A 144,179-nucleotide genomic window follows, 5' to 3' on the forward strand; every position below is an offset into this window, starting at 1 on the left:
TTGGATATGATGACCAAAGAGGAAGAGAAGAGGTCAATGGCTTTGACAACACCAAGGAAATCTACTAATTTGCCAGATGGTCCACCCAGTATTTGGAAGGACTTTAAAGGCCACTAATCCAACTTCCTTAAACAGACTTAAGGTGTAACCTTCAATAAATTTGGCCAGGTAGCTGTTATCCTAAGGATAAAATCTATTCGATTTTATAGAACCTCCTCTAGGAATTTAATGAGTGTAAAATGAGTCAGTGATACTTTCTGTTTTTCGTTTAATGACTTTTTTGTGTTGTTTGAATTCTTTTACTTTTTTTTTCTTTCTTTATCTTTTTTTTTTTCTTCCTTTTCAGAAAATGGTTGACAGGATTTGGAAAGAAGGAATTTAAGATTCTCTCTCAGTCAAATCACTTGAGCGAAACTCCTAGAGGGAGGAGTAATCGGGGTTGTAACTAAAGTTCTCTTAGAGTTGACATTTAAATTGCTTTTCTTTGAAGACGCAGGAAACCAATCTCAATTTTCCTGGCCCAGCTACTGCTGCCAGCTCTGTTATCTTAAACTCCCAGGTTTGGCAGTTTATCAAACAGCTGAATCTTAGTTTTTTAACCCTCATATGAATGTACCCCTGGACTTAATATGGAACCAAATATAATTGCAAATATCAATATCTAGGCTTATGAGTTTTAAATCTGTTAGAAGATTACACTGTTATCAGCCTCTAGTGGGAGGAAATTCAAGGCTACTGACTTTCCCAGCCTCTTTTCCCTTCTTTCTCTCTAAAAACAAATCAAGATCAAGGAAAAGCATTTTACTTCCCATCATCCCCAAGGAAGAAGGGTGTTGCTTATTGCCAGCTCCAATGGACCCATAGAGCTACAACAATCTAAACCTGAGTGAAAGAGGTTAAAAGATAAGATGCAGAGGCTCCACGCACAAACCTGGAGCTTCTCCTCTTGCTCTGTTGGGACTAACTGCCCTTCACTCATGGGCAGGGAGAAATCATTGAATCTGGGTTGAATTACTAGTTGGATGACATGATTGCTTTTATTTACCACGCTTGGTTCCTTAAGCCATCCTGAAGTTCGGTAGGCCTATCCTTTCCTTTCACACTTTTGGGAAGCTTAGAAGCCAGGTGATCTGATTTTGGGACCCTGGGTTGGTGTTTGAAATAATGCTTTTGTGAAATGAGGATTTATAAATTAATTAATTAATTAAATAAATAACTGCTAATGCAAAACCAAAGCCAAAAACTGTAGGAAGAATAAATGTCAACTGGATAGTATACATGGCTAGATTTAAAATCTCTAAAATTTATATGGCATTCGATTATTATATTGCTGTTATATTACTCTTGTTACTATAGTAATTTCTCTTTTCCTGCCATAGACAACATTACATTGTAAAATCTGTACTCCCATTTAACGCATGACCACCAAGATAATTGCAATCTTTACTTTGTCACTGTTATTCTTGAGCACTCTGTCAGTCAGTATTCCTAGGCATTTAATATTCTTTACCATGTTAAGTTAAAAAAAAGTGTATAAATTGTTGCTTCTGCTGAATCCTTTCATTATCAGAACATACTCCTTCACATTTTAAAATGAAAAAAAAAACAAAACTCATTTCTTTTACTTCAAACCAGCTAAGTAGAAGAAGATGGACATATTAGAGGCATTTTGCAGATTTCCTAAGCCAAGCACAAGTAAATTTAAAAGGGTTATGCATTGGTCTTTCTCTACAATTTAGCTTGATAGAAGGGCCTTTACACTATGTCACATAATCTGCAATGCAAGAAGACTGACATCAACAGTTTCGAAAGCTGTGTTGAATGACCGGGTGTTCAGCACTCAGCTACAGATACCAGTAACCTGGGAGAAGTTATTGAATAGCTAAGGCAGTGCACCTTGTGTCTGACAAAGATAAAATGAAGATCCAAGGGGAAGACTCATGTCAGAAATATTTTTCCTCAGTATGGTGGTCATGTGTTCTTCACCACATACACTCATGTCAAACCAAACTACCTGCAGTTTCCAAACATGCTACACTTTTCTATAACTCAACGCCTTTGACCACAGGTCATACCTTCCAAAAATTACTTCCACCCACTTCTCTGCTTGGTGAACTTCTCTTATTTGTTATAATTCAATTAAAACAACCCCCAGGTGGAATATTCCCTCACCTTTCTCTATGCTTCAATGGCACATTGTCCATACCTACATTACAATATAGGTTTCACTGCTTATTGAAACTGCTTACTTGTTGGTTTTGCCTCCTTGAAATCAGGGACTATGGCTTCTTCATCCTGGTATACTCAGCATCACATACAGTGCCTGGCACTTTAGAAACACAGAAAACAATGTTTGACTGTGTTTTAATAAAGGCAGTATTTATAGCAGTGAGACGGAGAAGATAATAAGAATTCTGACAAAGGAATGTTATTTAGTGGTATTATAAGTGAAGAAACAACATTTGACTATATGTAAAGTAAAATAAATTTTACAGATGACATCCAACTTGGCATAAGAAATGTCAGTATGTTCAGAATTGATAACAAAAAGAGTAGGCATTTTTTTTTATGTAAAATTAAGAAATGTTAGACAAAGGGAGGTAAGAAGTGAATGTAAGCAAGGTAAGTCAAGTCCTTAGAATGAAAAGACCATTACAATTAGTCAGGTGGATGTTTCTGGTAACATTTTAGGGGAGAAATAAGATCCAATAGAAGTATCAAAGACTGTAGTATACATGACCTAGAATGTTCCATTAAAATGCTTAAATTAATAAATGAAGCAAATATCAAACAATTAAAACACTGATTTAAGGTTAACTACAAAAACACCATGAGGACACAGATAACAGAAGGATAATTACTAACATGAATAATTGGATAATTCAGAGTAGAATGGAGAGGATACACTGTTAAAAGAAAGGAAAGGAAAAATTGGTTTATTGAAGAGATATACAGCAAAGGTGAAGTGGAAGGTAATGATGACCTAGGTGAGAACAGAAGGATAGTAAGTGTTTGGGTTGATATTCAAAATCTGAGTTGAAATAAGCGAAGCCTTTCATTTTCATAGATCTTCAAGTCTTTTTCTACGGTGCTGATAACAATGCAAATGGATATTTAACTTATAATGAAATAGAGAGTCTTCTAGGAGAAGAAACACCAGAACGAGAGCAACTGGAGCTGTTCGATGCTGACAACAACAAGATGTTCTCCTACCTTGAACTTACAAGAGCATTTGGACTGACTGGTAAGGCCTTCAGACTGAAACATCGGTGAAGGTCAGGAAATAGGTAGCCTTGAATAATGTTCATTCTTACAGCCAAAAACTAACAAACAGCCCACAGCTTACAATTTTTACTTTACAGCTGGGATCCGAAAGCAAAGAATATAAGAAAAACTCAAAAGTAAAGAAAAAAAACAAGGCATCCCTGCCATCCACAACAATAGAGTAATAAATCATTCAGTTTAACTGAGTGAATAGAGTTTATGTCCTCTGGAGGTTAAAAAAAAGCATGATGATCTTTCTCTGTACTTGCTTAAAGGATTTTAGGATGGCACTCTTAAGACTAAAACTTTACTTTTTAAGTTTATTTATTTATTTTTGAGAGAGACAAAGGCAAGTGTGGGAGGGGCAAAGAGAGGGTGACAGAGAATCCCAAGACGGCTCTGAGGGGCTCAAACACACAAAACCATGAGATCACGACCAGAGAGGAAACCAAGAGTTGGATGCTTAACAAATGAGCCACCCAAGTGCCCCAAGACTGAAACTTTAAAGCCTATATAGTATAAAGTGATGATGTAGAAGGAAACTAGAAAGCTACTATTCATTTAATAGAATAAAAAGTTTAAGCAATATAGATGGCATTAAATCATAATCTAAAACCTCTTTTAAAATTGTACTAGTTCCCCCATCTGCTTATTTTCTTTTTAATTTTCAAATAATCTGTCATGTAAAGAATTTGTAAACATTTACCATAAATATCTAAGGGTAGTTTCTTAACCAGTGATGTGAGGAATAGGAGACGGAAATATAGATGGCTATGGAGAAGAGGTGTTTGGGAAACTGAGAAAATTCTGATATAGAAAATAAGGGGGCTTTTTTTAGCTCTTAATTCTTTTGAAGAAATACTAGAGCTGATATCTGAAACTGGTAGATCAATAGAACACACTTGGGGGGCGCCTGGGTGGCTCAGTCGGTTAAGCGGCCGACTTCGGCCCAGGTCATGATCTCACAGTCCAGGAGTTCGAGCCCCACGTCAGGCTCTGTGCTGACAGCTCAGAGCCTGGAGCCTGTTTCAGATTCTGTGTCTCCCTCTCTCTGACCCTCCCCTGTTCACGCTCTGTCTCTCCCTGTCTCAAAAATAAATAAACGTTAAAAAAAAAAAATTAAAAAAAAAATAGAACACACTTGGCCATAAAATTGAAATTCCATGTAATCAATGCTAAATTTAATCTATTTACATTAATTAATTTAATGTTTATTTATTCGAGAGAGAGGGAGAGAGAAGGGGAGAGAGCGAGAGAGAGAGAGAGAAACAGAAACTCAAGTAGGCTCTGCACTGTCAGTGCAGAGCCCAATGAGGGGCTTGAACTCATGAACCGTGAGATCATGACCCGAGCCGAAACTAAGAGTCAGACGCTTAACTGACTGAGCCACCCTGGTGCCCCTAATCTATTTACTTTTAAAACTGAAGACTAAAAATTATTAAATTGCTCTCATTTCCCTCTTATTTGAGAAAATAAACAATAGCCAGCAGAGATGTTTTGTACCTTTCCATCTTCATGTGTGTAAACTCATGAGGTGACCCTACCTACTCTCCCAGTGGTAAAGCTACATTCTCAGGGATCGTATCTTTTTCTGTTGAAAGCTGCATTGCTAGAACATCTATGACATAATAGGGCCCACATACCTATAGATACCTGGATATTGCCAAAGTCTTGCATTTTTCAAATCCCATAGACCTCTCTGGGTTCTATATTTGACCTTTGAAGGTCTTTGCTTGATTTTGCTCCTTCCTACCTTCTCTCTGGTGGGATGGATGGATACATAGTAGACAGATAGATAGATAAAACTTTTAAGAAGATGGATTACTATTCCAAAATACAAATTGCATGGTTGGAGAAACCATCCATCCAATTCAGATAAACCTCTCTGGAATATCAGTGAAATAGACCAACTGCATAAAAAACACATTGTGAAAAGCAGAAGAGGCAGTCTGAGGTAGTTTTCTGTCTGAAACCACGGCCTCCTTTCCAGGTCATCCTTGCTTTGCTACCCACACTTTTTTGTTTATTGCTACATGGAAGATGAACCTGCTGCAATCCCAGGTTGAGATAAATTTTTGAATGCCCACCATGTAGCAGTCCTGGGCCTTTCTCTGGTCCTACCAGACGGCTGGATGCAGTTCCAGCATCTTCTGTTAATATCAGAGATAGGAACATTACTAAATAAGTGAGCATCAAGAGAATCAGAGATGAAATACATCCTGGTGCAGATCCTTTTAGGAGCACCAATAGTGAATGTAAGAGTCAGGCTTCCACTGGAGAAGATAAGGTCTCTCTTTGTACACACCAGTTGTTTAAGAATTTTGACTAATCAAGTGATGGTTAAGCAAGGGTATGCATGACTTGACAGTTTAGAGATCACTATGTGAACAGACCAGTTCATGGGGTTCCAAAGCCAAAGGGCCCGGCAGTGCCCTGAGGGGGTGCAGTGCTCATCCAGCCACAGCCTTCCTCCCCACACCCCTAAGGAGGCACCATCTGTATATTCATTGTTTTTGATGGGCCTTACATCCTAAAAGGCATTCAATTAGAGTAGACAAAAGAGATTTTAACACAGCTGGACATTTTCTCAATTTAGCCTTCTGTAATTTGGGATCCTTGAACTTCCAATTGTGTTTCCATAGTCTGTTAAAAAACAAAAGCATCAGTAGATACGTTAGCACACTCTATGCACCATGCACCTGGAAATGGTAAGGCAGCTCAAAAAACACTGAACAGTGGAAAATCCAGGAGAGGAAACCGAAAGCTTGGAGGTGAGTAGGTGGGGGAGACCAGGTCAGGGAGGAAAGCAGCTTGTACCGTATGTAGTATGAAATCTGGAACTAGAGGCTGACATACTCAAAGTTAATTGTGTTTTCACAAACGGTAAAATCGACTTATCCATTCTCTTGGATCTATATTTATCAGAGGTACCTGAATAAATGTTTCTTGCTTTCATCTTTTTGAGACCCCCTCAATGGGAAACTGTCATGTGTCAGCTGAAATCATAAGAGAAAATGTAATTCATAACTAGAATCTAAATGTAACTTAAACTTCTAAATCTCAAAATATTTTTCTTCCAGAGTAAATAAGATGAAAGTTCCAGAAAGAAGAAGATATTCAGAGGAATGGCTTGATTTTATGACAATTTCACCTTACTTTCACAATATTTTAGCAAGAAATGTTTTAAACTAGTTGTTAAAACTTGCTAGTTCTTTTGAACTCTATTCAGTTTCAAAGAAATTTTTGTTTCTTGAAATAGACTTTAACTCTATAATACTGCCCTCCTTTTTTAAAAAAGTTTTTTTTTAATGTTTATTTATTTTTGAGAGACAGAGTGTGAGAGGGGAAGGGGCAGAGGGAGACACAGAATCCATAGCAGGCCCCAGGCTCTGAGCTAACAGCACAGAGCCCAACACGGGGCTCAAACTCACCAACTGTGAGACCATGACCTGAGCCAAAGCCAGATGCTTAACTGGCTGAGCCACCTAGGCGCCCCCATAATACTACCCTTCTTAAAAAAATAGAGAAGGAATATTTGGTTTGAGTTCATTGTTTAGTATAATTTAAATGCTAACTATATACATGCACACACATGCAAAAGAGACTATTAACATTATATATTTATATGTTTTTAAAACTTTGGTATATACATTTGCTTTTTTTTCTATTGGCCAAACTTAACTAATTTTTTTCACACTGGCATTTAAAAAAAATGTTTATTTATTTTGAGAGAGAGAGCTCGTGCACAAGTTGGGGAGGGGCAGAGACAGAGGGAGAGAGAGAATTTCAAGCAGGAGGTTCCATGATGTCAGCACAGAGCCCAGTGCAGGGCTTGATTTCATGAACCTTGAGATTATGACCTGAGGTGAAATCAAGAGTCAGATGCTTAACTGACTGACCCACTCAGGTGCCCCATACACTGGCATTTTTAAGCACTCTAGAACTGTCTACTTACTCAAAAGTTGAACTTCTTGTTATATCCAAAGGGCAGAATCAAGATCAGAAGCAGAACTGATGATTTTCATGACTATCATAGCCTTGGGCTTTTCTAGACACCTGGTCTCTAACTGCCAGTCCCTTTGATTTGTAAACAAAATGCACTCAACAAGCTATAGAACACCACACATCATCATTAACGAAATTTAACATTACCTGCAATTTACTTCATGTATTTATACTCAAAACTTCTGATTTTCTGCTAAAAGTTATACTCATGGACTTCAGCCAAAATTTCATAAGGGTAACTAAATTAAAATTAGCATAAATTTAAAAAATTCTTCCTTTCAAACATTAGATATTTGACATTTTAATGCAGCACCGTGGTAAGTAAAAGAATAACAGATCCTTCAATAGCAAAATTATCTATCTAAAATCTCAATAGCAAGTTATTCATGGTTACATCATCTTTTACTTATTTCTGACCTAAATGGAAAATTGATCTTAGTATTAGGACTAAGAACCCATGGCTTAGTAGAAATTACCTTTTAAAAGTGTGAATACTGTATTAAAGCCAAGCTAATTCTGCCTCTGTAATAAGGAATAATCACTTACTTCACAAAATAGGTTACTAAATGAGTAAAAACTAATTATAGATAGAAACCAACAGAGCAATAAAATATGTGTAGTTGTATAAAGTTCAGTGAGGACTTCAGGTTTTATTATTTAATAAATGAAAATGCTTTGGAATACCTGAGATAGTTAATGTTGGTGTTAGACTTCTTGGAGTAGATTTACACAATTATAATTGTTTTATTTGAATAATATAATTTTACATGTAGTTCTTATTTTTCAGTCAACTTGGATTACATATTGCTCTGTTGAAAAAACTCTGCTGGTTTTATTACATAAACTAAGCATATTATCAGTAATCCTGTGGACTATATGAATTCACTCTTAAATTATATCTTATTTACCCAAAAGTAAAAAATTTCCATAATATATTGTATGCCTTTTAGTTTCTATATTTTGAAAAATAAGAGCATCCACGCCATCCTTCCCCTGGCCCCACCTTAACAACTCAAACACCCAAGTGTTAGGGAGCTTGAAACATTTTGCAGAATTTGTAGAAAAATGACAATCTGAGTATTTTAATTGCATGGATTTCTGAGGCATTTATAACTGAAATTCATTAGAAAAATGGTTTTGCTGACATCTACAAATTTCACTGACATTTTTGCATGAAAGTATTTTTTAAACGCTGGCTAAAAATCTTATCCTTTCAGAAATAAGGAGGATAAAAGCTCCTTAATGCATATTTTGGGAATTTTCATTGATAGAATTCATATAATTCTTAAACTTTGTTATATAAATTTGAAATTTTTCTATTGCAAAGTTTTGGATTAAACCAGTTATAAATAAGCATTTTCTAATGTGATTTTATATTTACAAACCAGCTGAATTACTTAGAAGCAAAAGTGAAAATGAATGGATTATACTTTCAATAAAACAGATGAGTGAATTGTATTTGAAATACTTTTGTCACCTTGTTTTGTTTCTCTCATTTTTAAACTAAAAAAAAAAAAAAATTTTTTTTCACGGTGCGTCCCTTCAATCTTAGCAGGATTTTGGGATTTGGTGAGGAGTTGGGCTATGCAGGGAGAAGACAGGACAACTGTGACCATCTAGGGCACCACCGGATGAATGAAGACAGTAAATGGTTGGTGAATGAATGAATGAAACATGTTTTTTCAAACAACTCTCAAAAACTGAAAGCGCACTACTGTGACAGAGGTTAGTCTATTCAACGTGTCCAGGACAAACAACCACCGATTCGAGCGCTCATTTTACACCGGCCATTATGCTAAATGTTCTATTTTATTTTTAAGTTTATTTATTTATTTTTGAGAGAGAAAGCAAGCTGGGGAAGGAGCAGAGAGAGAGAGAAAGAGGAGAGAATCCCAAGCAGGCTCCGCACTGTTGGCGCAGAATCTGATGCGGGGCCTGAACCCAGAAACCCCAAGATTAAGACCTGAGCCAAAACCAAGAGTGGGACGTTTAACTGACTGAGCCACCTAGGAGCCCCTATGCTAAATGTTTTAAACACATACACATACCTACACACAATGTGTTTAAAAGATTTAGTATAGTGGCCATTACAGAGTGAGTGTGTGTGTGAGTGTGTATTCATGATAAGCCCATGAGGTAATTATCGTTACACAAATAAGAAATGCCAAAGTTAAAGATTAGTAAATGATGGAGTTAGCCTTCAAAGTTAGGACCCTCAGACAATCAGAACGTGAGTTCAATATACAACTATCTGCCAAAAAAAATTATGAGGGTGTTCTGGATTAAGCAATTAATGCCATGGGAGTTGATTACAAACAACCCCAAAACAAGTAGTGAGCGTGCAGTTCAATGTCACCTTGAACTCAGTGCTGCCACAGCACCCTGCATATACACTTGCTATAGCTCTCAGCACTTTACATTATAATTACTTATGTGTCCATCTCTCCCACTAGATCATGAGCATCTTGAGAGATTGACCTTCTCATCTGTAAATTCCCCTGGTATCTGGTATATTGTCTGGGGTGTGATGGGCATCCATTGAATGTTGAATGAATGCCATTCTGCCATGGCAGTTCCTAATTTCTAGTGAATAAATATATATTCTTTAATTCACTACAGTTGTGTATTTCAGAGGAGATACTTACCATTTATAAATATTAATAGCCCATAAAATGTTTTCACAATAAAGTGAACTTCTTTCCTTTTAATTTCAGTGCATGTTTTATGCTCCATAGTATCTAATTACAATGTCTAATATACCCAATTATAGTGCAAAGCTGGAAACAAGACTCTGAGGCAGGTTATCAGAATCTGTCAGACCATTCAAGCACAAACATTCTTGTAGTCTTGGCAGAAGCAGGAAATGTGTGGGGGGAAAAAAACCCAGAATGCTACATCTTGACTCTGTAGTGTCTCACCACTACTTAGCAGGGAAGGAGGAGGGCAGGGATAGATCTCAGATCACAGAGTAGGTTTGTTTTGAAGGACAGTCATCTGAGGACCCAGTGTGGTGGATTCCAGCTCAGTTGGAGAGGGGTGCTGTATATCAAAATCTAGGGGTTGGGGGTGAATGTGCGGTTGTATAACATTCAGAGGTGATTCTTTGAGGACAGTACCAACAAGCCTAAGCTGATAAACACCAGACAAAACCTTACCAGAAAATATCTATGCAGTACTTGGGAGTCTGAGACTAGGTCTTCATATTGTAACACAAGGTTTCTATATTCCCGGGAAAGAATCTCTAGCTTGCTTCACCTTCAATCATAAACCATTGCTTTCACCCAAACATTAGCTCCCTCCAATCCTGGGCGTCCAAATTCTGCCCCTATGTCTATGTGGAGGGATATTAAAAGTTATGGCTCTGGAGGAAAAATGGATCAATGTCTCATTTGCATTTGATATGATGATGACAAGCTATGAAAATATTTGCAGAGGCTCTTTTTAAATAACAAATGAATAAATACCTTCTTGAAAACTTTACTTTATTAGAGAATCTAGCCCAAATGTGGAAAATTTAAAATCACTCTATTTACCAAAAACTGGCTAACAATAAGCTTTCTAGAAAAAAAACAAAAAACAAAAAACCAACAACAGTGATCAGTAAATACCTACACTTAACATTTTTAATTCTGGGATCATTTTAAGATCCATGTTGATGTACTTATAAGGTAAATCCCTCTGTTTAATAATAATAAAAATATTCCCACAGGTAACATACTGTTTTTTACACGCATATACACATATAAAAGTTGGGAGACATGTCTTAGAAACATGTTTATAATGGATATACATAATATTGTGAAATAAAATCTGAATAAAAATTTTATTCCAACAACATTTCTCTATTTTTAAATCATGTTTATTAAGTTTTTATCACAGTGGAGATTAATTTATGCTTAATCATCCAGTGAGTGCCTACTGTCAACTTCATCCAATTCCAAAAAAGTAAAATCAACTCATTCATACACTCTAAGCCTGTTGCCATCCCACCATTCATCGCCTGTGCCTTTTTTCCCTTTTAACGGCAACATAATGATAAGATTGTGAAAAGGTATAACTAATAGGCTTATATGTATAATACCATTTCTTCAAGTATTCAGAGAGCAGTACGTTTGTCTGCATTGTACATTAGAAAACTACTTGTGACATTATTTCTAAGTACAGGAGAGTGGCTCCTGGTGGGAGTGCAATGAAGTTGTATGTCATAGTGTATGACAAGGATTTACAGCATTCTAGAATTTTCACAACTCTTCCCATGTTAGTGAATGTCATTAGGTAAATGTATATTTCTACTCTCAGCTGTCAGCCATGGGATTTCAAGCTACGAATAAATAAAGCATACACTCAACATGTGTAGTGCAAATGCTAGGTAAACAGAATGACATGGAATAAACTCATAGTTGCCAACTAGTGAATGGTCAGCCAGGAGGTCCTGATTTTATGTGTGTGACTTGCATCCCTATCCTCAAATGAATACTGTCACTGTTCCATGTCAGCCACAATGACTGGAAAACACTACTGAGGTGGGGTGAGGTGGGGTGGTGAAGAAGTGAAGAGGGAAACAGAAACTCATTTTCATAAGCAAGTGATACAATTTCTCCGTCACTTCTGCATAATATGTAAAGTTTGATTTGTTAACGAGATCTCAAACTTCTCAAAGTAGGTACCAGTATAGAGAACTGTAAATGCTCCACTTAATTAACTGTTGGCACCTATGTTAAATATAGATTGTGTGGCCCAGACAACAAAAGGGATGAAGAAGATCGTTTTTTAAAGTTAAAACTTTGGAAATCTTAACACCTGAACATTCAAAAGGTACATTATAAAAAAAGCCATCGGTTACAAAAACATTCAAACAGCCCTGTTTAAAGATGCCATAAAAGCAATAATCTTCAGTACTTTGAACAAAAGTCAGAGCTTTGTTGCTTTGTCTGAATTATGCATTTAACATAATGTTATTCACTAAAATGAAATAGAAAGGACTATAAAATTCTTCTAGAGACAAATTATTGGTAAGGGGAAAATAAAAGTAAAATGGGACAACCAACTTATACATGTACTTAATTGCATGTATTTTTCCCCCAGAAGTGCCCACGGTCTGTAAGAAAAGGAAAACAAAAATAAAAAGCAAAACAAAACAAAAAACTATCACAAACAAACGAACCAAGAAGTACAAAAAAGGTGCCATTTATCTTTTCATTTTCTCCTACTGCATTCAGTTTTGAGGGAAAAGTGTTCTTTCATGGTAGTGTTCTGAGTTCACATATATTAAATTCTAGAAAAGAAACATTTGGATCCTGTCTTTCTATTTCATTCTTGAATGTGTTGTACCTTCAACAAATATATCAAGCAGCCAGCTAAAAATTCCCTTAATTAGGAAACATACACCCATACACACATGCACACAAACAAATCTTTTTAAGAGAAAAGAAACCATTCCTCTTCTGGGACACACACATATCAAGATTCAAAACTAAGGTCTGACATGGTCACTTAATTGATTTAAATAATTAAGGCTTCTAAAAGGTTCAGTGCCCAAACTCTCTATATCAGTATTCAAATAAAATACATTTTTGCATTTTAGGTTTGTGCTTTTTACAGCCATCTTAATTCCACAGAATTCTGTTAGTAAGATCCAGTAAGGGAGTGTTAGAATTGTTTACTGACATTTTACTTTTAGTAGTTGTTAGACTAAATTATAGCAGTAAAAATCCAGTGACTGAACAGGTTGGTTACTATCATGTGGGCTGTTGGCTCATTTCACCTTCTTTTCATGTTTAATATGGCCATTTCTTTTGTACTTGCCATTGAGGATTCCATTATGGTAATGTCCATTAACTGTGCTATGCTTATTTCTAGACCACAAACTTTTGATTTTTCTGTAGATAAATTTTGTCACGCAGGACAAGAAGAAATAGAACAAGGCAGCACCAAGCAAAAGCACAAAGGCAATATCCAGTAAAAAATACTGACAGAAAGAGATTTGATGGACAGCGGCACGTAGGTGATGGGCTCCATTGTGACGAAGAATGTAATCTATCCAATAGACAGTCCGATTGACAGGGTGACCAGGTTGATCCTTGTGGATTTCTGAAAGCTTCTGGGCCCTCTGACGGTAGCTATGGAGTGGAGGGAGAACACAGAATGATTATGGAGATACAAGGTTCAATATATTTTAGACCTTCTCACTCTAAAATGAGGAAAATAATAAAAGCAACTTTTCTTTATTAAGTACCTACTATGTGCCAAGCACTGTGGTAAATGCTTTAAACACATTGTCTTATGCTAAGGCAATAAAATAAATTTGAAAGAGGGAAATGAAAATTAGACAGACTAGGCAACCTGATTATGATTATAAAGTTGAGATTCAGATTCCAGTTTTTCTGTCTCTGAACCCCAGCTCTTTTTTATACTATGCCACACCTCTTGCCCACATATACTTCTTCTCTCCATATGCTTTTAAATTCTATTAACCAATGAATCTCAACCAGGAAGAGGAGTACATTTATTAGATTCTAAAAGGGAGAGATGAAGAAAAATGCAGCACTTTGTCTCAGTACCTTTTTTTTTAGCAATAAAATTTAATTCTGCCTCTGATTTAAAATAAGTTTAAGGGATGGTGTGAGAATATTATACTTATTAAACAGAGGACAAGGAGTTGAAAAACAACACCATGAAGCCATATATAACATTACATGCAGTACATATATATGCACGTATGTATATATGTATAATGAAAATACCCTCTAAAATAGTCAATATTCTGAAATCAGAGTACTTATGGATACATGAAGATTGCATAACTGGGATTTCATTGCAATGTGACCTACGACTATAGTGTCGCCCTGTTTATATCTCAAAGAACACTGACAGAATGACGGTATGTGGATAATCCAGCCTTTTGCTTTTTTCTGTGGAACAAATCCAGTCTCAGTAGCTCTGTAACTATCCCCCCATAAACTCTGCTTTAGGGCTGCATTCTACAAACCTTTCTAAAAAGTCCTGAAAGACATATATCATTTTCCATAAAAACATCATGACTTGAAAAACACTCAACTTTAAAAGAAGAGCTATAAAACACAAAGGGATCCCCATACTCAAGCACCCCACGTCTTAGAGAACATACTGCTCCAAATGCCAGAGTTGCGACCAAGACACTGGATCCTTTAGGAGGTCAGAGCATGATGGCTGCCTCTGAGCCCATGTAAGGCAGCACAATGAACCTCGGTGCACTTGAACCCAGCCTTTTATATGAAAGCTGCATCATTTTAAATGAGAGAATTTTTCCTATTATTGGTTGTTTCTTAGAACATCTCAATGTTTCCCAATCCAAGTGTTAAGCCATATGCCCCAGGTAAAAATAGAAAAAGCTTATTGTCCTCCAAATATTACTGCCATTTGAAATGCAAGATCAATTAAATGTCATGAAAAAATAGGGAAAACTACTGTTTTGTTTTAAAACTACACAGGCCAGCTCTCTAGACTATTTGAAACTCAGTGGTTAACTGGGGACATTCAAGAAATAAAAATTAAAAAAGCTAAAGATTCAGACTAGTTCTGCAACTATGTAAATAAATCTCTGTGTTTCAGTGATACTCAGTCCTAGGGAAACCTAGCACCAGTCAATACAAAGAGCACTAGCTTTGGAATCAGACATTCCTGGTTCAAATATCTACTCTAATAGCTTAGTGCAACTATGGGCAAATTACTTAAGCCCTCTGAGTTTCAAGTGCCTCATCTTTACAATGTGAATAGTGAAAACAGTGATATGCAGATATTACGAGTATTAAAATGAGACAAAGAACAAATAAAATTTGACACATTTTAGGGACCTGATGATTGTTCCCACTGTAATTTCTCCCTCAATTTGGCAAATCCTGGTAGAATATTATTCAAGGTCATACATGGCTGGCTACATATATATATATATATATATATATATATATATACACTTGCCATTTTTATTTTTAAAATTATAGAAAACATGCACAAGGATTTAGACACAGGAATGTAAAGGATATTCTTATAATTGGCTTATTGACAACTTCTTGGCAATAATTGGTTATTGACAATATGCTATGATATATATATTTCATCTGCTTTCATGTTCATTGTAAACTCACCTGGGATTATTGATAACTTTCACCAGTGCTTCATATAGCTCTCCTTCAGTAACTGTCTTCCATTCTAGCAATATCCCCATGCCTTTTGCCTGGACCCGGGTCATAGTGTCATAGTGGTCTCCAAAGAGTGGGATTCCCACTACAGGTACACCATGATACATAGTTTCAAAAATACTATTCAAACCACCATGGCTCAGGAAGGCTTTAATATTGGAATGCCCTAAAGAAGGATTAAAAAAGAAAACAACTTAGGGTATTGTATGTTACTCTAAAAAAGAGATTTTCCAGAAATCTCTTAAAAGTCAACACTATACTAAATATATATTTTAGATACAGAATTTTTAAAGGCATAATTTCACTGATTCCTGCCCTATATCAATTAAAACACTTGTTATATAAATAGTGAATTGATTTGTATATATCAATTAAGAGTCATTTTTAAATTTATAAATTTAAAATCTATAGCTTTTTAGAGCATATTACAGCTTTCCCTCAAACATAAATATCAACTGGTTAGCAACATCTATTTAAAAGGCCAATACAAAATAGGAAGTCAACAAAAGCAAGAAATGCCAAAAATACCAGGGTGCAACCACATTCTGCTACAAACAGACATCCACTTCTGGGTCCCCAGGCATTTATCTTAAAGTAAAACACATTTTGTAAGAAAACAAAAAAAAATATGTTAAAATGTGGGGCTAGATTCCTAAAGTTCAGGAAGAGTTTATGTGCTTATCCAAGGAGGAACACTGTACGGTACAAAGTATTTACAACATTCAAGTCATGTCAGCTTCTGGCTTCACAATTTTAGGGTCCAATTTCACAGTTTAGGTATATAAACAAGTAGGGACTGACACATAAAAATTAGTTGTAAGAGATGGAACATCATGTAACATCGAGTTGTCAAGGGGATAAAAGAAGACAATTTATCAAAATTAATGAGGTATTTCAAAACACAGATCCCCTCGTGAGCAGCCAATATTTCATAAAAGGTACTGAAACTGAAAACCCTGTATAAGTGTAGGACAAGGAAACATTGCACTTAGGAAATGTATGCTATGGCCAGAAAGGAATTACAGCTTGCAGAAATATAAGTCTTTTAAATATACACACACCAGGTATAAAATGGTATGTAGAACCTTGGTCTCAGTAGGGTGCAGGGACTCTCCCACTCCATGTCTATTAGAATTACTCAGTGTCACCTTTGCCTACAAGTGGCTTTCAACTCAGCCCACCTAATGGATCTGCTCTCTCAGTGCATGTCAAACTTTTTTTTTTTTTTTTGCAGCAAAACCTTTTCTCTGAACAAAACCTTACCACCAAGCCCAGCAGTGAAAAATAAGACAGTGCTGGTGTGTGGAGGGCAAGGGATAGTATGGAAGGAAGAAAGGGGAAAGATAATGGTTGGGTTCCTACTTCTCATCCTGGAGGAATCTTCTGATCATTGTTAGAAGCCAGCAGTGGACTCATAAAGTCATGCCTAATGATAAAAAAGGACACTGATCTTGGCAAAGGCAGAGAACTGAGGTTCTGAGGAACACAGAAGAGCTCTGAACTTAAGGAGGGCCATTGGGTGTTCACCACTGAGTAGCTACACCTTGCCATAGAGGCTCTCAGAAGAAAACCATGCTAACAGTTTCAATGTTCCCAGAGAGCAGCATCACACTGTTGCACTGAAACAGCTGATAGTCCAGGTTATCTTATGTAAATTCTCTGCTTCTTCCTACCTTCTATGGAGTCTGAAGTCATAATAATAAAGACATAAAAAAAATACAAATATTAAGAAGGTAAATTGCCCTGTTTCTTATTCAATTTTGTCATTTATAGAATAACATATATGAAGAACTAGATGAAAAGGAATTATATAAAGAAAATTCCTCACTGTTTTTTAGTTGCAAAATTCAATTTGCTGGTTTTTAGGATGGCCATTTTAGCTTCTAAAAAACACTTTTCAAAGCCTATTTTTAATAATGTAATTTAAAATTTAAAGCAGCATATATAGCTGTTAGAATTTAGTATTGTTGAACAAATGATGTCAATATTGCCAAATCAATAATATTTTTATAATTTCCTTAATATCTTAAAGGTTAAGACAGCATCATGTTTTGCTAGAAATTAATGAAATTACTTTACGGTTTTACTATCAATGCTTAGTGAAGACAACAAAATGAGTTAAATTTCTTCGATCAAATATCTTAAAATAAATTCATATAACTGTTATTTTAATTTTTAGTTAAGGATCAGAATTCAAATAAATAAATAATTAAATAAATAAATGTGTGTTTCAAAAATGTCTGATGACTTAAGGGGAAATGAACAGATGAAACAAATAAAGATAAGATGAATTAAATGTTTTCTTGACCTTCTTTTTAGTTTCAAACATATGAGTAACTTTGAATTTCTCAGGTTAGTCAGATACATCTGTAATACAATTATAACACAAATCTACATTTTCACTGTTTTAATTTTACTACCTTTAGCTGATCAGTCTAATCAGGTACAACTTTATCCACTGCTGGTTTATATACCTTATTAAGCATATTTTCCAGAAAATTAAAATTGGTGACTGGTCTAAAAACCTTAATTTACAGACATAAAATGACTATATTTTACAAATCATTTTCCAACAAAGAAAGATCTGACTTGGTGGTTTGAAATCTAACATGAGATACTAGGCATTCTAGTGACTCTACCATAAACTACACACATATTGTATAAACTGCTCAAATACAAAAATCACATTTACTCAGTTAAAATCTAAATGCCAAGTAAGTACCCACGTGTCACTGACTTACCAAGCAAGTCATTTTGTGGCAACCATTCTATGAGCTTAGTGTTGTTTCCTAGATTCTTTGGTTTGGTTCCAGAAAACCTAAAATGTACATCAGACAATGAATCTTTCAAAAACCGAACTTTACTCTTGGTATGGACACTGTGCTTAAATTATTAGATTTAAAATAAATGTTAAATGATCTTTTATTGCTATCTTAAGAAGGAAACCAGGCTTTACTAACAACAAAATTTTAATTATGTTTCTTTTTCACATTTTCATTGATTGTGAGAGAAATAAAAAACACTCTCATCCTGAGATCTATTATGTTTCGGCTCTTCTCACCCCATCACAGAGATGGGGGCTGGAGGTGAGAAGCACATAAATAAACCTGGGCTAGAAAGTCACTCTCCAGCAGAACCCAGAAAGAGAAACATGAAAAAGCTGGGAGGGCCACCACTAAGCAGTCTATAGCTCCGATCTTTGACACGTGGAGCCTACGGGAAGGTGTGAGAATTGAAAGAAACCAGAAAGCACTCTTCTCCAGCTTGGCCCCAGTGACAGGCACTCCGTGGGGCCGAGTTTATAATTAAGTCATTTAGTGCCTTGATCTATGAAAGATAAACCATGAACATACTTCACAACTGAGAGAACGACACGAGTCTGAACTGAGCAGACACAAACTGTCCTAAATGAAGCAGAAGGGTGCTTTCTGGGTTAAGCCCTTAGAGGAAACGCAATAGATCTGGCATCCAAAGGAAGAAGTCCTAAACAGTTGGAATAAAATATGTATCCATTTCATAGCTCAGGCAGGAAAAGTGGGAGCTAATCCTTACACCATTGTTATAAAGGAAAAAGACATATTACTCAGACCCTACTTGTAACAGCTTGAGACCTGGGGGGGTGATGTTCACTGCGGTATCCCCAGAGCCCAGCGGCACTGGCAGGTACTAAATAAATACATGGTAAATAGTGTTCACGTGGGATTTTTACATGGTGGACTGACACAGACACTTGTTGGGAAGTGGGGTAATCTAAGGATCTGTTTTAACCAGCATTAACTGGCAAGTTATTGCGGTTTTAAGGCTTATATTTTTGGGGGGGGGGGTAAAAGAAATAAAAAGCATTTATAGAGGACAAAAGGTTCCATGAAATATTTTGCCTATTTATGCATTCATCGATCATTTTCTACCTCATTCCAACACTGATTTGCAGGTATGTAGAAAGTATATAGAAATGCATGTAATTAAAACAACTTTTTAAATGACACTAATAGAAGGGTAAATAAGGATATAAAGCTTAGGGTAACATAAAAAAATGCATCTGACACAAGGATAAATCATTCTGCCTCATATTTTCTTTTTTTCTTAAAGATTTTTTAATGTTTTAAAAATTTATTTTGAGAGAGAGAGAGAGAGAGAGAGAGAGAATGAGGGGCAGAGAGATGGGGAGGAGAGAGATTTCCAAGCAGGCTCCACGCTGTCAGCACAGAGCCCAGTGGGGGGCTCACTCTCACAAACTGTGAGATGGTGACCTGAGCCAAAATGGAGTCGGACACTTAACCCCCTGAGCCACCCAGGCGCCCTTGCATCATATTTTCTTTCTATGCTCCAAGGCTTGATGTCTCTTTCTTTATCCATCACAGAGTCTTATAAATTAGTCGCTAGATTTCAATACACTAAGAAACAAAAATGAAAAGTTAGGAGAAGCTCCCGCTAATCTTGCTGGGAAACCAATGTGCTAGCTTTACAGGGCCCTGCAAGTTAAGCAAGGGGATAACAAAAATACACAGTGGAGAAACAATTGATGCTATTACCTTACCTCCAAATCACTTTTTGGGGCAATCTCCCCAGAGCTCCAGCCAGTTTGTTAGCAATGTCTTCTGAAAGATACTTGACACCAGCTCCAAAAGACACCAGGACAAAGCCATGTTCATTAGCACCATTTACCCACATTTGCAGATCCTATAAATCAAAATGCAGCAGTTAATTTTATGAAAGGCCAATATATTTCGTAATCAGCATCATCAACAGCCCAGTTTTAAAAAAGCCTTCAGGTAATCTTAAACGATTAGTAAGTAGAGGATACAACGCTTTCCTTTAAATAACTGTTTTTGTTTAAGATATTTCATCTGACAACGCTAACAGAAATAAAGAGGGCAGACAGTTACTTTGATAAGACAGACAAATAACAACAACAAATCAGCAGCTAATGGCCTCAGATCTCAGTCAAAAAATTAAAACTAATGTTTAAAACATGGTCAGGGATAAATCTGCACAAGGATACAAGTGAAAGATGTGGTCTGGACATACAACAAAAACATTAATGACCACCCCCACCCAGGGAGATTTTATTTTAGGAATGGGCTGACTTCGGGGCACCTGGGTGGCTCGGTCAGTTGACTTCGGCTCAGGTCATCATCTCACGGTTTGTGATTTCGAGCCCCACATCGTGCTCTCTGCTGTCAGCACAGAGCCCACTGAGGATCCCCTGCCCCCTCTCTCTCTGCCCCTCCCCTGCTCATGCTTTCTCTCTCTCTCAAAAATAAATTAACATTAAAAATAAAAGGAGTGGGCTGTAAAATAACTGTAAAAGAATTATTAAAGCTTTCAGTTTATATTCTACTCCATTTGGTCTACACTTGGTAATTTTCATCTGTGGACTCATACTGTATTATGATAAGAAAGAGAAGGAATCTACTAATAGTTGCAAAGATCCATAGACCTAATGAATTTTATCATTTCTCTAAATATCTCTCTAACTCATACAGAACACAGATCATATATGTGCTATCCTGAGGCATCCAGGGGTTCTGGAGATGTCCAGTGGTTGCTATTCTCCCTCGTTGTGTGGGAAAATGCTAAATTCTCAAACCTGTCCTTCAACACCCAACACATGCTGGGCCATAGCAGATCCAATGTTAACAAGGGACAATTCTAACATTGTAGGACTCACTCATTTTGGAGGAGGACACATTAACAAAGTTTTGCCAGTATGGTTGATTTACACTGAAAATGAAAGCAGTCAGTTTTAAGGGATACTATCCTTGCTTTGTTTTGCTCTGTAGGCACAAACTTGTTTTTATGGTAAGTTATCCCTTTGAATAAGTCTTTGTCAAAGACATCGAGCATCACTTTCCCATATGGAAACTAATAGAGCCACAGCACTGAGAGGAACACATAATTCCACTACAAGGAAAACAAATGTGTTGTCCATACACAACACCTTTGCCATAATACAGGCATGACAAACAGGCCAGACCCACTCTGTATTCATAATGTGCAGAGTGAGCCATCACAGTTCCATCTCCAGACCCTGCGGGTCTCTCATTCAGGATGAATGAATTACGATAGTGTAGCCCATGCCTTTTGCATTTCACATCACTTTCTGGTATACCCTGATTTGCGGCTGGGAGTTAACTGCAAGGGAAGAAGTATCATCACAATGACATCACCGCATAGCTCAAAACAAAATATTTATATGGCACATCGGGCCCCAACATGTCTTCCTTTTCTTTGTTTTCTTTTCCCCCCCTTTTTGTAAAATCACTTAATGATATCTGTATTAACAGCTCTATAGTACTCATTCTTAACAGGGAAGAGGGGACCACATTTTATGCCCAAAATGAGTTAGTGAATAGTGTCACCAGATAACTGGGATGAAGACAGAAGAGGGCACACCCTTCTAGCTCCTGATTAAAACAAGCTGTAATTATTAAAGTTTTCAATTTGTATTCTACTCCATTTACCAAGAACAGCACATGTGCTGAAAATATAACAGTGTTATCTGTGGATACAAAGTAAGAAACAAGAGCAAACTGATTTAAAATTTTCATTTTAGATTCAGTCCTAAGCCGGATGTACTTAAAACAAATATAAATGCTGCACGGTAGAATGACTTGAATACTATGTTTTATCCCTATGGTTCGTCTTCAAGCATTTTATCACCTACTACCCAATTCTCTAAAGATTAAAATTTCAGGGTCAATGCCACTAAAAAAAAAAAAAAAAAAAGCTTACATTCAGATATACTAAGCCTTACAGTAATAATGTTATTTAAAATTTGTTTCCCAAGGACTTAAAAGGTCTTTGAGTTTCAATGGACTCTATGCAATAAATACTTAAGTTATTTGTTCTTTGTTCTATGTGATATAAAATAAAATCCATTAATGTATTTTCCAGATTTTTTCTAACCATATGCATTAACCATTTACAATACATTTACAATTCAAGTATATAGCTTTCATTGATATGAAAGGGAGCAGAGAAAATTTTACTTATTCGAGTTCCCTGCAGGAAAAGCACTCAGTATTTTTGGAAGATAATACTCCACTTGGCTTAGAATTGAGGCCTCAAGGTGACTTCCAAACTGCTATTCTTGGGGACTGAAGGAAGAGGGGAAGCGAAAGGTCAGAGGTCAAGAAACAGTGAGCCTGACACTGGTCTCCTGGACATAACCAGCTCCTCCCTTGATCTCCCATCCTCAGCCTAAATTCACAGAACGTTTGGTGTGACTGATATTTTATGGGAAGCTAAAATATAAAATGTTCCCACAAAACACCAATTGAGTTTTGGGTTTGGCTAATGAGGGTGATATTCAGGCTGCATGAAGAGCTGAAGGAGCCAGAGTCTGCAGAGATCCCGAATTTGCTGAGCTCATGGTGAAGACTTTGGAACTGGAACTTCATGAAAGGTATGTCTGGCTCTCCAAGGGATGAGAGTTCCCAGGTGGCATCTTGCCTCTATACACATGTACAGTATTTTCTGGAATTTAAGACCCCATCAATTATAAAGTGCAAATCGATTTTATAACAACTCTTTTAAAAAATAATAACCTTTACAATAAATGTGTTCAATGTAAAAAAAAAAAAAACCAATTTCAGAAATTTAACAGTTAAAATAAAGGTACTTTAGAATGTTCCCCTGAAGTTAAAAACTTAGAGTAAAAAAATAAAAATAAAAACCACTTCATTTACTGTATCAACAAAAATCATACATAAGAGTAGAGTAAACCTAACAAAATGCACAAGACATGCATGAAGAACAGTTTACTGAAGGACAAAAAAGAAAAACTGAATAGGTGGAGAGATGGGACATGCGCCAAGAAGGAAACATCAGTATTAGGGAAATGATATTTTTTAAGTTCACTGCATTCCCAGCCTACATTTCAAGAGGACTGCTATGAAACTAGAGCTGAGTCCAAAGTTATTCTGAAAAAGAAAATGTGTAAGAAAGGCCAAGAAGATTTTGAAAAAGAACAGGAAAAGAAAATTTTCCTTCTAGATATTAAAATGCACTCTAGAATTTAGAGTCATCTCGATGAAATGTCAGGTTTAAGAAGAAGAGCGAGGAATGAGGGTGGCAGGCAGTGCCAGACTGCTGTGCACTCAGAGACTGAGCAGTTTCCTCAGAAAGAGGAAACTGAGCAGTTTTCCTCAGAAAAGAGTCATCTACCGCTGACTTAGACAAAATGAGTTTAGATCTTTCCACTAATATAAATTAGAGAAGAATTAAAAGGCCAATTTGAATGAAAATATATGAAGCACTTGAAAAAACTCCCCCAAAGATAATTTTATTCTGGACAAGGAAGGCCTTCCTGGTCCAGTCACAAATCCCAGAAGTCATAAAGAAAATACTGACAGATCTGAATACAGAACAATAAAACTTCCAGAGAGTAAAGGACACTTTAAAAAAGCATAATAATAATAATAATGATAATATGCAGAAATAGTTTCAATATACATAATAAAAGATTGATATCCAAAACAAAATAATGAGAAAAAGAACTTCCAGGAACAACATCAGGAAACACCCATTTCACAGAAGGAAAACAAATGGCATTCACATGGAAAGAGGCTTAGCCTCACATGCTAGCCAGAGAAACACAAATTCAAATTGTTTTTACCTCTTATTCTCTCTCCTCTTTACACAGCACTCTGTTAGATGATGTCAACATATTAATTTATTTTGACTTAAAGAATTGAATACAGTATTTACCTTTAAGTGTTATTATTTTATAATTTTCTGTCAAGTTTTTTGTTTTGCTCTAAGGATAAAACATCTTTTCCTAAATGGCTTCTGGGCCTATTGACATATTTAGAAAAGTTTTCCCACATTAAGATTATCTTTTAAATACCCATAGTTTCTTTTAGTTTGATAGCTTCATTTCTTGAATTTTCAACCCTTCATCATCTAGACTCTCTTTTTGGAGGAAAGAATGAGGCTGGGATCCATCTTTATTTATAACCCAATGGATAGCTATTCTTGTCCTCATTTACATAAAATGCCACCTGCTCAGTGGATTTCTGAATTCTATCCTGTCCTATTGATCCTGTGCCAGTGCCAACGAGATTTATTTATTGTTATTTTATAATACCTGTTCGTATCTGCAGTGTTAGATTTCTCTTGTTAATTTTCATCCTGGGATGTTACTAGTTATTCTTGTATGTAGCAGCTTTTTTAAGGACTCTTTGAACACATTACCTGCCACTTACTAGCAGTACCACTTCTTATGTATGTTACCAGTATTTGTGCATACATGTTACAGAATAAACATACCATGTAAGTTAAAAAATCGCATTCAGTCCTCTGCCGGCACACAGGTAGCACACTGCTCCACTAGATGGCATAGCGAGAACGGAGCATGGATGTCTGGTCTCTGCAGAGTATTCCCCAGGCTTCCAACCATCATGACAGGTCAAACCCACAGTCTATCACTATGGTATTTCCTGCTCCTTGTCTAGGGGTAGAACTCTTATCATTTTCCAAATGCAAATGAAATCAAAATTATCACAATAATGGATCAAACATTAAGCAGGGAATCAGTAGTACACACAGGTGCTTCCCTCACTATATTACTATGAATATTTCTATCCCTATACAATTAAAATAATCATTTACATACTTATGATTTTGCTATAAAATAATTATATATATATATATAGATATATATATATATATATACACACACACACATATAGCTTTTGAGAAGAGAACGTCACAATAAATATAACCACTTTATCTTTTTTCAGGGTTAAATGGTCTTAAGTCCTTTATGGGAAAAGGTGGAATAAGGAAATATGGATAATATATTTATCAAAATCAAATACTGCATGTTAATGTATTTCCTTTCTTTATCTTTTATAATCCTGACCTGGACACACAAAGATTTGTTTTCTAGTACTGCCTGATTTCGTTTCCCCAGGTGCCTTGACTTGGTGGTAGGGAGAATAAGGCACCGTCCCCTGTTCCCTCCCTGGAGAGCTGTTCAGGACAAGCCAGGGTGAAGGAGCCTGGCTCTGTGACACTGGACATGGGCTGGAACTGGAACCAAGAGAAGTCCCAGAGTTTGGCTGGGGGAGAAAGTACTCCCACAGTGTGACATTTTCAATAATTGTACATAATACTTTGACATGATGAATACCAAGAAATGAAGGATGTGAAAAAAATTAAAAGAAGGAGTAAGAAGAAAAAAATTAAAAGAAGGAGTAAGAAAAAAAAGAAAGATCTTGAGACATTTGGAGAAAACAATCATTTTTTTATATACTTAGCCCCCTATCCAAAAACAAACAGCAAACTTCCTATTAGTTGTGGCCAATGTAAAACACATCCCAATTCCAGATATGTAAAAGCAGATTTTTTTCATGTTTTAATTTTATATCAGAGAGAGAGACAGAGCGTGAGCAGGGGAGGGTCAGAGAGAGAGGGAGACACAGAATCAGAAGCAGGCTCCAGGGCTCTGAGCTGTCAGCACAGAACCTGCGCGGCACTCGAACTCAGGAAACATGAGATCCTGATCTGAGCCGAAGTCAGATGCTTAGCCAATTGAGCCACCCAGGCACCCCTAAAAGCAGATTTGAAAAAGATAATCACTTCAGAATCAATGGAAGAATAACTAATTAAAAGCTGGCTAGTGCAGGCCCACCTCTGTCCTGTCTAGGCTTCATTCTGAGGCACCAGAATCTGGAGACCCCGAGGGAGACCTTCCACTGCTCTCAGAGACCTGGGGACAGACTGTGCTGCTGTGGTTAATTAACATTACATCTGTCCTGATGGCAGCCTGTGACCCAAACCTACTCTCTTCTCTCCCCACAAAATAAGAGCCTTGAGTGGGGCCCAGCGCTGTTGAGAAAGCAGTAACACTGTATCCTTTGTCAGCCTCGTCCATTCTGAGATGAAGAATGCCTGGGCTGTGAGAGAATCCTACACAGAGATGACGATGGGAGAAGAGAGACCTTTTTTCTTGTTTCCAACACCAACATCAATAGGCCTCTTTTCCCATTTTAAAGTATCTGACATAAAGAATGTTCCGCTTTGGTCAGGTGGGCTGCAGAGAATTGTAATACTCATTTTGCAAAACTCGGTAGTTAAGATAATAATGAACAGTTTGATATAAAATGCTTAAAAAACATTGTGGGGCATCATACTTGATTGCTGGCTTCTGCTAAAATAGTTAGCCAAAACTTATTAAATGACAACAAAAAATACCACTGAAAATACAGAAGTTACCTACCATTCACAATGCCACGTCCCAACCATTGTCTTCACTGATTTGACCAGCCAGGGATTTGGTTCAAACCTCAGTTGTTCAGTTATCTGTGTGCTCTCAATCAAGTTGCCTATTCTCTCTCAAGCCCAGATTTCTCATCTTTAAAAGTGCTGATAATGTTCACAAGGACATTGCAAAGATTAAATGAGATCAAATATATAAAAGTGCTTTGTTAAATAAAAATTACCGCTATTTTCCCCCAGACAGGGTGTCTGATAAGCAGTAGACTGAATAGGGACTGAAATAATGGCCGCGTTGAGAACAGGAAAGAAAAAAGTCATTCTGCACCAAGAAATTTCCTCTCCATTATACTCTATTCACCATGTTTTTGATTCTTCAGGATAAAGCTGGTACAAACAAATGAGAAGTAACATACGCAAAAAATGTTTTACATGCAGTATCAAATCCAGCTGTCAGTTTTTCAGAATATTCAAATGATTTCCAAGATTATCCAAGAGGCTTAAGCCACAGCTAACCTAAAGCAATACAGTGAGGAGAGAAGTGTCAAGGTGATGGTTCGACTTTTTAAAAACCTCGGCAGATGATTTTTTTATTAACACACAATATTCAGGAGAATGCACTACCTACAGAAAGGCATATTCATTTCCACGGAGATTCTACAGTATCTTTTTTTCTTTCTCATAAGGCTTTTAATTTTTGCCATGACAGTTATAATGAAAAGTAGGCAAAATTTGAAACCCTGATTTGACGTTGAAGAAAGTTAAGCTTTCAAGGTTCTTAAGACCTTGAAAAGTAACCACTGGGTATAAAACAATGAAAATCTCACTAGAAAAAAAAAATCCGTCCAAAAAAAAAAAAAATGACATCGATATCTTTCTTTGTTACAAAAGGAAGTTAAAAATCCAGAGATTTAGAGAGAATGAGAGAGATTTAAGTATGCTTATTTGCAACAGAGAATAAGATTGGAGGGGAGGAATGAAGATCCAGAAAGAGGAGGCATATGTTTTCTGAGTACACTATGCATATGAGCATAGAGATGTGATCCTGGAACATTCTTTCCTCAACAAGCTGTTGTCAGCTACCTGTTCTAAGTTTTGTTAGGGAAAAAAAAAGTCACGGCTATCGGACAGTATCCCAATAAGTTAGCTGGGTTTCAAAGTCCATTCATTAATTCAGCAAATGCTACTGAACACCTGCTATGCACCATACCTGATATTCTTTTGGTACTCGAGACATTTCAAAGAATATATGGACAGAAATTTCTGTCTTCAGAGAGTTTACATTCTTAACAATATGGCCATATTTCTATCCGTACCTCTCTTCAGGTGTTGTTGCCTTCTCTGCTCTTCATTTTTCCACATACAGCCTACCTTGTGGGGCTTGAGATTTCCTCCTTACATCACAGATATTTACCTGATAAAGGTGATCCTTTGTCAGGACTTTGGTAAATATCTACGATGGCATATATATAAACACCAAATACATATTTGGTAAATATCTTTGATCTCTGTTGATCTCGTCTGTGAGACATGCTCTCTCCCAGGACACTAATCCACCTCACTTGAGAATTTACATACAAGACTTCCTTTCTTTTTGGTGCTCACTACTTATTTTAAGAAATCAAGAAACCTAACAGTAATCTACATCTAAAAAAGATAAATACATTGCTTTATTTTTTTCTTTCAGGTAATTAAGTAAATAAGATTGTGTTTTCCCTAGAATTTGAGCCAACAAAGAGAACGGTGAGTATTTAAAGAAATGTCTCATTTTTGGGGCACCTGGGTGGCTCAGTCAGTTCAGGATCTGGTTTCAGCTCAGGTCATGATCTCAGTTTGTGAGTTTGAGCCCCATGTTAGCTCTGTACTGTTAGTGCAGATTCTCTTTCTCCCCCTGCCCCCTCCCTCTGCCTCTACCCAGTTTATGCTCTCTCTCAAAATAAATAAATAAACTTAAAAAAAAGTCTCATTTTTTAAATTCAAATATTTCTACTAACTTACGTAACTTGCTTGGAAAAAAATAAAGGTAGGTGTGCCAGCCAGTTTATCTGTCTGTCTTCTTCCCTTCCAGGAAAAACCCAAACTTTCGTTGTGACAATCACATTGTTATGCCACAGAGACACAATGAACAAGGCACAATCCATGTCTGGGATTGAGGCAGATGAGTGAGGCAGATTGAGGCTGTACTAAAGTGAAATTCATACAAGGAGAAATTATCATGGGATGTTTAGAAGAGATGAGGAGATAGAGGACAAGATGAGGGTCTGAACCAGGATGTGCTGGTCAGAAGAGTAAGGAATGAGTATGTTTTAAGTGTTTATTAGAACCAAAGACTTAGTGAGAACTTGAGAAGAGGGGGTGGTTAGCATGATAGTCAGACTTCTGGCTTGGAATAATTATAGAATTAACCAAGAAGTGGATCTGAGGGGGATAAGAAGAGTTTATAGCTAAGTATAACAAACTTGAGATTTCCACTTCTGTTCTAAGTGGAACTATCTAGAAAGCAGTGGGAAATATGAAACTTGGGAGGGAAAAGTGAGCGACAGATATAGCTTTGTGCCTCAACTACATCAAGAGGAAACACATGAGTGTTTTGGACAACAGGCAATTAGTGGTCTCTTTATTATCTTTCTTCCAAAGAGAATATGACAAAGAAATTACCTTAATTGTTAAAGAGGAGTGAGAAAAAGGAGACTCGGGGTCTAGAATAATTAGCAGGATAAATTAGTTATATTTCTGTTCCAGCACCATTGAAAACATGATCCACTAGTTCAGTTAGTTGGAATGTAAGAATTGATGGTACATGCATACAGCTCTGGTCCAGAAGATCTATTGCATCCCCTATTCAATCTGGTTCCTTTAGGGAGGATCCCAAACAAAATCAAAGTATCAAAATGACCATTGCCCTAATTCCAGAACTAGTCCAACTTAATCTGCATGGAAGTCCCATGCTAGGATTCTCCAGACCACCTTTGAGCTGAGCAGAAGTGGCTGAGCATAGCCCTGAAAATTCAGCACTGTTCAGACAAAAATGAACTTCCTGACAAGGAAAACCAGCATCTAGCCCAAAAGAAGAGAATAAAAAACAACAAAAAAGGAATTTTGGGGAAGGGAAGTCATATCAATTTTGGTATTTCTTAGAATTCAACAATTCCTGTGTAAAATATCTCCTGTAATTTCCTGTTCAATCACATATTATAGTTTAGAACTATAAAGTATGCCATTGCTATTTGCATTAACTAAGATGCCTTAGATTAAAATTAAATGCAATAGAAAAATTAAATAGCATAGAGCAAAAAGAAACTGGAAAAAATTACCTAGAAGCCGAGTATTCATTATTTACTTGTGTAAGAGAAGAATGTAGTCTTCTTACTCCTCTTACCATCTCATTTTATTATAAATCCTCAGTATTCACTCTCCAAAATATTAACAAATGTGTAACGCCTCACTGAGAAACACAAATAAAACTATGAATTTTCACTTTTAAATTTAAACTTCCTTCCATCAATTTCAGCATCTGTTTGACACATTTAACTATAGATTTTTTTTAATGTTTATTTTTGAGAGAGAGAGAGACAGTGTGAGTAGGGGAGGGGCTGAGAGAGAGGGAGACACAGAATCTGAAGCGGGCTCCAGGCCCTGAGCTGCCAGCACAGAGCCTGACACAGGGCTAGAACTCAGGAACGGTGAGATCATGAACTGAGCCAAAATCGGACACTTAACTGACTGAGCCACCCAGGAGCCCCAACTGTAGATGTTTTTTTAAGTAGATACAAGGAACTGGTAGATAGTCTCTTTGGTAAAAGTACTCAAGATAGCTGTAAATTATTAATCATATGTGAAAATTTTAGCAAAAGACATGGAAACTGTGTGCAATAAAGCAATGACTGCAGTCCCACATGTGTTTTCAGAACCTTGCTACTTCTCACCAATGAGGTTGTTTGTATCCACACCCCTTGAATCTGGGCAGGCTTGTGTCTTCTTTGATCAATATAGTAGAAGTAATGCTACGTGACATTAAAAGCTAGGTCATCAGAAAGGATAGAGATGCCACTTGTTTCTCTCTCTCTTGGAACATGCACCCTTCATGCCCAATCACCATGTTATGAGCTCTGAGCAAATCCATGCCACATGGAGAAGCCACAAATAATAGTTCTAGCTAACCTGAGGCACTTGGGAGGCTCAGTTGATTGTCTGATTCTTGATTTTGGCTCAGGTCATGATCTCATGGTCATGAGATGGAACCCTGTGTCGGGCTCTGTGCTGAGCAAGGAGCCTGCTTAAGATTCTCTCTCCCTCTCTCTCTCTCTCCTCCTCTGCCCCTCCCTCACTTGCACAAGTGCACATATGCTCGCTCTCTCTCTCAAACACACACACACACACACACACACACACACACACACAGAGTTCTAGCTAACAACAGCTAAGGTCTCAGCTGATAGTTTATATCAACAGTCAAACATCTGACTGAATGAGCCTGAAGATTATTCTTTTACTTCTCAAGTCTTCAGCTGAGGCCTCAGACCATGTGAGAAGCAGAGGCAAGTCATTCCTGCTGGATGCTACCTCAATCCCTCAGCTACAGCTACAGATTCTATAGACATAAGAAATTGTTTAAATGCCACTGAGATTGTTTTTACAGCTCCGGTAACTGAAACATCCCAATGGACCTTTATTTGGTACCTTTCTTAAGAGTCACAGACAGGTTTTAAAAACAAGGCTAAGAGACCCACATGAAGTCCTAGATTTTTTTGTTTTGTTTTGTTTTGTTTTCAGAAAAGACTGAGAGAATAGGAAGTAACTACAGGCACTGAATACTCACTTTGTGACTTTAAACTATTCTAAATTGCTTCTTCTAAGAAAATAAGGTAATGAATAAACTTGAGGCCTAAAGAATCTAATTCTTAGCAATGGACCTTTGGTCCTCCTCAATATTTCAATAGAGAAAATGTAATATTTACCTGGTATTTTTCCAAAATAATTCTTATAGCCCTGTTCCCTTCTGAAGTATAGTGATACTACCAAGGACTGAATACACTTTCCTTAATTAATCTGCAGACATATTCATTTCTTCAATAATTCAATAACAGTTAAACTTTTATTGGTCAATATCTATGTGCCAGGCACTAGGTGCCAAGAATACAAAAGAGTAAGATAATGGTTCATAGTCCAGTTCACGCTTCACTACTGGCAGCACATTAATACTACCTTTGTCCTACTTCTTCCCTCTGTGCTGGGGAAATGGAGACCTGGAAATAAATAATATAATTTCAAAAAACACATTTACATTAATGTAAATTATAGTTCAGTTTTCTCTTGATTTCAGAGTTGAATTCCCAGTGCCATAGTATGGCAACTAGCAATTAAAAGTTGTCTGCAAATGGTTCCAAAATCAGTTAGAAACACATTAATAGTTCAATTAAATACAATGTCAAAAATTCTTTGGCAGCTGAAGAATCCCTTCATAAAGTAAAGAAAATCTCTTTTCTGATATTGTAATACTGGTATTTGGTGTTTCTAGATTATAAACCTATAAAGAGAAGACTAATAAATGCAGAAATTGGTTAAGATCAGTCAATTACAGGGTAAATCCCTCAATTAGATTCTTCCAGGTCAATAATAGCATAAGAGTGCACCTAAGTCAGTTTCTCCCAAATGTCTAAAGAAATGTGTATGAAGTTAGACAAAGTCAAATATGCAATAAGATCAGATCCTATGACCTCACAGATATTTCCATTAACTCTAGTGTCTTTCCATGCTGAGCATGAATACTGTACATGGACGGAAGGCAGGAGACGTGTTTGGTTTACATCTGCTGCTTCTTGGGGTGAGTGACAATATAGACTAAAAAACTAGGAACTGGTCTACCCTTTCCCCTCAACCTCACTCTCCCTTTATATAATCTCTTTCCACAACCATTCAGGAAGTACAATGCCTCCTATGCAACAAAGCCAATGACCCAGAAGGGTCTGGGCAATGGTGCATTGATCCTGGCATGAGGAGCTGTGTCATCTCAGGGAAAGCGTTTCTACCTGGGGCAGAAACATGCGGAGCCATGGTAACAGTGCTGCCAGATGGTGTAATCTTTCATGTACTAACCTATATAAAGACAATTTACAAAACAAATCTCACCCACAGCTTGGACAGAGAACAGGAAGACAGAAAAAGGTAAAAATCCTAGCTGGTCCCAGTAAAGGCTACATAAATGAAGGATAAACATCATAAAGCTGTTTGGGGTTGTCCTGTCTCTCAGTCACCCTCCTGGTACTGTTCTTACAGGAGTACTCCATCAAACTATTCACTCTCAAGTCAACCCTGTGGAATTAAAATTTGGATTTATTTGCTCTTTCTAATTCGCCAATACCATGACTTTCTTCCATTAATACAATTAACCACTATGCTCCTAAAGAAGTCTGTAATAGAAGTCTATCTTTGAATAAGCCACCTAAAATTTACTTTCTCACTAATTTCTTTTTATTCTAATTCCTAGTGTCTCTCAAAAAAGTTTATTGCCCAATCCAAATCAGTATATTAAAAATGACTTATTCAAGTACTCTCCACTCAATGCTCAACTCCTTAAAAATTTTTTTAATGTTTATTTTTTATTTTTGCTCAGTGTATGAGCAGGGAGAGGCAGAGAGAGAGACACACACAGAATCCGAAGCAGGTTCCAGGCTCTGAGCTTTCAGCATAGAGCCTGATACGGAGCTCGAACTCACCAACCGTGAGATCATGACCTAAGCAGAAGTTGGATGCTTAACCGACTGAGCCACCCAGGCGCCCCAATGCTCAAGTTCTTAATTCCATTTATTTAACTTCATCCATAAAAAAACCTTATGATTTTAATTAATAATCCAAGGCCAATCTGTTTCTCACTTTCTACACTGAACCACACTATATCATTATACATTCTCATAGCCTGTCCCATCCCTTCCCACACTGGTGACTTTGTTCACTCTGGCTTCCTTTGCATCATGGTACTTCCATCTATCCAAATCAAACAGCACCTTCAAGGTCAGGTCAAATGCCACCTTCTACACCAATCTTTGATCTTGCCAATTTTAAGGAATTATTACTTATTTCTCTTTTGATAGTACTTTATATCTCTTTTATGGTAGTGTTCATATTTGAACTTACTATAAAATGATTTGCATACATATGTTATCTTCTTTAGCAGACTACAAATTCCTTGAATATTAAAGCACCCAAAACATTGTATTGCCCATAATTCACATACACTCATTCACTGAATATGTGTCTATCTAATAACTTACATTAAATTTTCATTATTGTTTTGCTAAAACACATGCAAACATCCATCAACTTATAAATGGATTTATTCCAAAGGTTCATTTGTAAATCTTTTTCTGAAATCTATGTGCATTTTCACAAAATGTTGTTATACACAGTATTTGGGATAATTGAAGTTGCACTTTGGGACTTCAGTATATTTGGATCAATTATTAATTAAGAGACATTTGGAAGAGGCCTTAAGAACCTAGCTGTGATGCATAATAACACTGTTCTGATGGGAACTTTGAGACAACAAATTCACATTCTCTATTCCCATTTCTGGGCAGTGACTGACAGACTTTCTGCACCTGTTCGAAAAAATCACCTCTCTGTATAGGTTTAACAGTAAATACCCTGAAGAGTTTATGAAACTGTGTTTCATAACACAGTTGGTAGCAGAGGGGGCATGAAGGAAACCCTTATCAGAGCATGTAAGAATGAGAACAAAAATGATGCATATATGGAAAACCAACCAGTATTTGTTTTAAATCTTAAAACTGTCTTAAATTTCACACAAAATTAAAATATGTGAGAATTTTATATTGTAAAAAGAAACATGGCTGAAGAAAAAGGTTTAAGTATTACTTCTAAGAAGAGGATTCTTCAGCTATTCCCAATTGAGGAGAAAAGGAAAGAATCAAGACTTGCCAAATCTTTTAAGTCAAACTGTTGACATATATTCCTTTTTTCTTTGACATGTTTTCTGGATATGTGTGATTTATTTTACTCTAGGACTCCAAAGGAAAGTTTGCATGACAATCATCCACTAGTATGAAAAACTAGAAAACTAGATACATAACACTCCCCACCGTCAACCCCCTTAACAATTGTAAGGAAAATGTTTGCAGCAAGTATCTCAAATATCTCATTTAGCTCAGAAGATCTGAGTCTAAGACAGGGCAGAGTGTGAACAAAAGTACAGAAGAAACACTGAGTAAAGCAGAGATCAGATATTTCAGGATCAATAAAGTAAGGAAGAGATGAGTTTCAGGTAGAAAAGTTTATATTAGAGGCAGGAAATGGAAGAGTAAAAAAGGACTTTTTGGGCAAAGAGAAGGGCATGTTCAATGGAAAAAAAGCAATAAGAAAGATGTTGCAGAATAGAATGAGAACTCACACATTTACACAAGAAAAAAATCTTCTCTACGGAAAAGTAAGAAGTGAACATGGTCAATTAAAGAGTAGATGGCAGAGAGCTCAAAGACTACAAAAAAGGAGTAAAAATCTCCTGAGTGTATGAGATCGTCCTGGATCCCTCTTACCTGGCAGTTGATTCTGACAAACTGAATAATACTTAAAATAGATTAAAAACCAACAAGCAACCATCAAAGACATCACCAAGAAATAAATTCTTTTAATGGAACCAGCAATCATAGTCACAATATTGGACTAAGTATTTCATAAAAATGTCATAGTAACAATATTGGACTAAGTATTTCATAAAAATGTAAGAACGTATGTAGATCATTTTAAAGTAAAAATAGACGAATTAATTTTAATATATTTGTATGGAGTAGTAGTGCACACCCTGCTTCAAAGCATATGAACCTTTAAAAAACAGTTCATACACAAGAGGTATGTGAATGTGGGAAAATTATCCAACAAGTACTATTTGTAATACTGTGATATACTCCAGGAAGAGAATACACAGGTAAGATTGTAAGAAAAAGGGTTCCAGGGCTGGCCAATTGCCAGTCATTTTGAAATAACACAACCCTAAAGGCAACCGTGTGACTACCAGGCTGGAATCTCTGCAAAGAATTTAACACCTGGGAAGAGGGGACTCAGTGATCCTGACATCAGATCCTCAGGGCAAATGCAGAATCTCCTCCAGAGCTCAATTAGGAAAAAATCTCTGCATACCAACCCAATGTAGTTAAAAAACAAAACAAAACAAACAGACAAATGAAACAAAGAAAACCCACTGGTCCAAAACACTGCTTTTAATTAACAGTTCACATACCATTTAGGTCAGTGTTTACTGGATTTAAACTCATCACGTGTAAATCTGTGTATCTCAGTGGGAAAACACGCAAGTGTGCCAGGAACGACACCATAAAGCCATAAAATATATCATCCTGGAATGCTAACTTTAACCCATTTCAATTCATGAATAACGTTTATATGATTTTTTTATAAAAAAACAAATGGGGGCGCCTGGGTGGCTCAGTCAGTTAAACGTCCGACTTCAGCTCAGGTCACGATCTCGCGGTCTGTGAGTTCGAGCCCCGCATCGGGCTCTGGGCTGATGGCTCAGAGCCTGGAGCCTGCTTCGGATTCTGTGTCTCCCTCTCTCTCTGCCCCTCCCCCATTCATGCTCTGTCTCTCTCTGTCTCAAAAATAAATAAACGTTAAAAAAAATTAAAAAAAAAAATAAAACAAACGAAGGTATATCATTGTAGGAGCAACTTGTTCGTTACCTAGCAATACCCGGTTCCTCCACTTCCTGAAGAACAATCCCCAACTTTTAGCCGGGCACACTGCAGCTCCAGTAAAGACAACATGTGCCAGCCTTAGGGGAAGCTGAGCACGAATATGTGACTAGCCAATGCTCTGGACAATGAGTGAGCAGAAGTGGACTTGCCAGTGGCTGAAATGCAGCAGTCGTCTTGACCGTGAGGATGAGAGCAGCATTCCAGGACAGTGGAACAGGGGGCTGGATCCCTGCTGACTTGTCCTGACTACCCATCTTAGTACTTCCTTTATGTGATGCAAAATACACTGCCTACACTGCCATTGTGTATAGCTTCTTATTTGTTTTATGTGATTCACATTAAAACGTAATCCTAAGTGATGAGAAATCATGAAGAATGCAAAACAGGAGGCTTCCAATAAATGTCCATTACTCACGGTTGACTGTGCACTGCTATCCCAGTATCACACAGGTGAGCACATTCATTATTTTGTGGCATGCAGGTACAACAATGCAAATTATTAATATAATACTAATTTCCGGGTCACTTGGGTTGCTCTGAAACTAGAATACTCTACCCGTACTATATGATCAATCCCAGTAACCAGGAGTTGCACCTGAAAATCAAACATTATCCCGGTGTCATCAAGTTTGAAGAGCTAAAGTTCATGTTGTCCTACTACTTTATTCTACAGCTGAAGGAACTAAACCCAGCCATTTATGGACAGGAGATAATGCAAAAACTACGTGAAGTGCCTCAGAAGGATAATGTTACGTAAATTGAGGGTATTAATCCAAGTAGTTCACAAAATGCTTTTTTTTTTTTTTACTTGCTCAGTGAAAAGATATGATGTTGTATTATATTCTCAAAGACTACATTTTACTTTCCTCTTTGCTGTGCTTTGGAGGGAAAAGAAAAACAATGACATGCATAAAGAAACATTAACCAATTTTGCAACTGTTAAATATTTTGTGTTTCCTATTTTCTCATTTAGTTATTTTATTTCCTTTAATTTTTTTTTCTTTCTTAAGTGCATAGGTATTAATCCACCTGAATCAGTGCTAATGGAGTTTTAAACAATGTGCCAACTGCTCCTCCCTCATAAATATATTCTCATTTAATTACGATTTGTGATAAAATTGAATGAAAAGTACCTATATCTCAAATCTCATTCTTGTATCATAAGGCCAGATTTAAAAAAATGGCTTTCCCCCAGCTCTCTACGGACAGCCTAAATAGCAGCCCTTAAATACCCTGGATTTGACTTAAAACAAACAAACAAACAAAACGAATAAAAAATAGGCTGTGTCTGAGGTTACATATAAATGATATTATGTGGCATGTTCATGACACAATCCTCCTTCCCTACCATAGGCAAGAAGTGCATACTCTTCATTCCTCATGTATTTTGAGTATTAATAAAGCACATAAATGGTATCACTTACTGACCAACTAAGACTACACTCAAAATGCTGGAACGGCATTCTGCCTTATACAACGAAGATGAGTCGAAACAAGAAATCTTTCCTTATATACATCCAGGTACTGACTAGGCAAAGTTGTTGTTGTTGTTGTTTTTAATGTTTATTTATTTTGAGAGAGAGAGACAGAGAGAACAGGGGAGGGGCAGAGAGAGAGAGTAGAGACAGAATCCCAAGCAGGCTCCATGCAGAGCCCACAGGGGCTCAAACTCACAAACTACAAGATCATGACCAGAGCTGAAATCAAGAGTCAACCAACTGAGCCACTCAGGCACCCGAGGCAAAGGTCTTTAGAAGAAAGGCCAAATTCATTAAATTTTAGTTTCTTCAGGGCAGAAACCAACCCCTTCAATTAGTAAATAAAAGACACTGAATTGACATACCTTAACTGTAAGCAAGAACACTACATTATGCATAAGCTGGAACATCTGCCTGTGTTCACAGCAGGTCTTCCACAGTTCTGTTAATTAACAAGCAGGAGTTTATATAAAATGAAATCCTGCCTGTAAAGCACTCAACGCCATGCCTCTCCATGATAAGTCCGCACCAAATGACACCCACTGATACAATTTTCAAGGACCCTTGAACCCTTATTCCTATTCAAGAAAATCTACAATGACATTCCTAACAATGTTTGACCAGTTTCTAGACTGGTTCATTTATTTGCTCAATAAATTTTCTCCTCTGTAAATACAGCTTTAATCCTTCTCACAAAGTTTCCTTATTTTCAGTCTTGAAGATGATGAGGATGCCTGTTGTCTCTGGTGTAGTATGTACTGGGTATTTTACACATGTTTAATTATAATAGAAACTGAACATGACTTTAATGAGCTAATAATCCAGGTCAGGAATATTAACACATAAAGACCTAAATGAGGGGCACCTGGGTGGCTCAGTCAGTAATATCAGACTCTTGATTTCAGTTCAGGTCATGATCTCAGGGTCATGGGATCCAGCCCCATGTCAGGCTCTCTCTTCTTTCTCTCTGCCCCTTCCCTCTCACTCTCTCTCTTTCTCTAAATAAATAAATAAATAAATAAATAAACAGACCTAAATGAATTACTAGCAATGTGATGAGTCCCAGCAAAGCAGTACATCAGAATGATAACATAAGAGGCAAACACACCACTGTTAGCTATAGAAGGACCACGCACAGAAGTATACTCACCACGACCTATTAATCACCCAGTACAATGTCCTGCAGATACTCAGCACTCAATAAGCTTTAACTGAACAAAACAAAGAGGTAGATCAAGGATTTTAATAAAGTAGGATAAGACATTTTAGGCAGGTAAAGACTTAAAAATGTATAGACCACAAATTATAAGTTGCATGCACTTATTAATTCGGTGCATATGTATAGAAGACCTACAATATTACACCTCCAGGGATACAACGGAGATGAAATAAGGAGCCTACCTCAAGAGGCTCATAGGGGAAGACAGGCGAATAATTACAATGCAACATAATGTGCCGAAATCGATTACGGAATTCAAAAAGAGGGTCTGGGAAGCCTCTCAGATGAAGTGATGTTAACAATAGAGAGCAGAGAGGTGCCTGAGTGGCTCATCTGGTTAAGCTTCTGACTTCAGCTCAGGTCACGGTCTCATGGTTTGCGCTGTGCTCCTAAGGTGAAAGCCCTACGTTGGGTTCTGCGTTGACAGCACAGAGCCTGCTTGCGATTCTCTGTCCCCTCTCTCTCTCTGCCCCACCCTCGCACCCTTCCTCCCTCTCTCTCTCTCTCCCTTAAAATAAATAAATAAACTTAAAAAATTATTTAAAAAAATGGGTAGCAGATGCAGTGTGAGTAAACTGTAAGAAATAATATTAGATATAAGCAAGTAGGTAGGCCTGACTACAAGTTTCAGGTTTTTGAACTTGATCATTTATGTAAGGGGATCAGAGAATTTGTCATAAGAGAAACAATTTCACGGTGCTATAATACTTGAAAATTAATCCATCATTGCTTTTAGGGTAGATTAGAGTCAGGAAAAGGCACTATGACTGAAGGGTGAAGCCTGGGAAACAAGTCAACAGGCTCCGTCAATGTTCACACATGACGTCATTATGAATTGCAAAAAGTGGGAGTGGAAATAAAATGGAACAGAAAGGGATAAATATCATTTCCAAAGAAGAACCATCAGTATTTGCTGAAGCCAGAAAGACAGATACATTCAAACAGTTTAAGAAATATGTATTTAATTTTTAATGTGCCATGGCTTCCAAGAGTTTTCAATACAACATTAAAAAAGAATGTCTAAGTTTGCCAAACAGATTCCCTTTCTATAGGTCTGCTATATATTATGCAGAGTTAGTTTCCATCTGAGAAACTAACATAAAAAAAGCTAACATAAAAACTAACATGCATCCAACAGAGATTCACAGACTACCTACTACATACATGCCAAATAATGAGCTCAGTACCACCGGAAGGAAATTAAGCTTGAGTGATTTATTTTGTTTGTGAAATAGTACCTTACTCTAAAATAATGCCCTGAAGAAGCTATTTAAAGGCCGAGTATTAGTAATTCACTCAGGAAAACATGGTAACATCTCTTCTAAACCCCACAAGCTCCTTTTTATCAGCGCCAAGTGGAATACCACAAACTACTACTCCCTGATATCATATGACTTAGCACGATTTTTTTTCCCAAGGATTTTTCTGACTAATTGCCCCAAATATAACTCAAGTGGCTTGCTTAGGTGCTTTATCATTCACCAATACTCTGTAACTATTAAAATTTAAACTTAGGTTGACCGTATTTCTTTCTGTCCTCCTGAACACAAGTGCTCAATCACCTAAGAACTGCATTTGATGTCACTGCCATTACCTTGCATCCAGACATTGTTTTTACAACTTAATATATATGAAACTATCAGAGAAAGTGTGACCATGCATCTTAGTTCCTGGGCCCTTCAACCAAAATTATACAAACTAAAATACTATTAAAATAATAAGAACCTAAAAGGTTTTTTTGTTTTTCTTTCAAAACTCCCAATGGTGATTTCCCATTTTAGAAAAAAAGAATCCTTTAAAGGAGCAGCTATTTCTAATTTTGTTTTGATTGAAGTATGATACTTATCAGAGATCACATATCTCAGAGACCTACAGATAATATTTCCCAAAAGAAAAGCACCATATTTGGCATTAAAAAAATTACCTAAAATGCAAGAGAAGAGTGTCTTTAATCAGGTAATTCCACACCCCTACTTATTTTTCTATGACTTATCTATGGGCCTTTAAAACTACATGTTTTTTGAAATAAATACATTTTTCTCATAAACTAACCAAATGTCAAACAGCAAACTTAAATCCCATTGCTTACAAACTAAAATAGCTATGAAAGAGAAAGGTGACATAAATGAAGTTTTATTTACTGAATTGTTGAGTGCTAGTTTATTCAGCTGTCTAGGCTGGGTGATTTATTATACAGCTGCTCATTCAAGTGAAAATATAGGAATAGAATTCAGGAAGCAAAACAGTCAGAGCCTAACGAGTTGGTAAAAAAGAACAGCTAAAGAATCTCCTACTTCAAAGAACATATCAATAAAATTCTAACTAAAAAAAATTGTAACATCATGTTCTCTTGATAAAGCTAATAACCACTGATTACTGGGCATCTAGAATATGGTCATGGCATTAAATAATGTGCTTTAATCACTCTACCATCCTATTTAGAAGGCAAAACATCACCATAAGACAGTTTTCCCATACATAGATGAGAAAACTGCAGGCTCAGAGTCCTAATATTTCAAAGACAGAAATGACAAACAAACAAACAAAATGCAATAACAAAAGAAAAACAAAAAAACTTCACCAAGGTTAATGTAAGTTGAAAAACCTCCATCATCTTCCTGCCAGTCATTGCTGCATCAGACATTACAATTGTATTAAATATATGAAGCCCATGTTAACAACTTCAAGAGGAGACTATTACCCAGAATATAGATAGCACTAACTCCCATATCTACTATCTTACAAACCATAATGAGCCCACTTCCTCCTCTTATTGATGTTTATTTATTTTTCCTTAATAGGAATTTCTATATACTTAAAAACTATAGGGGCGGGGCACCTGGGTGGCTCAGTCAGTTAAGTGTCCGACTTCGGCTCAGGTCATGATCTCGCTGATTGTTGAGTTGAGCCCCGCAAAGGGCTCTGTGCTGACATCTTGGAGCCTGGAAACTGCTTTGGATTGTGTCTCCCTCTCTCTCTGCCCCTCCCCCACTGGCTTTCTGTCTCTCTCAAAAATAAGTAAACATTACAAATTTTTTTTAAACTATGAAGTTTCCTTTTGTTATAACATTTCAAATTCACTTTTTAAATTATCAGTTATGTTGTAATATCTTTCAGTACACAGGTAAATGAAAAAAATATAATGATTATAAATTTTTGTTTTTCTGTCAAATTGTAAGTGAAGATGAGATGACTAATTCAGGCAATGGAGAAATTATGAATCTATAATTCCTTCAAGTTTAACTGCATCTGTTTTAGGTTCTAAATATCTAATAAAATCCCAGGCATGCAGTGCTGGTTTAGCATGCAAAAATACATTATTATAATCTATTACATTAATAAGCTAAAATAAAAAAATCACACGATCATATCACAGATGCAGAGAAAATACTTGACAAAATCTAACACACATTCATGATAAAAACTCTTAGTAAACTAGGACTTGAGAGGTATAACCTCAACTTGATAAACAATTTTTACAAAAAACCTACAACTAAAATCATACATAATGGTGAGAAACTAGAAGCTTTCCGACTTAAATCAGGTACAAGTCAAGGATGTCCCTCTCACTACTCTTTTTCAATACTGCACTGCAAGTCCTAGTTAATGCAACAAGGCAAGAAAAGGAAATTAAAATATATAGATTTGGAAGGAAGAAATTGTCTTTATTCATAGATGACATAATCTTCTCTGCTGAAAATCCAAAATAATCAACAAACTAACTCCTAGAACTAAGTGATATCAAGGTTTCAAGATACAAGGTTAATATACAAAGTCAATCACTTTCCTATACACTAGCAATGAACAAGTGGAATTTGAAATTAAAAAGAGAGTACTAGGAGCACCTGAGTGGCTCGGTCAGTTAAACATCCAACTCTAGATTTCAGGTCTGGTCATGATCTCACAGTTGTGAGACTGAGCCCAGCATCAGGCTGCATGCTTTGTGTGAAACCAGCTTAAGATTCTCTCTGTCCCTCTCCCTCTTCCCCCCACCACCCACCCACATGCAGACACTCTCTCAAAAAAAAAAAAAAGTGTAATTAAAGTACCACTTAAATTTGTATCTTCAAAAAAGAAATGCATAGGTATAAATCTAACAAAATATGTATAGGATCTATATGAGAACAACTACACAGCTCTGGATGAATGAAATCAAAGAAATCCTAAATAAATAAAGAGATATTCCATGTTCATGGGCAAAAAGAACCAAGATTGTCAAGATATCAGTTTTTCTCCAACTTTATCAAATTCCCAGAAAGTTATTTTGTGGATATCAACAAATGATTTTAAAATTTATATGGAGAGTCAAAAGACCCAGAATAGTCAGCATAATCTTGAAGGAGGGGAACAAAGCTGGGAAATCCTATCTGACTTCAAAACTTACTGTAAAGCTGTAGTAATCAAGTCAGTGTGGTACTGACAAAAGAACAAATAGGTCAATAGAACAGAAAAGAGAGCCCAGAAGTAGATCTCCATATAGTCAATTTGTTGAAGAACAAAGGAGCAAAGGCAGTACAATGGAGCAAAGATGGCCTTTTCAGCCCCGAATAGCCAAAGTAATTTTGAAGAAGACGACCAAAGCAGGAGGCATCACAATCCCAGACTTTAGCCTCTACTACAAAGCTGTAATCATCAAGACAGCATGGTATTGACACAAAAACAAACACACAGACCAATGGAATAGAATAGAAACCCCAGAACTAGACCCACAAACGTATGGCCAACTCATCTTTGACAAAGCAGGAAAGAACATCCAATGGAAAAAAGACAGTCTCTTTAACAAATGGTGCTGGGAGAACTGGACAGCAACATGCAGAAGGTTGAAACTAGACCACTTTCTCACACCATTCACAAAAATAAACTCAAAATGGATAAAGGACCTGAATGTGAGATAGGAAACCATCAAAACCCTAGAGGAGAAAGCAGGAAAAGACCTCTCTGACCTCAGCCGTAGCAATCTCTTACTCGACACATCCCCAAAGGCAAGGGAATTAAAAGCAAAAATGAATTACTGGGACCTTATGAAGATAAAAAGCTTCTGCACAGCAAAGGAAACAACCAACAAAACTAAAAGGCAACCAACGGAATGGGAAAAGATATTCGCAAATGACATATCGAACAAAGGGCTAGTATCCAAAATCTATAAAGAGCTCACCAAACTCCACACCCGAAAAACAAATAACCTAGTGAAGAAATGGGCAGAAAACATGAATAGACACTTCTCTAAAGAAGACATCCGGATGGCCAACAGGCACATGAAAAGATGCTCAACGTCGCTCCTTATCAGGGAAATACAAATCAAAACCACACTCAGGTATCACCTCACGCCAGTCAGAGTGGCCAAAATGAACAAATCAGGAGACTATAGATGCTGGAGAGGATGTGGAGAAACAGGAACCCTCTTGCACTGTTGGTGGGAATGCAAATTGGTGCAGCCACTCTGGAAAACAGTGTGGAGGTTCCTCAGAAAATTAAAAATAGACCTACCCTATGACCCAGCAATAGCACTGCTAGGAATTTACCCAAGGGATACAGGAGTACTGATGCATAGGGGCACTTGTACCCCAGTGTTTATAGCAGCACTCTCAACAATAGCCAAATTATGGAAAGAGCCTAAATGTCCATCAACTGATGAATGGATAAAGAAATTGTGGTTTATAGACACAATGGAGTACTACATGGCAATGAGAAAGAATGAAATATGGCCTTTTGTAGCAACCTGGATGGAACTGGAGAGTGTGATGCTAAGTGAAATAAGCCATACAGAGAAAGGCAGATACCATACGGTTTCACTCTTATGTGGATCCTGAGAAACATAACAGAAACCCATGGGGGAGGGGAAGGAAAAAAAAAAAAAAGAGGTTAGAGTGGGAGAGAGCCAAAGCAAAAGAGATTGTTAAAAACTGAGAACAAACTGAGGGTTGATGGGGGGTGGGAGGGAGGGGAGGGTGGGTAATGGGTATTGAGGGCACCTTTTGGGAGGAGCACTGGGTGTTGTATGGAACCCAACTTGACAATAAATTTCATATATTGAAAAAAAAAAAAAAGATGGCCTTTTCAACAAATGGTGCTGGACCAGTTGGACATCCACAGGCAAAAAAATGAATCTAGATAGAGAATTAGACCATTCACAAAAATGAACTCAAAATGGATCAGATCTAAATGTAAAACACAAACCCAGTAAGCTCCTAGAAGATAACAGAGGGAAAAACCTAGATGATCTTGGGGATGGTGATGCCTTTTTAGATACAATGACAACAGCACAGTCCATGAAAGAAAGAATGGATAAACTAGACTTCATTAAAATTGAAGATTCTGTGAAAGACAATTTCAAGAGAATGAAAAGACAAGCCACAGTATAGGAGAAAATATTTGCAAAAGACACATCTGAAAAGAACTGTTGTCCAAAATATACAAAGACCTCTTGAAAACTCAACAACAAGAAAACAAATATCTTGATTTAAAAATGGGCCAAAGACCTGACCCAACACCTCACCAAAGAAGATATACAGGTGACAAATAAGCATATGAAAAAATGTTCCACATCATATTTCATCAGGGAAAAAAACAAATTTAAATAACAAGAAGGTACTACTACAACCTATCATAATGGCCAAAATCTGGAACAATGACAACACCAAATGTTAGCAAGGATTTGGAGCAGCAGGAACACTTATTTAATGCTGGTGGGAGAGCAAAGTAGCACAGGCACTCTGGAAGACAAACAACCTCATGGTTTCTTACAAAACTAAACATATTTGTAAAATATGACCCAACAATCACACTGCTTAGCATTGATACAAGAGAATGAAAACTTATGACCACACAAAAACACACATATGGATGTTTACAGCAGCTTTATTCGTAATTGCTAAACTTGGAAGCAACTAGCATGTCCTTGAGTAGGTAAGTGAATAAATGAACTGTGGTACATACAGTCAATTAAATATTTTTCAACACTAAAATGAAATGAGCTCCTGAGCTATGAAAAGACACAGAACTTTAAAAGCATATTACTAAGGCAGAGACATTAATCTGAACAAGCTACACACAATATAATTCCAACTATTTGACATTGTGGAAAAGGCAAAACTATAGATAGATCAGTGAATGCCAGGGGTTGGGGGGCAGGGATGAACAGGCAGAGCACAGAGAGTTTTTAGGGCAGTGAAACTATTCTGCATGATACTATAATGATGGATGCGTATCATTATACATTTGTCCAAACCAAAGCAAGTGCAACACCAAGAATGAACCCTGCTGTAAATTATGGACTTTGTGTAATTATAATGTATCAATGTAAGTTCATTAATTGTAACAAACATACTACTCTGGTGGGGGATGCTGATAGTCGGGGAGGCTATGCGTGTGTAGGGGCAGGGCATCTATGGGCATTCTCTGTACCTTTGACTCAATTTTGCAGTGGAATATACAACAGCTCTAAAAAAATAAGTCTTTTAAAAAATTTTTTTACAATCGTTTTCTCCACCCTTCTCTCATTTTTCTATCAATTTACTTCAGTGGTTAGTCCCTCCTTTTATGAATCAGTAAATACTATCAATATACTTGCGTCTTATTTCATTGTAACCCCAGTTAATGTGTATGAACAAACCTATGTCTAACAACCATCAAAATCTGTAGACATCAAACTAACTTTTCTTTTCTCTTTTCTTTTCTTTTTTCTTTTCTTTTCTTTTTTCTTTTCTTTCTTTTCTTTTCTTTTCTTTTCTTTTCTTTTCTTTTCTTTTCTTTTCTTTTCTCTCTCTGTCTCTCCCTCCCTCCTTCCCTCCTTATTTCCTTCCTTCCTTCCTTCCTTCCCTTCCTTCCTTCCTTCCTTCCTTCCTTCCTTCCTTCCTTCCTCCCTCCCTCCCTCCCAAGAGATTGAGAGAGAGAGCACACACGTGAGCAGGGGAGGGGCAGAGAGAGAGAGAGAATCTGTGGCAGGCTCCACACTCAGCACGGAGTCTGACGCAGGGCTCTGTCTCAGGACCATGGGATCATGACCTGAGATGAAATCAAGAGTTGGATGCTTAACCGACTGAGCCATGTAGGTACCCCTTTTCTTTCTAACATTATATTTTGACAAATTTATAGACCTAATATTTTATAAATGATTAAGATAACTTTCTCACCACTTGTATGAATTGCAACCTATGATTATGTCATAGGACAGTTGCCAGACCAAAATTTAATATAATCCAATTCAAGCATTGCTTTGTTTGTGGAAATAAAAACAAAGTGAGATTGAGCAAAGAGGGACATATCTCTTAGAAGGATGGAGGAAAGGGAAGGAACAAATTAATAATGATACTGTATTTTAAGATAACATTATTATCTATGAAGATAGCAATTCTACCAACAGTAGGCCTTGTGTGGTTCTTTTTCAGCAATTGATTATTAGCTGACAAAGATTAATTACAAATTATTAATTAAAACTTCATCCTTAGCCTTTCTAAAGGCTATTAATTTTAGGTATTGAATTTAGATTTTGCCTGTCAGTTTTTGAACACAGCAACATCAAAAGCTTACCAGAATTTCTCCACAGAAATCCCTCTAAGATTGACAACAATAATTAAAATGTCATGAAAACCAAGGCTTCACAATTTTAAGACGAGGCTATCCTGTCCTTTTGGTGATATTTTCTAGGACAGATCTTTAAAATGAATAAACTCCAGCAATACAGGAGTGCCTGCCTGGCTCAGTTGGTCGAACATGTAACTCTTAGTCTTGGGATTGTGAGTTCGAGCCCCATGTTGGGGTTAGAGATTACTTAAATACGTGACCCATGTATACTTGTTTTACTCTAATACTATTTTTTAAAATACTCTTTTATTTTGGATGGCTGCTAATATTTACTGGAGTCAACAACTATAACTTTATTCTTCTTGAAAAATATTACAGAAGTGGGAACCTGAGTAAATGTTCTCTTCTAAGAAAAATTCTTAGGAACTTTTCTCTTCTAGTATCTCTCTACATGAAAATTATCCATCTATGAGATCATCATAGTGAAAGGGAAAACATACTAAAGGTCACACAAAAGGAAAGTCAACAATTTGTGTTTTATGCGTCCAATAAAGCATCCATTATCTCCGTTCCAGTTCAATGTTTACCTGTGAGCCACTTTTCCTCTCAATAGCTGTTTCTGGGAGATAACACTAGGCAACCAAGGGAAACTAAGTCTACATGTGCCATGCACTTACAATTTATTTAGTTTTTATTTTCATTTTTTAATTTAATTTTGTTATTTATTTACTTATTTATTTTTTAAGAGAGAGAGAAAGAGCATGAGTGGGGGAGAGGCAGAGAGAGAGGGTCAGAGGATCTGAAGTGGGCTCTGTGCTAACAGCAGTGAGCCTGATGTGGGGCTCGAACTCATGAACCATGAGATCATGACCTGAGCCAAAGTCAGGTGCTCAACTGACTGAACCACCCAGGTGCTCCTATTTTATATTTTAAAGTTTTATTTTTATTAGTTTTGAGAGAGAGCGTAAGTGGGGGGTTAGAAAAAGTGGGGGGATCTGAAGCAGGCGCTGTGCTGGCAGCACAGAACCCAACACGGGGCTCAAACTCACGAACCATGAAATCATGACCTGAGCCAAAGTCAGATGCTCAATCAACTAGGCCACCCCGGTGTCCCTACCTCATTTAGTTTTACAACAAAATTGTTTTTCTTATTTCATGGATAAAGAAGTTGAGATTCAGAGAAATTAAATAACTTCTCCTATAACCTAAAACTAGTAATTAAAACACAGGTTTGCCTTGTGTTAAAGTCTGTGCCCATTCCTGTTCCAGGAGGCCTCCTTAGTTAGGTCAGTTCCAACAAAGATGGTTTCCAAAAGGAAAAGTCAAGGAATGATAAACGAAGAAAAGGTAAAGCAAAGAAGTGGAGAAGATTACAGGGTTTAGATTCTTTATTCCAAATTACTTAGAGCCCAGCAAGACTGCCTTTCCTGGCACCACTTTCGGAGCACTCAGACTCTGCCTTAACTGTGTGTCTAGGCATAACGGGAAAACGAAAGTTAAACAGAAGATCCAGGGACACCAGAATGTCCACAAGACCAGGCTTGGGGATGGCAAGCCCTTCCAGTTCTTTGAATGGAGGGTATGGGTAATATTCCATTTGGTCATGGCATTAAGAACAATACCTAACCCTCAATAACTATTCGGTGACAGAATTGATGAATGGATGAAATGAGTGAACGGAGTCTGATAAAGAGGGTGACAGAGCTCCGGAGACTGCTGGTCTTTATTTCCACTTGGGAGTTTTCTTTCACAGCTGGAACTAGCACTAGATCCCACCAGGCTATAGAACCTAACAGATTGCATTTAAGATCCTTTACAGTTTTATGGACTATGATGTTTTATTCTGCATTCCCAGCACATAATGGAGTACCTTGCACATGGCAGGCACTCAACAGATTGCTCAATAAGTGAATGAATGAATAAATAAACCAAAGATATAGGTATGAAGCAGACTGGGCATTTTCTTTTATAAGTATGAAGTACTGTTCTCAGTCAAGATCCTCATAAGACTAGAAAAGTCTGAGAGACCTAGAAATCCTCAGTGAGCATGGGAAGGAAGCTAAAAAAATCCTCTGCAGTTTAAGCAATATCTAAGAATGACAGCTGAACCTGAGTACGGAGGTGCTGGTGACAGACGATCTATAAAGTTTAGTGAAATTGTGAAATGGCAAAAGAGAATTCATTGGTCAAATAAGCAAATTCATTGCTCAAATTCATTGCTCAAAGACCAGCTCAAATAATCTATAAAGTTTAGTGAAATCGTGAAATGCAAAAGAGAATTCATTGCTCAAATAAGTGGGAGGGAATAGTACTTTCCAATAAGTAGAGAACATTCAGCACGAGCCAGAGATCAGAACGACCTGAAATGTGAGCCTCAGTGGTAGCAGAAGGTGGACCTCGCTCCCTGTCAAAGAGATGAGTTTCAAAATGGGAGAACGCACAGTGCCTCATGCATGGTGACTATCAACAAATTATGGAAATGATGACAAAGGAAAAGAAAAGAGAGATGGAGGGGAGCAAAGTGGGGAGAGAAAAACAGATGACTGTCCCTCAAAATGTGCCTAATCTGGGGTGTCTCCTTCCAATTCCTCTCATGGAGCTTTGGTTCTGGGCATGCTCCAAAGGGTCTTGCTCTAAGGCAGTGGTCTTACTCAAAAAGCATTTCCATAACCCAGATCCAGAAAGACTATAGTGGAACACCCTTAGGACTCTAAGGGAAAAAGCAATTACTGGACCCTGTTCCTTATCCCTAGGTTCTAATGCCAAACTCTCCAGATGCCTGGCATTTCCGGAGTACTTCCAAATGTCATTTAGTGTGATTACAAGTTTCATATCTATCCTTTCCACCAGACTTAAATTCCTTGAGGACACAAGACTGCTTTTGCTAAACCCTGTGGTCCCAGGAGCTAATGTAGTCTCTGGATTTAGGAAAGGGCTCCATGCATATTTGTTAAGAAAATGAAAAATGACCTAAATATTTCTAAGTGTTATTTTATGGTCAGATCATAATGATAAAAGCATTTTGGTGTTTTCACGTGAATAAAGCAAGTACCACATGTCATTCTAAACCTACATCATTTATATTCTATTGGAAAATTGGTTGCAAGAAATCTGGCAGGGTTTTAAAACATAATATTAATCTGGTAGAAGGCATATGTGAGGTTACATATTTTGGTTTATGGTTCTAAAGGTTAGTATGGCCCAAACTCTTTGTTTTGTGAATGAATAAACTTGGCCTACCTTGATGAAGGATTTCTAGATACCTTGGCCTCAGCACAGATACAACTACCTGAAGCCTGTTGTGAACTGTATCATACTTATAAAGCACGCTACGCATTTCTGTCCCTGATTACACAAAGAATATATAACACACGAACCCAATTCTATTTTTGTGTCACTGTAACAGAGAGAGATCCTGAGGGTCTACAACACTAAATGGCCCAAGGGGGCTATGCTGTATGAATGACTTAAAGTCTTCCTACAGTTATTCTGGAAGGGTCTCAAGTTACCAGATTGTCACATTTCACCGTTTTCAGCATGCTTATCTCAAAAACTTATTTGCTCTTTTAATATTATTTCTCTCTTAATCTTCTTTTAGTGGACTTGAGAAGAAAATAACCAAGCTATTTGGAAGGTACATAATTAAGAGTGAATGAGCTCTGAGTCAAGAAGACCTAAAGGTATCCATTGGGAGTCAAGTAAATGAACTTTAGTTCCTGGACATTTTGGCATTGATTTTGGCTTCTCAAATGTCCTTTTGACTTGTTTTTTTAGCTCTTGGTTGTCATCCAGATGAGTAAGACTGCCAGAAAGAGCCTGTCGGTAATTGGAGTTAGAAGAAGAAATGGCATCCGAACTCAGATCTCCACTAAATGTTCTCTTAAAAATGCAGCCCGTCTTAGGTAAATGATACATCTCTCAAAATTCATCACCTATAGTTCCTACATAATGCCTCAACAATCCTTTGCTTTTATATAATCCTCTATAATTGATAGATACCTATAAATGTTATTTAAACTGATCTTCAGTGAACATTTTTGATACAGACAAAAATCTTCTCCTTTTATGACTAAGAAAACTACACTTGAGAAATTCTTATGGATAGCCCTCACGAAGACGAAACTAGTAAGTGGCAGAGAGGGGACTCACACTCCAGTCTCCTGACTCCCAGGACACTTCTGCCACTGCAGTGACACAGGTTTGACTATATGAATTAGTGGAGCACAGGTGGTCTACAAAGGTTACTAATAGCAACACCACACTACTAAGAAGTGTGCGCCTGCTGAATTTCAGAGGATCATTACCTTATTACTTCTCCAAATGCATATTCCTGAAGGAAAAAACATCTTCAACAAAATCTGTGCCATTTAAACACTCAAAGTGTATTTAAATATTTTCTGCACACCTCAGCTTCTCAATGTAGTATTGTTACTTGTCTGGCCCATTTAATCCTCAAAGCAAAAAGGCAAAGTCCAGTCTACAAGAGCGGTAGGCACACATTTTATGACCACCATGTCAGGCCTGGGAACATTCCTGTTCTCTCTGAACTCACAATGACTGTGAGATCCAGTGCTGAGAAAGCTAAAAATGCTGCATTTCCTCCTCCCTAGAAAAAGTTTGAACCCTTAGGAGTATAATCACCCAGGGGCACCTGGTTGGCTCAGTTGGTTAAGTCTCTGACTTCTGCTCAGGCCATGATCTCACAGTTCATGTGTTCGAGCTCTGTATCCAGCTCTCTGCTGTCAGCACAGAGCCTGCTTCGGATCCTCTGTCCTCTTCTCTCTCTCGGACCCTCCCACACTGGTTCTCTCCTTCTCTCTCTCTTTCAAAATAAATAAAAATTAAACTTAAAAAATAAAAAAATTAAGAGTATAACCACCCATATGAGTGAGCACTAAGAACTGATATTAAGGATACACAGTGTGCCCTTCATCCCCGGGAACCATTACCTCTGCCTGTTACTAACCAGACTAATAACGCTACTGCTATTGATTCTTCTGACTTATGTCTTACTGTCACTAGACCTCCAATTTCAGTATAAAATATTCACTACTTCTAGAAAGGTAATACGTTAAATTGCTATCAGCCATTAACACAGCACTAAACAAATTTCTTAAACTTGATCTTTGCTACTGCTAACTGCATCTGAAACAAGGTGGTTTTAGTAAAAGGATAGGAGATGGGGATTTGGGAACATAAGGCAGTCTGAGCCACAGTTAAGGCTGACTGAGGTGCTACAGAGGTGTTGCTGGCCCCAGGGTTCCGATTAGGGGGAAAGCAAAGCAGAGGGGAAGAGAGCCTTAGAAAGATTCTGGGTGGTGGGGGCTTGGGGCCAGTCAGGCCGGTGGGGGCCACTGCTGAAATGGAGCGAATAAAGAAAGTGAAGAATAGAAAGAGAAATCAAAAGGTCACATGTTAACTATGGCAATTTTTTACTAAGGCTGGCCATATTTTAGAGAAATTATGAAATTTGGTGAAGGGATGATATTGCTAAATTATTCCTAGCAGGTTAAAACATTTTGTTAAAGATTGCCTGCTTTACGTACTCAACACAAATGCTTATTAATGAAACCAGTAATGTGCAAAGATTATTTATTTATGGTTTTCAAACAAAAATGGTATTGTATCAACTCCACTGGGTACGCTTTGTCCAGTTTGATGTTCTAATTAGCAATTCTTAGCATGATTAAATGCTAAATACACAGCTGTGTGAGGCTTCAGCTGGTAGTAACCAGTAGTGCCTAATACTGACTTTTTAAAAGAGAAAAACAAAAGTACTCAAATACTGGATACAAAACTTTCGAGGCCTTATTCAGCTGAAAGAAGCAAAGTTATAAATATAAACAGGAGTTATATATAACATGTTGATAAAGCTAAGAGATGTAGTATTTGTCAACTCTGTAGAAAAGCTGTTTGGACTAAAAGAAAATAAGCCAAGCTGAAGGAACTTACTTGGTTGAGCTCACGATATGACACATTACATATGGATCTCCATTAACTCATCGTAATTTTTAAAAAAGACCTTATTACTAAGTAAGTCTAGAGAGATAAGCTATCTACTTTGAAACATTATTAAAGAAAACCCATATACTTTTTGAAAAAAAGGAACTTTTCTGTATGCACCTGAAAAAAAGTTGTACATAATCTAGCACATAAATAACCTCACTCTTTCCTAACTTTCTTCTGGTAACATCCAACATCTATAAATAGCTAAAAACCAGTGGAGATTTTTCTATCTCCATAACAGAAGTGACCCAAATTACATGCATCAGTATAAATTTCTACCCTTTAAATGGTAAAGATCCTGTAAACAGATCTCATTTGAAGTTTTATTTATGAAGCAAATTACCTAAGGCTTAAATGAAAGAACTGTAAGTTGCAAAAAGAAAACCAAATTCACTGTTTGGTAGGCACAGTAATATAAAACAGGTTAGTACTAAGTCCCTCAGATGATTGCTTATTCTGAATCATAGGTATTTCTGACTAAGCCAAGTTTTTATGGCCCTCCCTAAGCTTTGGCAGCATAGAGGACAAAATCCCTCCTTTTAACCTCTCTATATAATATTCAACTAAGTATGTACTTTACCAAAATGAAATTAAATCTGCAAAGGCCTTAAGCATTTTCTTATTTCAATTTTTGCCTTTCAGAAGAAACACATTTTGCAAAATCTATTCACAAATTATCTACCATAAAAAGCTGAAAGACCAGAATTTTTCAAGTGAGAAGAAACCAATGTATATATATATGGCTTGTGTCCTAAAATTCTCTTTGAGATTACAGTTCAAGAAGAAAAATAAAACTTGTTCAATAGAAGTAGTAATTCAATTATATTCTCTGGAAGAAAATGAATTTTCTGTATTGTGCAAAATAAAACCAAATGATGGCGTGAATTAAAAAAAAATTTAACGTTTATTTATTTTTGAGACAGAGAGAGACAGAGCATGAACGGGGGAGAGGCAGAGAGAGAGGGAGACACAGAATCTGAAACAGGCTCCAGGCTCTGTGCTGTCAGCACAGAGCCCGATGTGGGGCTCGAACTCAGGGACCAGAAGATTGTGACCTGAGCCCAAGTCAGACGCTTAACCAACTAAGCCACCCAGGCGCCCCTGAATTTTTAATCATAAATTCTTATAAGACCAAAACTACTCACCTTAATACTATTTCTAATGATTGCTTATGATTTACTAGAAAAATCAAAGCTTTGCTACATATAAATTGTAAAATTCCTTTCCTATAGCTATCCCTTGCCCATCCTCTGTGAGCCCCCACCTTCATGAACTATTACTTACACCATACCTACACAGAAAGTCTGCTTGACTTCAGTTCTGTCAACATAACTACACCAGAGATTAAAATGTTTTAAGGATATAAATCTACATTTTAATTATGTATGGTGCCTAAAATGTTTTATTCCATATCATCACTGAAGTGGAGGAAACTTAAAAACTAATCCAATCCCGCCCACTGACCTGCCCGCAATTTAATGATAAAGAAATGGGGACCCAGAAAGGTAAAGTGATCTTCCCGAGAACCTCCTTGAGATCTTGAATATATATAATTTCCTGATTCCCAGTGAGCACTCTTTCAACTTTACCATTGGACCGATGTAGCAGATATAAGAAAATGTTAAAGGAGAGCATAAATTTAGTTTTTTGTTGCTACTTATCTACTCAGTAAACAACCAAAATTGTCCAGTGACATAGGACCCCTGCATATGTCCCCAACTAACATGTGGAAACACCCAATTCAGCAGTAGTGATAACTGGTGGACTTTCCCTTCTTGAAACACTCATTTCTTGGATTCTAAAAAACCATTCTTTCCTGGATATTCCTCACCTCCCGGAGTTCTTGAAGTCTCGTCTTCCTTTACAAAGCTTGTACATGGTTGAGTATTGTTGGCTCAGACCAAAGTCCTCCTTTCTTTCCACACTTCTCTGTAAGTAATTTCATTTATTCCTAATGCTTTAGTCCAGTCTCTTGGAAGATGACCCCCACATTTGAATACCCAGCCCTGACTTTTCCTCTCAGCTCTATGCTCGTATCTTCAAAGGTCAGTCTGACATTTGTGCTCATAGATCCCTGGTTTCTCAGATTTAATATGTCCAAACTGAACGATGTCTTTTCTCTCAAAAACCCGCTCATCCTTCAGTCTTTCCCTTTAACGAAATGCCTTTGACTGGTTACTCTTGCAGGAAACCTGCTGTTTTCTTAGAATCCCCTTCACCCAACTCCACCAGTTAATTCTACCTCCCAAATACACTTGGAAACATCCCTCTTCTCACCAGCCCACCACTTCCCTGAGTTATGGCAACATTCACTCAGTTGGACCTCATGTCTTCTCTCTCTCCTTCTAACAAGATTTCCCCACAAAGTAACCAGAGCAATTCTTTCTAAAATCCAATCACTTTTAACTCACTGAATAAAATCCGAACCCCTTACAGTGTATAAGGGCTTCTGTGAGATGATCTCTGCTCAGCTGTCGATGTTTACCTGAGCCACCTTGCCCTAGCCCCTTGCCTCCTGCTCTTCAGCCTCACTGAACTTTCTCAGGTCTTCAAAATGCACCTTGGGATGATGTGTTCACTGACAGGAATGTTCCCCTCCCGTGGCTGGCTCCAACCTCTCATGAAGCCCTACTTTATCTCCTAAGAAGACTTCTTCGTCTCCATCAATGCACCCTGATGGCTTTCCTCCACAACACTTTAGTGCTGAAATTATGGATCTTATTAATTTATTTACATCTTTATTAATCATTTCTCCCAAGTGGCACAAACAAAGAAACCGGGACTTGCACTTAATATTGCTAGTTCAGTGCCTGGTACATTTTAGGCTCTCAGTAAGTACATACCGAATGCATAACAAAATGGCTGTCTATTCCTTTTCTGAACGGCCATCCCTTTGTGGTATGCAAAAGCTTCTCACTGCCCCCAACACAAAAAAAGTTCTCAAAGGACCTTGCAGTGAAAAAGAAAATGTCAAGCTGGTTTCGCTGCTCCTCATGGTGGCCTGGAACTGGTAGTCAGGGCATTTATTTAGCTTCAAAGTTTTAGTAATAATTTGTCCCGCCACTTGAGCTGCTTTGCACTGATAAAAGCTCTGGAAATCTATAGCTTAAAAATAATTTCATCTCATTTTTGCAAAATAAATTGGGCAAATACATAGGCTTTTACAACTGGAAATTACATTAATTCAAAAAATATATATTAAGGTCTATACATGCAGAGTGCTGTGGCACGAGGTATGGAAGTGGGTGGGATATAAAAGACGAGCCAGGACCTCTGCTCTCAAAGAGTTTTGCTTCCTCCATTACTCTTTCTGAAAATGTTCAGTTTTTTTAGAGCCTAGTGTTCTTATTTCTATTTTTATTTTATTTTGGAGAGAGAGCATGCATGTGAGCAGGGGAGAGGGCTGAGGGAGAGGGAAAGAGAGAATCCTAAGTAGGAACCAAGCTCAGTGTGGAGCCTGATGTAGGCCTCGATACCACAACTCTGGAATCATGACCTGAGCTGAAATCAAGACTCCGAGCTCAACTGACTGAGTCATCCAAACAACCCAGAACCTAGTGCTCTTCTTAAAGCGCTACACAAATTAAATATTTTCAACTGAGATTAAAAGAACTTTTCTCTAACTCGAATTAGGGATAGAACAATTTAACAGACATTTATTAAGTGGTTGTGATAGTCAAAGAAGTGTAAAATCCGGTCGGCTTACTTTGGTACGTTTATCTTTACTATATCATATATTTGAAAGTTTTTGATCTAAAAAGCAGAAGCAAATCAAGGGAAATAACATCCTCAACATAGCATAAAGGTTTCCTCTCTTGTATCAGAAGACAATTGTCCCGAGAAGCTATCCTGTCAAAAAGCTACCATATGAAATAATCTTAATTATATGTAAATGCCCATTTTAATAAGCACTCTTCTCTGAAGCAAACTTTTCAGGAAAAAGGAACACATGCCTCTCTGTGACCCTCTTTCTTTTCTTCTCTCTCTTTCATATCCCATAGCACTTTTATCTTACAGCACTTTCTATAACGAATGCCTGTTAACAGTCTAATTATATTGGTAGAATCACAACTTTTGAGTCTTCTACTAAAAGTGGTCCCCTGTAACAGCAATAAGTGCTGCTTTGCAAAAAATATCTTGACAGAAAGCCAAAGGAAAATGGTGGAGGTACGTGTTTCCCATTCTGGCCCATTCTGTGCCTCATTTGGTAGCACCATTGCTTCTGACTGTATGGAGGGTCTCTTGGGCTGTGACTGCTTTGTGTCCAACGTTTAAAGAATACGCCTTCTTCCACAAATGCCCAGGGTTCTGGTCTGCATAGCTTTGTCATTTTTATTTTGGCACCCAGTTCCTGTTGCTGAGTACAGGCAAATCGCAGGCACTGCGAGCACCTTGCTGCCTCTCCCCTGTGCTTTGTGAAATGATCTTTCTTTGGCACTGTGCTAGGAGGAGTTTCTATACCTCTCTGATTCTAAATGGAATTAGAACACATTCAGGATTAAGAAGTGCCTGAAAAACTCTGTCCCATTACTTCAGTGCCTATTTCTCTTTGGCTGTTTATCCAATTTTCTTGCTATAAGTACCCATTACAAAGTAACCCTCTGCCCCAAGTTGACTCTGGGCATATCAGACAGGAACCAGTATTTTCCTTAAGTACATGTTCAGGATTTGCAAACTTATGAGAGATGCCTTCAAAGTTAAAAAAATAAAGTGGTTCTCATAGCATAAAAATATTTCCTGAGCAAGCAAGCTGACATAAAGACTGCACACTAAAAAATAAATCCTTTCTCATATTTTTTATTTATAGTATGTCAATAATGGGTAGCTGGCATTTATAGAATGCTACATAAAATATATGGCATTCTGCTCACTACTAAATTTTGGATATAAGACTGTAGATAAGAAAAAACGTGATTTCAGCATATAACTTCTTAGAATTTTAGAAAACAGGCATTTACATAATGTGACTTTAAAATCATAGCCTGCTTTGGGGCCCCTGGGGAACTCAGTCAGTTAAGCGTCCAACTCTTGGTTTGGCTCAGCTCATGATCTCATGCTTCATGAGTTCAAGCCCCACATCAGGCTCTGTGCTGTCAGTGCATAACCTGATGGGGAGTCTCTCTCTCTGCCCCTACCCTGCCTGTGCACTCCCTCTCTCTCTCTCTCAAAATAAATAAAGAAAAACTTAGAAAAATAAAATCATAGCCTGCTTTGATCAAATACTATACGTTAACCTGGGATAAAATATTTTCAGAATGTTGTAAAAACAGAAAAAGAATATAGTGGAGATGAATGAAGAAATAGGGAAAATAGTTGAGGGTATTCATTCTGAAAAGCGTAACTAACTATTATTAACATGGCTGCACACGGACATTCTGTTTAGGACTGTGTCTTAAAGCAATGGTTGATAATTCAATAGCATCATCTTAATTTCACAATGCAGAGGTGTAAGATAATAAGCTCCCCATGTGTATAAAGGAAACCAGGGCTCTTCTAGATATTGAAATACACACATACACATTACACAATTTATGCTGAAAACAAGTGTCTAGAAGGGAGAAAACCTATAATGATGACAAAAAAAAATTCCATTCTCATGCCAAATATATTACATAATACAATTAAAATTTATAGATCACACAGCTTGTCTGCAAAGTATGGTTAGTCCTCAGACCAGCAAGCATCAGCATCAGCTAGGAATTTGTCAGAAATTAGTATGCCCATCCCAGACCTACTAATTGGCCAGTCAATCTATGTTTTGACAAGAATGTCATGGCATTCTGATCCAAACAATACTGAGGAACTGGGGCAGGATACAGAGATATTGCAAGAAATCAGGATAAAGACTGGGGTTTGTTGCTGAGTCTGCATTCTAGATCTTAGACGAAAACCTAGAATTTATTTATGTTTTTAGGTTTCTAGGCTATCCAATCTAATAATCTAGTTTACAGGGTCTGAGTGTGGAGGAGAATCTGGGGAGAGTCTCTGGTTAGAAGGCAGGCAGTCATTATTCGCCCTAAGCTCTTTTAGGAATGGGAAGCACAGACATAGGAAAATGAACAGGGGTAGAGCCAGCAGGACAGGGGTTAGGGTCCCAACTGCTCCATGTAAAGGTCTGAAAAGCCACAGACAGTATCATTGAGCCTAAGGAAGGAAGCCGGCATTCCCAAGTACCATGAAGCTACACCCTTAATTCTCTCACCCTTGAGAAATGTACCCATCTGCTTCTACTAATTTCTCACAACACTCAAATGGGCTAATGTCACATTATCTCACTTGTCATTTTCCTTCTATTTCTGTGAGAATGAGGATGAGAAAAGAGGACGAAAGAAAGAGAAATAAACATCCCCAGGACAGGAGCAGAAGGACCACGTACCAACCCCTAAAATAAGTAGAGGGGAAGATGTGGAGACTTCCTCCACGTCCCCCCTTCGCCCCTGAAGCCATTCTATTTGCCATGTGGAAAATAGTAAGTGATAGCGATTCAGCAACTATAGCTCATCTTAATAGGAGCTACTTAATAGGAGCTACTAAAACAATAATAGATGCAACAACCGCCACCACCAGCTTTGCCATGGCTCTCGCACACCAATCCCTCCGAGGTAAGCACTGCCGTCCTCACTTTAATGAGGCTGAATCGCTCATCCAAGAGTCCTGTGAAGGCCAAGATTAAAAGTCAGGGCCATTTGGCTGAAAAAGCCCATGTTTTTCCACTTTGCTACTTCTGCCACAAGCTCCAGTAAAGTTGGTACAAAAAATTCCATAAACAAAAGTATGAATTAGGTAGTTTGTCTCCAGTGACACTGAATCTTCAGAAGCTTATGCTCACTCCATCCTCTCCGTCAAAATCTGCACTCAGGAATAGGTCTGGCAAACTCAACTGACAGTAGAGATTTTAATTTCAAAAATAGAACTGTTTGGCTTACAATGAGATGAATATCATACCAAAAACTTGGTACCAACAGCAATTTAATTATGAAAACTGGCATTTGTAAAGATGATCAGTTATAAAGATTTCCCTTAACATGGCCAGTGTTTGAATTAATATCTACATAAACAATTCTATTGGGCATCCTACAGCTTAAATACGTAATAGCACAAGAAGGAAGGTGTTTAAAAATCCTATCAGACTCTGTACCTTCAATTATATTTGGATCTTGTATCATATCAGGAAATCTTTGTAAACCCATAATGCTTACAGAAGCAACTGATAAGCTATTTAAAACTACAGTGCAGCTTAGAAAATTAACATATCAGTAAACTGAACAATAAGTTACTGATGGTTCTAACAGTGCCTGATATACTTCCTGGATAGATTCATTGAGCAAGGTAATCTGGTTTCTTACCACAAAATAAAGACAAAATATATGATCAACCTATAAAACTTTTGCAATAAATATCTCCAACAACATTTTACATTAAGTTCCCAAAGCGAATCTATCACTTCTGCCCAACTATCCTGTGGTAGTGAATATTTAAGCTCAGAATTAGTCATTGGAACTACCTCAGTCTCTTTCCAACATTACAGTTGTCAATTTCTGATCCCCGCACAGCTGCTAACAGCACAATAGTACTATATAGATGAAGACATTTTACTAAGTCATTTGTGAGTGATGGCATTCAAAATGAGGAACCTGTAACAAAGGATATATAATTTGATTAAATGATACTTATTTAAAAGTGGGCATTTTAGGGGCGCCTGGGTGGCTCAGTCGGTTAAGCATCCAACTTCAGCTGAGGTCATGATCTCACGGTTCATGAGTTCAAGCCCCTCATTGGGCTCTGTGCTGACAGCTCAGAGCCTGAAGCCTGCTTCAGATTCTGTCTCCCTCTCTCTCTGCCTCTCCCTTGCATGCTCTCTCTCTCTCAAAAATAAAATAAACATTAAAAAAAAATTTTTAAGTGGGCATTTTAATCAATGTGGTACAATGGTTATAATCCCATCTGTAGCTTTATATTTCACGATAATATAATTTATATATAACACAGTATTAAAATGGCCGGAGTTTTCCACAACTGCTGTAATCTTGGATCAAGTTTGTTAGCACCAGCAACTGTGGTCCCATTTCTCAGCCTAAACACTTCATTCATTATTCGGGAAGTCAGCTTTCCACTACTATATGTAATACTAAGGAATGGCTTACAGGTGAATCAATGGAAACTGAAAATGGAAAGCCAATGTTTTGCTTCTCAGTTTTATTCTTCTTCTTATAACCTGATCTGCTCACAAGTGGTTAATCTAATGAATCTGTTGTTCAATATCTCATTTTCCCCAAAACGTTTCTCTGTGAGAGAGTTCTGGCAAATAACAAAATGACAAGCAGTGAGTATTTCACGACCCTGTCCTTGGTCTCATGCTCTTTCTTATCTCTGCTTATCTCTTATCTGTATCTCTCCCCAGAACTATGTTTCCCTAAATTAAAAATGTTTCTACAACTGGTGAATTGAAGATGCCCTTAATACTCCTCGCCTGTCAATAAAGCACCTCTGAGGCATACCAAATGAGTACCTTATCCACCCCAAAACATCTTTCAAGACAGCAAGAGCTGGGCTGATTCGCTCTACTAACCCTGTTCCCGTGCATATTTGGAACACAGTAGAGGCCATTTAGTTCACCAACTGAGTAATGTATAATGATCTTTTGTCAATATCAATAACATTATGTAGCAATTCTAATTCATTAAAATAACTTAGCTTGGAATGTTTGGTTGCTTAATGGCTGGGATGGTATGTGGACATAAATTAGAAAGAAACAGATAATGCCTATACTATTAACAACATTGTTGGACTAGCTGAAACCTATTTCTTTTGGCAACTATTTCTATTTGATGCAGTTCATTTAATCTTAAACATTCACCGAATGCCTACCATTTTCTGGGTACTCAGGGGAGAAAGATGAATTAAGTAGAGGATCCACCCCCTTTGAGGCATCCACACTCTAGTTACGAAGAAAGCCATGTGAAAAACCAATGTTTAAAGTACAATCTATTAAGTGCAAAAACAGTTTGGGACTGTAGAAGCAGAACAGTGGCAGAGATCAGCTGCCTGGCAGGGTCAGACCATTTCATCAATGAGAAATCATTTAAAAATTATCACCTGAAATATGTTAATTTTAAAAACTAGGGTGCACCTAGGTGGCTCAGTGGGTTAAGCATCTGACTTCGGCTCAGGTCATGATCTCATGGTTCGTGGGTTCGAGCCCTGTGTTGGACTCTGTGCTGACAGTTCAGAGCCTGAAGCCTGTGCTTCTGTGTCTCCCTCTCTCTCTGCCCCTCCCCCACTCATGCTCTGTCTCTCTCAAAAAATGAATAAATGTTGAAAAAAATTAAAAATTAATAGACTCTCTAAGTAAATGTATGATTCCTTAGTGGCATTATTATTTCCCACTAATAAAACTGCTAAAAGCTTTAATCACTCTCTGTTAGATATTATTTCATTCACATTTAATACTTAAAGGACCTAATCAAGTAGGGATCTATTTCCACACCCCTTTCCTGCCCAAGGCAAATCTTTTTTTTTAAAAAATTTGTGGGGCGCCTGGGTGGCGCAGTCGGTTAAGCGTCCGACTTCAGCCAGGTCACGATCTCGCGGTCCGTGAGTTCGAGCCCCGCGTCAGGCTCTGGGCTGATGGCTCGGAGCCTGGAGCCTGTTTCCGATTCTGTGTCTCCCTCTCTCTCTGCCCCTCCCCCGTTCATGCTCTGTCTCTCTCTGTCCCAAAAAAAATAAATAAAAAACGTTGAAAAAAAAAAAAAATTAAAAAAAAAAAAAAATTTGTATTCATGTTCTCTACCACCCTGCAATGATAGAGTAAGATATAATCCAATCTGGACCTCTTCTCCTTCATTGACACATTTTAAGGACCCATACTCTAGGGAGTCAGGTAGTAAATAATACTGCAAGTTAGGCACATAGCTAATATGCATTGTTAAATAATTGTATTATCAAGGAACTCAATTGCTTCACTCTATGCTAATAAAGCACCTTGTAATCAAAAGCATTTGGACCGGGCTGATTGCTACTATTAAATCTCTAAAGCATAAGTAAGAGTATGCATGACTTAAAATTTGACTCTCGTATTAAGTCCTCACAATCTTTGAGATATCAAATAGTTGAGAAATATTCGTCTCTGCACAGTTTTGTATACACTACAAATGTGTAAATGAGTAAAATGAGTACCAAGAGATGTAGGCATCTTGACAAAATATCTAATCACAGCAAAATAATCCACATTTTACTTGGCTGTGCCACAAACCAGCTGTATGGCCTTGGATGGGACACTCAAATTCACTGAATCTCCTATGTGACAAATGAATGGACTATTCTCTGTATTTTGAGGGGAGAAAAATAAACTAAATTAATGGAACTGAACTAGATGCTCTCTAGAGTTTCTCTAGGCTCAAACATTATGAAAGCTTCTAAAAAGTGTCTTTTAGAAATTTTCTGTAGCCTTTCATCCCAGGTTTTGAAATGAAATCCCACTGTCAAATCATTTCCAGACATCTGGAACACCTAATCCATCCCCAATGTAAGATACCAAGGCAGTTAACAATTAAGCTGTTATTAGTGAATCATGTGTTCTAAACGGCCACTTGCTGGGCCCTATTATTTTAGTGTCACAACTATGACCTGAAAATAATACAGGCATTTGAGAAACTCATTAACTTGTAGAACCCTGAGGTACAGTTTATCATATCAGAGAAGTCTACTAGAGAAATCCCAGTAGGAACACATGTGTTCCTAAGCATATAAAACCTCACCAGAGTAAGAAATATCTGAAAGTGTAAGACACATCATTCTTCAAAATGTTCCCTGGTGAAAAACTTTGTAAGTGGCATACTGAACTGAAAACGGCCCTTCACACTTACGAACTAAGTAAGACACTTTCAATGGGAATAATACATTTACCTAGATCTACATAACACATGCACATACCATAACTGGCACAGCCAAAGTGTCCATTGCAAATAAAAAGCACATCCTTAAAAGAATCATTACAAAACACCCAAAGAGAAAAAAAGAACAGGGAAGCCCACAAAGTAGGTCAAACCAGCATCACCCTAGAAATTATGCAAATCAGAAAACATTTGGAGTAATAATCGTATATAAGGCTCCAAACCCACACAAAAGATACTTTAAAAGTAAAATAAAATAGTGAAACTAATGGGCAGAGGGACCCATGGGGGAAAAGATAAGCTTGGGTTATAGGAAAAAAAGAAACATTCTCACATGCTATGTATGTATCTTAATGAAGGGCAGTGGATAGAAAACAAAACATAAAATATTATTCTGTGCTTATGTAGCTCAAGTTGCTGCAACTCAAGACAGATGTACAGGGACTGAAGACTCATCAGAACATTCCTTTTCATCATGCATTTCTTTTTCAGTCCGAAGGGAGACAGCACCAAAACAGAAACCAAATGGAGCAGGCAGAAGGACAGTGCTCTGGCTGAGAAAAAAAAATGAACACCGGGAGGGAACAGGGCTCATCTGTGTAATATTATGAATGACTCAGAGTAAAAACAGACTTCCTTATCAAGTCTTGTAGAAGCTACTTCTAAATCTGATTTTAGCTACCTTTAGGAAGAGGAGTTAATATATAACACAGTGACTCTGGCAGAGAATACTTAAGGATTCGAAATGGGCTTGGATAAATTTGTGAATGGCTGAGAAAAGCTGAGGTTAATTCCTATCCTTTATATTTGATGCAGAGAGAACAATTGTGCCCTCACAGCCTCCATTGGCGACATCTGATTGAAATGCTAGGGTGGTATGGGCCACAGATCTGGCAAGTTCTATTTTTTTCATGTTACACGAAATATATCAAGGTGTTATTTATTAAATATACTTCTAATAAATGGATTAGAAAAGCCTACAGGCTGGCTGTATATTCCAATCACATTCTTTCTCCATGAGAAAATGCTGCCCAGTGATTGTCCTTATCTGATGCATATATAAAAATGTCTGGATTTGCTCTTCATCAAGTCCTTAACAAATTTTTTTCGATACGTAGTGACGAGAGCTAGAAATGAGTAATTTAGCAGAGTTGTTGTGAGTGGCTCTTTTCAGATTTTCAAGAGTAGAAATAGTTTCAGTAGAGGACAAAATTGTAGAACAACTCATTGCTTCCTGGTAAATGACATCAGATGCTGAGATTAAATACAGAGAACCAATCTGGGGTTAGGAAACCCTACAACAACAGATATATGAGCATGGCTCCTGCAAGTTTGAGATACCTAAGAAAACACACTGTGATGGAGAAGAGAACACAAGGGATTTATTGACAGCTCAACCAGGAAAAAAGAATTTAGGTCTGACTTAGATATGAGACAGGCTTTGTTCAAGTTCAATCAGTTCCATCTTTGAAATGAAATTGCAACAGAATAGGATTTCTTTAAAAGAGTTATAGTTGCTTACTAAAAATTAGTTGGCTCCCTAGTTTGATGGAAGTTACTACCTCGTTTTCATTGTTGGACTTTCTTGTGGTTGTGATTGCTGAAAGAAGAACCTCTATTTACATGGTCTCCTATTTGTTTGAGTTCACTGAACCTAATCTAGATGTGGAGACCTGTAATCGTGCTTCTGGCAAAGAACAGACAGAACTCTGTTTAATTAAAAGCAAAAAAACTCACATTCATTAAAGCTAACTATCTAATAACTACATTCTCCTCACACACTATCGTTATTACTTAATCAAAAATAGATTTCCAGCCACTCTATTGACCATATAGAATGGCCCCTCAGCAGTGTAGAAATGCTCCATCAAAGCAGAAACGTGTTCCAGGGGAATGGCATCCACAAAAGAAGGGACCCTGGTAGGGATCTATTGTCTTAACTACTTTTTAGAGCAGCATCGGTTAGCCAACAATAACCAATCCTATCTCTTCCGAAACTCAAAACCGATTAAATTGACCTCTGTATTTAGAAAAGATTACCAAGGAGTTCAGCAAACCTTACTTCTGGTAGTGGGCTGGCCGGTTTGGTTAGGATTCCTCCTACATACACAACATTAGGCAGAGTGGGTCTCGGGAACTCCAGTGCTACATCTGTACACAGCATCCACAGACTGGACCCATGGACCAAGTCATACATGGACTTCTCCGGCAGCAGGTTGTACTTCTGCATTATCCTTTCATACTTGGGAAGAACCAGAAAGCTGACCCCTAATCTGGAAATGAGGTAAACGCCGGTATTTTTCATCCTTTGCAGCAAGTTCATGTGGTCTGTGAGGAGTGAGTTAAACTCCGGGACGTAAGCTAATGGGGCAGGAGCACCCACTTCAGCAGGATACCAAAGGCCAGTTGAAAATACAGCATATTTAACCCCTAAAAGATGAGCTATCACAAATCCACACATGTCATTAGGGTCCACCAGCAGCAGGTCAAACTTTTCCTTTTTTAGACCCTGAATCAGGGCACGGTTGCCAACCATCATATCACAGTTCTTAGTATAGTGATCCAGTATGTCAAACAGTTCGATTGCTGTCAATCTCCCAGAGAAAATATTCCGCATTTTGGACTGCAGGAAAGCATCCGAGGTGGTACTGTTAAAAATCCCTGGGTAGCGCTGGAGGCTGTAATGATTAGATGGCGCGATGTCTCTGCCTTCAGAGAGAAGAAACACTGTACGGTGGCCTCTCTCGTGCAAGGCTGAGGCTAGTGTCTTGAAAATGTACATATGGCTTTCAAACATAATTGGCGGCACGATGATGATTTTGGCAGCCTTCGCTATCCCAACCGCACTCCACAGGAGCACGAAATACGGAGTGTAAGACTTCATCGCTGAAATGACAACCAGAAAAAGACTTAAAACAAAGTATAGTCCTTACCGTTCAAAACAAACAATCACAAAGACTTCTTTCAAAGTATTTGATGATCCAATATTTTGTCTAAGGATCACTGTTTAAAAGTATCCTGATATTTGTTCTAATTACCTCTCTATTTTTAAAAGATAATTTTTTTAAAGTACAGAACTGACAGCAAAGCTGACAGAAACTGAAATACATTTAAAATATATCCGTTGCAGAGCACATAACTCCATCAGTAATAGAGAACTAGATACTTTCTGAGAACTAGATTTCAGAAATCTGAAATAAAACTTCTATAAGATTGAATGAAAGATCTCTCTTCTTCGAATAATCACGATGAGATATCTATGAAACATTGTTTATCTTCCTTTAAATTTTTTTTGACGTTTATTTATTTTTTGAGAGAGAGACAGAGCAGGAGTGGGGGACGGGGAGAGAGAGAGATGGAGACACAGAATCCAATGCAGGCTCCAGGCTCTGTTTGAGCTGTCAGCACAGAGCCCAACCAGGGCTCGAACCCACAAACGGCGAGACCATGACCTGTGCCGAAGCTGGTGCTTAACCAACTGAGCTACCCAGGTGCCCCAACACTGTTTATCTTTTAATTGAACATTAATGTTAATCCCAGGAAGAAGGGCCAAGATTTTTGATTTCTGGGTGCATCAGCATGTATGTGTCTCTTTAAATCATTTTATCACAGCAGTTACGTTCCCAATTATGACCAAAGCATACCAAAGAAAGATTGTTTTAAAAAATAATCCTTTCAAGTAACAGTTCTATATAAAGGACATTTTTCTACAGGAAAGATTACCTTTTATGTGAATTTCCCCTCTATCTAAATACACTTATGTATCCTGGCAGTCTCTATGTAATTTATAGCAATTTGCTAATTCATTTCCGGACATTAAAAGAAAAACTTTTAATAGAAAAGTTCAAGGGAGTTAACCAGATCTATGTAGATGTTTATAGAAGTGATTGATTAACAAGTGTGTGCCAGACCACACTTCCTGCGTTGTACTTGTAAGTCAGGTGCAAATGGCAAGTTAGATCATGGTTGTACAGGTGATACCTATCACTTCTACCTTTTCATGTTAGTGGATTATGTACAATAGTTAGAGTTGTCCTCAATCAGTTTTTAGAAATAAGTGTTCTACCTGTGGGGTCTATATAGTGTGCAAATTCCTCCTACCCGACCCAGTATAATTTTTACTTAGACTCTAAATTAGCCTCCAAACTGAAAACAAACAAACACACGAACAAAACCCATGTAAATAATAATTACCCATGCAAACTGGATATTTTTACTTCAAGGAACAACTTAGAATAGATTTATATGCACATCACCAAATCAATAACCATTTTCATTCATTATCATATATTAACTACCCTACTTGTACAAATTCCCACCATCTAAATGAAGTTTTAGCAACTATACCTTCTCAACATTCAAACACACTGCAAAAAACAAAAAAGAAATCAATAGCGGGCAAATGATAGATTCTTCTCATATCAAGATTTAAACTATAGGGGTGCCTGGGTGGCCCAGTCGGTTGAGCGTCTGATTTCAGCTCAGATCATGATCTCACAGTTCATGGGTTCAAGCCCCGCATCGGGGTATGTGCTGACAGCTCAGAGCCTGGAGCCTGCTTCAGATTCTGTGTCTCCCTCTCTCTCTGCCCCTGCTCACTCTCTCTCTCTCTTTCCCTCTCAAGAAAAAATAAAAACTAATTTTTTTTTTAATTAAAAAAAAGACTAAACTACAAAATACATTATAATTCCAGGTGCCTCTTCCTTCTCTCACTCCAAGGAAATTTTCAAACTATTTCTAGATGAGTTGATACTATACCATTAAGAGTAAATTGAAGTAATGCCCATTATAAGCATAGAAGAGCCTGTGTTAACTATTGCTTGAATTAATGAGGGCTTTAAAAAAACAAATTTAGAGAAAACACTATTTCTATAGCAATGAAGTAAGTTTATTCTATAATTACAAGGTCAATGAAGAAAAAAAATTAAATAGCCAATTCTGGAGGAAACTTTCCAGGCCTTCATTCCTCTGTACCATCTCTCTAATGTACCTCTCTGGTGCAGGCTCCCAATTCCAAGGAATTAAAAATTAAGGATTTTCAGTAGACACGTTCTCAATTCCAGGGATGAGATTTATGCAAAAGCAGTTATTTCAGCAGCTAGTGTCCACTGCTGTGATTAATACTACCTGCCATGGTTTGCATGTTCAAGAAGACATACCAACGGATGGACTAATGGTAGGAACGGCTTTGTCTACTGTGTTTTGCATCTAGCTGAGCAGTGAACACACAGTTCATTCAGCTACAGTTAAAACCACTGCTTTATCTATCATAGACACATAAGACACAAAACAAAACACAAAAAATAATAGTAGGGAAACAAATCCTTTCACTGAGCTTTTTACTCTAGTCTTACTTTTTTATTTTAATATTTTATTTCAGAAATTACTACAAAGTAAAATGACATCATTTTCTGCGATTTTTTTTTTTTAATGTTAATTCAGTTTTGAGACAGAGAGAGAGAGAGGGAAAGATAGCAAGCGAGGAAGGGGCAGAAAGAGAGGGAGACACAGAATCTGAAGCAGGCTGCAGGTTCTGAGCTGTTAGTACAGAGCCCGACACCGGGTTCGAACTCAGGAATCAGGAGACCATGACCTGAGCTCAAGTCGGATGCCCAATTGACTGAGGAAAGTGGCTGTTTTTTTAACGCACAAGTGCTTATGTTCAAGAACAGCATTGTTCAAAAGAGTTTTCTGTGAAGATGAAAATGTTCTCTATCACGACTATCCAATATTGAGCAGCTGAAGTGTAGTTAGTGTGATCGAGGAACTGAATTTTAAATTTTAACATGTGGCTTAATTAATTTAGTACCAGTGGCTACAGTACTAATATAAGGTTAGAAAAAGTGCATACATTCTGTACATATAGATTTTAAAAGTAGTTATGTAAATATACCAATATTTGTGGGAAAAAATATCTTCTAAAAACAATGTCTACTGATGCTTTGTGAAAAAAAAATTAATGACCAACAAAGAAGCATCATTTCTACAGATATAAAATTGTTCAAATACAAAATTAATTATGAAGTACTACAACAGCACTTTACTCTGATAAACATCGTTGTGGCGGGTAACAGAATGAGCAGCACGACTACCAACAAATGGTGAGGCTATTGCTAGTCCAGACTTATCAGGATGTGTCTACTGATAAGCTGGAGTTCACTAATAGTAAAAACTTCTGCTCTGAGAAAGATAATGCCAAGAGAATAAGAAGATAAGCCACAGACTGGGAGGAAATAATTGGGAAAGACACAGCTGATAAAGGACTGTTCTCCAAAATACACAAAGAACTCTTAAAATTCAACAAGAAGAAAGCAACCAACCTGATTTCAAAAAGGGCCAAAGACCTTAATAGACAACTCACAAAGAAAATCTACAGATGGCAAATGAGCACATGAGAAGACACTCCACGTCATATATCAAGCAAATGCAAATTAAAAGCACAATGAGATACTACTACACACCTGTCAGAATGGCCAAAATCCAGAACAGTGACAACTAAATGCTGAAGAGAATACAGAGCAACAGGAACCCTCATTTGTTGCTGGTGGGAATGTAAAATGGTACAGCCACTTTGGATGACAGGCTGGTGGCCGCTTACAAAACTAAATATACATTTACCATATGATCCAGCATTTGTGCTACTTGGTATTCATCCAAAGGAGCTAAAAGCGTATGTGCACACAAAAGCCTGCACATGGATGTGTATGGCAGCCTTATTCATAATTGCCAAAACTTGGAAGGAACCAAGATGTCTTCTAGTAGGTAAATGGATAAATAAAGTAGAATGGAATATTACTCAATGCTAAAAAGAATATGGACTACAAGCCATTAAAAGCAAAGAAACTTAAATGCATATTACTAAGTGAAATGTATATTACTTATAATATGCATATAATAGTGTAAATAACAAAGGATTTTAATTTAACATTTTCTACAATGGACATGTAGGTGTTACTCTTCTCTTAATAAAAATAATAAGCATTGCTTTTAAATAATATGTGATAAAAAATCTCATTTATAATAATAAAGTACATAAAATGCCTTGAAATTAACTAAAAAGGATATTTGTTTGCTATCCTAAGTATGGCAAGCCTTTCTCCAAAGGCATACACGTGGAAATAATACTAAGTATTTAGAAATACTCTACTACTTTAATGAAAGGTGGTATTTGAGAAAAGTCAATCGTTCCCATATTATAAATTGATAAATCAGACAGACTAGTGTTAATTTTTTTTTCATACATCCAATAAAAGTGTTGCACTTTAAATGATCACTGGAAAGAGGTGGAAAATGAGCATAAAGCAAAGAAAGAAATCCTCATTACAGATACTATTAGATTCGACTACATAATCGTTAAATATTTTGGGAATGTTTAAGACATCTGGCTGGGGCGCCTGGGTGGCTCAGTCGGTTGAGCGTCCGACTTCGGCTCAGGTCATGATCTCGCGGTCCATGAGTTCGAGCCCCGCGTCGGGCTCTGGGCTGATGGCTCAGAGCCTGGAGCCTGCTTCAGATTCTGTGTCTCCCTTTCTCTCTGCCCCTCCCCTGTTCATGCTCTGTCTCTCCCTGTCTCAAAAATAAATAAACGTTAAATAAATACATAAATAAATAAATAAAATTAAAAAAAAAAAAAAGACATCTGGAGCAGAGGTTTCCAGCCCAAGATGGCTAACTGAACATAAGTGTTTCTATTCCTTTCTTCCTAAAGCTTCTTTAGAAATGAAAGCCAAGAATATAATAGGGAAACCTAATATCTCTGAAAATTGTTATGAGGAAATGAGGTGTGGGCAGGGCTACAGTCATCAGTGAAATGGATTTCTAGAAAACAAATGCCAAGAATAGCTTATTGAGGAATAAAAGTGAATGGAAGAAGTCATGACCCAGAACACACAGAGAAGCCTGTAGCAGAGGTGAAAACTGCTTCCAGAATGGCTGAGAGCTTCAGTGGACAAGTCTGGGAGCAAGAGTGGTGGGAGCAGCAAGAAACCAAGGGGAAGAGCTCTGTAAAGAGGAGATAAAGTTGTTTCCCCCACCTATCACATCTTCTCTTCACTCCCATGGGCGCAAAGCAGCCGCAGCCGCATGTACTGCCCAAAGTAAAAATGCACATCGGTTCCCTAGATGAACAGATCGGTGGCCCGAAGAGTGATGAGAACTGATAACTCAGGGTAAAACCTCTTAATGCTGGTTTACAAGAGGTGGCTTTTAGCCCCTTACCTGTCACCCTAGAGAAAGTACTGGTCACTGTACATGCCGCATCCATACACACAGTTTGAACTCAACCTCCCAGTTAGAGGCTAGGAGCTTAAATTTGCCGAATGACTGAACAAAACAAACTAGATTTTACTTTCGTGAAAAGTAGCAAGTACATCATTTTGAATGACAACACAGTTTTAGGCAGTTGGTAAAAATATAAATCGGTGCAAATGTTCTGAAAAACAACTGGCCCATCATTTTATAGTTATTTATGTAAGTACTATAAATCAGGTATATCAACATGTATGTACAAAGATGTTCCTGTATTCACTTCTAACAGCAAACAGCCAGAAACTACCAGGAATCCAGCAATAGAGGATTAATCACATCATAGTACATTTTACGATGGAGTATTATAGAACCATCAAAACTGAGTTTTAAACATTTTTAACATGAGAAAATGCTCATAACATAAAGAAATAAAATTATATGTATTATGTATATACACTAAATGATTATATAGATGACAAAGTAACTTATCTGATAACAAACTTATCAGAAATCTGAAAACAAACAGAAATCAGAAATCTGGATTGTCAAATTGAGGAATTTTGTTTTCTCCTCCTATTTTATATTTCCAGGCTTTTGAAGTTTTCTACCAAAACTAGATAATATTTATAACATACTCATTCCATTTCCATGCCTCTTTAGCTGCAGCCTTACTCCCACTCTCCTCTTGGAGTCCAATGTCTAAAAATATCCGTGTCTATTCGCTGGGCTCCACTTACTCCCCAAATGATTACAGCTTGGCATGGTCTCCACCACCACTCTGCCCAAACACTCATTGTTGAGGGCACCAAATACCTCTTAATATTCACACAAATGCCCTTTTGTTCCCCCAACACTTCCCTGATTGGACTTCTCTCTAACGCTATACATTGATGATCAATCCCTTCTCCCCTCCAAATTCTCTCTTGGCTCTGAGATGCCACTGCTACTTGTACTCCACTGTCACAATATTGAAGAAAATCCTGAATTCAAAGACTCTAAACAAATTTCCTTTTGCATTTCAGCTCTCCCTTTCTTCTTAAATTAAAAATTATCTATATACTTGCATTTGAGACAAGAAACAATGCCAATTTTAATCAAAGGACCCACCTCAGGGCATAGGGAAGCCGTTTAACATTTAGGGGTAAATGGATTCAGCAAAACAAGGATATCAGAGTGGCACTTTACTTGAACGCTGCAAATCCAAAACAGTCATTTGCAAAAGTGATCCCTCTAAGACCAAACCCTTAGAACACCAGAAAAAAATAGATTAGCTGTATTTTTCCTGTTCCTAAACCTCAATGGTTCACTTCAGTTGAAATCTGACACCAGAACACCCCATTACTCTGAGATTTTTTTAAAGATAAAAAAAAAATAGGCTTCATTAACCCCTGATTTTTCTTATTTTCTCAAACAGGAGTCTAAAAATACCAGAGTCTAATACCTTACTAGACCTCGAGCAACCTTACTTTAAAGTGCTATTTCCATCTACTTATAAAAAGAGAAAGAAAGAAAGAAAGAAAGAGAAAGAAAGGAAGGAAGGAAGAAAGACAGACGGGGAATGGTCTTTGGCTACCACATGAAAGAATCATTTCTCTGGTTTTTGCTATTTGAGATTAAACCATGAATAATACTGAGCTGGAAAGCATACATGAGGATGAACTATATATATAAAAAAAATGGCAAGCACATAAACTACAGGGAAGAAGTTAAATTTTGACAGCCAACCAGCCTAGCAGCTTAGCAATTCAGGAGCAAAGGGAGAAAACAAGAGAGTGAGGGAATGAGAGAGACAGAGAGAGAGAGGCAAACCAAACACAGACTCTTATCTCTAGAGAACAAACTGATGGTTACCAGAGGTGAAGTGGTTGGAGGTATGGGTGACATAGGTGATGAGGATTAAGGAGTGCACTTGTGATAAGAACCAGGTGATGTATGGAAGTGCTGAATCGCTATCTTGTACACCTGAAACTAATATTACACTGTATGTTAACTAAGTGGTATTTCTATTTTTTTTTTTTATTTTTATTTTTGAGAGAGAGAGAGACAGAGACAGAGAGTGAGCAGGGGAGGGGCAGACAGAGAGGGAGACACAGAATCTGAAGCAGGCTCCAGGCTCTGAGCTGTCAGCACAGGGCCCGACTTGGGGCTCGAACTCACTGACCCCGAGATCATGACCTGAGCCGAAGCCGGACGCCTAACTGACTGAGCCACCTGAGGCATCCCAACTAAGTGGTATTTCGATAAAAACTTAAAAAAAAATAGACTGTCATTTTAAATAAGAATCAAAGTGTTTTCTCATTAAAGGAAAAAAAAAGGCTAATGGGACATTTAAAATCATGTCTGTATGTGGCGAATTGAACTATTTAGAAAAAATAGATTATGTAGTCTGGTAAATGAACAGCTAAAATTCTCAGTACTTTTTAAGTTTCTCTGGCATTTAATTATAATGACTGCAATAACATGAAAACAACATGTCAATCATAACTGCCACCAGAAGTCAACCTTGGTACTACATGAAATATTAGAATAATTTCATCTGTCTTCAAAGCACCTTTTATAAGTAAACCTAGGAAATGCCATCCAGAAAAAATAAAGAAAAATAAACAAAAATCAAATCCATCAAAATAAAGACTAATTAGACATCATTACTAGTGCTTTTAAATAAATGCCAATAGCATTTTTCATAGAAATAGAACAAAGAATCCTAAAATCTGTATGGATCCATAAAAGACCCAAATAGTGAAAGCGATCTTGAGAAAGAAGAACAAAGCTGAAGGTACCACAATCCCAGATTTCAAGATATACTACAAGTCATAGTAATCAAACGGTATGGTACCGACACAAAAACACAGAGATAGACCAAGAGAACAGGATAGAGAGTCCAGAAATAAACTCACACCCAAGTGGTCAAGTAACCTACAACAAAGGAGGCAAGAACATACAATGGGGAAAAGATGGTCTTTTCAATAAATGGTGTTGGGAAAACTGAACAGCCACATGCAAAAGAAACTGGACCACTTTCTTACACCATCAACAAAAATAAAGTAAAAATGGATTAAAGACCTAAATGTGAGACCTTAAACCATAAAACTCCTAAAAGAAAATATGGACAGTAATCTCTTGGAAATCAGCCTTATCAACATTTTTTTAGATAGGTCTCCTTAGGCAAGGGAAACAAAAGCAAAAAATAAACTACTGGGACTACACAAAAATACAAAGTTTTTGCACAGCAAAGGGAACTATAAACAAAACAAAAGGGCAACCTGGTGAATGGAAGAAGATATTTGCAAAGGATATATCCAATATGGGGTTTATTTGCAAAATATACAAAGACCTTATACAACTCAATACCAAAAGAAAAGCCGGCAAAAAATCTTCTTAAAAATTAGGCAAAGGACCTTAATAGACATTTTTTTTCCAAAAAAAGACATACAGATGATCAACAGACCCACAGAAAGATGTCCAACATTTTGGAGGCCACTTTCAGGCAAACAGGCTTGAGCAACGGAATATAGAAAGGGCCCACAGAGACCACCTGGCTGAATACACACAGGCCCATCAGGCACCCATATCTCAAAATATCCACAGGCCCTAACCAAACAATGGGCTACTTACAACTAGGCACAGTTACCAAAAAAGGGAAAATTCCATAGGTCCCCATACTCCTCACTTTCCCTCAGTAAAAGAAGCCCCCTCCTGCCTCCTAGCAGATAGCCTCTCTGCGGTCCTGCCCTCTACTGCCTAGTGGTTTATTCAATAAACTTTTAGCTCCTTTGTTCTGCTTCAGGTGAATTCTTTCACCTCCTTTGTCTTGGGCTTCCATAGATCCTCACCTCAGGGGCTCCCATCCAATTCAGAGACATCCCATTTAGGCACCACAAACATCACTAATCATCAAGGAAATGCAAATTAAAACCACAGTGGGATATCACCTCACACTAGTCAGAATGGCTAGTATCAAAAAGACAAGAGATAATAAGTGTCCTGGAGGATGTAGAGAAAAGGGAACCTTGTGCACTGTTAATGAAAGGTAAATTAGTGCAAGGCAAAGTGGAAAACAGTATAGAGATTCTTCAAAAATTAAAAACAGAAATATCATATGATCCAATAATAATTCCACTATTGGGTGTTTACCCAGAGAAAATGAAAACACTTAATTTGAAAAGATACCTGTACCTTTATGTTTATTGCAGCATTGTTTACAATAGCCAAGACATGGAAGCAACCAAAGTGCCCATCGATAGATAAATGGATAAAGAGGTAGTATATATGCACAATGTATTACTCAGCCATAAAAAGGAATGAGTTCTTGCCATTTGCAACAACATGGATGGACCTAGGGGGTGTTATCCTAAGTGAAACAAGTCAGAGAAAGACAAATACTGTATAATTTCCCTTATATATGGAATCTAAGAAATAAACATGAACAAACAAAAAACAGACTCTTAAATACAGAGAACAAACTGGCAGTCGCCAAAGGGAAGGAAGTGGGGGAGGAGGGTGTGGGTGAAATAGATAAAAGGGGGTTAAAAGGTACAATCTATAAAGTAAGAGGTACAAAAGTTATGAAACAAGTCATGGAATTGAAATGAACAACACAGGGAATACAGTCAATAATATTGTAATTACATTGTACAGTGACAAATAGTGACACTTATCGTGGTGAGCACCGAGTGATGTACAGGATTGTCCAGTCACTATTTTATACCTAAAACTAATTATTGTACACCTAAAACTAATATAACACTGAATGCTAATTTTACTCCAGTTTAAAAAAGCCAAAAAAAAAAAAATCTAATTTCTGTATCCTCTAGCACAATTTAAGCTCCAAAAAGGTTGGAATTTTAGTAAAAGTAGGTAACTATTTTATTTCCATTGTTAACCATGTAGTAAGTGCTCAATAAATAGTTACTGAATGAATTGACTGCAATTGTGATTTTGAGCCAGGGTATGTAGTTGGACCACAGGCACAGCCACTAATGGTCCCATTTTTTTTCTTTAATCTTAAATGAATGAAATGTAATTTTATCAATTGTCTTATTTCTAAACAAAATTCTAAATCAAAAGCTTTTTGATTTATCAAAAGCCTGAGGTACTGACATTAGTTACACATCCCAATAATGGAGAAAGTTTCTAGGATAATGGATATTGCAGTTGGAGGAAGAAAGTATCAAAGTATAGGTTCCATTTCAGTTTTTACTTAAGTCTAGGGGTCTTTTTTCATCTTATTTGTTAACTTCTTACACATTCAATTTGCAAGTGACCATTATATTAAATAACAAAAGAATGTGACAAGAAGCTGGAATTTGTTGGATGCCATAATAGGCATACAAGAGACTGCTGTGGCATATAGTTTTCTTTTCTAGTAATGGAATCCTCTACTTCTACTTGGCTCACAGCCAGAAAGACCTAAGACATTTCCTAGCCTCTCTAGGAGCTAGTTTTGGCCATATAAGTAAGTTCTGGTACATGTGCATGGGACAGAAGCAAAAGTGATATGTGCAGTTTCTGATTTATGCCTTGAGAGGTTTCAATTTTCACCTTCCTGCTAGCAGGAATGAGCACAGGGTAATGATTAACATCCCGGACTGACCACGTAGGCAGAAGTATAAACCAGGAATAGTGCAACAACAAAGATACTTGAATCCACACTGTGGAAGCAGAATACCAGCTCTTTTCCTTGCTTGTGCTCATTATGGCCATTCTCTGTGACACAACTAAACTACTGTCTTAAAGGCACTTTATTTTGAGTCTCTGTTTCCCACACTAGGATGACTAACCATCCTGCTTTGCCCAGAACTGAGGGGATTTCCAGGATGTGGAACTTTCAGTGTTCTATCTGGACAAAATGGAACGAGCTGGTCCCTCTATGGTTTGTGACTTATATCCTAACGTAAAACTATCAATAAACAGCATATCTTATAAAGAGCTCCATTGTACTATGTACCTTCCCTGCATTACAGGCTTTATGAGCATGATCTCATTTTACACTGAGAGACCATACCAAAGAAAAAGTGTTGTTCCCATTTTACGGACAAGGATAGTCAGACTGAGTAGGACAAGAACTTGAGCAGGATCTACATGTAGCATACTTCAGAGGTTCATATCCATTTTTAACCTACTTTTATCCCACCATAGGAAGGGAGGAAGAAAATAAAGCTGAAGAAAACTGTAACTGTGGGCTAACTCGGGGATGGCTCCATTTTATTGCTACAGAGTTATTCAACAGCCCAGGTTTAAGCATTCATCTTTCATATGCAGGCAATATCTTGAGTTCTGAAATTAATTAGGACTGTCTTCTTGCAAGTAAACTACTAAAAGGAAGGAGTCCCCTAAAATCACACTATGAAATGGGAACACCTTGACTGGGTGTGGGAGGGTGAGGAGAGATAATTTAGAAAATTAAGGCCACCCATTGTTGGTTAATATTCCTTCCCACCTCACAAAAACTGTTGATCTGGCAATAGGCATTTTTAATTAAGTAAGGGTGCAATCTGGGTTAAAAAACAAAAAGAAAAGAAAGAAAGAAAAAAGAAAAGAAAATAGAGAGGAAAATAGAAAAGAAAAGAAAGGAAAAGAGAAGAAAAGAGAAGAAAAGAAAAGAGAAAAGGAAAGGAAAGGAAAGGAAAGGAAAGGAAAGGAAAGGAAAGGAAAGGAAAGGAAAGGAAAAGAAAACAACAACAACCAAAACCCTACACTGGCAACAGAACCACTAAGGTTGTCTGTCAGTCGTTAATAAAGATAGATAACTTAGATTTTCAAAACTACCACTTTCCCAAATTAATGGTTTTTACTCATTGAGAAAAATCACAGATACTTACATATATGTATGGAAGTGCACGATTTAACTACAAAAATTCAACTGGAATATGCTAAATGCAAAGAAAGAAAGTGGGCTCCATTTCACAAATTAAAAAAAAACAAATAAATCCAGGGGCACCTAGGTGGCTCAGTCTGTTAAGCGCCTGACTCTTGATTTCCGCTCAGGTCATCATCTCACTTTGTGGGATTGAACTCCACATAGGGCTCTGAGCTGACAGCATGGAGCCTGCTTAGGATTCTCCCTCTCTCTCTCCCTCTCCCTCTCCCTCTCCCTCTGCTCCTCTCCTGCTTGTTGTGCACTCTCTCTCTCTCAAAAATACAAAACAAACAAACAAAAAACAAATCAAAGCTACTTGTCAAAAGCTTTTAGCCAAAATTTCTAACACATTTTTGCTTTTTTGGATACTATTTGTGTCTAATAATATCAAAAGGCACAACAGAAAATAGTCTATTATTCACACCACATTCCTAACACCTTAAAGAAAACAAGATGAATATGAATTTGTAAAAGAAACACACAGGCAGATCTTTCTTCATACACACAAATTACTGAAAGGAATAAGCCAGTAGTAAGACCACTCAAAATTTTTAATCCTGCACCTGGGACTTAGACTAGTGCCAAGGAGCTCATGAAAACCTCCTCGCGCAGGAGAGGTCACGAAGAATGTTTTTGTTGTCCTCTGTTGTCGTCCCGCACTCCGAGTTAGCCGCACTTAACACTTGCCTACACTACCAGTATCTATTCAGACATCTAGTACAGATGGTGAAGCTGTCAGGAGAAACCCAATGCTCTTCCCTTATCAGTGATAGCTGGCCCAGGCCCTCCTGGGGCCCTTCTCTGATCATCAGGTGGGGGGAAGTAAGATAAAAACAAGAAAAAAAAAGGGAAAGAAAAATAGGATAATATGGATACCAACAGACATTGCAACTTAGTACCTTGGATATAATATGGGTCAAATTAATGCTTGATAACAGTGATTAAATTTAATTATTTTAAACACACATATTTAATCTCATGAAATGGTTCTCCAACGTTCCTGTCCTAAACAATCACCTGTGGTGCTTATTAAAAATACAGATTCCATGGTTTCTTCATCACACAGGCTGTTAGGAAGTCTGGGGAGAAAGAACCCCCAAAATCTGCATTTCTAATAAGCATTTGGAGATTTTGATGCAGTTCAACCACCGGATTGAGAGACAAGGATCTACTACTCAATCCTTATGTGCATTAAGAGATACATAAGTGATTCAAAGGGCATGTGGATCTGAAATATAAAGACCCGAGTTAAATTTCACTTGTTCTGGGTATTCAGAAAAGTCACAATCCCCAGCCCAGGATCTTGAGGAACTCAGAATAAACAAACAAGCAACCCCAAAGTGTATGTTTTTAATGTACTGTTATAAAGTACCTATAATATCTCAGGCACACAAATGCAGTTTTGGAAATTTATAAGAACACGGCAGTAGCTTTTCATTTTCATTCAGTTTAATATTCAACTTTCCCATGATCATTTAATCCCACAAATTATAATAAGATAACTTGAAATATTAAAGTATCAGTAAAGTATTAATCAATGTCACACTAGATAGATAATTTAAACAAATGTCAACGTGTATTTAAAATGTTGGGTTTTAGCTGTGTGTCATACTAGGGTAACCTAAGACTATCTTTTTGGGAAGCTCATATTTCCAGTTGCTTACACTATGAAAATAACATCATTTTAGGTGACCCTACAGTGAAGTCTCTATGATGCAAGAAAAAATAAAAATAGGTATGGCATGTGTCTATAGATCCCCAAATCAGTAGCCTTTGTAATTTGGGCCAAGTCATTTAATTTCTTGGTGCCTAATTTTCTTCATCTGCCAATTAAGACTATGAAATTAGACGGTCCTGGAGATCTCTTACAATTAAAAGACCTTACTAAAAAATAGATGTAAAAATAGGTTTAAAAGGTCGTGGGTGGTTCAGTTGGTTAAGTGTCTGACTCTTGGCTTTCTGGGTTTGAGTCCCAAATCAGGCTCTGTGCTAGCAGTGTGGAACCTGCTTGAGATTCTCTCTCTCTCCCTCTCTCACTGCCCTTCCTCAGCTCGTGCTGTCTCTGTCTCTCTCAAAATAAATAAATAAACTTAAAAACAATTTTAAAAATAGGTGTAATGACATTGGTATGAGTTGGTTCATAAAAGTAGTTAAGACCAAATAGATGCTAAGGAAAAAAAAATTGAGAAAATGAATCTTAAGCTTTATGTTACAAAGAATCTGTAGTGTGAAGACAAATTTTACAGGGATACTGTTAGAATGCAAATTCTGACTCAGTATGTCTAGTGTGCCAAATTATTTACTTCTGACAAGCTCTCTGGTGCTATCCAGTGATGCAGGTACATGGACTGTACTTTGGTAAGAAAGGATTTGGGGTAAAGCCAAGAGTTAGAATTAAGAGCAATAAAACCTGATTAATAACATGGTCAACCAGTCAACAATACAGTAACCTACTGGAAAACAAAAGACAATCTGCTTATAATAAGGAAAGGAACTAATTTACCTATATAATTTTTTAAGGGACCATTATGTGGTAGGTAAGCCAATCTTTGAACATACGGCTACATGCCAGTGTCTCCCAATCCTGACCATACGTTATAATCACCTGGGATGTTTGGAAAAGCTAGAGATGCCTGAAAGTCTACTACCCCTAAACTTATCAATTAAATCAGAATTTCTGGAGATAAGACCTCATAGGTCTTAGCATTTATTTTTTTGCTTTTATTTAATGCTCTCCAAGTAATTATAATATTGAGAACCACTGGACTGCCCTTACACAAAATCATAGCAAAATACACAAAAGTAAACAACTAATCCAACCCATTTTGTTTGTTGTTTTTAATAAACAGAGGAGAGAGAGAGAGAGAGAGAGAGAGTGTGTGTGTGTGTGTGTGTGTGTGTGTGTGTGTGTGTGTGTTTTAAATGCACTATGAATACTTGAATATGCGTAAATAAGCAATTTGTAAATAAAACACAATAGCTTAAGTTTAGGTTATAAAAACTAACCAGGGAATTAGTAACAGGAAAGCATTTTGAAATTTAAACCTAATTTTTCTTTTGTCCCTAAAATGATCAGAAAACCTGAATTGATTATATTTAGTATCAGAGATCAGTGGTTCTCCAACCTTGGCATGCATCAGAACCACCTGGAGAGCTAGTAAAACAAAGACTATTGGCCCTGTCCTCACAGTTTCTGATTCCATAGATCTGGGATGAGCCCCAAATTTGCATTTCCAACAAATTCCCAGGTGATGCTGATGCTGCTGGTTTAGGCACCATTTTAAGGATCACTAACAGAGATAAAAGTCTGGAATTTTAACAAAGGTAATTCTTTTTTAATAAAGAAAACAGTGGCATTAAGAGACTTTCGATCTTGGAGCACCTGGGTGGCTCAGTCAGTTAAGTGTCTGACTCTTGATTTCCGCCCAAGTCATGATCTCACAGTTTGTGAGATTGAGCCCCACGTTGAGCTGAGCTCTATGTTGACAGCGTAGAACCTGCTTGGGATTCTCTTTCTGTCCCTCCACAGCTCACACGCTCATGCTCTCTCTCTTTCTAAATGAATAAATATTTTTTAAAAAAGACACTTTCGATCTTTATCACGTAACCAGTTTTAAAAAAATATGTATGTATGATATACATATATATAAATCATACAGGAATAAGTGTGGGTTTCTTTTTCTTCATCTCCTCAAGACCAGCTCGGTACCAGTTATCTCCAGGCAACTGCATCATGTGATCAACATTCAGCGAACAAAAAGGAAATTCTTTGTTTTTATTCTGATCTCATCTTTAAGCAAATGAGAAAAGTTTCATAAATAAGACTGCATAAGACTTTAAATTCTTATAGGTATATGGTTTCTTAAAAGAAAACTGATGCCTGATTAATGTTTTAAAATGTTTTGTTAGGAATTTTTATAACTCTCTTTCATTGGGATTTTAATTCTTAGAACACCACAGTGAATGTGGAGGAAATCTAGATTAAATTTTCATCCTCTCCCACCTCAAGGTTTATTCACGTGTGGGGAAACAGGTTTTTAAAAAATATTTTATTATTTTTTTAAGTAATCTCTATACCCAACATGGGGCTCAAACTCAAAGCCCGGAGATCAAGAGTCACGTATTCTACCATTGAGGCAGCCAGGCACCCCCCCAGGGAAACAGGTTTTCAACACATCATTATACAGACATTCTTAAGGCTGCAGAAATGTACCAGGATCACAAAATATCACAAGATTGTTTCTCTTCTTTATTAATAATATCCTTTTGCTACTATCAATAGTTTAAGCAGATTTTAACATTATCTACATTAAGATTAAGAGTCACAGAATAAATTTCCAAGTGATATCTTAAACATATTTTAGAACCAAAAATGCCTGTACAAATATAACCAAAACCAAATCAGAACAAAAACAACTTCTGGATATTTCCCTGTTCAATTCCTTGGAAGTCCAGAAGAATGAACTAACAACAAATTTTCCCAATGATGTCCTATAAAATGCCAGCATAATCACTAACAGCAGGGTATTAGATAAAACAGCAAAATTACATTATTTCCCAGAAGAGGAAGATTTTGGTAGGTTCTGTAAAAAGACAAAACTTACTTCTCTGATGCTTTCTTACTAACAGGCGAAAACATAATTTTGTGCCTTCTTAGCATCCAGAATGGTAACTGATATTCAGCATGATGAACCAAGTCCAGAGAAGTCTTTTGTATAGCATTGCTATTGTTATTAGGCTTGCAAACATAATATAAATATACTTAAACACTGGCACTTTATATATTTGTTATGAAATGATACCAAATATTCTTAAAGTATGCATTCTCACTTTAAAAAATGTCAAAGTCCCAATTTAAAGACTAAAGATAACCAAGTTCAAATCCTCTCATCTGTAGAGAAAGGGACAAGGTCTCCAGGGGGCGGTCGCCTAGCATCCCTTGGCTAAGTTTGTAGTTACTCACTGGCTGAGTTGGAACTAGCACTCAGGTTTCTTTAGTCCTAATCCAGGACCCTTTACCAGTACCATACAAAGACTCTCAAAAGTTGCCACTGTCATATGTCAGATAATCGATCAACTTTTTCTTAAATTCTGAGATATACAAATCAAAAGCAGTTTCTGAGAAGCCTTAATAAAGACCTTTTTAAACCTTTCTACATAAAACTTTTAAATTTTATACTAGATTTTTAAAAAAAAACACCATGTATTTTGGCTCTAAGGTGGAAGAGTTCTATCATATAATAGACTGATTGTTGAATGAATGGGTGAATGAATTTGTGTATGTTACAGATACTCACCATATAGTCCTCCAGCGTGTCTGATTCAAAACGTCTCCTATGTCATACGCTTTGGGCAGAAGTGTATGAGGAGGAATAGAAATGCATTTAAGCAGTATCAAATTTGTAAGCTGAAGTATTTTTACTGGTAAAAAAAATGATGAGAAAGCAAAAAGCACTTAGGACCCATACAGAGGCTAGATAACTACTATACAGGGTGATTTTTTTTTAATTAAAAAAATTTAAGATTTTTTACTGTGTATTTATTTTTGAGGGAGGCAGAGAGAGAGAGAGAGAGAGAGAGAGCGAGCAGGGGAGAGAGCAGGGGAGAGCCAGAGAGAGAGGGAGACACAGAATTTGAAGCAGCCTCCAGGCCCTCAGCTGTCAGCACAGAGCCTGACATGGGGCCACAAGATCATGACCTGAGCCAAAGTGGGATGTTTAACCAACTGAACCATCCAGGCACCCCTATACAGGGTGATTTGAACAAAATGACCACCTCCTATGTTAGTGATGGGCAGAACCCTATGCCCCAGCTCCGATATCCCTCCCTCCAATTTGTAACCCAATCACTAGGATCCCTCTTCTGAATTCCCCATCAAAGACAGGGACATTATCTCCAGAAGGGCAGGCTGGTGAAGAAAGAAAGAGAGAGAGATAGCAAAAGGAGGGAGCAGGACAGCCAGAGGAGGCTGTATCCGTATATTTTTGCATAGTTGTAAAATTTGAAGAAAAACAGTATTCCAAAGCATATGCTCAGATAAAGTCTAATTGATCAAAATAACATAGCTCTGGAGAATTAAAAAAAAAAAAAAATTAAAACCGGCAAATAACAGAGTCAGGCATCATTTCTTATTAATAGTTTTACCAAACCTGCTTATTTTCTTTTTCTTTTAGTGAAGAGATTCCTTAAAATATGTTCTTATTCCTATTCCCACTCCTACTGCCCTACCCAGAAAGAGATAGGGAAGGAGACGTTTCAAACCAGAGAATTCTGCTGATTGCCAAAGGAGGAAATAACCACAGAAGAGGGAAAAAAGAACTTGGCCTGAACTGGTGCTTTGAATTAATTAGTATCTAATGTCTTATCTGGGGGGGGGGGGTGGGGAGGAAGGGAGCCATTCAAATGACTCTGAAGTCAGATCTTTCTCATGTGTGTAATCATTTTTTTTCTCCACCTACTGTTTCATGATATCAGGTGTGTTTACATTCAAATATAAACACAAAACAAAAACTAAATACACTTAGTTATCTCTGTCCTTATTTCCTTTTATTAGCCTTACCTAGAGCTGGCTGTGAATGTACTTCCATCCATTAGAAGCCCCAGGTAAACTCAAAAAGAAAAACCTACTAAACTATAATAAATATTATATTATAATAAAGAGTTCAAAGGACCTATAATATAGAGGTAGCAGATAATAACAGATCAGACTTTATTTTGTCTGTTGTGACTAAGTGATACAGTGGTCTCTGTAGAATAGAATATTTCATTTAAAAATAAAATAATGGAACATTTCAAGTTTGAATAATGCAGTTGGGAAAGAACAAAAGGGCAAAAGCAGCAATATACATATAGAAAATTGGAGAATGGACCTTCTTTGCTGCCTTATGAGTCACTAAAGATACCATTCAATTATATTTGAATATCCTGTCATCAGTATGTTTGTCCAAGGCATTACGAGGCAACTATGAATGAGAGCCCACCTTCTAAGAGCTCATACTCTCCTTGGAGAATTAATCTAATTAAGTGTTAAAGGATCATCAGCATAGGTAAAAAAGAAATCCAAAGAAAAGCACAAGAGACTGGGAAGCAATATCTGAGATGGAACTTGAGGGTCAACATAGTGAAGAATGAAACTTTGCTAAGTACAGAGAGAAACAAAAGCAGAAGAATCAGGTGGAGGAATATCCATTTATACCTCCAGGAATAAACGGAACCTGATAAATGGAAAACTGTTGGAGGATGATCAGAATGCAGCTGGACAGTAAGAACCCTGAAAGCTGGAATTTCTCATGTGAAAACGAATGGCACAGTCAAATAGCACTCGTGGAAGGCAAATGCAACCCAGTGAGGAATGGAGAGTGGAGAAAACAAGGTCCAGGGTATGGTGAGAAGGAGGCACTGATGTGGTCAGGAAGCGACAGGGACAGCAGAAAGTGAATGGAAAGTATCAATGTGTGAAAGATCTTTGTGAAGACAGTGATGGAATTAGGGACCAGGCTAGATATAAGGGGAAAAGGAGAGGTTGGACTCCAAAATAACACCAAAATCTATGCCTGAAGACAGGCAAGTGAGGGTGTCAGACCTGGAGACTCTACAAAGAGAGAGTACCTAAGAAGTCCGAACTAGACTTGCAAATCTGTGAATCATTTATTCGTAATAAAACCCCAATCCATGAGCATGACTAGCTCACCATTCCAGAGGGTAAAGGGGAAGAAAATCTCAGTAGGTGGGTAAAAAGACTCTGGTGAGGTCTAAAGAAAGACTTACTTAGAGGTCATTTCAATAGGGTCCAGGTTTCAGCAGGTGGTTGGTCAGCTGTGGTTCCAGGGCACAGCTCTAGGAAAGAAGCCTGTGTTCCAACACCAAATCCTCACAGCCTCTCCTAGTGACCACCAGCAGTTACTTAAGAGTTCTGGAAGCCCAGATCATGGTTTGTAAAACATGACTATCTACTGGATGCTCAGGAGAGGAATGAGGATAAAACAATAGTGTATGAGTAAGGGATTTGCAAACTACAAAAAAGCTGTATGAATATAACATTTTACTATTGTTCAAGGAACTGTGTACTTACTTGCAAGATAAAGTCAGTGTTAAGAGATAGTAACTACAACATTTTCCCACGAATATTCCTACCAAGCCTCAGCCCTGACCCAGTAGAATGTTCCCTATTTTGGATATTGAAGACTGCAGGTGTTTGCTTGTTTTAATTAAACTCATTCTCAGATCAAAGCTTACACAAAGGCTAGATAGGACATGGAAACACTTGTCCTCTTCCTCTTGGGTTTTTTTCCTCTCCACTATTGTTTTCCCTTTCCCTCTCTCTACCTTGTTCTAATTCCCTATTTCTTATTTACTTCTTTCTGTTTCCCTTACGCTCACTCTAGCTCCATTAAGATATATTCTCACATATGCCCCCAAAGTATTTTCAAAACCCAGGAGAAAATAAGAGTCAGTGATTAGCATTAATACTCCTTAAAATAGTTTCACCCTTGACCTTATCCACAAATTTCAGTGCTTTCCCCCCATTTAAATAGACGGGGGAAAACCTGTTTGACTAGTTTTCCTCTAAGCCCTGCTCTCCTGATTGGCTGGTAGAGTACAAATGAACAACAGGCACAACAGCACAAATGCAAAAGCTATGTAAAGCACAAGGGCCTTTCTGTATGAGAACCCACAGGGAAGGGCCTGCAGGGCCTGCACTAACTGCCCAGTCTTAGAACAACTCTCTCAAAGCAGGAAGGCAACACTACTGAATCATTCATTCCACTGCTAGTGTAAAAAAAAGGAAACATCCTTCTGTTGATGTCTCCCCTTTAGAATAAGAGATATAATGGGGCACCTGGGTGGCTCAGTCAGCTAAGCATCAGACTGTTGGTTTCAGCTCAAGTCATGGTCTCAAGGTCTCCTGAGTTCAAGTCCATGTCGGACTCTGAGCTGGCAGCACAGAGCCTGCTTGGGGTTCTCTCACACTCTCGGTCTCTCTCTGCCCCTCCCCGACTTTTGCTGTCTCTGTCTCTCTCAAAATAAATAAATAAACTTCAAAAAAACAAAAAAAGAATAAGGGATTTTATGAGATGAGGATTACATTAAGCCTTTATCTTAATTTAGAAATTTAAGAAATTCTGGTGGCTATGACTACATTCAAAAATGTGGTATAGAAGAATGCCTAAGTTAGTGGCAGAGTGGTGGTGGTGTGTGTTTCCTTAAGTAGATTAGGAAAATTTGAATTTGCAAAACAGATTAATCAAAATAGGATTCTTTTTATGGAAAATAAAATTTTGCTTTAAATAACAAAGTCTCTGGGTACACTGATATGCTTAGTGTCCACGTTTGTCCACATTTTTTACTGTAAAATATTTCAAACATACAGAAAAGTATAAAGACTAACAAACATCTGTATACCCATCACCTTTATTTTAAATTCTATAAATATGAGTCAGTTTATAAAAATTGAATTTTTACACAACTTTTCAGGAACATACAAAAAATACACTGGATTCTACTTCCTTTTTAAAAAATAATTTAAAAATACACAAGGACGGGGCACCTGGGTGACTTAATCAGTCGAGTGCCGACTGTTGGTTTTGGCTCAGATCATGATCTCATGGTTCATGGGACTGCTGACAGCCCAGAGCCTGCCTGGGATTCTCTACCCTCTATCTCTGTCCCCACTCACACTCGCTCTCTGTCTCTCTCAAAATAAACAAACTTAAGAAAAACAAACAAACAAACAAACAGGAAAACATTAAAAAAAATTCATGAGGGGGCACCTGGGTGGCTCAATCGGTTAAGCGTCCCACTTCAGCTCAGGTCACGATCTCACAGCTCATGAGATTGAGCCCCTCATAGGGCTCTGTGCTGACAGCTCAGAGCCTGGAGCCTTCAGGTTCTGTGTCTCCCTCTCTCACTCTGCCCCTCCCCCACTTGCACGCTGCCTCTCTCTCAAAAATAAATAAACATTAAAAAAGTTTTTAAAAATTCATGAGGACATATTATTAAACTAAAACATCTCACTTTGGGGAAAATCAGCCCTACGGTTATTACAGTTATTATTTATTAAAATTAGTTATAGCCAATGAAATAGCTAAAAAATTATGACTCAGCATCTTGAAAATATTTCAAGTATTAATTCTTTTAAAAACAGACTGAAAAGTGCATAATAATTTTACACATATTTTGTATGAATGATATTCCAAAATCAAGCAAATATTTACCAAATCAGTTATAATGTAAAATTGTCAGTAAATTGGAATTCCTACAGATGTATTTCTATTATCTAACTCAAGTCAAGGCAAATATAATAAATATAGTGATTATTTTGATTATTAACAATACAAATAAATAGCACAAGGCTAAGAGCAAAATACACAGTATGTCTGAAATGTTCCTAATTACACATGCTTTCCAAATGTTTTAATACTTATACAAATTTCTAGCCAAAGAGTATGAACTGACCTATGCTGTCCTAGATACCTGCCATTCATAAATCCAAAGGTTCCATTTTTCTCTGGCTCTGCACTCGGAAATGCTGACCTAAGCATGGCACGTGTGTCCAAATCAATTTCAACTTAGCATTTGTCATATCTTAAGGCAGTGTTGAGCAGGGCAGTACATAGTCTAAAACTGAGTTGGTGAATACACAACATGGGACTACACAGACTACTATGCTTTGCAAGAACAAGATCATACACTGTGAGGAAGTTAGTGCAGTGAACAAAAAGCACCAAAATTCAACTCCAAAATACAGAGATCCTGGTAAAAAAAAACAAGTGTGACTAGAGAATTTTAAGTAAAGAACATCATCAGAGATTAAAAACTGCACACATAAAACACATGAAAACTACACACATAATGAGTCACCTTAAAAATATTGACTTTATGGGCGCCTTGGGAGCTTAGTGGATTGAGCGTCAGACTTTTGATTTCGGCTCAGGTCATGATCTCACAGTGATGAGATGGAGTCCTGCATGGGGCTCCACGTGTGGAGCCTGCTTAGGATTCTCTCTCTCCCTCTGCCCTCTTCCCCTCTCAAAAAAATAAGAATAAGAATAAGAGTAAGAATAAGGATACGGATAAGGATAAGGATAAGGATAAGGATAAGGATAAGGATAAGGATAAGGATAAGAATAAAAAACTAAAACATGCTGATCATCTAATTTCATTTCACTCAAAAACAGTTATTAGAAATTTGAAAAACTACGTGTACTCTAAATGGTATATAAACATATGACAAATGTTAGTATTGAACATTTGAAACAGTAAGTATTGAAACATATATACTAATTTGAACTAAAAAAGAAAAACCAGTATTACTTATAACCAATTATTACCAATATACCTTACAACCAATTAGTAAATAATATGCATTATGTTCAATTGTTGATTGGTTCCCAAACCAGTTTATACATGCAAACATTTCCTCAAAATGTCCACTAATTACAGGGTAGAAATTGTACACACATATTAAAGTAGAAATCTAATTTTAGATATTTATCACTAATACAAAGCATTACTTCATCCAAATAGAGAAAATCCTAAAGAAAAAAAGTAGGTTATTTTTAAATATGATTACAGTAGATCTAATTTTTTAAAAAAATAATGAATCAGTCCATTATACAAGTTAATAACTGCTTCCCATAGTGTTGACTTTTCAGAGTCCATAAGATATAGAAGTGCTTTCTGAATCATCAAATTTTAAATATTTTGTTCAGTTTTAATATCACTTGTCTTTTTTGTTGTTTTTGTTCAGACTCTTTTAAAATGGATAATCCATATCCTTATTAGATTATCTAAGAAACTAGAACTCACTTATGGTACCAAAAATAGTTTAACAAAACATTTAAAATGTCTATGATTTGATTACTAGAGGCTTTTAAAAAACAACCTGTGTGCGGGGCGCCTGGGTGGCTCAGATGGTTAAGTGTCTGACTCTTGGTTTCAGCTTAGGTCATGATCTCACAGTTTGTGAGTTCAAGCCCCAAATCGGGCTCTGCTCTGACAGCATGGAGCCTGCCTGGGGTTCTCTCTCTCCCTCCCTCTCTTTCTCTGCCCCTCCTCTGCTCTGTCTCTCAAAATAAATAAACTTAAAACAACAACAAGAACAAAAAGACCAAACAAACCTGTGTGGCACAAGACCCTCAGGCTGGTAGAGGCATGGCTTGTCCAGAGGATCCCAGGGGCTTTCCCAGAGCTCTTGATGCAATTCCCACCCTCTCCTTAGGCAATGCTTTCAAACTGCTCTTTCTGCTCCCTTCAAAATTTCCAATTACCCCTATTCTACTGGCTTCCTCCCCAAAGGCTGTAAATCTGATCAAGTTTTCATCTGAAATATACCTTCAATCACCCTCCTGAAACCCTGAGAGCAAGTACTGCTGAAAGCAATAGTCCCCATAAACTATCACCAAATCCAAGTTCAGCTTTTCATAAAAACAGCTAGCCATTTATTGAACACAAACCAGTAAGCTTCTAGGCACGGAGCTTGCCAGACTTCATCTCATTTGATCCTCACAGTAGACATATGGTGTAGGCACTTTGGTTCTCTTTTTATAGGTGAGAACTAAATTCTAAGTTTAAGGTCACAGAGTTAGGGGCAGAACCAGGACTGTCTGATACCCCCATTTAAGTACCTGATCTTACTTCTTGAACTTATTTCTTTCTTCAGCTCCTAAAAAGCTGTTCTCTCCTAATTGTCCTCCTGCCTTCCACTCTGTACCCCTCTTTTTTTCTGGCTCCTTGATTCTCACCCAACTGTTAAACTTTAAGATCTCCCTAGGTCTCTATCTCCGTCTTAGTCTTTGTACCTGCCCTGGAAGACCTATAGACTTCCTTTTTTTTTTTTTTTTTCCGTACAACCACCCATTTACTGAAAACTGTTAAATCAGTGCATTCATCCATCCATCTATCCATGCATTTATCTACCTACCTATCCATCCATCCTTATCCATCCATTTATCTACCTGATCTATCCAGCCAAGACCTCTCTGCCCAGAACTAGATTTTCTATAGGTAGTTCATATTCTTCATGTCCAAAACTGAACTCTATCATCTTTGCCCCTCCAACCTTTTAAAGTCCCCATTCCATCCTCCTATGTCACCCATCATGTAATTGCTCACCTAATCGCTCACCTAATCCTAGATTCTCCTACCTTAATATCTATGTGACCAAACACTTTTCTTCATCTCACTGCTACCACTATGGTATAAGGTCCTTAACAAGATCACTCCAGTACCTTCTAAACTGCTGTTCTTATCTCATATTCCTCAGATCTACCCTTCTAGATGGCTGTGAGAGCTGTCTTTTATCAAATCACTCCTTTGTTTGAAACAGACTTGAACAGAAAATGGTCCATATTCCTTATGATGGCAAACAGCCCCTCATGACCTTGCCCCTGCCTTTTATGTCACCTTCTCTATGAAGCCTCTCTAGTCTTTCGATCACTTCCAATACCTGTTCAGGGCACTCTGCATATCCTCATCACAGCACTCATAGACCTTATGGCACTATTTTGCACATACTGAAACTAGTTTGTTTTCTATCTAACTAACCCTCTTACACCCAGAGCCCTTCCAGGCTCTTACGTGTTTGTATATCCCCAAAGCACAAGAGCACAGTGTGGTTTTAATAAATATTTGTTGAACAGAAGAATTAATGTTTGTGAAATGCTTTATATTGGGAAGATATTGATTGCTACTGTTTTCAAGACTAAATTAAACTAATTTATTCAAACTAATTTGATGAGTTCCTCCATAGGTAGGCATGCAAAATAATATTGAAATGATTGACCTACCTTCAAGTATGGTTAACAAGATTATCAAACCACACTTCTTATTCGTGGCTTCCAGAATAGGAAAATATTAACGATATTATATATGGCTAGCTGGTTTCAGTGGCACGAAGTGGTATGGAAAATATCACTGTATTCATATTCTCAAACAAAGACACTCTGGGCCTAGTGTAAAGTAAACTTTTTTTTTAAAGTTTATTTATTTATTTTGACAGAGAAAGAGGGAAGGGCAGAGAGAGAGAATCCCAAGTAGGCTCTGCATTGCCAGTGTACAACCTGAGGCGGGGCTCAATCCCACAAACCGTGATATCATGACCTGAGCCAAATCCAAGAGTCAGATATTCAACCGACTTTTTTAAGGGCTGCTTCAATTTCTCAGAAAAGCGAAGATTTTTCACAAGACTGAACTGTCTGAAACTAAGTCACTCTTCTTCTTAAGATCTCACACACAAAATATTCTATAAAACAACATGAAAACCATTTATGTAGAGGTCATCCTTTTAGGAACCGCACCATATAGCTTGTGATTGAGCCCAGAAATAAAGCATGAGAACAGCAAGTATCTGTCCAAAGTCCACAGGCTTTATACTCAGGCAATAGCCCACATCATTTCACAGAAAAAAAGACAACAGATAATATAGCAGCAAGACTCACTCACAGCCTGACAGTAGAAAGTTGATAGCTGATAACAGAAAGAGGACCCAGAAAAACCATAAAAGGAAGAATAGTACTTCTGTCTTCAATCTAGTTTTTCAACTGGGCAGACTAAGACCATTTACTATAAACAAAAACAGCTCTATACACCTCAACGAATAGCACTATTCAATTCTTTATGAATTCATGCTCATAAAGACAACCCAACAGAAAAATTAACTTAAATCCAAGGAAGCAACTAAGAGTGTAAGATTTAGAAATTATTTTTTTGTTTTAATAGTTTAATTTTTAAGTTTCAGTAATTAATCACGTGAGAGGTCAGCTATGGAGAAAATGCGCTTATCTAAATAAGCAACATCCCAGATGGTAACAATATCAATAAATTAAGTATTATTATATATTACAAAAGCAGTAAAAAGTTCTTATTCTCCTGGTATATTCTGAAAATCTAGTGTGAATTAAGCAACATCAAATCAATATTATTCGATAAATAAATAACTTTGAAAAGGAGTTTGAGAATTGGGAATATGGTTGTTTTCTTCCTTTGTTATCAATATTTAAGTGGTAATTAAGCTGATAAGGTACCTTGAAATGTTTTAAGTAATTCAAATTAAACGTTAACTGTCAAACTCTTTACACAAACAATAGATTTTACAAAAAATAAATTTTGTTGTAAATATCTTTCTTTACTCCACTGGTTTACTTATCCTAATAAATGCACCAAGTATTAACATAACAAGCATAAAGCTCTGGGAAGTGTAGATTTAAGAAGAGTTTAAATGTCTTCAGTAGTATTAGCCAGATCAAGTCAGAAGTATTGTTTCTACTAAGTTATGCCCAGGTACTTATACACTATTAAGCTTTTACCAAATGTCAAGGCAATACACTTCACTGTAGTTTTTAAACAATCTTATAGCAATAAATCACACAATGCTAGATGTCAATTTTATTTTGCGGGTGGCAGGCAAATCAAACAATACTAGAGTATTTATTTATCACTGGAATTATCTAGAATAGTTGCTGAACAGAATTCCATTCCTAAAGCAAAACCTTAAACTATCCATCAGGAGATAGGAGAAAACTAAATCCACTTTGGGACTGGAAAAAAAAAATGCTGACTTATGATTTTACTCAGTGAACAAAGTTCTGGATTCCTTTATCATATAACATTGAGGTGCATGACTCTTCAATTAATTTAAAAATCTCCAGAGAACAAAGTGTGATTAATCCTAATATAATTAGAAAACCAGTTTAAAAGGACTTTCTATCCTTCGTACTAATGGCAGTCATTTCCCCCCCCTCCCCTCCACCAAAGATATAAAGCACAGCAATTCTGAGTGGAGACCTTTTTTGGAACATGAAATTACCAGAAAAAGTAAAGTTTGGCATATAGCCAAACAGCCACACCTTCACGCAAAAATTCATCATACAAGGTGACAGCCTGAGGGGGCTGAGGCTTTTTGGTGTAGTGTTGTTTGTTTGTTTGTTGTTTGATCTTTTCTAGGTGGAACCCACCTGAAATAAAAGGCTGTCCCTATTACTAACACTGACTCATACAGAGGTGGCACGGGGTCACTCCTGGCTGAGAACGCCGCCCACCACCGTCCTCTTCTGATTCTCCCTCTCCTTAAGAAAGGCTACTTAACAAGACCTAGACTTCGGAAGAGTCAGTCTTCGGGACATCCAGTTCCTCCCCATCTCCCTCCCCCGTGCCCTGGTATGCTTTAAGGTGATGGGAACCAGCGGTACATGTACAGACGCGGCTCTTTCCCCAAGGAAGTGCTGCAGAGTAGTACATTCACCGTACACAACTTTATACACCTAAAATTAAACCAGCAAATTTACACATACAGATTGGGTACGCCCTTCGCCACCTCTGCCTGTCCTTTTGCCCCGTCGCACTGCACATATTTGCGCCTGCCGATGCGGTTTGCCTCGTACAAACCCAAATCACGCTTCCCAGGCCCCCTCGCCGCTCCTCCAGCCCGAGGAAGGCGCCCTACTTCCTGCAGCGCGTCCTCCTCTCAACTCCTCTCTAACCTTAGCAGCTTGCATAGGCTTCTCTACTGCGAGGGCACGCCGCACGGTTTCCCCAACCGCGCGGGAAACCGCGCGCGACCCTGCCACCACTGTACATTCCTAGGGGGTCGCGCGGGCTCCAGCAGAAGCTCAAAGGTCCAAAGAGAGTGTGAGTGAGCGTGTGAGCTTGTGTCCGCGCGCGCGCGCGCGCGCAGCTCCGAGACACTCCCCACCCCCAACACATCCAGTTCCCCTTTAGGGAGAGGACAAAGTAGAAGACTGTTGGGAGAGGTCCGAAACCTCCTGGACCCCATCGCTGCCCTCAGCGGCTCGGGCCTTGGGACTCCCCGATGCCCATCCCTCCAGGGTCAAGTGCAAGGTCCTCGACCAGATCCGCGCCGAGTTATTTCCTCCTCTCTCCGAGTTCACACACGAATTCGAAAAGACCCTCAAACCGGTGCCATATGGGAGAGGAAAAGAGTAGGGGAGCAATCGAGTGTAGCTGGGAACAATCTCTTTCACAGCCCCACAACCCTGACCTTTCTCCCTACCCCCCAACCCCACTCCCCCATTGCCTATCTTGTTCAGCCCAACCCCATCTGCACTTTCCAATCCCTACCCTCCCCTCCCCCCCCCCGCCCCTGGATCGTAGCCATTCGCTCAGCACTCACCTCTGGGAGCAAACGACGCCCATCTCCTCCTCCTAGCCCGCCCCCCTTCCGCCGGCTGGAACGGCGTGCTCACTCTACTTACCTCGGCTCTTGGCTGCTGCGCGTGAGTTTGAGTGTGTCTGCCGCGTAATTGTATCCGGGGACAGAAGGGACCCGTGTTTGTGCGCTAGATCAGGTGTCGCCGCCTTCGGTGGTTTGGGGGCGTGAGGGAGGCTGTAGCGTTAGTGTGTTAGCTTAGGACGGACTCACTGGGCTCACAATTGATGGCAAAGCTTTAACGGTGCCCTCCCTCGGGGCCGCAGCGCGCCTGCTCCTCTGCTGCTCCCTGCGGGTGGCCGCCCCCCCCCCAACCCACCCAGCCGCGCCCCGCCCAGCGCACTGCTGGAAGAGCTGGAGCGCGCCCCTCTCCTCCCGCGTCTGGTTCAGCGGGGCACGACGCGGGTGCCACGCGCTCAGCCTCTCGTCACACGCCTGGGTCTGCGAACGCCTTGTGCTCCCCGGGCTGGGGCATGGATGCGGACGCGCCTTCTTGCCACGCGCTCGAGGGCTGGGCGAGGGGCAGGTCCTGGGATAGGGATGCTCGCCTGCGGAGTGGCGGTCGGCTGGCAAGCTGGAATGCTCGGGAGCCCTCCGCTCGCGCTCGAGCTGGGAACCCTGGGACTGGCACGTGGCCCCGCCTCCTGTTCCCCCTGCAAGGCGTGCCTTGTGCCCTTTCTGCCACCACCCCTCTGCTCTCGGTGCCCGCCTTTTTCTTCCCCCCATCACGCTAGCTCAGCACGAATCTACGTGGTGATAGCGCCACTTCTCTCACCTTCCCATCCTCCTAGCTCACTGCGCTTTTCCTGCATCCATTAAAAAGTTGAACTTGGGCAAGGAGGTAGAGGAGATAAGCGAAAGAAATCGAGGGAGGAGAGTTAGGCACCTGCCTCGTGAATCCGAAAGCGTTAAAACAAACACTGGAGTTCGGGGAGCCCGGAAAAAGTAATTTGGGTTCTGGGCTCAGTAACATCCCTCCTTGCAGGCTCGAGCTGAAAGGGCCATTTATGCTTTGCTTGGTTGAGTCTGTGAAGACTTTATCCTTACTAATCTGTGTTTGCCAGGAGCAGATATTTGCCAAGTTGGCGTTCCGGCCAGGAAGCAACTTTGCGTACCCAGGCCTACTGGAGCAGCCTTCCTGCGGCGCCTCAGACCCGAAAGGCCAAGCACCTTTAAGAGTCTGATGGTAGATTGTGAGCTTCCTGGGAATCAGGAAAACCTAACAGAGTTGTTCGATTTTTCTCTAAGCCTGATTGGCATTGTACTCAATAAATACATATACAACGTGAGCAGAGTTGTTTATGTTACAGCTTTCAGAAAAGCAAAAATCATGTTGGGCATAAACTCCAGAAGCTAAAACGCTGCCACTGCGCACAAACGTTACACGTTTAAACACTGAAAATTAAAAAAATGCCATGTCAGGACATTCTTTCCTTCCTCCGAACCGAATTTCAGAAATAGGTTGGGACACTCTGCACTTAGATAAGAAACCGGAAATTGTTTTATTTTGTATGTTATTACTTAATGATAAATGGGGAAAAACGCTAATAAACATAATTGTTCTCATTTTATTAATGTTCCTATATTTAATAAGTCCAGGATTTAAAGTCCATATTCTAAAGAATGTTCACTGATGTAGACTTTTCAAATGCCGATTTCCAAAAAAAAAAAACAACCAAAAAACAAAAAAAAATGCACTGGTTTTCTTTGCAGACTAGAAATTTGAAATTTTGTGAAAAACACTAGAAATATGTTCTCAGTCTTTGTACCTGGCCTAAGGAGATTACCGTCCTCTATATTTGCTTTTTATTTAACTTGCATTTTAAAAACCTAAAAATAATAAACATTAGACATAACAGATAATGATCTGACATAAGAGAACTTAAGCATTACTTTAAAAGCTCTGTTCCCTCAAGTGTCAAGCTTCAAGCTATTGTTCAAGCAATTGCAAGCCTTTGTTTTGATCTTACACATGTAAACTCTTGGGAAAAAAACTCTTTAGAAATGAAGCAACAACTATAACTTTTATTTATGAAAAACTTTCTAAAATTTGTGTCACATTCCTTTGCTTAATAAAAGCATATAAGCTGAACATCAGGTGAGATTTTTGCCAGACTTTCGGAAAGAAAATGCATTACTAGATTGTGTGTGGATTATGTCCCTGTGCTGTGTCTCCTCTTTTACCCCAGAACAACTGCTCAATAAGCAAGCACAGTACAAAGATGCTTTGTGATAAGAGGGATGTAATTTTCCATATATCCAATTTAAAATTATTGCCGTTATTTTAATTCCTGTTTCCTGTGGACTCTGACTTGCTGTATTTATAGGAACACTAAACCTGAGAGCACAGAGAATGAAGATCATGCACAAAGTCCGTAAGATAAAAACAGGCACACCATCACTTCTTCACTTTTTCCTTTTTGTCCATCTCTTATTACCTTCCAAACACCCGGCTTTCAGTTTCAATTAAACGCTCTGTAGTTATGTGCCATACTCCATGTTTTTATATGTGCAAATTAATTTCTTCCATTTTCCATAATTTTAATGTGTGCAAAATATTTTTTTCATTTTCATCATAATTTGATTTTATTATGCATTATAGACTATGCTAGAAAATCTTAACCTATGGCTCAAATTGTAACAGAAGAAGGCTCAGAGGAAGAAAGAGGGATTTCTGGAACTGTAGAAATCACGGAGATGTCTAGATCACCTGACAACTTCCAGATTCTCATCAAAATATTTTTTTTAATTGTCTAAAAGACTATCTCATATAAAAGGCAAGCCAAAAAAGCTTATACTTTTAATAATTTTGATTACATGATAGTAGACATCATTAGCTTATTCTATATGTCCTTCTAAAGCAATATTTATTTGCATGCTTAGAAAATGGCATCAATGAAACTTTGCTATCTAATCTAGTACCCTGTAAGTTAAATCTTATAAAATAATTTCCAAAACTTCATGATGAACCCTGTTCAGAGTTAGTTGTAGAAAACTTATGGATGTAGCAAATTTTTTGGCCTTTGGCCTTTCAGAACTGGAAACTTTGCCATACTGGATTCTTATATAGCCCTATATTGAGTTTCAGTGATCCAGCCAAGATTTTTTTTTTTTTTTAACGTTTATTTATTTTTGAGACAGAGAGAGAGAGAGAGCATGAACAGGGGAGGAGCAGAGAGAGAGGGAGACACAGAATCTGAAACAGGGTCCAGGCTTTGAGCTGTCAGCACAGAGCCCGACACGGGGCTCGAACTCACGGACCGTGAGATCATGACCTGAGCTGAAGTCGGACGATTAACCGACCAAGCCACCCAGGCGCCCCCAGCCAAGATTTTAAAGGAGAGGAAGGTGGTGCTGCATGACATCAAAGGTAAGGCTGTGTCCACAACAGCTTCCTTTCCCACCCATTTTGCAGGTGTTACTTATGACAGCCTTTCTATATTTAGCCTGTAATGCCTCCCGGAACTAAAGAGTTTTATAATATATTGCAATTATAGCACGTAATTTATTTGACCTAAATACATTGCAAGCTCCATGCAATACCAACCAGTTCTAATATTCCAGAACTGGGTGAATGTGGTCATGTTTACCATATCCACTTTATACTTTTATAGATGCTAATCTTCATCCATATCTTTTTATTATCACTTGTCTATAGCAGCTCTCAGATCCATCGTACATAATTCTAAAATATCAAAATTTCCTAACCTATATTCCATCATCCTGGTATCATGGTCTGTGTGCTTCCCAAAGTAAACATGAATTAACCTGCAGAATCAACTTGCATTTATTAGGAAGCTTAAATACCCCCAGAATCCATTATTATTTTTTTAGGATTATATCCTCTGCCTCTTAACATAAAAAACTAGCTGTATTGTTTTCAGAAAAGATATAAGGGTCTTGCCTTGGCAGATTGGTATAAGCAATTATTCGTGACTCATTTCATGTGGTTCTCTTGAGATTATAGTGCTTCAATAGTCACTTTCTCAGACTTTGGCTCCCAAATAAAACTGTTAGGCATATGTTTGTCTATAAGTGTCAACGCTAAGCCTGACCGTCCCAAGGTCTACAGAGAAAGTAGATTTCTATGTCAATGAAAAACAATAAAACCAAGGACTTTGGCCCTAGTGTTCAGACTTACCATGTTACCTGTGTGTATTTTACTTTATATTTGGAATCCTGTTTCGAGTATCTCTACTCTTGCCTTGTTTTTCATTCATTGTATCCCTTACTTTTGTGTAGCAAAGAACTATGTTGTAAAATAAACTGTCTGAAGGAACATCCCATAAAAAGGGCAGTCCAGGTAGAAAAAAACCTACTTCAGTGACAGCATATTTCTATAATGTGAGGATATCAATATTGCATGGGTCTTTCCAGGGTATCATTAGAAGTTGAGGTTCTTACTGTAAAACAGACACAAACTACTTTAATTTTTTTTAATGTGATGGCTAGATGTGCCTAGTTTCATTTACCAATTACTTATCCTTTCATACCATAAATAATCCTGTCTACCAGACCTTCTTCCCAAAAACATTTGGTCAAATACTTCCTCACCATTAAAACACATCTAGAGCTTCAGAAACCTGTTCTAACCCTGATCAAGTAGAAATTTTTACAAAACATGGATAGAGTAAAATAGCTTTCTAAATTTATACTTTCACATAACCTCTATTTCATACAAAAATTGATGACTGATATAATACAGAAGGGAAAAACGTACCAATTAGACATAGAGGAATTAAGAAACAAGGTAAACATCCTCTTGAACTAGAAATAGGACAGAAATGCAAAGCAGAGATCCAAGCTGGGGCCAAGGGTTGCGACTTCTGGAACTGGACACAGTTAGTGGTCTTTGGACTAAAGGTGCTTGTAACAGACAGACCCCAGGGTAACCCCATCATTCTCACCTCCTGGCATCCTGCTTCCTATAATATCCTCCCATTTGTGTGTGTGTAGGACTTTGTCTTGCTTCTAGCCATTAGAATATGACAAAGGTAAAGAGAATTTTCATATGTTAGGACCCCAAATCTCAGGAATGTTGAGTTAATCAAAAGGGAGATTATCCTGGGTAGGTGTGACTTTAAGAATATCAGGTGAAAGCCCTTAAAAGAGGAGCTGGGCCCTCCCTACGAAGAGAGACTCTCCTTACAGGCGTGATGAAATGAGCAGCCATGTTGAGGAAGTCCTCATGGCAAAGAACTATGGGCAGCTTCTAGGACCTGAGAGTGGCTTTGAACCAAAAGCCCTCAAGGAGTTGTGGTCTTCAGTCATATAGCTGCTGAAAATTGAATTCTGCCAACAACTGAATGAGCTTTAAAGTATATACTTGCCCAGTCAGAAGGCAGCCTGGCCAACACCTAGAATGTAGCCTTGAGAAACCCCTGGTCACAGGACCCAGGCAACCCATACTCAGGCTCGTTATCCACAAAATGGTGAGATGGTAAATGTGTGTGTTGTTTTAGCCTACTAAGTTTGGGGTACTGTGTTATACAGCAATTGGTAACTAATTCATTGCTCTGTACAGGAAGAGGATAATCAGCCAGATTTACTCCTTGAAACCAGGAGTGGGCCAGGACTCCCACACATGTGAACAAAGTCTGAATAAAAAGGCTGGAAACCTGGCTACATAGAAAACAGTGACTGTATGGATGTCTGGAAACTCAAAACTAGGAATCAAATCAAGTTGCTAGCTGACTTTAGTGGCTGGACTTTTGATATCCCCAATATTTACCTACAGCAGGAGCCTTAAAATGCTGTTACTAAACTTGGTTCTGGATTGGTGGCTCAGGAGTGCCAGGTGAAGGCAATTAGAGGTACTGAAAACAATTAGGCAAGAAAAAAGTCCTCTCCAGTTAAAATAAAATGTATCCTAAAATCCAAAGACACACAAAAAACTCTAATGTTAAGAAAAGCAAACTAAAACCATAGGCCCAAAACCTGAATTCTTTGTAAATGATCTTTTTTAATGTTTATGTATTTTTAAGACAGAGACAGAGCATGAGCAGGGAAGGGACAGAGAGAGAGGGAGACACAGAATCTGAAGCAGGCTCCAGGCTCTGAGCTGCCAGCACACAGCCCCACCTGGGGCTCAAACTCAGGAACCATGAGATCATGACCTGGGCCAAAGTCAGATGCTTAACCAACTGAGCCACCCAGGTGCCCCTGTAAATAAAATTAATCTTATGAAGCTATTTGACAAAGGCTTTAAAACACACTTAATGAAGGAATAAATCTATTAAAAGTCAAAATAAAAAAAAATTCTTTTTGAAATAGTGAAACAAAAACCTATCTCAAGAAAAGTTGGAACATGAAGAAAGTGGAAGCTTCACTCTATGGAATAAATTCTTCACATTTGTGAAGAGGAATTAGTAAATCTTGATTGTTCTGAGAAATTCCTTCAGGATGAAGGAGAGAAACACACATATACATGCGCATGCAAAAGTTAAGAGACCTGGAGAATATATTAACTCAATGATACATACAGAGTTTCAGAAGAAAAAAAAAAAAGGCTAGAATATCAAAAGGAAATAAATAATTAAAGATTTTTGAGAATTGAAGATTAGATCCTCAAACCTTAATCCTTAACTCATGTCAGATTGTTTTTAGACATAGCAAATAGCACCCACCAGAAGAGACAATGTAATTAATGATTGAACCCTGAGGAGATTTTGAAAAATTTTAGTCTTGATTCCCACTCCAGAAGCACCAAATTAGAAACAAGTACAAAAATGTGTATTTTAGGAAATCTCCAGTCTTCCTCCCCCAAACTCAAAGTTCAAGTCTAATTATGAAGAAAAGCATCAGCTAACCTCCAGTAGAGGGACATTGTACAAAATACCTGGCCAGTATTTCTCAACACTATGAAGGTCATGAAAGATAAAGTCTAAAAATCTATGACAGCCGAGAGGAGCATAAGGAGAGACATGATGACTTAACATGATGTATCCTAGATGGGGCTCTGGAACAGAAAAAGGACATAAGATAAAGTAAGAAAACTTGAATAAAGTACAGAGTGTAGTTAATAATCATGTGTTAGTACTGGTTCATTAATTATAACAAATGCACCATATGAATATATGATGTTAATAAGGGGAAACGGGTATGGGGATATGGGGCCTCTCGACTTGTATCGTCAAGTTTGCTGTAAATATAAAACTATATAAAAGGTTTTTTTTTTAATTATTGAAAACAAAAGCTCCCAATTTTATTATTTTTTTATTAATTTTTTTTAACGTTTATTTATTTTTGAGACAGAGAGAGACAGAGCATGAACAGGGGAGGGGCAGAGAGAAAGGGAGACACAGAATCTGAAACGGGCTCCAGGCTCTGAGCTGTCAGCACAGAGCCCGACGCGGGGCTCAAACTCATGGATCATGAGATCATGACCTGAGCCGAAGTCGGACACTTAACCGACTGAGCCACCTAGGCGCCCCAAAAGCTCCCAATTTTATTTTAATCGTCAGCCAGACTTCAGAATTATTTCTTTCACTCCTTCATGTTATAGATGAGAAAACTTGAGGCACTTTGATGGTAAGCATTTGTCTAGCTCTAATAATTTTTAGAGATAATAGAAAGAAGTTATTAAATTATGATTATTGTAAATTGTGGATACAAATTTGTTTGAAGTAGAGGCACCTGGGTGGCTCAGTGTGTTAAGCATCCAACTCTTGCTCTCATTTCAGGTCTTGATCTGAGGGTTGTGAATTCAAGTGTAGGGCATGAAGCCTACTTTAAAAAAATTTTCTTTGAAATATCTTAGAATTCACCCTGATTTGGATTCTCGACTTATAACTGAACAATAGCAATATAATAATTGTATCTTAATTACAACAAATGTTTATTTTAAAACCCTTGAAATGGTAATGAGAAATGGAGTGGATTGCAATATCCCCATGAATATTAAATAGTATTAAGATTCGTTGCTGAAATATTTTTCTGCACCATGCCAGCACTAATACAGTGTATATAAAGTTAATGAGAAGCTTACATTGCTCAAAGAATAGGAAATTCTTTCTTGCTTCCTCTTTTCTCTTTAATCCCCTCCCCTTAACTATTTCCTTAAAGCAGTCTACCTTTCTTCACACCCACTTGCTGGTAGTTTCATAGAAGAAAATCACCTCCACACAAAAAAGTTACAGTCTCAACCAGCATGTTTATCAGCATGTTATCAGTATACTGTCAGAACTGATTTGGTATTTACTATGGCCTCTAAAATGCCTCCCTTTATATTAAATGACCTCACTGAGGCAACCTTGGAACTTTGGACTTTCACTCTGGTATTGCCAATTACTAGGTGCATGTGAACTTAAGTATATCACACAACTTATTGATGCCTCATTTTCCAACTTGCAAAATGTCAATAAAATACCTTTTAGAGAGTCGTAGAGATTAAATGAGGTAAAATGTAAGAGAATTTTCTAAAGACTCCAGTATTGTATAGGTCACCAAATGACATCTTTGGTAATACTTTCCACTTTCTAAGGAAGCCCTATATATACAACATGGAAGCACAAAATGTGTTCACTTTTCATGTATCTTCAGCAGTCAAATCAGTTTTCCCTAGACTGACTATAGCCTTGACACAGTGAACTTGGGTACGGCTGACTCTAAGTGAGGCCAGTACTGGTCTTGTAGGTTGTTGCTAAAGTTCTAATAGTTATTTTCCCCCAGTATATTAGACATGGTGAAAGTGAAGTAGATTGTTCAACTACCAGTTTTCTTTACAACTCACTTTTTTTTGGTTTGTTTTATTTGAGAGAGCATGCACATGTGAATGGGGAAGAGGGGCAGAGAGAAAGAGAAAATCTTAAGCAGTCTCCACGCTTCTGACAGGAGGCTTGATCCCACAACCCTGGGATCACGATCTGAGCCAAAATCAAGAGTCAGATGCTCAACAGACTAAGCCACCCAGGCACCCCACAACTCAATTTTAATGTCATTTCTGGGAAGCAGCTTCCTTGTATACATTTCTGCAGAATACGGTATCAAAGTAGAATAAAAGAAAAGTATGATGTTGCATGACCAGAGTTAGCTAATACATACTAACATCAAGTTCTGGAAATTCTCAGCTTAGTGAGCTGATCTTCCAAAACATTTGGAGCCATTCCCTACATTTCTCTACAACGGTATTTTAAAAGACACATGTTTTATAGCCCAGAAGTTCAAGATATGACATTTTTTTAAACTGCTGATTGTTAATTAAACATGTACCATCAAACTCCATGGAATGGAGTGTATGGAATATCACGTTTGGTTCATGTGGTTAGAAATCCATACACACTGAATTTCCATGACATATCGAGAGACATTTTGGTGAGGTTGCCCCTAATGTTTTCACAAACAGTGATTACCAAATATTAACTGCATTCATTCATTCACTTATAAAGATCTATTGAATATATTTTCTTTTAATACAAAGATGGTGAGATATTGGTCTTTGCCTTCTAGTTCACAGCTTAGTGAGGGGACCAGGGAGAAGAGAAATAAGGATAGACAGACAAAGGGAAGAGCAAATCATCGCTATGAGGGAGAAAGAAAACAGTAGAGCTAACAGAGTAATATGGGAACAGAATCTAAAAAATGTCTGAGAAGTCTCTCTTGAGAAAATGACATTTGAGCAGAATTTGATAGCTAGTTTATTTTCAAGCTAATCAGAGCTACCATTAGAATTTAATCTCCATGAGAAGAAAGACTTTGGTTTTTAAATTCACTGTTACATCTTCAGGACCTAGAACACTACCTGGTTCAAGGTATGCTAAAAGGTATGCTTGTGTTAAATCAATAAATAAGTGAATGGCTGCTTAGTACCAGAAGCCCCTGAATGAAAATATTTTCTCCCTAGGCAGCTGAACCATAGCTAAATATATGTGACAGCTCGTGACACCACTGGTGTTCACATAATTTCAAATACAGCTAGAGTCAAGCTGATTAAGTACATGACTCCAGTCTTGGATTTGAAATTTCCAGGGGAGGGGAACATGAAGAGTTTTAGGAAATAGAAAAGGTCTGATACAAAGAACAAATAACCTCCCCAAAATAGCCTGATGTTAAGAAAGAGAAAAGTAGGGTTCCGGAAGATGGCGGCGTAGGAGGACGCGGGGCTCACAGCACGTCCTGCCGATCACTTAGATTCCACCTACACCTGCCTAAAGAACCCAGAAAACCGCCAGAGGATTAGCAGAAGGGAGTCTCCGGAGTCAAGCGCAGACTAGAGGCCCACGGAAGAGGGTAGGAAGGGCGGCGAGGCGGTGCGCGCTCCACGGACTGGCGGGAGGGAGCCGGGGCAGAGGGGCGGCTCGCCGGCCAAGCAGAGCCCCCGAGTCTGGCTGGCAAAAGCGGAGGGGCCGGACGGACTGTGTTCCGACAGCAAGCGCGACTTAGCGTCTGGGAGGTCAGAAGTTAACAGCTCTGCTCGGAAAGCGGGAAGGCTGGAGGACAAAGGGAGGGAGAGCTGCTGAGCCCCCGGACAGCAGAGCTCAGCTTGGCGGGGAACAAAGGCGCCAGCGCCATCTCCCCCGCCCATCCCCCAGCCAAAATCCCAAAGGGAACCAGTTCCTGCCAGGGAACTTGCTCGCTCCGCGCAAACACCCAACTCTGTGCTTCTGCGGAGCCAAACCTCCGGCAGCGGATCTGACTCCCTCCCGCTGCCACAGGGCTCCTCCTGAAGTGGATCACCTAAGGAGAAGCAAGCTAAGCCTGCCCCTCCAGCCCCCGTGCACCTTGCCTACCCACCCCAGCTAATACGCCAGATCCCCAGCAACACAAGCCTGGCAGTGTGCAAGTAGCCCAGATGGGACACGCCACCCCACAGTGAATCCCGCCCCTAGGAGAGGGGAAGAGAAGGCACACACCAGTCTGACTGTGGCCCCAGCAGTGGGCTGGGGGCAGACATCGGGTCGGACTGCGGCCCCGCCCACTAACTCCAGTTATACACCACAGCACAGGGGAAGTGCACTGCAGGTCCTCACCACGCCAGGGACTCTCCAAAATGACCAAACGGAAGAATTCCCCTCAGAAGAATCTCCAGGAAATAACAACAGCTAATGAACTGATCAAAAAGGATTTAAATAATATAACAGAAAGTGAATTTAGAATAATAGTCATAAAATTAATCGCTGGGCTTGAAAACAGTATACAGGACAGCAGAGAATCTCTTGCCACAAAGATCGAGGGACTAAGGAACAGTCACAAGGAGTTGAAAAACGCTTTAAACGAATTGCAAAACAAAATGGAATCCACGATGGCTCGGCTTGAAGAGGCAGAGGAGAGAATAGGTGAACTAGAAGATAAAGTTATGGAGAAAGAGGAAGCTGAAAGAAAGAGAGATAAAAAAATCCAGGAGTATGAGGGGAAAATTAGAGAACTAAGTGATACACTAAAAAAAAATAATATACGCATAATTGGTATCCCAGAGGAGGAAGAGAGAGGGAAGGGTGCTGAAGGGGTACTTGAACAAATTATAGCTGAGAACTTCCCTGAACTGGGGAAGGAAAAAGGCATTGAAATCCAAGAGGCACAGAGAACTCCCTTCAGACGTAACTTGAATCGATCTTCTGCACGACATATCATAGTGAAACTGGCAAAATACAAGGATAAAGAGAAAATTCTGAAAGCAGCAAGGGATAAACATGCCCTCACATATAAAGAGAGACCTATAAGACTCGTGACTGATCTCTCCTTTGAAACTTGGCAGGCCAGAAAGGCTTGGCACGATATCTACAGTGTGCTAAACAGAAAAAATATGCAGCCGAGAATCCTTTATCCAGCAAGTCTGTCATTTAGAATAGAAGGAGAGATAAAGGTCTTCCCAAACAAACAAAAACTGAAGGAATTTGTCACCACGAAACCAGCCCTACAAGAGATCCTAAGGGGGATCCTGTGAGACAAAGTACCAGAGACATCACTACAAGCATAAAACATACAGACATCACAATGACTCTAAACCCATATCTTTCTATAATAACACTGAATGTAAATGGATTAAATGCGCCAACCAAAAGACATAGGGTATCAGAATGGATAAAAAAACAAGACCCATCTATTTGCTGTCTACAAGAGACTCATTTTAGATCTGAGGACACCTTTAGATTGAGAGTGAGGGGATGGAGAACTATTTATCATGCTCCTGGAAGCCAAAAGAAAGCTGGAGTAGCCATACTTATATCAGACAAACGAGACTTTAAATTAAAGGCTGTAACAATAGATGAAGAAGGGCATTATATAATAATCACAGGGTCTATCCACCAGGAAGAGCTAACTATTATAAATGTCTATGCGCCAAATACCCGAGCCCCCAGATATATAAAACAATTACTCATAAACATAAGCAACCTTATTGATAAGAATGTGGTCATTGCAGGGGACTTTAACACCCCACTTACAGAAATGGATAGATCATCTAGACACACAGTCAATAAAGAAACAAGGGCCCTGAATGATACATTGGATCAGATGGACTTGACAGATATATTTAGAACTCTGCATCCCAAAGCAACAGAATATACTTTCTTCTCGAGTGCACATGGAACATTCTCCAAGATAGATCATATACTGGGTCACAAAACAGCCCTTCATAAGTTTACAAGAATTGAAATTATACCATGCATACTTTCAGACCACAATGCTATGAAGCTTGAAATCAACCACAGGAAAAAGTCTGGAAAACCTCCAAAAGCATGGAGGTTAAAGAACACCCTACTAACGAATGAGTGGGTCAACCAGGCAATTAGAGAAGAAATTAAAACATATATGGAAACAAACGAAAATGAAAATACAACAATCCAAACGCTTTGGGACGCAGCAAAGGCAGTCCTGAGAGGAAAATACATTGCAATCCAGGCCTATCTCAAGAAACAAGAAAAATCCCAAATACAAAATCTAACAGCACACCTAAAGGAAATAGAAGCAGAACAGCAAAGGCAGCCTAAACCCAGCAGAAGAAGAGAAATAATAAAGATCAGAGCAGAAATAAACAATATAGAATCTAAAAAAACTGTAGAGCAGATCAACGAAACCAAGAGTTAGTTTTTTGAAAAAATAAACAAAATTGACAAACCTCTAGCCAGGCTTCTCAAAAAGAAAAGGGAGATGACCCAAATAGATAAAATCATGAATGAAAATGGAATGATTACAACCAATCCCTCAGAGATACAAACAATTATCAGGGAATACTATGAAAAATTATATGCCAGCAAATTGGACAACCTGGAAGAAATGGACAAATTTCTAAACACCCACACTCTTCCAAAACTCAATCAGGAGGAAATAGAAAGCTTGAACAGACCCATAACCAGCGAAGAAATTGAATCGGTTATCAAAAATCTCCCAACAAATAAGAGTCCAGGACCAGATGGCTTCCCAGGGGAGTTCTACCAGACATTTAAAGCAGAGATAATACCTATCCTTCTCAAGCTATTCCAAGAAATAGAAAGGGAAGGAAAACTTCCAGACTCATTCTATGAAGCCAGTATTACTTTGATTCCTAAACCAGACAGAGACCCAGTAAAAAAAGAGAACTACAGGCCAATATCCCTGATGAATATGGATGCAAAAATTCTTAATAAGATACTAGCAAATCGAATTCAACAGCATATAAAAAGAATTATTCACCATGATCAAGTGGGATTCATTCCTGGGATGCAGGGCTGGTTCAACATTCGCAAATCGATCAACGTGATACATCACATTAACAAAAAAAAAGAGAAGAACCATATGATCCTGTCAATCGATGCAGAAAAGGCCTTTGACAAAATCCAGCACCCTTTCTTAATAAAAACCCTTGAGAAAGTCGGGATAGAAGGAACATACTTAAAGATCATAAAGGCCATTTATGAAAAGCCCACAGCTAACATCATCCTCAACGGGGAAAAACTGAGAGCTTTTTCCCTGAGATCAGGAACACGACAGGGATGCCCACTGTCACCGCTGTTGTTTAATATAGTGCTGGAAGTTCTAGCATCAGCAATCAGACAACAAAAGGAAATCAAAGGCATCAAAATTGGCAAAGATGAAGTCAAGCTTTCGCTTTTTGCAGATGACATGATATTATACATGGAAAATCCGATAGACTCCACCAAAAGTCTGCTAGAACTGATACATGAATTCAGCAAAGTTGCAGGATACAAAATCAATGTGCAGAAATCAGTTGCATTCTTATACACTAACAATGAAGCAACAGAAAGACAAATGAAGAAACTGATCCCATTCACAATTGCACCAAGAAGCATCAAATACCTAGGAATAAATCTAACCAAAGATGTAAAAGATCTGTATGCTGAAAACTATAGAAAGCTTATGCAGGTAATTGAAGAAGATATAAAGAAATGGAAAGACATTCCCTGCTCATGGATTGGAAGAATAAATATTGTCAAAATGTCAATACTACCCAAAGCTATCTACACATTCAATGCAATCCCAATCAAAATTGCACCAGCATTCTTCTCGAAACTAGAACAAGCAATCCTAAAATTCGTATGGAACCACAAAAGGCCCCGAATAGCCAAAGTAATTTTGAAGAAGAAGACCAAAGCAGGAGGCATCACAATCCCAGACTTTAGCCTCTACTACAAAGCTGTCATCATCAAGTCAGCATGGTATTGGCATAAAAACAGACACATAGACCAATGGAATAGAATAGAAACCCCAGAACTAGACCCACAAACGTATGGCCAACTCATCTTTGACAAAGCAGGAAAGAACATCCAATGGAAAAAAGACAGTCTCTTTAACAAATGGTGCTGGGAGAACTGGACAGCAACATGCAGAAGGTTGAAACTAGACCACTTTCTCACACCATTCACCAAAATAAACTCAAAATGGATAAAGGACCTGAATGTGAGACAGGAAACCATCAAAACCTTAGAGGAGAAAGCAGGAAAAGACCTCTCTGACCTCAGCCGTAGCAATCTCTTACTCGGCACATCCCCAAAGGCAAGGGAATTAAAAGCAAAAGTGAATTACTGGGACCTTATGAAGATAAAAAGCTTCTGCACAGCAAAGGAAACAACCAACAAAACTAAAAGGCAACCAACGGAATGGGAAAAGATATTTGCAAATGACACATCGGACAAAGGGCTAGTATCCAAAATCTATAAAGAGCTCATCACTCCACACCCGAAAAACAAATAACCCAGTGAAGAAATGGGCAGAAAACATGAATAGACACTTCTCTAAAGAAGACATCCGGATGGCCAACAGGCACATGAAAAGATGTTCAACGTCGCTCCTTATCAGGGAAATACAAATCAAAACCACACTCAGATACCACCTCACGCCAGTCAGAGTGGCCAAAATGAAGAAATCAGGAGACTATAGATGCTGGAGAGGATGTGGAGAAACAGGAACCCTCTTGCACTGTTGGTGGGAATGCAAATTGGTGCAGCCGCTCTGGAAAGCAGTGTGGAGGTTCCTCAGAAAATTAAAAATAGACCTACCCTATGACCCAGCAATAGCACTGCTAGGAATTTATCCAAGGGATACAGGAGTACTGATGCATAGGGGCACCTGTACCCCAATGTTTATAGCGGCACTCTCAACAATAGCCAAATTATGGAAAGAGCCTAAATGTCCATCAACTGATGAATGGATAAAGAAATTGTGGTTTATATACACAATGGAATACTACGTGGCAATGAGAAAAAATGAAATATGACCTTTTGTAGCAACATGGATGGAACTGGAGAGTGTGATGCTAAGTGAAATAAGCCATACAGAGAAAGACAGATACCATATGTTTTCACTCTTATGTGGATCCTGAGAAACATAACAGAAACCCATGGGGGAGGGGAAGGAAAAAAAAAAAAAAAAAAAAAAGAGGTTAGAGTGGGAGAGAGCCAAAGCATAAGAGACTGTTAAAAACTGAGAACAAACTGAGGGTTGATGGGGGGTGGGAAGGAGGGCAGGGTGGGAGGGAGGGCAGGGTGGGTGATGGGTATTGAGGAGGGCACATTTTGGGATGAGCACTGGGTGTTGTATGGAAACCAATTTGACAGTAAATTTCATATATTAAAAAATAAAAAAAAATAAAATAAAATAAAATAAACATTAAAAAATTAAAAAACAAAAAAAAAAAAAAAAAGAAAGAGAAAAGTAGGCTCACTTCTTCCACTAAAATTCCCCCACAAACACATACATTTACATGGTCTGCTAGGTTGGACCTAAATTCAGCAAAAGATATATCATATGACAAAAACTCACATAAAACAACTTATTGGGTCAGTTGAACAGAAACAGAATGAAGAAAAATGAAAACTGGTTATAGATGCTCAATTATGTCCTTCAAGATACAGCCCAAACTGACTACCTCCCATTGTAAGATCATCACTCGAGCAAAACCAGTCAGTCTCCAAGCTAGGGATGTATGCTTTGCAGGAGAAAATATATTATAAATATGGAGAGTTATGGAACATAGTCTTCTCCATTTCCATTTTTAAAAAATCCTAACTATCATGAAATTTAAACTCCATTGTGAGCATTCCTGAATGCTCTCCTTCTTTCATGTACCATAGCTCTTTGGTCAAATTTTACCTTGACGATATGGTCTGTGATTATTTATATACATGTCAGATTTCTATTAGAATGTGTGTTCCTTGTGCGCATGAACTATATCTTTCATTCTTTTATTTGACCCCATATCTTCTAACTTCCCCTCACACACATATAAACATAAATGGTGAGTGCCAAAAGAAAACTATAACCTGATGCATTTAGCAGAAGCACAAAAACTGACCCCTGAACAAGTGTGCGCTGACAGCAGAGAGCTTGACATGGGGCTCGAACTTGTGACCCAGGAGATCATGACCTGAGCTCAAGTTGGATCTTAACCAACTGAGTCATCCAGGCACTCCAGTGAATGATTTTATTTTTATTTTTTTACATTTTTATTTATTTTTGAGAGACAGAGACAGAACAGATGTGGGGGAGGGGTAGAGAGAGAATGAGACACAGAATCCGAAGCAGGCTCCAGGCTCTGAGCTGTAAGCACAGAGCCCAATGTGGGGCTCGAACTCACAAACTGTGAGATCATGACCTGAGCCGAAGTCGGACGCTTAACTGACTGAGCCACTCAGGCGCCCCAGTGAATGATTTTTTTAATGTAATGTTGCATTGTGTTTGCTAGTATTTTGTTAAGGATTTTTGCATTTATGTTCATCAGTGATATTGGTCTATAAAGCTCGTGTGTGTGTGGTGTTTTTATCTGGTTTTGGTATCAAGGTGATAGTGGCCTCTTAGAATGAATTTGGAAGTTTTCCTTCCTCTTATGTTTATTTTGGAATAGTTTGAGAAGAATAGATATTAACTCTTCTTTAAATGTTTGGTAGAATTCTCCTGTGAAGCCATCTGGTCCTGGACTTTTGTGTGTTGGGAGTTTTTTGATAATTGATTCAATCCCTTTGCAGGGAATTAGTCTGTTCAAATTTTCTATTTCTTCCTTCTTCAGTTTTGGTAGATTCTATTTTTCTAGGAATTTATCCATTTCTTCTAGGTAGTCTAATTTGTTGGCATGTAATTTTCATAATATTCTTTTACAATTGTTTGTATTTCTGTGCTATTAGTTGTTATTTTTTCTCTTTCTTTTGTGATTTTGTTTGAGTCCTTTCTCTTTTTCTCTGGATGAGTTGGCTAGAGGTTTATCAATTTTTTAAAATCTTTTTTAAAAACTAGCTTTTGGTTTCATTGATCTGCTCTATTGTTTTTTGGTTTTTGATTTTTGGGTTTTTTTTGTTTTTGTTTTTGTTTTTGTTTTTAGTTTCTTTCTGCTCTAATTATTATTTTCTTCCTTCTGCTGGTTTTGGATTTTATTTGTAGGGTTTTTTCCTATCTCCTTTAGGTGTAAGGTTGTTATTTATTTGAGATTTTTCTTGCTTTGAAGGTAGGCCTGTATTACTATAAACTTCCCTCTTAGAGCTGCTTTTGCTGCATCCCAAAGTTTTTGAATCACTGTGTTTTCATTTTCATTTGATTCCATGTACCTTTTGATTTCTTCTTTAATTTTTTGGTTGACCCATTCATTGTTTGTTGTATGTTATTTAACCTCAGTGTATTTGTGGTCTTTCCAGATTTTTCTTGTGGTTTATTTCCAGTTTCATAGTGTTGTGGTCAGAAAAGATGCATAGTATGACTTTGATCTTTTTGAATTTGTTGAGATTTGTTTTGTAGCCTAATATGTGATCTATTCTGGAGAATGTTCCATGTTCACTTGAAAAGAATGTAGGGCACCTGTGTGGCTCAGTCAGTTAAACTTCTGACTCTTGATTTCAGCTCAGGTCTTGATCTCACAATTCATGTTCAAGACCCCCATTGGGTTCTATGTTTACCATGTGGAACCTGTTTAGGATTCTCTCTCTAACCCCTGTATTACCCCCCACCCCCCACTTTCTCTCTCTGCCTCTTTCACAGGTGTTCTCTTTCTCTCCCTCTCTCAAAATAAATAAATACACTTTAAAAAAAAGAAAATAAAAGAATATGTATTCTGCTGTTTTAGGGTGGAATGTTCTGCTAGATCCATCTGGTCTTGTGTGTCACTCAAAGTCACTGTTTCCTTGTTGATTTTCTGACTGAATGATCTGTCTGTTGATATAAAATATGAGGTGTTAAAGTCCCCTTCTATTATTGTATTACTATTGATTACTTCTTTTATGCTTGTTACTAACTGTTTTATGTATTGGCTGCTTCTATTTTGGGTGCATAAATATTTACAATTTTTATATCTTCTTCTTAAATTGTTCCTTTTATTATTATGTAGTGTTCTTCTTTATCTCTTGTTATGGTCTTTGTTTCAATGTCTATTTTGTCCAGTATAAGTGTTGCTTCTCCAGTTTTCTTTTGACATCCATTTGTCTGATAAATATTTCTCCACCCCTCACTCTCAATCTACAGATGTCTTTGGGTCTGAAATGAGTCTCTTGTAGGCTGAAGGTAGATGGGTCTTATTTTCTTATCCATTCTGTCATGCTGTGTCTTTTGATTGGAGCAGTTAGTCCATTTACATTCAAAGTAATTATTGATAGATATGTATTTAATGCCATTTTGTTACTTGTTTTGTGGTTGTTAACACCATATGTATTTTATAAAGTAATAATGGTCTAGAAAAAAGTATGATTTATTAGGTCAGAGTATAAGAGATCATTAAAAGCAGGTCTGGAATTGAATGAAGAGATCTAGGTGTCCTGGCCAATGGTATTCTATACAACAAATAATACCATTTATGAAAACTAAATACAAAAATTAAATTTATCCCTTATAATTGTTATTTTAATTGTAAAAAGAATTCAGGGATGTCTACAGTCATTTCACACTACGATGATAACTCTGCCAAGACATTCACAGCAATAGTTCTTTGATCTCTCCAGCAGTCAAAACAAAGGTCCAAGAGGGAAAAAAAAAATGTGATGCAACTGCCTTTGAAGCATCACTCTATAACTGTTGTGTGCAGGAATGCTCAGCTATTCATATACAGGATTCTGAAAGTATATCATATGTATGTAGAGATAGATACAAATAAATAAACTAGATTGTTATTAACTGGATTAATAGAACGCAGTTCAACTCCTTTCACATTTTGTAATCTCCATGCTACAAAACAGGTTACAAAATGGCAATAAATACATATCTATCAATAATTACTTTGAATGTAAATGGACTAACTGCTCCAATCAAAAGACACAGCATGACAGAATGGATAAGAAAATAAGACCCATCTACCTTCAGCCTACAAGAGACTCATTTCAGACCCAAAGACATCTGTAGATTGAGAGTGAGGGGTGGAGAAATATTTATCAGGCAAATGGATGTCAAAAGAAACCTGCAAGATGGAAGGAAAAAATGGTTAGATCTATGGATGATACTTATGCATGGACTAGGTTGCCACCTAAGCAATACTTATACTGGACAAAATAGACATTGAAACAAAGACCGTAACAAGAGATAAAGAAGAAGACTACATAATAATAAAGGGAACAGTTCAACAAGAAGATATAAAAATTGTAAATAATCTCCATGATTATTCAGGGCCTCAATATGTGATAGATACTAATCTTACCCAGGCATACCCTGAGCTATTATAATATAAAACTATAGAACTCTACTTTCTGACAAGTCTGTATTGAGCTTTGATGATCTACTCAGAACTCCACTGAGTTCTCTAGGATTGAAAACAACAATAACAAAAAAACACAGATGACATTGTCCTCTTTCAAGAAATAGGACTAAACATTCTCACTGTGCAATCTGAAGATCTTTAATATGTTCCTTGGATGTTAGCTTTCACATTGTCACTAAAAAGTTGTCACGCCTTTTGCTTGTAAATTTTTAATTTTAATTTTATGAAGTATGTGGAGTGCCTGTCTTCCCTGCAAACTTTGCCTGGCTAGCCTACTCAGGTCTTAAGTTTCTACTCCTTGGAAGACATCTTCTGAGACCTTGTTGAGTTTAGTTGCCCATCTCTGCTATATTCCTATTCTGGTCTTTATAATATTTTATTGAATTCTTTAGTTGCCTCTATCCTCCGCTAAACCATAAGTTCTATAATTCTAGGGGCATGGTACATAATGGGAAAAATGTGAATCAAAGAATAATAGTAGATATACTTTCAGAATTCTGTTGGTTGAAATGTGCATATTAATTTACAGGTATGTGACTATAAGTGTAAGTGTCCCTTGGTACTGGAGACATGTAAGTTGAAAACCACTGATCAGTAATATAGTCAGAAGTCTTACTTAAAAGAAATCAGGGTACTATCTTGCTATATAATACAAATAAAACGTTTACTACCTAACATTTGTCATACATTTATCTCAGGCTATATGCTAAGCAGTTTACTTTATATTGAATTTACTTTCCAAAACTTCAAGATGTTAACACTGTTGCCATTTTATACCTAAGGAAAATTAATTTGATCAAGGATAAGTAACCAAAGGTCACATAGCTATTAAGTGATGGGGTCAGAAACTAAATTAGGGCAAACTACCAGTCCCAGCTCTTATCTGCCATGCTACACTTATCACTGTGTTCCCTGCCCCAGTCATTACCTTATCTCTAAGCTTCAAACCACCTTTCTTTGCTGTGATTTTGATTCTGAGGCTGAGAAGCCCCATTTCTGCTTCTCCAGCTGGGCCTATGTAAGGTTCTGCCAAGAGGGGACATGAAAAGGCAACTGCAAGGCTGGAGGAGGAAGATGGGGGTGTGCTCTTTCCTGGCTGCTTCCTGCAGGCTCCCAGTAGGCTTCGTGTCTGCTTCTGTGTGCTCTGGGCAATTAGCCTTGCATGTTTCCTTACTCCAGTAGCAGAAGTCCTTTCTCTAGATGCAGGAGAATCAAGTGTGCCTCATTAAGCTCCTCTCCTGGGGGCGTGAGGGTCCCTTGCCCACGGGGTCTTTCCCCTAAGTTTCTAAATTTCGTAACTCTGTAGCTCAGTTCTCCCAGTATTGGAGATGAGGGTTGCTTCCTGCACTTGCAACTTCTGAGAAATCTAGAATTCTACTTCATTTACCTAAATAACAACTTTATACTTAGGTAACATTCAAGCTACTGGTATTCTCTCTCCTGACCGGATTTTGACCCATATAAAGTCATACATACAGCTATTAAGTGATAATCAAGAACCAGAGTTGGCCAGTCTACCAGGCACGGCTCTTATCTACTGTGAAATACTCGTATCATCAGGCTAACCTATATGAAATTTCATTAACTTGTCATCATTTTCCAAATAATAATAATAAAAGAAGAGCAAAGAAATAAATTAACAAAAATCAGATTACGTTTAAAGCTTAGAAAAACTGTCATATTGGAATCTGTTGGTCATGCAATCACATGGTCTTTAAATAATCTTCACTTCTAATACAGCCATAGATAGATATATATTTTGCTAGCTGGATTACCATCTACGAACCCATCTAGATAGACAGAGTTATATTATGTAGCTAATATTAACTACATAACTTACATAAGGCTAAAAAGCACTAGCTAGTCCAGCATCTAATTTGGGCTTTCAGGTATTGGATGAAGGGGTCAAGAATCATGACTTTTCACATCTAAAATGGATGATTAGAATGTCTGTATTTTTCCTATACAGAATAAATGCCATAGGAACTGTAAGTTTATTGTATATTTCCATGATTGAAGTTACTAGATTGTTTCTCCTACTGTTCTTGTTGTTCTCCACATGATTCTAACTATAAGTGAGTTTTTTCTCCAACTTTTCATATTTGGAGAATTTTTTAATGTTTGCTTGTTTGTTTGTTTGTTTGCTTATTTATTTATTTATTTGAGAGAGAGAGAGCCTGAGCAGGGGAGGAGCAGAGAGAAAGGGGAACAGAAGATCTGAAGTGGGCTCCATGCTGACAGCAGACAGCCTGATGTGGGGTTCAAACTCGCGAACCGTGAGATCATGACCAAAGTCAGACGCTTAACCGACTGAGCCATCCACGTGCCCCCCCATATTTGGAGAATTTTTAACAACAGATATGGCTTTAATTTTATCATAAAATATTTTTTTAATCACTTATATGCTAGGTGCAGAACCAAGTACTAGTTATACAGTGGCTAACAAGACAGAATATCCAGTTCCAGCACTGCTCTACAGTCTAGCATGTTAAATATATGTTAAGCAAATGGGTATTTTATAAAAAGTATTTAATCTTTAATTTTAGGCCATTTATTTCTGAGATGTTGGGAGATCTTGATGAAAATAAGAAAAAACCTTTTAATATACACCTGGATTATAGTAATCAAAATTTTAAGATTTTCTTTTCTGGAAAATGAATTCATTATCTCAAATTCACGAGTTACATGGAAAACTCAGCAAGATCAAAGAGCTACAAAGTGACTATCTGCTGATAACCTTACTTTCCCTGATTTTAGCCCATGCCCCCAAACTTAAATGTCTGTAGGTAGCCAACTGTATTTTTGAAGTAACAGTATTATTCACCGACTCATAAGTCATATCCACCCTTCATAAGTACAGCTCTCTCAATCCACAAAGTGAATACTTTCAAAAGGTTTCTTCAGTATTAAGACACAATGGCTTAGTTCACTTTATGAAAGGTGCTGTAATTGGGAGGAAATGAGAGCAGAATATTACTATCTGCCTCTTGAGCTTCTACCATTCATTGTCTTCTCTTGCTCTCCATTCCAGGCAGGTTTTAATGCTATAGATTCAACCTTTGCTCCAGCCAAGAATCACTCAGGAGGCTTGTTAGAATTGCACATCTCTGAACTCCACCTTCAGGTCTGGGGTGTGGCTTAAAAATTTGTGTTTTCAAAAGCAACTACTGGTTGAGAAGTTCTAATGCAACAGAATCATTGCTTTGAAGATTAGCTAGGTGCACCAGAGTGAGAGTGAATCAGAATACAGGTGTGATATGGAGTTAGGATCTAAAACACAGTATAAATTAAATCTATATGGGTTCCGAAGACATCTTGGAAAGATGATCATTGTCCCTGAAGATGGTCATCTGAAGATCATTGTTCTCTGAACTTTCCTGGTGATTGGAATCACCTGGGAACCTTTGTAAAGCAGTTCATTCTTGATTTTATTCCCTAGAGCAGTGGTCCCCAATTTCATCTGTCCCACAGAATCACCTAGGGAACATTGAAAAATCCAGATATCCAAGCCATACCACAGACTGAATCAAAATTTCTAGGGCTCAACTGGGGCATGAATTCATTTTGTTTTAATTTTTTCTCAAGATATAACTGATATATAACAGTATATTAGTTTCAGGTGCACAACATGATTCAGTATTTGTATATATTGCAAAATGATCACCACAATAAATCTAGTTAACATCTGTCACCACACACGGTTACAATTTTTTTTCTTGTGATACAAACTTTAAGATTTATTGGCTTAGCAACTTCCAAATACACAATATAGTATTATAAACTATAGTCATCACCCTGTACATCACATTACATGCCCATATTTACTTTATAAGTGGAAGTTTGTACCTTTTGACCACCTTTACTCATTTTGCCCACCACTTGCCACCTATCTCTCCCATCCCCATGCACACCTCTGACATGCACCCATCTGTTTTATAGATGTTTTTTGTTCTGGGGTGGTTGTTGTGTTGTTTTGGTTTGTTTTTTCGATTCCACATACTTATGAAAGCATACAGTATTTATCTTTCTCTATCTGACTTCATGAATGTGAGTGCTTTTTTTAAAGCTCTGTGATTTCAGCATGCAACCAAAGTTTGAGTGACTGTGCTAGAGATTGATTCTGGAAGTCAGGGGTGGTGACCAAGAATCAGTATTTTTTAGCAACAGCTCCAGGTAATTCGTTTGAACACAAAGCTTGGAAGTTATTACATGTGATATACAAGGAGCTATTTGGAGTTATTTAAAGAAAGAAGTATCTACATCTGACTAACTTCATAATACATGGTGCAAAAAAGTAGGTTTCTCTTTATTTGGGATTGATGATTCTTACATTGTCTATGCTTGTGTCACCATCAACTGCATTAAATATACACATGCTTATGCATACATGTACATTGTAGATTTGTACTCTTATGAAATACAGACTAAACACACAGATGACAAGTTACCACCTTAAAAAGACTTACTGCTACTTTACTAACGTAATGAAATAATACTTCCTTGATAGATGATTTTTAAGGTGTAGTGTTAAAATTGCTTTCCCTGGTTTAAATGTATAATCCATCTTCATCAAGTCCTTTAAAAGTCAGAGTGGAGTAACTTGTTCCCAAGAAGAAAAAGTTCCACTCCACCTTCCAAAAAGTACAGACTGGAACACAATGTACGTTCCACTGAATACAGCAGAACAGAGAGGTTATGTCTTAAACCCTATCCAAGAGGATAGAATGTTACTTGCTAAAATATCTTAATGATATCCCACAGCACCGTGGCTTGATTACAGGAAATCTTAACTATGATTTCCTCCATCATGTTCTGCAATCACCTCAGAGATCATAAGGCCTAAAGTCTGAACTGGACAACAGAGACCTCTGTCCTGGTCCAACTGTTTTGTTTGAAAGTAAAGGATACTGATGAACAAATAAATGGCACCGATTTGCCTCAAGTCTCACAGTGGGTTAATACCTGATTTCCATGCTTCCTGACTCTCAGCCCAGGACTCTTAAAAAAACAAAACAAACAAACAAAAAACCCATACTGTTTGTCTTCTCTTCAAGCCACCCGTCTTTAGGCTACTTGTTATTGAATACTCTAAACTGTAGTAATTTAAGGGGGCCTAAGCCCTCCTCATTCACTTCTAAGATGTAAAAAACCAAACCTAATACTGTGTAAGTGGATGGAGCTTTTGTTGTGATTTGGAAGAGTTAAAAGTCTTCCTGTTGTGTGCTTTGAATAGCTTTTCTATCTTTCCATTCCCTTAAGTCTTGTATGGCCTGAGTCAGAAAGAAAAAGATTTGAGCAACTTATTAAGCTGTGCTGTAACCTTTAATAAGGAGATTTCACATTAAACTGTATGTTAGTTAACTACACTAAATTTAAAATAAAAAAATAAAGACATTTTACTTTCTTTTTGACCCTGTTTCCTTATTCCTGTATATCTCACTTCTGCCATAGCCTCTGTGATGTTAGGACCTCATGAACAGAGTATGTGTTTCTAAGAGTGGCCTGTTTTTTTTATCTAGCCAACAATTTTTCAGCTGCTATGTGTTCTTTGGTATACTAGAGTACTCTATGAGAAATTAAAATTAATTTTAGTGCATTCTATATCTTTTGGAAGACAACCTATGAACACAAACACAAATGTGTTCCCATCAATTCAAGGCCAAATATCAGCACAGGATGCGACAGCAAGAAAAGTTTGGCAGTAGTTCAAGTAACAGAAAATAGGAGGGTAATTGATTCATTGTAGAATACATGGTAGGACAGACTCCACAGCAGTCAGACTACATATTGACAATAATTTGATATTTTGTTGGTTGGGATCCACTTCTGTGTGCAAAACAACTTAAACTAGTTTAAATGGTAGCACAATAGCTCATTCCAGGAAATCTTACCTATAATTTTCCTCTATCGTGTTATGCAACCATCTTGCAGAATTACTACACCTATAAATGAAGTAATAAATATGGCTAAAAATAATTTTTATGTTCCCTCTTTCAGCAATCATTGGATAAGATACTCCATTCCAACAGATTTCATAATTATCTTGATATTTCTCTTTAAATGAATAAGAGCTTATAAAGTTATCAAGTGATAGCTCATTAAATTATCATTGATGTATTACTTCAGGTCAGTTTGACTGAGTATGAGATTTGATTACACAGACTTAGCAAACAATGATGAAGTAAACCATTCTGGTCAGAAGCCCAGGTTCTAGAGTTAGGATGCCTTGATCCAAATCTTAGTTCTTGAGAGTCTGGATCGTTTTACTAGACAAGTTACTGGCCATTTGTCTCTTATTTTCCTGATCTGTAAAATGATGATGATAATAATTAATTTCTACTTCATAGGGTTGTTGTGAAAATTAAATTAGTGACACATGAAGAACACTTAGAATAGTGATTATACTAAGTGAACCTAAGTGATTTAGGTTCAGTAAAACAGCATATCTGTCACATCAAAAATACCTGTGTTTAGGGTGCCTGGGCAGCTCAGTCAGTTAAGCGTCCCACTTTGGCTTAGGTCATGATCTTGTGGTTCGTGAGTTCAAGCCCTGTGTCAGGCTTCATGCTGACAGCTCAGAGCCTGGAGCCTGCTTCGGATTCTGTGTCTCTCTCTCTGCCCCTCGCCTGCTTGCATGCTTTCTCTCTCTGTCAAAAATAAATACACATTAAAATATATATATATATATATATATATATATATATATATATATATATCTGTATTTAATTTAATGGGTAAAAAAGGTGCTGTCTTTGGAGTTAGGCAAGCATGTTAGAGATGGTCAGTATGTTTCAGGTTGAGGAAAGAGCATGAAGAGAAGTATTAAGAAAGAAATGTTCATGCTAGTTTGATCCGAATGGGACACAGAATTATATGGTACAAGATTGAATTAAAAAGACAGTTTGTTTTCATTAATTTATTCAATACATATTTAGTGAATATTAAGTAAGTACCTGGCATTGGAATATAAAAAACAGGAGTACTACTTGTCTAGTAACATATAAACACATATAAACACATCATTACAATTATTCCTAGTGTTTTGGAGACTCAAGAGGATATAAGCTATGGGAGTGCCAGATAAGGCTTCTCAAAAAGGGTGATTTGTCAGATTGGTCTTGTAGGTTTGAAAGAGTTTCTTTCCCATGTGAGATGGAGGTGGAAAAGTATGTCAGGTCGCAGAAAAATAGGAGAGAGAGAGGGAGAGAGAGAGAGAGAGAGAGAGAGAGAGAGAGAGACAGAGATATCTGTTGTCTCTATTTATAAATACCTCACTTAACATTAATTACTTCTGTAAAGGTCCTGTCTCCAAATACTGTCAAATTGGGGGTTAGGCTCCAACATATAAGTGTAGGGGAGAGAACACACATAGATGGGTCAGACTTTGAAAGGAAGATGGACTAGAAGACAAAATGAGTAAAGGAATGTTATAAGAGAATTAAGAATAATGAAGTTGTTTCATTATTTTGGTGTTTAACTTAGGCAAAATCATAAGACGAGTTGAGCTACAGCTTTACACTTGTGAAATATATTCAGAGGAGTTGCTATGTAAATATGAAATTATCTATGCATTGTTTCTTAAATTTATCATATTATAAGGATCAACCAGAATATTATTTTAAAATGCAGATTTCCAGGGCACCTGGGTGGCTCAGTTGGTTGAGCATCCAACCCTTGATTCCCACTCAAGTCATTATCTCATGGTTTATGTGATCAAGCCTCACATCAGGCTCTAAGCTGACAACACAGAGCCTGCCCAGGATTCTCTCTCTACCTCCCTCTCTCCCTCTCTTTCTCAAAATAAATAAGCACTAGAAAATATTTTTTAAAATATTTAAAATACAGATTTCCTTGGAGATTCTGTTTCTCTCAATCTGAGTTGGGGTTCCAAAATTTTTAACAAGGCTCTTGAGAGATTTATATAACTTCCAGGTGTCAGAAACTGGAAAACACAAGAGATAAGGAGTTAACAAAGAGTAAAAGGATTAGAAGATAACAGTGAGGATTCCGCATAAAGATAATCTAATCATATGTTTTCATGAACATTATTCATAGACAAAGGACAAGTGTATTTGGTTGAGTGTACCTTGAACTAAGGATTCGCAAAAAGGTTGGGCTCAGGTCAAGGGCAAAGGAATCTGAGGTGTTTGTGAGTATGCAGTTGAAATGCTGATCCATGCATTGCAGGCTGAATAGGGATACAGAAGTGAAGCCAAGAAGGAACACTAGGCTTGGGCAAGGAAGATAGATTAAGGAGCTATTGGTCCTTAAAAATAATGAGGATTGTGTTTACTGGGAGACTTAAAAGATCAGGAGGTTATATTAGAAGATTTCAGAGATCAAGGTTTCAGTAGTATAGCGGATTCTGAATTTGTGTAGATATGAATGCCATGAAAAGTGACATAACCGCTCTTTACTTCCTTCAAGTCCATGATCAGTAATGCTGCCAAGGTGCTCTTTTTTTAAGTGAAAGCTGGATTATACTTCTCTGTGTCAAACACCTTCCTAACTCCCCACTGTCTAAGGTAATTCCAAAACCCTTTGAGTGGCATTTGAGGCCCATTATTGCCTGCAAATATTACAAACCATCAACACCGTACTGCCTATACATTCGTGAAAACATTTGTTCATGTTTTGCTTTTGATTATGTGGTTCCCTCTGCCAAGTCTACCTGGAAAAACAGCAAATCCATTTTTGTAAAACTTCTTCAGGAAGTTTTTTTGCAAAGTATTCCTCCTACCAATGCCTGACACACATGTTAGCTCATCTTCTCCTCTACTCTTCTACTTTTATGCTATACACATGCTTTTGTTGTTGATGTTAAAACTGTACGGTAAGGGACATGAACCAAATACCTGCAGATTGTGTACATTTAATATAAATGCCAGATAAATAGGATGAAAGACAATGCATGCTTAGGTGTTTGTGTTGTAACTAAGTATAACACCTACTAAACTGCCTTTAAAAACATTGTCAGTATAACAAAAGAATCAAACAAAATACATCCAAGGCACATACCATCCTCTTCTGCTACATGGATCACAGCATAACTGAAATGAGAGGTCAGTGTTGAGAAGTAGCAAATAAGAAAAGCGATTTAAATTTCAGGTGAAAGGCAATTATATGCGTAAATAGTGTAATGACATGATTAACTCAATATTGTAGGATAACAATGCCCAGACGATCCCCTGGTACGTGTGTCCCTTCTCAAAAAGCCTCAAAATAAACTAGCAACCCAGAATTATTACCCAGTAGGGAGCTGAAGGAGTAAATTCTGAACTGGGGAGTAGAGGCCTATAGAGTCCAGCTGTCACTTTGTTGGCTGTCGCATCATTTTGGCCTTTACAATACTGACAGAGACCACGTGATATTCTCCAAAGTTATAAACCTTCTTCTGTGATTTATTTACCAGTTTATGAACTGGTTGGAGTCGTCTTTGAAGAGACACCTTCAAGAGCTTGTCAATGGAAGGAGGTTTCACAAGAGTCCTTAGCTACATCAACGGAAGGCAACTTTAATTATCTGTATTTTGCTGGCTTACAAATCTCTATATGCAGCCAAGATTTCTCTCATGAGTGTCAGAGATATTTATCCAACTTCCTCCTGGACATCTCTTAGATGACAACACAGGCATTTTAAACTTAATATGCTCAAAAATGAACCTCTCATGTATCCCTTCATCACCCAAAACAAAGACAAAACACTTTTTCTACATGATTCACTTAGCTGCCCAATGCAAAACCTATGAATCATCTTGGAGAACTCCTTTACTCTTCCCTCCTTATTTAACCAAACCAGCCTTATCTATCTTCCTAACTATCCTTCAAGTCCACTCCCAATGGCATAATTCCAGTTTGCTCAGGTAAGTCACAAACAGACTTCTGCTCTTTTCCAATCTATTCCTTTACATTATAGTCAAAATTAACTTTCTAAAATGCAAAATGTAGCTTACAGCACTTTCTCTCTTACTATCTTTAGAATGAAGTAAGAACTCCTTAATATGGTCAAGAAAGTCTTGCTTAGTTTGACTCCTGGCTACCCATCTAGTGTCTTTTCTGCTATTCCTCTCTTCCCCTCCCAGACATTTGTTAATTCAACAAATATCGACTGAGTGCCTAATATGTACCAAAAAGCTGGGAGAACAAAACAGGCAATGGAAAGATAGGACATTTTTTAAATCACATAAATATCGAATTACACATTGTGTTAAGTGCTATGTAAGGAAAGTAGAGGGCACATTGAAAAAGTATTAGAAAGTGATCCAGGGACCCCAATCCTGACACTCCTGCCACAGCTTTCCTGAAAAAAGTTTTTTTGTGGGAGGACTCTTCCTTCTGCATCAACTCACTACTACCTCTTGATCTGTGTCTCAGCCTATATGATGATATTTCTTCCAAGACACCAGCTCTGAAACCCAAAGCCTGGGTTTGGTACTTCTCTGTCCTTTAGTTTTCCTATCACTTGTATTATACTTGTACAACTTTCCTAGTTCAATGATATAGGGACTCTGTTTTCTTCACATTGGATCTGTAACTACAGCACATTGGCTATTAGAGTAGGTCGTCAACAAACATTCCTTTGATCAGTAAATGGCAGAATATTGCTGTCACTGACAGAATCAAAGACAATTATAGAGAACATTTTAATGTTCATGAAACATCCTGCCCTTTACTACTGCCTCCAAAAGATTAAATCTTCTAATGTTTCTCTGGTCCAATTTACCCAAATATCAACCCCATTTGTATTAATTATTTGATATATGGTGCCTGACAAGTGCAAGAGGGTAGAAGACTGCAAGTTGTGTAAACGGAAGCATCTGAAGGAGTGCTTACTTGGTGTACTATTATAAGTGCTCTGTTATGATCTTGATCTGTCTTCAGCTATCTTATCTACTGGCACTTTTATTTTATCTTCAGCTATCAATCTACTGGTTGAGCTGTCCTCAACCACACTCTGTCCTTCAGGGATCAGCAGGTTAAGTCCTTATCAGCTATTTGATCTCACATTACCCAAACTAAAACGTTGCAATAAGAATCCACCAGAAATCTGACCTATTAAAGAGGAAACACAGGTAACTTTATGAAACATGATTTATAAACTGTTGAGGAAGAATAACAGAGATAGGTGGTAAAGTTTAGGAAGACTATGTCATAAATGGGCTAATGGGTGAGGTTGATTGGACAAATAAATAGATGAATAGATAATTCATAACCTAATGACTTCATTTCTGAATCCAGGTGTATCTTAAATAGATCATCTGATGTAATCATGTTACCTATTGAGAACAGATTAAACAAGTTCATACAAATCAGCCAGTGTCCATTTCCTTAACATCACTTCTTGGTTTACTGGGCTTAGTGGGCACTGGGATGCCTGGTGATCTATAGACTTGGCAATCTCCCAGACCATTGTGGAACAATGTAGTTGATGACCCTCATTCTTTTGGACTTTCTTCCTGAAAAGAAGATTCAGCTCAGCCATATGATGATTTTACCCATTCCATCCCATACTATGTATTGTATCATTATCATACAAATCTTTCTAAAATATACAACTTTATAGGATTAGAACTCAAGCATCTTCATCAGACATTCCAGGCCATCTACAACCTGGGTTCAACCTTCTTTTCTCCATCTCATGGACTCTACTTCAGACTACTCTACACAAATTTTCTTTGTTTAGTACTGTTTCTAGGAAAAATGAGTCCTTAGTACCTGTTAACCCTCAAATATCATCTTCCCCTGATTTCCCTGTCTAATCTATTTGTACTTTATGTAGGTATCTTCCATAGAATTTATTCATTCTGAAAATGTATTTATTGAATACCTATTATGTGCAAGCACCTTTCAGGGTATTGAGAATATTTCAGGGAACAAAACAATAAAATTCTTTAACTACATGGAATTCATGTTCTTCTGAATAGACAATAAATATATATAATATATAAGGAACTTGTGTAATATGGTATAATTTGATTAATTTCATTTTTAAAAATTAAGAAAGAGAAGGAATCATGATTACCAGTGCCTCTGGCAATTTTTAACAAATTGCTAAATCTTTCTTAGGGTTCAGCAGACTTTTTTCTGTAAAGGGCCAAATAATAAATATTTTAGACTTTGTGGACCATAAAGTCCCTACTGTAACTATTTAACTCTGCCATTTTATTACAAAAGCAGCCTGCATTTCAATAAAACTTTATTTATATTCATAAATCAAAATCTGAATTTCATATAATTTTCACGTGTCACAGTGTACAATTTTGATTTATATATTTTCAACCAAAAATGTAAATTCCATTCTTACCTTGTGGGCTTTGCAAAAACAGGCAGGGACAAGATTTGGCCAATGTGTTTGCCAACTCCTATGTAGACAGATGAAAGGCTGAAATTAGTAAAGACTTGGGGAAGATAAGGGAGTGAGCACATGGATATTCAGGAGTATTCTAGGCAGAGGGAACAGTCACTGCAAAATTTCTGAGGTGAGAGAATGCCTGGTATGTTCTAGAAACAAGCAGTAGGCCAGTGTGATGGGAGCAGGTTGTGTAAGAGAGAGAGAGACAGGTGAGAGATGAAGGGGAAGAGGCAATAAAGGTGAGATTGAATAGTAGCTCATTTAAGTACTTTGGCTTTTACCCTCAATGCAAATTTGAGCTACTGGAAAATTTTGAGCAGAGAATGTGATTTATCCACAATCATAGATGACAACTACAGCTTCTTAGACCTAGAAGAAAGAAAACTTACAAGATTATCTAGTCCTGGGGCCCGTGGGTGGCTCAGTTGGTTAAACCTCTGACTCTAGATTTTGACTCAAGTCATGATCTCACAGTTCATGAGATCATGCCCTGAGTCCAGTCTGGTTTGCTGACAGTGTGGATTCTCTCTCTCCTTGCTCTCTATCCCTCCCCTGCTCTCTCTCTCTCTCTCTCTCTCCATTACAGTTTATTTTTTATTTTATTTTATTTTATTTTATTTTATTTTATTTTATTTTATTTTATTTTTAAGTAGGCTTCACACACTTAGTGTGGAGCTCAATGAAGGCTTGAACTCACGACCCTGAGATCATTTGCAATAATGTGGATGGAACTGGAGGGTATTATGCTAAGTGAAGTAAGTCAGTCAGAGAAAGACAGATATCACATGTTTTCATTCATATGTGGAATTTGAGAAACTTAACAGAAGACCATGGGGGAAGGGAAGGAAAAATAAGTTACAAACAGAGAGGGAGGCAAACCATAAGAGACTCTTAAATACAGAGAACAAACTGAGGGTTGATGGGGGGGGAAATGGGTGATGGGCATTGTTGGCACTTGTTGGGACAAGCACTGGGTGTTGTATGTAAGCTATGAATCATGGGAATCTACTCCCGAAGCCAAGAGCACACTGTATACACTGTATGTTAGCTAACTTGACAATAAATTATGTTTAAAAAAATTTAAAAAGAGACCTGAGCTGAGACCAAGAGTCAGACACTTAACCAACTGAGCCACCCAAGTGCTCCTACTCTCTCTTAAAATAAACTTAAAAAACAAACAAACAAAAAAGACTGTCTAGTCCCAACTGGTTAAGTAGGTTTAAACTCAGAGAGCCAACTTTAACTGAGGTGCTATGTTGGCAAAGATTCTGAGCCAGAACACTTGTGTCATTAATTGGCAATTCTCACTCAGATTCGGGACTACTGGTGCCATATGCTTGTGGTCCTCATCTAGTCTAACCTTCACATTTTCACCACTGGGACACAGAGCTTCCAACATGACATGTGACTTATTCAATATTATTGTCTGATTAATGTCAGGGCTTTTGATTCTAAATTAGTGATTTTCGTTGTATCTTGGTCCTTCCCTGTGGCAGTTTTTATGCTTAGGGCAATAATCAATACATATCTTTCCTGGAGAGGCTGAAAAGATACTAAAATTAAAAGCTATGTGGAGATAAGGATTACCAACGCAAATTTTATTTCCTTATAGCTACAAAACCATTATAATTTATAAAGCACTTCTACCTTTATCTTATTTAACCCTCAGGATGACCCTATGAATCCTTAATAGTCTCATAAAATCACGCTGGGGCCCTACAAATGGAAGAGCAGGCCCTCCAGGCCGCTCTTGACTTGAACTACATTTGCATGGGATCATTGAGATTTCTTTCTTTTTTAAACAATTCCATCTCTAAAATTTAGCTTAAAACATTACCGAGTTATTTCATCGTTGTTAGTAAAATACTTCTTAGTACACTTGGAGCCAAAGTAAGGAAGAACCAAAGGTTCCAAGATGTTTAAGCTTAGAACTGCCATTCTTTCTGTGCATTGTGCGGGAAAGGAGGAGGAGTTTGTGCTGAGCTACTGTGATGACTAATGAAATTTTTATTCTTTTCAAAAAGAAGAGCTTTAACAATTAGGCTGTGTTATAATGAAATGTTCATTTGTCCAAACTCTGATTCCTGGTCCATCAATACCTCTTTGTAAGAGGTACATCCCTAAAATATGCCTTTGTCTTGTATGGAATGTAACCAGAGGCGTTTAGTGCAAGGACTCTCAGAAAGGCAGCCTGAAGGGAACAATGGGGTTTCAGAGAAGCTAAAATTAAAATGTATATATGTATATAGTTTTTCCTGTACCATGTGATATTCATTACCTGACTAAATGATTATCTAAAACAATGAGGAGCGAAACTTCGTACTTTAATGGAATTGTGGAGAAAATGTTTAAAAATCCAAATTACATGGTAAACATATCTTAGATTCTTATTATGAATGTAAGGACATCCGGAAACTACTTTTTTGTTGTATATAAAGGAATTTCAGTTCAAAAGTGTCTGATGACTTTAAATAGCCCATGCTTTCCAAGAAATATTTTCTGTTTTATATTTTAAGAAGTGTTCACTTTTTCCCTTTATGTTTCTAATGAAGGTGGAAGCAGTTGGGATCTATTTTGTTTTATTTTTTAAAGTTTATTTATTTATTTTGAGAGAGAGAGACAGAGAGAGAGAAAACATAAGCGGGGGGGGGGAGGGGGCAGAGAGAGAGAGAGAGAGAGAGAGAGAGAAAGAGAGACAGAATCCCAAGCAGGTTCCATGCTGTCAGTGCAGAAGCCCAACGTGGTGCTTGAACCCACAAACCACAAAATCACTACCTGAGCCGAGATCAAGAGTCCCACGCTCAACCAACTGAGCTACCCTGGCACCCCAGTTTGGATCTGTTTTAATTACTGTCTTGTTCTTGTACTATTTCATCTCTTTTCACTAATATTTAACGTTAGGGAGAGCCAGGGTGCCATGGTGGCTCAGTCAGTTCAGCATCTGACTCTCGATCGGCTAAGGTCATGATCCCAGGGTTGTAGTATTGAAGCCCATGTCTGGCCTGCTTAAGATTCTCTCTCTCTCTCTCTCTCTCTCTCTCTCTCTCTCTCCTCTCTCTCTCTCTCTCTCTCTCTCTCTCTGTCCCTCTGGCCCTCCACCCTGCTAGTGCTCTCTCTCTCTCTCTCTCTTTCTAAAATAAAACTAAAATAAAATGTACTTAAAAAAACATTTAGGGAGAGCCAACAAAATGTTGTGTTTGTATTAAATATGAACTTAGTCACAGTGGGCTCACATTTCCAACATGACAAGAAACAACACTGTATTTATAAAGGATGCACACAGTGCAGAGAATGAAAATATGGTAAAAATCTTGGGAATTTACATCACCTATCAGTCAATTATGGTTCTTTTCATAGCTTGAGATAATTCCAAAGTACCATTAATAGTGTTAAAGGACATTTTACCAGAGATGACATTTAAGTAAGTGAAGAGCTGTGGAGAGATTATCAGGCTCATGGAGGTGGAGGCAAGTGAGGCAGAGTGGGGGCAGGGAACAGCAATGATGGTGTAAAGGATCCATAGCTCAACTCCTTTCATTTTTCATTATTACACGGTCAGTCCATGGATCTATGAATGCTTGATGAATCTTTGGTCCCCATTCTACTCTCTTCATCTTCCAACCCATCTTAGAGCATCTAACCGGATACTGGAATCATTGGGCCCATTTTTTTTCCCTCATGGATAGTGCTCATGTTTTGTTTTCCTGCTCCTGGAATAAGATCCCACTTTTTGTGCCTAGCTAATTTCTAACACAAATTAAATGAAAGTCACCTGCTCTAGAAAACTTCTGTGGTTCCTATACTCTGGAATCAATACCCCTTATTTGAACTCTTCTGGTACCTTGGATGCACTTTTATTCTTACATGATTATATGTACTTTCAACATATGGTTATGTGTATTTTTTTATTTTTCTATTTTCTTTTAATAGTTTATAAACTATTTCACAGAGGCACCTGGGTGGCTCAGTCAGTTGAGCATCCAACTCCTGATTTTGGCTCAAGTTGTGATCTCTCACGATTGTGAGATTGAGTCCCGTGTCAGGCACTCAGCTGGGCATGGAACCTGCTTGGGATTCTCTCTCCCTCTCTCTCTCTGCCCCCCCCCCAAATAAATAAATAAACACTTAAAAAAATACTACCTCAAAACAAGGAGGATAATTTATTAAAAAGTATATCATTAGTTCTAACCACAGTTCCTGGAGAAATGTTTTATTAAAATACTTGTCTTCTTTTTGAAGAACAGAGGAGTGATTGTATTTCTCATTCCATTTTTTACTCCTTTCAGGTAATTACTTACTGTTAGCTGGATATTAAGCAAAAGAGAAATAAGAATCCGGGTACTGTTTTTATAGAAGCTTATGTAAAAGTGTAAGTGATTCTAAAATGATTTAAAAAATGATTTGTTATCAACACAGTATTTGTTAGCAACATCATTCATAAGAGTTAGTTACAGTGAAAACATATGGCAGGTTAAAACTAGCTTATCTTAGCAGAGTCATTGTAAAGTGTGTGTAAAATACCATGCCAGGCGAAATTGACCTCAATAAGGAACATATTTTATACTCAGAGGTAATTTGCTTGGAGACATTGATAGAAAAAGTGGTGCCTACATATAATAATTTGTATGGCCCTGAGACACTTCTAGCATCTAAACCTGTTATTTCCTCTGCCTACCAACATGTTGAAATCAGCATGCATTATTTTAGGCTAATGTTGTATCTATTAAGAGACATAACTCGAATGTCATCATTTCTCACTTGAGAATGCCGCTAAGAACTCTGCAAGAAAGAGAACAAAAGACAGGTTGTGCATTAAAAAGAGAAATGAACAAAATCACAGAATCTGAAGTTTATATCATAACAGCACTAGCTAGAAAATATGTAAGAATTTGAAAGACAGTCTCAATTCTTTGGGAACTTTAATTGGTCATCTATAAAATAAAGTGGTTGAAATTTTGAACATTATAGTTCCAGGTGTCTATGATACTTACTAGCTAAATGCTTATGATAATTGAGAGAATAAAATGAAAAGTCCACACAAACCCACTAGAAAGTTCATGGATGGGATACTTCACAGACAACAAAAACAGCAAGGACAAACACTTAACATTGGAATATGAGATCATAAGGTTAGTGTTAGTATCTACTAACTTCACCCATTTCACAACTTTGCATAATGCTGGTAGGAGAGAGAAAGTGGAAATTACAGGAAATTGAATGACAAGCATGAAGATGAACGCCCTGAGAGAAATCATAATCTTGAAAGACTTTGGGAATAGTACGTCTGAACTACTGTGACTATCAAGGAAGGAAATGAAAAAAAAAAAAGAAAGGAAGAAATGCTAGTGTAGTTCAGATTTTAAGAACACATTTACCAGATGCCTGAGGTTTTAGTTTTAGAAATCTATAGCAAAGAGTTGGTTTTACATAAAGTATAATAATAACAATAATGATTAATAAATATGAGTTATTCTGTTAATAGGCACTTGCTAAGCACTCCTTTTATCCCACCATCCAATGAGGTACATATTGTTTTTATCAGCATTTTACCAATAAGGAAACTGGCACACAGAGAGGTTAAATAATTTGCTCAAGGTAAATGGTAAAGTGCACTTTGAGGCCAGGCAGTAGGCAGTGTGACTCGAAATCAGAGTTGAACTCTCACCGAAAAAGCTATACTACGTTGATGAACATTATCTTTAAAAAGATCCAAAAGAGCTCTTTAAAAACTCAATGTTATTTGTAAAAATGATGATCTTGGAATTATGTTAAGCATGTGGCAAGTCACTTCATCCCCAAGGTGTCTGCCAGTTCCTTCTTGTTGTTGCTAATACGGTCATAACACACTAAGGGGATAGGCAAGGTTTGCTTTCATGACAGCTATCATCTCCTCCACTCATTTCCATCCTTTAGGGGCTACAGTGGTTCTCTTGAGCTGCTTGAGATCTCCAGCCTCAAAGCTCTTTCTATTCTAGGAAGAGTGAACCAGATGAGGCCCAACAAGACAGACATCTATCTCTATGTAGAAAAATGGACACTACGTCTGTGTTTCTTCGGTGTGTTCCAAGACTCCTGACGTGGGATTTATGCTCATACAGATAAAGACGTTATCCTGTCTGATGTCAGAGATTTAGGTCCCTGGTAGGCAACTCAACCCCCAGAATGGGCTGAAGACTCAGATTGCCTCAAATATCTATTCACAACGTCTCTTAGTTTTGTAGCAATATATATTTGGTTTTCTTTTGACAAAGGATAGAAAGTGAAAATATCAGGAGAAATACCTAATTATCATAAGAAATACCTAATTATTATTATTATTACCTAATTATTATCAGTTGAAAATAAAACCTACAAATAAAACATTTTTTTTAATTTACACTTTCACCATACTATCATAAAACACTCATTTAAAATTCTATGATTTTAGGCTGGTGTATTTTTGGGATGCTTTCCTGTATATCATATTCACAAAATCACACAATTAATGAGCTGAAACGTTCTTACACGCACTAGTCCTGTGTTTGAGATTCAGAGACTGTGAATTGCCATAACTTTACAGTGTAAAAGTCCCCGTTCCTATTTCCATGTCCATTTCGTTATGCCACACTTGGAATTTTGACAACATGGAAAGTTAAATAGTGACAGGAGTTATCACACAGTCTCTGTTAGGCTACTTGAATTGTCAGATGTCAGTGTGGTATTTTTAAAAACAGGATACCCTCTCTCTATCAGTCACCTGTCATCCATCACATCATTTCTTATAGTGAAATGAACTTCATGCAACTTTTTAGAAGCTATTCTTGGGAACTTTTCAGTTTAAATCTCGCTATGATCGGCTTTACATGTGTCTTTGCATCACATTATTATATATCTTATTTTACAAATTTCTATCTTACAGATAGTGACCATATCTACTATTTAATATAAACCTCCCCTTAGTGATTTGGGGTCCAGTGTTATTAAATACTTAATAAATTACTTTTTCTTGGACAAGCCATGTCTCCTGAACGTTTTTGTTATAGCTATTTGTTTCTGAATTTGATCTGTAAAACACCTTTCTATTTTCTTTACAAGCAGGCCATCTATTCACATCCTTCTATGCTCAGAGTGGTGCCTGAATATGCATCTATGATTCAAGCACTCGCCTAAATATGTGCCTTAATCATAATGCCATAAATACGCAATTGATTTGGCCACCTTGGCCATTACCTATTTCAACATGACCCTAAGTCAAAATTCCCATAGGCTTACCAAAAGTTTTCTCTTGAGGAACAGGATCCTTTCTCTGACCAGAGTTTCAGGAAGATGTTTCAAAGGTTAATGGAATTCCTGTGTGCCTGTAGCTTGCTTAAATTAGATAACATGTGATGACATGAGATAGGAGGCACACCTTCCATAAGTCAGGTAGCTTTCCCAACAGGGTCAAATACATGCCTAGATGAAGTCAGAATCCTTCTATGAGGCTGGATTTTAGAAATTATAGAAAAAGGACTCCTTCTCTGGGATGTTTCTTTACCTGCTTGTACTTCTGCTTAAAATCCAGCCTCTAAATTTGATCATTTTTAGGTAAACAATAGATCTGTGTTCATTTAGAATATGTAAGAGCATGAATATGCCTTAGAATATGTAAGAGCAAATGATACAGTCCTTGAAATTAGCTATCTTTGTTACTCCTTTTACAATACGATAACTCAAAGTAGCCTCTGACAGGTGACATAGTATGAGGAGAGTAAATGACAACTAAGATGGGAACATAGGGTTTCTGGGGGTATAAAATATAATGGAAGAGACAATGAGATGAGTGGGGAAAGAAAAAAATGCCATACCAATTCGTACTTTGAAACTTGGCTTAGGACTATCTGTGTTTCCCAGGGTTTCTGGAACAGCTGGGAGCACAATCAAGATTTATGGTTTTGTGTGGAACTTGAAAGCTGGTCTTGCACATATGATGTAGGTTTCCAGCCGGGAAGATCTTGAATTTGCAGAAGCCATGCCAGACCAGGAGCAACTGCCCTCTTTTCCCTTTGCTGAGGATCCAGTCCAAAGGCGCTATATCATATTTCTCTTCTAAATAGATTATTGAAATAAATATGTACTCTTTGAAGGCCAGTTAAGATACTGTAGGTTCTTATATCCTTCACACAGCTTATTATATATGTGGCCACAAATGCACTCATATGAATTAGACAGTAAGAGATCACATGATGAAAGGAGGTTGTTCCTCTTGAAGAAAGCTGGGTAGCTTAAGAACAGTGACTTGGTACTTAGATGGTATCATAAAGGTGAAAAACAGCAGCTAACCATTATCATCACTGTGGTTACAACACAAAGAGATGGATTCACAGTATAGGAATGGTGTGAAATGTAAACATTTCTCTAGTGGTAGAGAATGGCTAGGCTTCCTTCCCTTGTGATTCAACAACGTATGACTTAGAAGGAAGATAGGGAGTCATCTTCCTCTCGAAGGGCAGTTCCCTAACTTTTATTTTTATTTTTTTAAATGTTTATTTATCTTTGAGAGAGAGGGAAAGAGAGCACGCACAAGTGGGGGAGGGGCAGAAAGAGACACAGAATCGTAGCAGGCTCCATGCTGCCAATGCAAAAACCCACGAACTGTGAGATCATGACCCATACTTTTTTAAAAACCTTTTTAATGTTTATTTATTTTTCAGGAAGAGAGAGAGAGAGAGAGAGAGAGAGAGAGAGAGAGAGAGACTGAGTGTGAGTGGGGGAGGGGCAAAGAGAGAGGGCGACACAGAATCCAAAGTAGGCTCCAGGCTCTGAGCTGTCAGCACACAAGCCTCAAGCGGGGCTCGAACTCCTGGACTGCAAGACCTGAGCTGAAGTCGGACACTTAACCAACTGAGCCCAGATCATGACCCGTATTAAAGTCCGACGCTCAAATGAGCGAGCCACCCAGCACCTCTAGCAAAGTTTAGTGAGGTAAAGGATTATGAAAAAAGTATATAGTATGCACGTGTGTTTAGTTTTTCCACAGCTTTAAGCTACATATAAAAAGATAGTGTTGCTGATACAAGTCCAATACACCCTGAGATCATCTCTGGATTTACATAACTCTGGAAATTCTGTGCCAAGAGAGTTCCTATCACTCTTCCCTCTAAACACACATAGTTTTGCTCTAAGTTTGAAAAGGTTTCAGCTAGCTATAGTGGTGGCTGAATATAAATTTGCTATAGCTTAGAAAGATATTCTTATTCACCTTGAGGGGGTGTGGTTGTCACCCTCCTTGATTCTACTAACCCTCTCCTCCTCTCTCTCTCTCTCTCTCTCTCTCTCTCTCGTGTCCCTTCTTCCAATCAAATTGAATTCAAATGAAATTTTTCTTCAGAATTTTCCATTCAGTATACTTTTGTTATTATTTCATCCTTTCTGTTTCACTTCTTAGTGGAGCAAAAGCATCTGCTATGGTTTACTTTTGAATTATAAATTCAATAAGAATGTGTTTTTCACAGGGGCAATAATTTAAACTTCTAAACCAAATTATATATGAGGAACTGGGAATTATAAAGCAATTCTCCTGTTGGGAGAAACAGGAACATTGAAATGGTTTGTGCATCCAAAGTATTTGCCTTGAAGGTATCACTGCACCTGACTGGATCCACACTCATGGTAGGAGTAGCGGTGGGTATCTGAGCGGTTAAACAGCTTACTCATTCCACTCTGCTTATAACTCAGCTGATTTCATTTTTCAGCTTAAAGGAAACCTTGAATCATTTCTTAATAAATATTATTATTGTCCTTCCGCAGAAATCACTTTTGTTCATGAAAGAATATTATCAGGGCTAAGAAGGAAAAGATCAATAAATTAATGAACAATCATCCGATGTCAATTTTTTCCTTTCAAACTTATAAAGTTCAAGTTAGATTGATTGCTCACATTCAAATATATGACACAATGAATGCAAAATAACAATACGTATGGATAGTGTCAGAAACTATTGTCTTTTGGAATCAGTTCTGTCATAGGAACAAAGAATTAAAACCATAGTTGATCACTCAGCCAGAGCTACTCTCTCTCCCACTCTTGTAGCCAGAGTAAACATGTGACTGAATTCTCACTGATGGAATATGCAAGAGAAAGGATTCATGCCACCTTCAGGCCATGCTTTATCACACTACATGAGTGCACCATTCTACTCCTCCTCCTTCCCGCTGGGAGAAACTGTACATGGAGGTGACCAGACTTCAATGTGCAGATGAGGACAATGCCCCAGAGGATGGTAGAGCAGCCCTACTTGCCAGGGTCTCTGGGTGATGTCATGCAGTCATGTCCAACTACCCTCTCTGGAGTTTTATATGTGAGAGAGAACCTTCTATCTCCATGTGAGCCATTGCATTTTTGGACCTCTTTGCTGTAGTCTTCACCATAAACTAATACAAATGGAAACCTAATATAAATCCATTTGAGGCATTTTTCCCCTAGAGTAGGATATTTTTTATTCCTAGAAATAGATATGATTTAAGTGACTAAGTTGGGGAAGGCTTATACTTTATGTACTTATGAGTGTTGGTTATAAATAAGCAAGATCCAATGTCTTTTAGGAAAAGACATTTTATCACTATGAACAAGATGTACAGACAATACAGGTATACAACTTGAGGACTTTCTGCTTAATGTGTAAACATATTAGAGTGATATACATAATAAGCACTATAATTGAATTGGACTTGATCAATGATATCTGAACTTTGTAACTATGTTCTAAAAGTGAAACTCCTTTAAAATTGAATTACCTATAGAGCTTGAGTCCAGCTAAAGGGACAACATGCTTTCTGGTTCAAAGATTCAATCACTTAAAAGTTTGAGTCTGTCTGGGCCATGCCATCAGAGAGAGAACTCTGCTTTGAAAAAAGGGACAGGGCTCTTGTAGAACAAGAGGGCAAAGAAGGCCTAACTTGAAGGACAGCTAATGAGGTTCTGATTGTCTCCCTGAGGTGTGCAAGGCAGGAAATTCCCATTTACAAGCATATCTTTGAACTTGAATCTTATCTACTCCTCAGCAACAACTTCTGAAAATCAATTATGTTAGTGGAAATTATCCTTTTGCTAATACTTTTTAAAATATTTTTATTTATTTTTGAGAGAGAAAATTATCCTTTTGCTAATACTTTTTAAAATATTTTTATTTATTTTTGAGAGAGAGACAAAGCACAAGCGGGGTGAGGGTGGGGTGGCAGAGGGAGAGGGAGACACAGAATCTGAAGCAGGCTCCGGGCTCTGAGCTGTCAGCACAGAGCCTGACGTGGGGCTCCAACTTGTGAACCATGAGATAATGGCCTAAGCCCAAGTTGGATGCTTAATCGACTAAGCCACCCAGGAGCCCCTGGCTAATACTTTTTTTCTTTCTTATGTGCACTGACATTAAAAATATATGAACATTTTCCCTTTTGGGATGTTATCATGGACATGCTGTTCACTACTCAGAATCCATTATCTCCTATCTCCTTCCAAAGTGAATTCCAATATTATTTAGTTAACTACATCTCAGCTGTGTAGCTTAAGTGCCTCCTAGGAAGCTCTAGGAGTGGGCCTGGTAGTTCCAATGCTAGCCACATGCCCAGTTTTAGTTTTTAGCTCAGAGACGGGCACCAGCAGCATTCACAATATTGAGATGCTAACAGTGATTGGTAGGGAGTTTATGGAAGATTTTCTCTTCACTATTCTGGAAGACCTTCTGGAGGCTACTATCTCTCTTGCATTTGCCATGAACAAATATTCAAGTATCTTCATATATAACTGTTAGCCATTTTAAGACCCTGTAAGGGATCAATCTCAGGAAAAAAGATGACAGTGGAGGTCCCAGCAGAGACATAGAAAGAATCTGGGACTTGATGACCTTCTAAAAGTGCCAGATAAGCCAAGCTGAAAGCCTGCTTCTTTTTGGATTTTTAATTCTATTAACCAATACCTATTCCTACCGTTAAAACCAACTTCATTTTTTTTAATTACTCCAAAATCATCCTAGATTAATACATATAGTCATAAAATATGTTGTGTAAGCCTGGCAAAAGTGTACAATATGTGATCAGCAAACTTTTCCAACCTAAGATACCTAAGAAATGCTTTTTGCAATTGAGTCAATAATGTTTATTGGTTGGACCCATCAACATTTTGACCCTATTTTTTTTATTGTGTAAAGTGACACCTGAATAAATAAACCAGATATTATTATTATTATTATTGTTATTGATCATCCATCTGTTTTCCAGCCTTCTACAGCTAGACTTCACCTCTCTTGGATAAAATCTCTTCTTGGTTATAGTGACTCAAATTTATTCAAATAATAATGTCATTCTGATGCCATTCAAGTTTGGTATATTATTTAAATTACATTATCTTGACAGTATTGTATGATTTAGTGTTGGAGTACCTGTCTTAACATTCATATAGAGAATGATTTAGCAGTCACTAATATCTGATAACACTCAGGACATTGTCCAACAGCCACAATGATGCAAATACTGCCCTGGTTAAAATAAATATGCTCTAGAGATTCAGGCAGCAATTTTCATCTACCAGATTCTTAGGAGTGCTCTAATCTTCTTTTTTACTTTTCATATTATATAACAACAATTGCCAAAAAAATTCCAAATTAGTTGACTAACGATGCTTTAATTCTTGGATCTGCAACTATCAAGAGTGAGAAAAACAAGCAATGAAATTATTTGGCTTTGATGGTGCTTTATCTCTTGTTAACTAGGCAAGTGGGAAGAAACAGGAGCGGAGTAGAGATTTGAGGATGGCAGGAATGGACGAATATACCCTACAGTGAATTTTCATCAGTTTAACCATACTGAAAATCCTTATATTCACATTTAATTGTGATTTCGTTTGCTGAAAAAAAGGTGATTTAACAGGGAAAAAGCAGGCTTTGTGGTTTTTGATCTTTGGCTGTCTGGAAAAGAAAGAGGAGGAGGTAAAAGGGCTCAAAGGGGCAATTTGGAGAGGGACTCAGAAAAGGATGAGGGATGGTCACAAAACAAACCAGGAAATTCAGCTAACTTGCCAAATCAGCAGCTCTTGCACTCTGAAAATGCCCGGGAGCTTTCTGGAGAGGTATGGAAGTCAGCTAGTTTGGGTGCTAACCGTGGTCTCTTTCTGAATTTAGTCCAAACTGCCATCCAATTTTTATTCATACTCTGTCAAAAGAAGGAAGGAGAGAAAAACACAGAGGAAGATAGACTTATATCTCTACCAGCTCACTTCTTTTTAGAGTCAGCGACATGGAATTTCCTGGTATTTCCCTACTAACTTATTCCTTCTAAGCGCTCAGCATTGCCTATGATGCTTCTACTACTCCCACTGACTAGCTGGGTTTCCTAAATTACTAGGTTTTGACCACACGCCATCACAAAGATACTTATTTGGCTAGTTTTCCCTTTCATTGGAGTGGCTTTGCTATACCAAACACATTCTCACTTGATCCCCTTTAAATGCACTGAAACACTGCTGGTTGGAAGATACATAAAGTTCCAGTTTGGGCAGGCCAGTAGCAATATATATATATATATATATATATATATATATATATATATATACACTTAGATGGCTGTAAAAACACTATTTATGCTTATTCATTTTGTTTATGTGGACAGGTTTTATATTTTATTACTCTATAATTTATTTCTTATCCTATATATACAGCCTATCCTATTATATATATGTATTATACACACATTTAATATGTATTTCCTTTTTAAGATGTAGGTACATCTACATTTTCCAACTAATAAATGAATAGACCACTTGTTATCATGGGCTACATATGCCCAAAGGAAACCAATGACTACTCTTAATGCTTTTTAAATCAGAAGTAGCCATCAGAATCTATATTTGAGAAACATTTAAAAACTGAGAAATCTACTCTACTAGAAAAGTTGCAATGCCATTTGGAAGCAATGAAAATTAACTTGAATAAAGATTAGAGTCAGAAATAAAAGTCAGTGATTGTATATTTAAATTTGTTTGGCTGATTGTCTCCTAAATTGCATTCTTTATTATCCCTCTCCCACACCATTATTTTTTAATCAGGGAAAGGCAACTAAAATATTTAAGCTCACACAACTGTTTATAGTACAGATATTATTAGTATGAATTCAGAAAATAGAATCAAAATAAAGTAAAAATTAACTGCTTTTAAAGTAAAATTGACCTTGTTGCTAATATATAACTTGTTAGGTAGCATTTCACTGAGATCTAAGTTTTCTAGTAGAAGAGGATTACACAAAAACATGGACTGAAGTAAAGGTTAAAACTTTTTAACCTTGGGGCACCTGGGTCACTCAGTCAGTTAAGTGTTTGTTAATCTCTGTATGGTTCCTGAGTTTGAGCCCTGACACTGTGTAGCCTGCTTGGGATTTTCTCTCTCTCCTCTCTCTCTTCCCTTATTCCGCTCTCTCTCTCTCAAAAAGTAAATAAACTTAAAAAAATTAATCTTTTAATCTTTATCTTTTATCCTTTCTATCCTTAACACATTTATCCTCTCAGTCTTCCCATATATCTCTTCAAGAGTGACATTTGGTATTTTTAACTGAGTGGGCTAGAAATTTTATTAATAAAGATTTTGTGTTCTTTGATAAGATTCTCAAGTAAACTCAGTGGTAATTTGTTTCTTTTGTTTCAGAAACCACCATACAAGTCTTAGAAGTCTTGGAATGATTGAAGCCCTGCAAAGTTAGCATCAAATTTAACAATCACTTAAATATTTAATCAATATTCAAACTAAAATTTATGTAAAATAAAATGATGAGTATTCTTAATATTACATAATAATAACACGATCTTATTTTCCCCCAGGAGAGTGAGCTTGCCATTATTTATATGCTAAATGAAGAGAAGGTTAGATATTACATGTTGAAAGCATTTGCTATGAGATCATATAAAGTTGATTTCTTCCTCTGACACAATTTTCTTCCTTTCACTTATT

The 144,179-nt window shown here is 37.7% G+C and overlaps 1 protein-coding gene across 2 annotated transcripts; it reads right to left on the reverse strand.

Annotated features, from left to right (window-relative positions):
• Nucleotides 1-10,730: 10,730 nt before the first annotated feature.
• Nucleotides 10,731-97,070, reverse strand: UGT8 (UDP glycosyltransferase 8). Of its 2 annotated transcripts, none has more exons than XM_019418262.2 (6): nt 96,829-97,070; nt 66,575-67,398; nt 19,984-20,126; nt 18,188-18,264; nt 15,393-15,612; nt 10,731-13,388 (listed from the first exon to the last, which is right to left on the reverse strand). In XM_019418262.2, exons 2-6 carry the CDS (start codon nt 67,394-67,396, stop codon nt 13,025-13,027), a joined length of 1,626 nt encoding a protein of 541 aa, XP_019273807.1. In that variant the 5' UTR covers nt 67,397-67,398; nt 96,829-97,070; the 3' UTR covers nt 10,731-13,024. The 2 variants fall into 2 exon arrangements, with proteins under 2 accessions (XP_019273807.1, XP_019273817.1); XM_019418272.2 differs by lacking the exon at nt 96,829-97,070 and adding an exon at nt 96,747-96,825.
• Between the last annotated feature and the right edge of the window lie 47,109 nt (nt 97,071-144,179).

The sequence above is a fragment of the Panthera pardus genome, unplaced genomic scaffold, assembly GCF_024362965.1.
Source record: "Panthera pardus isolate Hobbes unplaced genomic scaffold, ASM2436296v1 HiC_scaffold_13, whole genome shotgun sequence".
In the NCBI taxonomy this organism is placed as follows: Eukaryota; Metazoa; Chordata; class Mammalia; order Carnivora; family Felidae; genus Panthera; species Panthera pardus.

Coding starts and splice junctions, on each gene's coding strand:
- UGT8 (XM_019418262.2), bottom strand. CDS start 67,396: ATGAAGTCTTACACTCCGTATTTCGTGCTCCTGTGGAGTGCGGTTGGG. Junction 18,265..19,983: donor CCCCAAAAAGTGATTTGGAG/GTAAGGTAATAG, acceptor TGTACATTTTAG/GTTTTCTGGAACCAAACCAA. Junction 13,389..15,392: donor AAAGTTATCAATAATCCCAG/GTGAGTTTACAA, acceptor TCCACTCCATAG/CTACCGTCAGAGGGCCCAGA.